Source organism: Pempheris klunzingeri, chromosome 4, assembly GCF_042242105.1.
Source record: "Pempheris klunzingeri isolate RE-2024b chromosome 4, fPemKlu1.hap1, whole genome shotgun sequence".
Lineage (NCBI taxonomy): Eukaryota > Metazoa > Chordata > Actinopteri > Acropomatiformes > Pempheridae > Pempheris > Pempheris klunzingeri.
In genome coordinates, this window is record NC_092015.1 from 23,963,096 (window position 1) to 24,087,106 (window position 124,011).

General features: G+C 40.9%; 5 protein-coding genes and 1 pseudogene across 7 annotated transcripts; 1 reads left to right on the top strand and 5 right to left on the bottom strand.

Annotated features, from left to right (window-relative positions):
- Window positions 1–27,979: 27,979 nt before the first annotated feature.
- Window positions 27,980–54,717, bottom strand: gal3st2 (galactose-3-O-sulfotransferase 2). Its single transcript, XM_070828616.1, has 5 exons — window positions 54,689–54,717; window positions 32,450–32,554; window positions 30,778–30,853; window positions 30,214–30,281; window positions 27,980–28,966 (listed from the first exon to the last, which is right to left on the bottom strand). The coding sequence occupies exons 1-5, from the start codon at window positions 54,704–54,706 to the stop codon at window positions 27,980–27,982; spliced, it is 1,254 nt and encodes a 417-aa protein (XP_070684717.1). The 5' UTR covers window positions 54,707–54,717.
- A 14,213-nt stretch (window positions 54,718–68,930) lies between these two features.
- On the top strand, window positions 68,931–96,882 carry pcsk7 (proprotein convertase subtilisin/kexin type 7). 2 transcript variants are annotated; one of them, XR_011584147.1, is made up of 18 exons: window positions 68,931–69,030; window positions 71,009–71,316; window positions 72,123–72,359; window positions 81,041–81,175; window positions 81,279–81,444; window positions 81,564–81,654; window positions 84,717–84,771; window positions 84,947–85,085; window positions 85,199–85,299; window positions 86,897–87,064; window positions 88,231–88,335; window positions 88,432–88,534; window positions 91,281–91,437; window positions 91,640–91,734; window positions 91,908–92,013; window positions 92,506–92,623; window positions 95,779–96,474; window positions 96,506–96,882. XR_011584147.1 is itself a non-coding variant. In XM_070828664.1 (17 exons), exons 2-17 carry the CDS (start codon window positions 71,068–71,070, stop codon window positions 96,061–96,063), a joined length of 2,310 nt encoding a protein of 769 aa, XP_070684765.1. In that variant the 5' UTR covers window positions 68,931–69,030; window positions 71,009–71,067; the 3' UTR covers window positions 96,064–96,882. The 2 variants fall into 2 exon arrangements, 1 of the variants encoding a protein (XP_070684765.1); XM_070828664.1 differs by having other exon boundaries at window positions 95,779–96,882.
- On the bottom strand, window positions 77,670–78,352 carry LOC139200026 (uncharacterized; annotated as a pseudogene).
- Window positions 96,883–97,379: 497 nt separating the features above from the next.
- Window positions 97,380–103,012, bottom strand: tagln (transgelin). 2 transcript variants are annotated; one of them, XM_070828665.1, is made up of 6 exons: window positions 102,920–103,012; window positions 99,737–99,779; window positions 98,687–98,875; window positions 98,400–98,571; window positions 98,132–98,234; window positions 97,380–97,998 (listed from the first exon to the last, which is right to left on the bottom strand). In XM_070828665.1, exons 2-6 carry the CDS (start codon window positions 99,746–99,748, stop codon window positions 97,860–97,862), a joined length of 615 nt encoding a protein of 204 aa, XP_070684766.1. In that variant the 5' UTR covers window positions 99,749–99,779; window positions 102,920–103,012; the 3' UTR covers window positions 97,380–97,859. The 2 variants fall into 2 exon arrangements, with proteins under 2 accessions (XP_070684766.1, XP_070684767.1); XM_070828666.1 differs by lacking the exon at window positions 99,737–99,779 and having other exon boundaries at window positions 102,920–103,011.
- A 3,280-nt stretch (window positions 103,013–106,292) lies between these two features.
- On the bottom strand, window positions 106,293–107,892 carry cbln18 (cerebellin 18). Its single transcript, XM_070828617.1, has 6 exons — window positions 107,793–107,892; window positions 107,305–107,484; window positions 107,044–107,202; window positions 106,867–106,955; window positions 106,689–106,769; window positions 106,293–106,537 (listed from the first exon to the last, which is right to left on the bottom strand). The coding sequence occupies exons 1-6, from the start codon at window positions 107,890–107,892 to the stop codon at window positions 106,409–106,411; spliced, it is 738 nt and encodes a 245-aa protein (XP_070684718.1). The 3' UTR covers window positions 106,293–106,408.
- Window positions 107,893–113,739: 5,847 nt separating this feature from the next.
- Window positions 113,740–114,890, bottom strand: LOC139199569 (complement C1q-like protein 2). Its single transcript, XM_070828618.1, has 4 exons — window positions 114,884–114,890; window positions 114,682–114,783; window positions 114,462–114,602; window positions 113,740–114,300 (listed from the first exon to the last, which is right to left on the bottom strand). The coding sequence occupies exons 1-4, from the start codon at window positions 114,888–114,890 to the stop codon at window positions 113,867–113,869; spliced, it is 684 nt and encodes a 227-aa protein (XP_070684719.1). The 3' UTR covers window positions 113,740–113,866.
- Between the last annotated feature and the right edge of the window lie 9,121 nt (window positions 114,891–124,011).

Here is a 124,011-nt window from a genome sequence, read left to right on the forward strand (position 1 = left end):
TAATGATGCTGTTGTATATGTAAATATTGTTAAAATATGCTAAGAAAATGGTTATGTTACATTTAAAAAAAAACATAAAAACCGCAAAGCCATTACCACTGTTAGCAGTAGCATACATCATGGTTAGGATACAACCTGCAAGGATACAAAAATTGTTATTGTTTATTAAGATTTGGTGAATTAAAATATAAATTGTAATTCAGTAAGAACACTGAACAACATGTAATTAGGAGTTTGATTTTAATAGCTGGTTTGTGAATAAGTTATAAAGAGAAGGTTTATTGTTGTAATCGCAATTGAGAATAAATTGGATTCTGCCGAGCGAGGCTGAACAAGCGGAAGCAAAGTTGCCCTGTCTCATTCATTTATTCTGTTTGCAGAATCGATAACCTGTTTACTTGGTACCAGCCGGTACCTGTAACACAATCTTAGTTATGAATCCATTCAAGTTATTACTTTACTTTTGATTTTCTCTTTATTTTGTACAGTCTTTGTTGTCTTAAGTGTGTGTTCTTATGGGCTCACCATGTTCTGCTGTTGTTATGACTTTATTTTTCCAAAAGCTCAGTGTTTCCTATACACACTGAGACACTTTATCCACATCTATTCAACCAGGAGTCCATTTTCAAACAGCTTTAATTATACCTAAGAAAATGTCAGCTTGTTGTGGACAGAAGAACACTCCACAGAGAGATTAATACGCATATTCTAATTTAGTCATCTTAGTGTGGATGTACCCCACTTCCTGTTCTTCCAGTTCAACTTGCACTTACTTACTGCACTGTGGTTTAGTGCACTCACAAAGATTTCCTATGCAATGAGAGATTATCAGCCATTTCAGGTGTCAATTTCAAAATAACTTTTTTGTTATTTACAGGCATTTATAGTAATATTATTGCAAATTCCATTTACTGACATTCATTGTACTAATTCATATTATAGCATTATTGGTTTTATGTACATGTGTACACTGCACTGTAAGAACCACTAAAGTCTATGATTGTCTGCCTAAATCCTTAACTAAACAAAACCTGGCAATTTGATAGACTATTTACTACTTGATGTTACATGCAGCTGAATAAAAAATGTAATTCTCATTTGCCCTGCTCAGATAGCCATTTTTAGACATACATGAAATTGTATGGATTTATGGAAGTTTCTGTCCATCACCATGTCAAGCAAATTACTTGGCTCTTGTATGTCATTGTTAAGTGTTACATGCTTGTCAATAGTTATTGCTTCATAAAATCAATGTTTCATTACTATTATTCATTCATAGTTCATACAATGAGATACTAGGTGTTTCCCTATCGATGTAATAATTAGTATTGACAATTGATACATAATTGATTACAGACAATGAAAAATTAAGTAAATGTCTCTCAATATATGTAAAATGTATGTAAATATATAAATGTTGTTGCAGGAAACAAAACCAGTGTCTTCCCTGTCTCATTTGTCAATATATAGCATCACCGTTGAGCATGCTATGGGGGATTTTGAGTTTAAAACAATCCAGCCTCCTTAGACTGCTGTTTCCTTTGCCCTTCATCTAGTACTGTCTCTGGGTTCCCAGTTATGACAGAGATTCCCAAACCATATTGTTTGCGGTTCTTGTCAGCCAAGATGTTTGGCGAGAGCCATAAGGAGTGCAGACATCCAAAGTTGGCATTTTAACAGTATTTGAGGAACTGTACTCGAGCCAGCATCTCTCTGTCTCTGGTGCAATAAGCTTGAGTTGGTCGGATGCTGGTGTGCCCCTGAAGCATATTGCTTACGGTCACCAGCTAGCCACAATAATTCACAATTTATGTATGTATATATGCTTTATTATGCTGCATGTACCAGAGAGGCTTGTTGGTGCTTTTTTGGTTTGAGGCAGGCAGATCCCCCACCGCTAAAGTGACAGTTGGGAAAATGGCTAAAGCTACAAAAGGGAAAGGGGAGTATTCAGGGAACTGCACCTTCACCAGGCCCCAGCTGGAGGCTTTTCATAGGCATAAAAAGTGTTGGCAAAGGAGATGACTACCCAGGTTTAGAAGTTCTGGACCCTTAGGAGGTTCAACAAGTATCTTTGTAGTATGTTGACAGTTCCCATGATTTGACATATTGTCATTGCATGAGACTGGATTGACCTACCTCCAGACAGGCAACCAACCTTCAAAACCTGCCTTTGCTCACTTCGGGCTGCTTTCTCTTGTTTAGTGTGAGGTCTGCCTTTGTTTCATGGTTCTAATGACAGCTATGGTGCAAGTAGTCCTCCTCGTTCACTTGTTTATGTGACCAGTCCAAACATACATGCTGAACTTGGGCACGTGTACCCTGACCAGACCAAGCTGTCCACAAAGGCTGTGGTAACTAGACCTACTAGACCTTCAGTCCCTCCTTGGGTTCTGACCCCCCCCCCTTTTCAGTCCTGCTCTACGAACAGCATGTTAGCTAGCAGCACTGTGCTCTGACAATTGGTCTAGCTATTATCACATTACAACCTATAGTAAAGGTTAACTTGTGTTCGTCTTGTGGGCTCCAACTAATAGTTAACTGTTAGTAGCCTATAAAGAGGTGTCTCTGAATGGCTCAGGCCTTGGACCAGCCCCTAGTTATACCGCTGTTGGGCTTCACTATACAGTGAATAGCGCATGGTGAAGACCGCATGTTTCTTTGTCTGTAAAACTATTGGGCTCCTTTCCCCAATGCCCCCAGTTTCACAGATAGGTGTGAAATCACCCCCGCGCCCAGCTCCACAGTCACCATTGGCCGGAGGGGACACGTGATTTTACGACCGCAGGCCCACAAAACCAGTTCACCCCCACTGAACTCTCTCTTTCTGATCGTCTCTCCTAAAGTGGAGAGACCAGCTCTTTCCTGCTCCCTCTCCTCCTGCAGAGGAGAGACCAGCTCTCCTGATCTTTCCTGAAGAGGAGAGACCAGCTCAACTCAGCTAAGCTCTGCCTCAGTGTGGTCTGTCCAGAGCAGCCACCTCCTTCATGGTAGCGACACAAGGTCCTGCCTGAAGTAAGCAGATCAGCGCCAGCAGGCACGACCCAGAGTCTGCCAGCTGATAACCTACAACAGGAACACACCAGCAAGTTAGCACAGAGCTGCTAACTAACAGGAACAAAGGAGCGACCGGATTCCTCCAGCCTGCAACCACACAGCACGGACACGAACCACACCTTTCCTCCAGCAACAAGCTGAGAAAGCAGCATCCTCAAGGACTCTTCTTCTCCCCCTTTAAGGACTGGTAACAAACTCTAACTGGGCATAATTAGCATAGCATTACTGCATACATGGTTTACCCTTGTTAATGTATTGACTTGCTTTAATGTTCATTGAGTTTGATTATTGTGATGTGTTGTAGATTACTGTGCATCCATTAAGTTTAGTTGATGTTAGCCTACAAACTAACCATCCTGTCTTAACCTGCACCTTTATCTCTCTCACACACACAGTCTGCAACAGGCCACTGAGGGACAAAGCTAAGCTAACAACACTTAGCTTTCCTTTGTCTGCCTCTGACCCACACCCCAGGGGGTCTGGCCATCACCATTTGGTCTCTCTCCCCCACCTTTGTGGGACCCATCTCACATTCCTCAGCCTTATCACACACACACACATACACTCTTACACTCATATTATTTTAGTTTAGTCATAGAGATTTAGTTAGATTGTTTGATTGATTTTGTTTCTGCAACAGCAGATGTCTTTAACACCTACTCTGCTTCAGCCGTACTTACAACCAAAGTACAAGTCCTTAATGCATAACAAATGATGTCCCTGAATTTTGCTCTGTTTTAATAAATGTTTTAATACTTGCTGTCTCCGTTAATGTTGTACAATTGTGGACACTGCCAGCCTCTACACTGTCAAGAACTCCAAAATCCTTCAGCTAGCTATCAATGTGGTAATTTTGGTAGTAATTATTAAATTAATTATAAAACATAATTCCAAATTGATAGTTTAGTATTTTTATGAGACTATATCAATTAAAACGGCTGTCTTTTCCTCGTTTTTCGAGGTGGTGCCCCAATCGAGGTGGACTTTAATCAAAGTTCATTTATTTTAATAATTATTAATTATCTTTGATAATTATTAATTATTTCTGATAGCCAAATTGAACATTCCCACTTGTTAAAGCACAACACCGCTATAGGCTTAGACTGCTGGGGGACTCCCAATGATGCACTGGGCTCCTCTCTTCCTCTCAATCCTTATGCTTCATGTCTCTTTAATGTCTGTTACTAACTTGGTGTATATATGTGTATACACACAATTATACACTGTTGCCCATAAAGTTTGAATTATTGTTCAATACCCCCAATTTTGTTAAAGCCTGAATACACAGTTTGCAAAGGTTAATTGTGGTTTAAGTTTCACCGTGATATGTTTGGAAGAGTTTGATCAATAAAGTTGAGAAGATATACACTTTATTTATCAAGAATAAATCACATTGTCACAATCATTTCATGAGAAGAGGTAAAAAACATTTTATTCCAACTTTATGGGCAACAGTGTATGTATAGTGGGGCAAAAAAGTATTTAGTCAGCCACCAATTGTGCAAGTTCTCCTACTTAAAAAGATGAGAGAGGCCTGTAATTTTCATCATAGGTATACCTCAACTATGAGAGACAAAATGAGAAAAAAAAATCCAGAAAATCACTGTCTGATTTATTTGCAAATTATGGTGGAAAATAAGTATTTGGTCAATAACAAAAGTTCAACTCAATACTTTGTTATACACCCTTTGTTGGCAATGACAGAGGTCAAACGGTTTCTGTAAGTCTTCACAAGGTTTTCACACACTGTTGCTGGAATTTTGGCCCATTCCTCCATGCAGATCTCCTCTAGAGCAGTGATGTTTTGGGGCTGTCACTGGGCAACACGGACTTTCAACTCCCTCCAAAGATTTTCTATTGGGTTGAGATCTGGAGACTGGCTAGACCACTCCAGGACCTTGAAATGCTTCTGACGAAGCCACTCCTTCGTTGCCCAGGCGGTGTGTTTGGGATCATTGTCATGCTGAAAGATCCAGCCACGTTTCATCTTCAATGCCCTTGCTGATGGAAGGAGGTTTTCACTCAAAATCTCACGATACATGGCCCCATTCATTCTTTCCTTTACACGGATCAGTCGTCCTGGTCCCTTTGCAGAAAAACAGCCCCAAAGCATGATGTTTCCACCCCCATGCTTCACAGTAGGTATGGTGTTCTTTGGATGCAACTCAGCATTCTTTCTCCTCCAAACACGACAAGTTGAGTTTTTACCAAAAAGTTCTATTTTGGTTTCATCTGACCATATGACATTCTCCCAATCCTCTTCTGGATCATCCAAATGCTCTCTAGCAAACTTCAGACGGGCCTGGACATGTACTGGCTTAAGCAGGGGGACACGTCTGGCAGTGCAGATCGAGGGAGATTATCAGTGGTCTTGTATGTCTTCCATTTTCTAATAATTGCTCCCATAGTTGATTTCTTCACACCAAGCTGCTTACCTATTGCAGATTCAGTCTTCCCAGCCTGGTGCAGGTCTACAATTTTGTTTCTGGTGTCCTTTGACAGCTCTTTGGTCTTGGCCATAGTGGAGTTTGGAGTTTGACTTTTTGAGGTTGTGGACAGGTGTCTTTTATACCGATAACAAGTTCAAACAGGTGCCATTAATACAGGTAACGAGTGGAGGACAGAGGAGCCTCTTAAAGAAGAAGTTACAGGTCTGTGAGAGCCAGAAATCTTGCTTGTTTGTAGGTGACCAAATACTTATTTTACTGAGGAATTTACCAATTAATTCATTAAAAATCCTACAATGTGATTTCCTAGATTCTTTCCCCCCATTCTGTCTCTCAAAGTTGAAGTGTACCTATGATGAAAATTACAGGCCTCTCTCATCTTTTTAAGTGGGAGAACTTGCACAATTGGTGGCTGACTAAATACTTTTTTGCCCCACTGTATATATACATATATATATATGTGTGTATATATATATCTATATGTGTGTGTGTGTGTGTGTGTGTGTGTGTGTGTGTGTGTGTGTATGTGTGTATATATATATATATATGTATATGTATGTGTGTTTGTGTATGTATATATATGTGTGTGTGTGTGTGTGTATATATATATATATATATATATATGTATGTATGTATGTATGTATATGTGTGTGTGTGTGTGTGTGTGTGTGTGTATATATATATATGTCTGTGTTCCCCTTATCTGAACCAAGCATGACTATAAAACATGTATGGGGTTGCTTTGCTGGTTAAACTGTTGGTTATTTATTCAAAATTCATATTTGAGCAAGGAGAGTGATAACGTGCTGCGTCAGATGACATGGTCTCCACAGTCACCTGACCAAAATCCAATTGAGATGGCTTGGGATGAGTTGGAACACAGAGTGAAAGAAAAGCAGCTGAATAATCAGCACCTCTGGGAACTCTTTCAAGACTGTTGGAAAATAATTCCAGGTGACTACCTCATGAAGCTGATAGAGAGAATGCCAAGAGTATGCAGTATGCAACACACTGATTCTAAATTAGCAGTCCTTGATAGAAGAGGCTCACTGGTGTTTGCAATGATCAATGATCTTTGCAAACGATCCTGTCAGAGATCGTTTTTAAGGATCAACATGTACATTATCCCCTACTTATAATGCTTTTTGCCACTTTTAAATATGACAGATCGACCAAGGAACAGCAAGACAGACCGACAGAATGAGAGACAGACAGACAGAGGGTTTTAACTGCTCACCAGAGAGTCCACATACAAAACTGGCTGTTGACATCCTCTAAAGTTTTGCATGGAGGAACCAAACAGAGGAAACCTATTAGAAGCGTTTATCTCATTACGCCAATACTGATTGGCACGTATGTCAACTTCCTCCATTGGTTCAAATGGAGGACCAGGACCAGTCCATCCAAGACCACTTCCAAGTCCCATGGGGATGCCAGGGGCCTTGACACAGGGAGGAGTGTTCCCCTTTCATAAAACAGCGGACGAAAGGATGTTGGTTACAGTCATAAAGAGATCTGGTGGAGGAGGCTCTAGCGCTCTTAATGGTGTTGATCACATTCCGATGAAGTCCCATTGTACTTAAGTTATACCACTCACAGGCCAAGTCCATAGAAGCAGGCACTCTGGGTGTGGGTGGTACAGCATGTCCCTGCATATTGGGAGTTGCCACTGCTGCCCGCACAGGAGCTGATATACGTCTGCCAGCCAGTGCATTGCTGGCCAGTGCAGAGCTATCAGGATCAGTGTGATGATGCTCCCTGACCCTGGCCAAGGAAGGAAACGACGGGCGGCCAATTGTGCACGAGTGCATTGACGCTGAGAGGCGCGTCTATGTCGTGCAGTGAGAAGAACAGCGGACACTGCACATTTCCTCTTGGTGCATAAAGATCCACCACGGCCCAGCAGTACCACATCCATGCTTGATTTACAACCACTGGATGCAGAGCCCAATCTCCGTACAGAGGCGCGCCCCCAGACAGCAGATCCGCTGTGCTATGCCCAAAGGCACCCCCTGCACCAGGAAAGTGGGATGATGCCAGCTGCGCAGTACCATCACGCATTCTACAGTAACTGTTACCCTCTGTACACCATGATGCACAGGGTCCAGTCTGAGGGAACATTAAAGCAAATCAAAACCAATACATTAACAAGGTTAAACCATTGCTTAGCCATGTATACAGTAATGCTATGCTATATATGTGCCCAATTAGAGTTTGTTACCAGTCCTCAAAAGGGAAGAAGGGTCCTTCAGTGTGCTGTTTCTTAGCCTGTTGCTGAGTCAGGCTCGAAGAAGGTTGTGGTTCTTTGTCCTTCTTTGTCCTGGTTGCAGGCTGGAGGAATCCAATTGCTCCTTTGTTCCTTGCTAGTTAAGAATAAGATCACTTTATTGATCCCGAAGGAAATTGCTTTGCCAGAGTACACAGTTGACTCAACAATACAAACATTAAATACAAATCCAAGGTATAAGTTTAAAAAGTAAAGTGTCTCAAGTGAAAAGTGAAAAAAACAGACATAGTGCCTAAAATTAAATTAAATAAGTAGTTTTGTATTTTTTTAAGATGATAGTGTTGAATTAGAATTTAATATGACCATAGAATGTTTCAGGCCTTCTCAAATAAAGTTACTCTCTCCTCATGAGAGTGAACAGAATATGTCAATCTGACCTCCACAGACGTGGCTTCTTCTGTATTGTTTTGTTAAGAAGATAGACAGAATGTACCAGACGGACCTTGATTGTAAGAATTTTGTCTGGCCGAAATGGCCAGTTAGAGACAGTCACGTATAGTACTCGGTCCAGCCAACCCTTTAAAAAGCATATGCATGAAAGAGTCGGGGCTCACTGCCAGAGATCCATGAGGCCTCTGTCACTCCGAGCCCAGCGCTGTATGTACTTTACCTGTGACTTCTGTGACTTGAATAAAACTGCTATTGAGAACTGCAGAACTCTCCGGCTGAAATCCTCGGACTGTCAATAAAAGAACCGGGAGATCTAACAATAGAGTCCTTAAGTATCCCTCCTGCAGAAGGAGGAGGAATTATAAAGTTTGATAGCCACAGGTAGGAAAGACCTCCTGTGGCATTCTGTGGTGCACCTCGGTGGTCTCAGTCTCAACTGAAGGTGCTCTCCTGATGAGCTTGTTGAGTCTGTTAGCGTCAGCTGTCTTCAGCCTGCTGTCCCAGCACACTACAGCATAGAAGATGACGCTGGCTACCACCGAATGATAAAACATCTGCAGCACGGTTCTGCAGACGTTGAAAGATTTGTTTTTTGACCAGTCCAGTTTATTGTCTATGTGAACGCCCAGGAATTTGTAGTCATCCACAATGTCCACCTCTGATCCACTGATGGTGACTGGGTTCGGACAGGTCCTCCGTTTCCTGAAGTCCACCACCAGCTCCTTTGTCTTCGTGACGTTGAGCTGCAGATGGTTCAGTCCACACCACTCCACAAACCTGTCCACCACACTCCTGTACTCACAGCGCTGCCTGCATCCTTCAGGTGAGAATAAACTCTGTGCAGCAGGAAGATGATGGCGTCTTCCACTCCAATATGGGGCTGGTACGCGAACTGCAGGGGGTCCAGTGATGGTCTGACGACAGTGCGGAGGTGCTTCAGGACGAGCCTCTCCAGTGACTTCATAACATGTGACGTCAGGGCCACTGGTCTGTGGTCACTGCGTGTGGTGGGGTACTTGTTCTTGGGCACAGGAACCAGGCATGATGTTTTCCACCGTTCAGGGACAACCATCTGGCTCAGGCTCAAGGTGAAGATGTGGGGGGGGGTACTGGGGGAGGGAGGTGGGGGGAGGGGAATGGTCAGGAGGGTGCGAAGTGAGTGAGCAGTGGGGGGGATGTCATGCGAGGAGCTGGGGGGAGGGTGGGCAGAGGCTGCATCGGCAAACCTGTTGAAAAACAGGTTTAGCTGGTTGGCCTCCTGAAGGTCTCCTTCCATCAGCTGGTCCGCCTGCTTACCATGACCAGTGATGGTTCTCATCCCACTCCACACCTTCCTCAAGTTGTTCTGCTGGAGCTTGCTCTCCAGCTCAATCAATCAATCAATCAATCAATCTTTATTTATATAGCGCCAATTCACAACAGCGTTATCTCAAGATGCTTTACATAAAGACCAGGTCTAGACCAAACTCTTTAATTAGAGAGAGACCCAACGATTCAGGAATTCAAAATTAAGGATTCAAGAATTCCCACATGAGCAAGCATCAGATATTATATTGAGCAACAGTGGCAAGGAAAAACTCCCCTTTAACGGGAAGAAACCTCGAACAGACCCAGGCTCAATGTGGGCGGCTTCTGTAGGGGTCCGCGTTGGGTGGAGGTTGGACAGAGAGAGAGAGAGACAACACAAACAGCAACCAACATACTAGCAGTGACTGTAGCACTAATAATAGGAATGTGACTAAAAGATTAGCAGTATGATATTATTGAAAAACAGCTTCCTCCTGTAACAGTCCTTCCCCTCTGCGATCTTCACCCTCAGTTTGCTCTGCACCCTTTTCAGCTCCTCTTTGTCTCCACTCCTGAACGCAGCCTTCTTCCTGTTCAGTGTTGCCTTAATGTCCTTGGTCACCCAGGGTTTGGGGTAACAGCACACAGTCTTAGTGGGGATGATATTGTCCGTACAAAAGTTGATTGTCAGTGATGCAGTCTGTGAGTCCTTCGATGTCCTCATCCTGCGCATCACAGAGAACAGACCCAGTTGGTCACCTCAAAACATCCCTGGAGAGTCTCTTCTGCCTGCTGTGACCACCTCCAGACAGTTCTGGTGATCACAGGTTGCCACAGGACTGCAGGGATGTAGAGTGGCTTTAAATGCAGTATGTTATGATCAGCTCTGCCTAGTGGAGATAGAGCTGTGGCGCTGTATGCATCCTTGACATTAGCATACAGCAGGTCTATTGTTTTATTGTCTCTGGTTTACAGTCCACAAACTGCTTGAAAGTGGGCAGTGTTGATGACAGGGTGACATGATTAAAATCCCCAGAAATGGCAATGAAAGCACTAGGGTACAGAGTCTGCAGTCTTGCGGTCGCGGAAGTGGTGACGTCACTGGCCCGCGGCGCGTCAGCTGCCACGCCTGATAAAAGTACTCCAAACGCAAGAAGAGTGACAAGAAATGAGTAGAGCCACATGGTTCAACTGGCCAATAGCTTATTTAGCAGTATAAATTAAAATAAACCTAGAATATAAGTTAAATGTAGAATAAAAAAGTATATAAAAGACAAGACGACGAGGAGCGACTCTGGCAGGCAGCCGTCTGAAACAGCGCCGGAAGTAAAATGTAAAAGTTAAGCAGCTCAGTGCTAACTTGTGTGCTCCTGTTGCTCTGAAGATCAGCTGGCAGACTTACCTGCTGGTGCTGATAAACTTGGTTCAGGCAGGGCTTTGTGTTGCTGCCATGAAAAAGGTGGTCTGTTCTAGCACAGGCCACACTGAGGCTGGGGCTGAAGGAGTAGGCTGCAGCGCTGAGCTGGTCTCCAGCAAAGCCCAAGGTGGAACAAAGCTGGTCCCCTCAGAGGTCCAGAGGAGAATTAGGAGGGCTGAGCTGGATCCTCAGGGATCCAGAGGCAGAGGCTCTTAGGGGTGTGAGAGGAGGAGGAGAGCTCTCCTCAGTCTAGATGAGAGGTCAGAGAGAGAGAGAGATCAGTAGGGGAGCTCTAGTTTTGTGGCCTGAGGTTGTAGGGTCATGTGTCCTACATTGGCCAATGGTGGCTGTAAAGCTGGATGTGTGAAAACTTAAGGACTCTGGGAAACTGAGTTCAGAGAGGGAGCCCTTTGTTCAAAAGACAGAAACATGTAGTCCTCACCATTTTCTGGTGAAGCCCAACACCATATTCCTACAAAAAACTGACCTCTGCATGGGAGCAAATATATATTACATACCTTTATCCTTACCTGTAATGCTTGCATAAAACAAAGACAATCTTTTTTTTTTTTTACAAGTATCTTGAAAAATGTAATGCAACTGCCTGACACCTGAAGAGAATTAGAGAATATTTTGAATAAGTTTGATACGATACATACCATATTTACCGGACTATAGAGCCCACTAAATTTTAAAAGAAAAACATATTTTTACATATATTAGCCGCACCAGACTATAAGCCGCAGATATATACGTTGTGAAATGAGATATTTACACAGAAAGATTTTGTAAATGTTTATTTACATACCTTAATTGTTTCCAAACGGTGCCTGTAACACGGCAGTAAAATCGCTGATCGAACAAAACAGAAAAGTCATTAATGTTTTTATTCATCCTCCTCCTGTGCACTGAAACCACTGAAGTCGTCTTCTTCAGTGTCGGAGTTGAAGAGCCTCAGAACATCTCCGTCACACACCTTTTCAAGTTTTATTTAATAAATGGAGTGGGTTTTCTCCAGGTACTCTGGCTTCCTCCCACAATCCAAAAACATGCAGGTTAGGTTAATTGGTGACTCTAAATTGCCCGCATCTTCTTGGAGGAGTGTACTGGGACACTGACGTAGTTTAGGTGTGCTAATTGGATAGTGTGGTGTACATGTACAGACATGCAGAGGGCCAGAGAAAAAAAAGTTAAACTTAATGAGACATACAGAAGATTTTCAGGTCTGTGTGGATTTTATGAAAGTTGTACACAGACTGTGTATTAATTTGTGTTTTGGATTATTTGCAGAATAATCTGCGGAAGAATAAGTGTCACGAGTAACAGAATTTTAGCACAAAGTTTTGACATGCTGTGGCACTTAATTAGATGCTCGTTGAACAAGTGAGCAGTGAGAGGTGAAACGTTGATGGACTGTAGCCGCTGCTAGGTAACCCATCTTAACCAAGTAGCTCCACTGGGACCGTTTTGGTTTTTTTGGACACTTTTCCACCAGGAAACAAAGAAAAATCAACCAGATACATCTCTGTGGACCATACATCTCTATGGAAGCACTGTTCTGATTCCCCCATTTAATTTATTTTGCTCTTTTGAGTGAAGTGACCACTAAGTTTTTTGGTTACAACAATACAGCAGAACAGGCTTGCAACAGGTTTTTATTTCATAAGATATTTTATTTTGCCATCCTAGTGTGTTTGAATGTTAAGGAAACTGGATGTAAAAAGAAAATTTGACGGAACTGTATTTTTGTTGTGAAATCTTAAACTGAAAGAAATAAGGGAAAAGTGTACCCTTTTTGCTGTAAAAAAGTAAGAAAAAAGAAATGAAAGGTCTAAATTGATATTTTATGAAAATTTTTGATTTATTAATTAAAATAAGAAATTTCATGTTCAAATTTCAATTTCTTTGTGTGTGTTTATTGTTTTCAAAGGTGATTTCATATGGTTTAAAGACATAACTAAACTAAACTAAACTAAACTAAACTATTTCCTGGAAAAGGTTGGCTGAAGTGAAGTTGAATCCATGGAGTTAAAAAGTTTATTTCATTAACTATGTATGTATGATGTACCCTGACCTGTAATTGTTGAAAGAAAAATAAATAAAAAATAAGTTTAAAAAAAAAAAAAAGTTTATTTCATTACCCAAGATTAATAATAATATTGACTTAATCTGAGTACCGCTCTACCACAAAAAAGGGATAAAGAACTTGAGGCCCCTTTGCCCCCGTGTGAAGCATCATCAAACCAAACAACATTACTGTTAAAAACAAGTACCCTCTGCCCCTCATCAGTTCCGCCTTCACTCCCCTTCAAGGCTCTACCCTTTTCTCCAAATTGGACCTCAGGAATGCGTATCACCTGATACGCATTCAGGAGGGGGATGAGTGGACGACTGCTTTTAACACCCCGCTCGGACACTTCGAGTATTTGGTGATGCCCTTCGGACTAACTAATGCCCCAGCTGATTAATGATGTCCTGCGGGACATGTTGAACCGTTTTGTGTTTGTGTATCTAGACGACATTTTGATTTTTTCCAGATCCCCTGAGGAACACACACAGCATGTCCGGGCGGTGTTGGAGCGCTTGCTAAAGAACCGTCTGTATGTTAAACCTGAAAAGTGTGAGTTTCATGCGACCTCTGTTTCATTTCTAGGCTACATCATTTCTCAGGGAGAGGTCTGCATGGATCCTGCCAAGGTCGTAGCCGTTCAGGAGTGGCCTCGACCTGAGAGCTGCAAGCAGCTGCAGCGCTTCCTCGGGTTTGCTAACTTTTATAGACGTTTTATCAGAGACTACGGTAAGGTGGCCGCCCCCCTCACAGCCCTGACCTCTACCTCCCGGACCTACAGATGGACTCCTGAGGCAGAACAGGCATTTTTGGAACTCAAGCGGCAATTTGTCTCCGCTCCCATTTTAATGCAGCCCAACACCAGCCTCCAGTTCATAGTTGAGGTGGATGCCTCTGACACTGGGGTAGGCGCCATCCTATCTCAACGTTCTCCCCTAGATAACAAACTGCACCCCTGTGCTTTCTTCTCCCACAGACTTTCTCCTGCTGAGAGAAATTACGATGTGGGGAATCGGGAGCTGCTTGCAGTTAAGTTGGCGTTGGAGGAATGGAGGCACTGGCTGGAGGGAGCGGAGCAGCCGTTCATCGTATGGACGGACCACAAGAACCTGGAATATATTCATTCCACGAAGCGCTTGAATCCCAGACAGGCTTGGTGGACACTGTTCTTCGGCAGGTTCCAATTTACACTCTCCTACCGGCCCAGGTCCCGGAATGTGAAACCTGACGCGCTTTCACGGCAGCACTCCGGGGAGGAAGAGCTTGGGAGGTGGAGGACCTGGTCCGTCAGGCTCAGGAGCTTCAACCTGATCCTGGTGGAGGCCCAGGTAACACTCTTTTTGTCCCTGAAGCCGTGCGCCCCAGAGTGCTGCTGTGGGCCCATTTCTCTCGACTCACCTGTCACCCAGGACTCACCAGAACCTTGGAGGTTCTCCGGCAGCGGTTTTGGTGGCCCACCATGAGTCACGACACGCGGGAATTTGTGTCAGCCTGTACCAGCTGCGCCAGGAATAAGACCTCCACTCGGCCAGTCTCCGGTCTCCTGCAACCACTACCTGTTCCCTCTAGGCCCTGGTCACATATTGCCGTTGATTTCGTCACTGGTCTGCCCCCCTCTAATGGGTTCACTGCCGTAGTTACCATCGTGGATCGGTTGTCTAAGTCAGCCCATTTTGTCGCTCAACCCGGACTACCCACCGCCAAGAAGACAGCGGACATCCTGGTGGACCAGGTTTTCAGGTTACACGGTATCCCTTGTGACATTGTCTCTGACCGCGGCCCACAGTTCAAAGCATTCTGTTCTTCTCTAGGAGCTACAGTCAGCCTGACTTCAGGGTATCATCCTCAGTCCAACGGGCAGACTGAGCGCACCAACCAGTCGTTGGAGGTGATGCTACGCTGCACTACCTCTGATAACCCTACAGCCTGGAGTTCGTTGCTCCCTTGGGTGGAGTACGCTCACAACTCACTGGTAAACTCTTCTCTGGGGATGTCTCCTTTTCAATGCTCTCTAGGCTACCAACCCCCCCTGTTTCCCTCCCAGGAGTTGGACCTGGCAGTGCCGTCCATCCAGGTTCACGTCAGGAGATGCAGACGAATCTGGAGTAAAGCCCAGGCGGCCCTGCTCAGGTCCTCTGGAAGGATGGCGGATCAGGCTAACAGGCGCCGGGTCCCAGCGCCCACGTACTCCCTGGGACAAAAGGTATGGGTTAGGGCGGCGGACTTACCTCTCAGACTCGAGTCTCGCAAGCTGGCTCCCCGGTATATCAGTCCCTTCCCCATCGACCGAATCATTAACCCTAGTGCTGTTAGACTTAAGCTGCCCAGAGCCATGCGGGTGCATCCTACCTTCCACGTCTCTCAGCTTAAGCCAGTTATAGAGAGTCCCCTGTGACTGCCTGCAAGAAATCAACTCCTGGTTCTCCTCCAACTTTCTCAAACTCAACAGTGACAAAACCGAGGTTCTCCTCATTGGTACCAAATCCACCCTCACAAAAGCTAACAGTTTCACCTTCACCATTGCCAACTCCTCTGTCTCCCCCTCCCCTCAAGTAAAAAATCTGGGTGTCATCCTTGATGGCACTCTGTCTTTTCAAACCCACATCAATAATGTCACCCAGTCAGCATACTTCCACCTACGCAACATTAATCGCCTCCGTCCTTCCCTCACCCCCGCCAGCACCGCCATCCTGGTCCACTCTCTGGTCACCTCCCGTCTGGATTATTGCAACTCACTTCTCTCTGGTCTCCCCCCAAGTCCCTCCATAAACTGCAACTGGTTCAGAATGCTGCAGCCCGGATCATCACCAGGACTCCTTCTATCAGTCACATCACCCCTGTTCTCCAACAGCTTCACTGGCTCCCGGTCACATACCGCATTTCATATAAAATCCTCCTCCTAACCTTCAAAGCCCTCCATAACCTCGTCCCTCCATACCTGACTGAACTCCTCCACATAAACACACCCAGCCGGACTCTCAGATCATCATCCTCCATCAACCTCACGATCCCTCCTGCCCGTATGACCACCATGGGGTCCAGAGCCTTCAGCCGCTCTGCCCCCCGCCTCTGGAACTCCCTCCCACCGGACATCAGGAACATCAGTACTTTGACCATCTTCAAATCTCACCTCAAAACCCACCTGTTTAAACAAGCCTACTCACTGTAACATCACTCTGCAGATCTTCCACCCCTTGGTTTTTTACATTTTTTGACTTTTTAACTTGCTTTTTCTGTGTTTGTTTTTAACTGTGTTGTACGGTGTCCTTGAGTGCCTTGAAAGGCGCCTATAAATAAAATGTATTATTATTATTATTATTATTATTATTAATAATAATTATTTTCGTTTTTCAATGCGCAAAAATCAGTACAAATGCGAGTTAGGGAAAGACCCTGAAACATTGGCTCATTATACACTACTCACAAAAAGTTCAACTTTCAAGTGAAATATATGGAAAATGTAAAAAGTGAATGCTACAGTGATATTATATCATGAAAGTAGGGCATTTAAGTAGAAGCATGCAATGTTAATTTTATTAATCTTAAACAATTTATTGAAAGAAAATCTAACAACAGTGGTAGGTATACCACAACAAAAAATTTTCAGTGTCTCAATAAATTGGGATGTGGCCAAAGGACGTCCACTCCTCTCCTTTCTGTGACTCTTCCAGTCACTCTGTATCACTATTACAACCTCCTGATGACACTCTGTGACCCTCTAAGCTCAGTGAACACCTCCGTCTGAGGACTTCCTGTTTGAAGCCTCGCAATGGCGAGGTGCTGCTGATCAATTGTTATGTGTCGTCTTGGTCTCATGATGTCAGAATGTGAACAGCATGATGAGGACTGTTTAAATACCAATTCTAACTGAAGCAGGAAATGTATTGGTCGATTCATGGATCAAACCTGTTGTGAATTTTGCTGTTAAGCTTCTTGTTAGAGAACAGCAACTTGTGCAAAAAGTACTGAAACACTGAACAGTTGGACATGCGCATTCAAAAGTTTAGAGAAGGTCATATTAAGTTCACCTGGAAAGTTTAGAATGCATTTTAGGTTCATCCTGAAATTTCACCTGAAAGCCGAATATCCCTAACTTTTTGTGAGTAGTGTATGTTTAGAGACTTTATGATGATGGACAGTTTGCGTTTGTGTCTGATGATGTAGCGCTTCTTCAGTAGCGACATGCTGTAATGCAGGCTTGTGTGGTTGTATTCGGAGTGTGTAGGTGTGTGTTCTGTTTCCCTCTAATCATTTACGCAAATAGGTGTGTGCTGTAGCCCAGCTGTGATTGGAGGTGCTGTTCCAGTTTCGGCCAGTGATCGGTGCTGTCAGATGACGTCTGCTATATAAGCAGCCAACATGGTGGTCGACCACTCACCCTCCTCATCTCCCAACCGGCCACATCGTTATTCTGTTAGGCAGAGATTTATGTTAGTTTCTGTTCGAGCAGTAGGGGTGGGCTGCCACTTTTGGTTAAGCATATTTTCTCCTGATTTGATAGTTTAGGAAGCAAAGTGTTTATCCTTTGTTTTCCCGGTTAGGTTAGATTTTGTTGATTTCTAGTTAGGATTGTGTTGTTTGTTATTTTGGCCTTGGTCTACCCTGAAGTCACATCAGCTCTGTTTTTTATATCATCTGCTCTGTTATTGTTGTAAATAAATCTCATCCTTTCATTTTGAACACTTTTGTGTCCGTGGCCATTTGGGACTTGGGGAAGATGAGGGCCTTTCGTGTTGTGTACCAGAACCCCTAGACGGGGTAGACAAGTTTATGAGTCATGACATGAAAATGCAATATAACATAATGACAAAATCAGGCACTATAGTTAGGAATAAAAAGACATTTGAGCTAAAAAACAAATTAGTTATCAAGCTGTTTCAGGTGGTGTACATCAAACAATAGTTCTTCTTTGATCTGACAACATTACCCAACAAATATTAAAAATGTGTGCTAGACAAGTTTGGGAGTTTGAGTTTAGCCATCAATACCGATTGGCCAATCAATTATCGCCTCTAGAAAGTCAACACAGCACATTATTAATTTATGATGGATAATGGTTTAAGAATAATGTAAAATCATACTTACTGCTGCCAGTGTCACAGAAATGCGTACCGATAATCAGCAGGGAGCCAAGCAACAGACTAGGAAAATAGGCAGACAATGCTGACTTATCGTACAAATAGGAGGCCACTGCCAGAGGGCTTCCAGCAGGTTCAGTGAATATTGAAAATTGCAAATTTCATGACTATATCATTTGAATAGCAACTATGCAGATTACACTGAGCTCAGAATAAATGGCAACAAAGTGTTTTAACAGGCATTTGTGCCTTGAGCTTCTTCTAAAGAGGTTTATATCCATTAGAAAGACAGCACTGCCCTCTTGTGGCTGATTAAATAAGTGCAGAATAAATGTACTGCTGCTACAAGCAAAATGCATTTTTTCACTTTCCAGGACCATGCCGTTCCAATGAAACTCAATCAATCAATCAATCTTTATTTATATAGCGTCAATTCATAACTGTGTTATCTTAAGACACTTTACATAAAGAGCAGGTAAGACCAAACTCTTTAATTAAGAGAGAGACTGAACGATTCAGGAATTCAAAATTAAAGATTCAAGAATCCCCACATGAGTAAGCATCAGATATTATATTGAGCAACAGTGGCAAGGAAAACCTCCCCTTTAACGGGAAGAAACCTTGAACAGAACCAGGCTCGGAGGTGGGCGGCTTTCTGTTGGGGTCTGTGTTGGGTGGAGGTTGGACAGAGAGAGAGAGAGAGAGAGAGAGAACACAAACAGCAACCAATATACTAACAGCAACTATAGCACTGACAATAGGAATGTGATAAATTAGCACTATGGTAACATTGAAAAACATGACGAGTGGCTGACGATCCGCAGCAGTGATTCATGAAGCCAGAGAACCACAGCAGCAGGACCAGGACCAGGATCCACGTGAACCTGAGGGATGAGAAAAGCACAGAAAAGCTTCTGGAGAGGAAGAGAGGGAGAGAGGAGCCCAGTGCCTCATGGGAGTCCCCCAAACTCAAAAGTTTAATAATGCAGCATCGTGAAGGATTTAACAGTTAAACTCACCACAATTGAGGTTAATCTAGTAAATCTGCAGGGAGGATTTCAGGCAGACATGGAGGGTATTTTAAGACACCTTATTTAAATGTCTGACTGTGTTGGGTTGGGTTTAAGTCAAGACATCAAGAGACTTTTTTTTAGGTCTGGTCATCATGCACATGCCTATTGAATTTCGGACGTTTTGGTCAAACGTATCGCAGTGGCTGTCTCATTGAAATTTTGCAGGGGTGCTGTTAAGCACACTTGCCATATCAAAAAGGGTAAGAAGCACATCAGATTGAATATTTTAGCCCCTCTGATGTAGAGCTGATCGGTTCCTGAAACACCCAGGTTAATGAGTCGAATCTTCGTACTGAATCAGGAATCACAAGTCTGAGGTCTCCATTAACCCAGATCCTATGAGTCCTCTGGCTGTTCAAGGTTTCTTCCCGTTAAAGGGGAGTTTTTCCTTGCCACTGTTGCTCAATATAATATCTGATGCTTGCTCATGTGGGAATTCTTGGATCCTTAATTTTGAATTCCTGAATCGTTGGGTCTCACTCTAATTAAAGAGTTTGGTCTAGACCTGCTCTTTATGTAAAGCGTCTTGAGATAATGCTGTTGTGAATTGGCGCTATATAAATAAAGATTGATATTTAAAATACACGTCTGTTACACTAGTAACCTTACCATGGGTGAATCCACAGTGACAGCGTTTTTTTGGGGGGGGCAACAACACTGATTCAAGTGAACCGGATCACTTTAGTGAGTGACTCACAGTAACCCGACTCCATAAAATGAACCGAGTTTACCACCACTACTCTGATGAGTTTTCAAGCATGCCTTGCCCCTCAAAAACAGCCTGTTTATGGTGAATAATTTATACAAAATGGCCGACTTCCTGTTGGGCAGGGCTTAAGCCAATTAGAAATATGTTCCACATGGTAAGAGGAGTACAGATCTCAAATTTTGGTGCAAATTTGGCCATGTCACAACAAATTCAGTTTCTCTTCTCTTGGAGTTAAGATACGGCTCCAAGAGACTTTTTTATTAGGTCTGGTCATGATACACATGCCGACTGAAGTTAGGTGAAACACATTGCAGGGGCTGTTTCATTGAATCTCTGCAGGGGGAGCTGTTGAACATGTTTTCGATATTAAGAGTAACAACCATGTCAGATTACACATTTTAGTATCTATGATGTGGTATGTCAAATTTTGTGATTTTTTTTTTTAAGCATGCCTTGCCCCTCAAAAAAGGACTCCTGTGTCATGGTGAATAATGGCCAAAATGGTCGACTCATGGTTGGGTGGAACTAACTCAAGCCACTTAGAAATATGTTCCAAATTATGAGAGGAATGCAAATGCCAAATTTTTTGAAGTTTTGAGCAAATTTGGCCAAGTAACAACAACTTCTGTTTCAATGTGTGGGCAACTTTTGGGCAAAACATAACAGCTATGCCCCATCATGAGGAAGCCAGGGAAAAGGCAGCATCAACTCAGTGTGGGCACTGAAGAGCCAACTGCCCACACCTCTATGATTGTGCCCGTATGGCTTTCTTCAGCAATCAGCAATCCAGGTATGGAAAGACTTGTTTACGCCCTGCTTGACACACAGAGCGACATAGTCTTTGTGGACCATGATGTTAGCAGAAGCTTACAAATCAAGGCTCACCCTGTAAGGCGGAAGCTAACCACCATGATTGGAAAGGACGAATCCGTGCACAGTGAGAGGGTCTCAGGTCTTAGAGTACGTGGTTACACCTCATCAATCGTCAGTGATCTCCATCCAGCCTACACCAAAGATTTGCATACCAGTGAATCAAAAACACATTCCTACCTGTGAAACGGCAAGGCACTGGAATCATCTCAGTATGATCTCAAGTTGGCCTGCTAAAAGGCTACAACTGTTCAAGGGCACTGGCAAGTAGTCTTAAGATTATGGAGATAATGAACCCTATGCCGTCTGCACAAATCTAGAGTGAAGTATAGTTGGTTCGTCACCAGCTCATCCTGACTCACCCAGCACCACTAATATGTCACAGAGTTTCCATTAACCCTCTAAGCGCCAAAGTCGCAAAATTGCGACAAGCAACATTGCTGAATAAAACAGGCTGTATCTATAAATGTGGTGCCGAATCTTGTTATTACTTTTCACCAGGACATGGCAGACATGTGTGCCTGTAATCTGAGCAACATTTGTGGGCGTGGTTTTATTCAAAGTTTTACAGTAAAAAGAGTTTGTAAAACACCCTCCGGCGCAGAGACGCGGCGGCGAAACAGAAGTAGTAGTGTAGAGCGTAGCGAGAGCGAAAGACTGTGTTTTCATTTACTCATGATGTCGAGAGGTCGGTTTACCATCGACGAAGTACTTTGTCAGGTACTGGCTGACTCCGATTCCGAGGAGGAAGACATGCAGTTGTCCAGGGAAGCAGAAACTGACATTAGTAGTGACGGCGAGTCCGCGCGCCATAGTCCACAATCAGCACATGGTATAGCGGATGCTTCACCTCAGCGTGGCCGGGGTGAAGCATTCTGCGATCGTCAAGCAGGGGACGTGGTCGAGGTGGCAAGGGGGCTCATAACACCGCAAATATGGGTGAATGTAGCGGGGATGAAAACAACCGCGGTTGTCGTGGCAGAAGCGGGAGACGCCGCGGGAAAAAACACCGCTAATAGCGGCGGAGGTGGCGTTCATCGCCGCACCGTAAATCACGGCGGTGATGATAATGATGATGATGGCTGGCAGTTCTTGAGAGAAGAGGAAGAGTATCAAAAGTGGATCCGAAATTTTGATGAGCCTGTTGGTTATTGTGGAGACGATCTGACAAATTCTGAGCCCATTGACTTCATCTCTCTTTTTCTGAATGATGAATTCTGGAGCCTATCCCAAATTTCGTTTCATATTAAAGATATTTCACATTTACAGTATGCCTTTATCTCAAACCACTTTAAAGTTATAGCCTTTTGAAACCTTGATATCAAAATTGAACATTTTCCAATATGTCCGCCACCTTGTGACGTCATAATATGCAAATTAGATGAATAATTTCACTCCCATCACAGACTTTGAGTCATACTGAACAATTTTCTCATTGACAGTATACCTTTATCTCAAACTACTTTCAAGTTATAGCCTTTTGAAATCTTGATATCAAAATTGTATATTTTCTTGAAAAAACTCCGGCGCCTAAAGGGTTAACCCTTTTAAGTTGAAGTAAAACCGTATGAACACAACAAAATTTGTCACATCATTGACCCTTCAGTTTTCACAAAAAGAGAATAAAATCCACTCCTGCATTTTATAATAATCACTGCAAAATGTAATTTATTTCAAAATGCAAGGAAATATATTTCATATTCTGTTGATTACAAAATGCACCAATTAATGTTAATCAGATTTTGATTTTGTTTGGAACCGGGGCAGCCATTTACCGCCATGCCAGGTAGGCTCACCTACTCCCGGGAGCACCTGCTGGAGCTGAGCGGCCTCTCCTCGGACCTTCTGGAGGCATTCCTCTGTGACACCAACACACCGCCGGAGTTACTTCGAGGGAGTAAACGAAAGCGGATACGAAGGAAAAGAGGCTCCAGAGGAGGGATCCGTCACCGGAGGATGCCGGTTACCTTTACCTGCCATCACGCTGATGTCAATGCCCGATCGCTACGGAACAAGACCGAGGAACTCTGCACGCTGACCAAGTCTGATCCGGATTACCAATGGACCAGTCTCTTTTGTTTCACCGAATCGTGGCTCTCTGGAGACGTGGACTTTCAGCTGGACGGATTTAACATCATTCGCTATGACAGATACGATCCAAACACGGAAGTCGATTGGGGGCGGGGTCTGCATGGCTATAAACAGTACTGGGCAACCAACACCTACACGGTGAGGGAGACGGAGTGCTGTAAACACTATGAACTCATGACTGTATCTTTTAAACCACATTATTTACCGCGAGAATTTACACAGATTACTGTCATTTTAATGTATGTCCCAGGACCTGATTTTAACCTAGCTGCGGAGCGAATTACAGAGAGTTACAACAGAGCTGTAGCTCAAATAGGAGAGCTGCCAGTGTTTTTATTGGGTGATTTTAACAGGTGTAATATTGCCACACATCTTCCCAGTCTTGAACAATCTGTCACAACTCTAACAAGAGGACAGAACATACTGGACATGTGCTTTGGCAATATACCTGGGGCATACATCTCAAAACCACGTCCACCTTTAGGCCTTTCAGACCACAACGTCAAACTGCTGCTGCCAAAATACAGATCACAACTAAAGACAGAGGGGACAATCACAAAAGACATTAAGATCTGGAATGAGGATGCATCTGAGACACTGAGGGGCTGTTTTGAGCTGACAGATTGGGGTTTGTTTTTTAATGACTGTGGGGATGATTTTAGCAGACTTTCTGTTGTGCTCACCTCTTCTACAAAAAATGGGTCACCAAGGACATGAAAGTCTGTTTGGTGGAAAAGAAAAGGGCTTTTCTACAGGGTGACAAAGTAAGAATGAGGGAGCTGCAGAAAGAATTCAGGAGGAAGGCCAAGCTGGCTAAAATCAGGTACAACGATGAGGTGGAGGAAAAATTAACATCAGGAAATGCAAGAGAGGCATGGCAGGGCTTGAACACCGTGATGGGCAGAGCAACCAAACCTGCAGTGGTTGACTGCCCAGACTCCGCCTCTCGTGCAGAGCAGCTCAACACCTTCTTCACCCGTTTTAACTATAACATCTCACCAATTACCTGGACCCCTCCGACCCTCAGTCCCCCCACACAAGCCCTCAACATCAACGAACACCTGGTAACCTCCATCCTACGCAAAGTCAACCTCAACAAAGCTGCTGGCCCAGACAGGCTCAGGGGCAGGGTACTTAAAGACTGTTCCATCCAGCTAGGAGGAGTGTTTACCAGGTTGTTCCAGCACCTCTTGGACTCAGGCATTGTTCCCAATCAGTGGAAGGAATCATCCATCCATCAAAAAACAAAACCAAAAGATTTGAAGGACTACAGACCAGTGGCCCTGACATCCATCCTCTGCAAATGTATGGAAAGAGTGGTGTGTCGTCAGCTGTTGGGTGATCTTGAGGGCAAACTGGAGCCACTCCAGTTTAGATACAGTCACTAAACAATTGGTCTCCACACATCCATACACAAGGGATTTTATTCATGGACTTTTCATCAGCTTTTAACACTGTAAACAACAACACCTTACTACACCGCCTCTCTGATCTCCAGGTTCACCCCACACTGATTTTATGGATAAAGGGCTTTTTAACGGACAGACCACAGCATGTGTTTTTAAATGGTTTTAAATCCAGTTCAATGGTTTTAAAAACAGGGCTTCCCCAGGCTGTGTTTTGTCACCTATCCTGTTCTCTGCATACACTAACAGTATCATCTGTAGCAGGGAAGGACTCAGACTTTTTAAATATGCAGATGACATGGCCTTGGTGGCACACATCACTGACACCCAGGCCCTGACACGGTATAAGCAGGAGGTCCACACCCTGGTCCAAACATTTGCTGAGAGCTCATTAGAGCTCAACATATCGAAAACCAAAGAGCTATGCTGTGGATCCTCAGGGAAAAACCCAGACCTGTTCCAACCCCTGCAGATCCATGGTCTGGGTGTGGAACAGGTGCAGAGCTTTAAATACCTGGGGACGGAAATTGACACCTGTCTGTCCTTTGGACCACATGCGGACTCTGTGTACAAGAAGGCTCAACAGCGACTCCACCTGCTCAGGAAGCTCAGGTCTTTTAATATCAGCAAGGACATTTTAACTCTCGTTTATAAATCACTCATTGAATCCATCCTCACCTATAACATCTCAACCTGGTTCAATCTCCTCACCATCAAACACAAAACAAATCTATCCCGAATAATAAATCAACAGCCCAACTCCCTCTGTCTGAACTGTATGGACGCTCAGTGATGAGGAAAGCCACCCTCATCACTGAGGACCCCTCCCATCCCCTCCACCACTCCTTCATGCTGCTGCCATCAGGCAGACGCTACAGAACCCCACTGGCCAGGAAAAACATTTACAAAAAATCCTTCATCCCCTCTGCAATAGCTGCCCTCAATAACACAAAATAGACTGCACTGTGTTTTTAGTTTATTTTATCTGTTTTATTTGTTTCACCTGTTCAGTGTTTTTGATGTGTGGGAGTGTTTTTAATGCCTGAATGTGGGTTTTTAAACTTTGTTTTACAGCCGTGACAAAAGAAAAATTTCTGTTTTTACCTGGAACAGACAATAAAGTTGAATTGAATTGAATTGAATTAAGCGATCAGTCTTTGAGGTATGCTTGGGGTCATTGTCCTATTGGAAAGTCCAATGACACTCAAGCTTCACCTTCCTTGCAGACAGCATGACGTTTTCTCCTATGACTTCCTGAAACTTGATTGAATTTATTTTGCCCTCCAAACGCTGCAGGTCTGCCAGAAGAATCAAAGCAGCCATATTGCTCCACATAACAGAATCCTCAAACTTCTGTGGTTTAGTCATATGGTTTCAAGCATATTGGAGCCTTCTTTTGTTGTGCTTTTGGGTCAGTAGTGGGGTACGTCTTGGAGTTGGGGCATGGAGGCCTTCAGTATTTAGTATATCCCCTTCTGTAGAAACTGAAACCTCAGTGCCTGCTGCCGTTAATAGCTTCCTCTTTCTGCCAGTTCAATATTTTTGAGACTGTCGTAGTCATTAAAAGTGACTACTTGTGTTGAATTTGAAGAAACCACTCATAATATCAGTTGTGTTGAACTATTCAGATTGTTCTTGTTTAAGCTGTTCATCAAACACAGCTGAAAGTTTTTAACGTAATTTGCAATGGGGATTGAATGATTTTGAATGCAACTGTATGTGTGGTACAGACATCCTCATCTTAGTAAAAACATTAAACAATCTGACAATTGTATAATGATCTTCAAATTTCTTAATAATGAGGTTATGTTTGATCAATGGTTCTCAACCCATTGTTCAGGTCCCTTACTGCCACCCATCAAAATAACATTGTCAACTAAATGTCTTCCCTGAAATTAATGATGATTGTTACTCTGTGTAATATCATTAAGGAAGTGTTATGGTCATTGAATGCCAAATAACAGATTTGATTTAATTGGACAGTTGTAATGTCATTATAATTAGTTTCCCAAGAAGCAAAAAAGCCATGTGAATAGAAACGATATTTAAGAGTGTTGGCAATTATAGTAATGTCCACCCTAATCTTAAAGTGAACATGAAGCATTCAACCAAGTTAAGATGATTTCATAGATGAACTTCTTCACTAATGAACAATAGTATGACAAACATGGCAAATGTAAAGATAGAAAAGAAAGAAGAAGCCCTGTTTTATTTTTCCTGGCAAGGGCACTGCCATCTTGCAGTACTATAACTCGTGACGTCACTGGGTTGGTTGGATTGGATGCCGATACAATAAAAACAGCTGGAGACCGAGGATGGAGACAGTGAAAGATGGAGACTAAGGAGCCACAGGACAGAGGACAAAAGTCAGAAATGCCAACATCAGACTGTCTGCACCGTGGTGTTTAGATCCGGTATGCCAAATGTTAGTTACATAGTACCCACCGACGATATTAGGTACCGTCATTTTTTTAGCATCAACTAACAGCTAGGTAACGGTAAGGTTTAGCTATTAATTAGTACCGTGGAAACCACATAAACAAGATCGTATTGGTCAGACAACAACTACACGTAAGCAAACTGCACATGGAAACATTGTTCATACTTTATGCCATCATATTCCAGTCTCTGGTCAACATCATGTCACGTGTATATCTGGGTTCAAGCTGTTGAACTCAACTAGCAGGCCATGTTACATGCCACAACAGAACACAGGACTCTGGTAAAACAAGGAGCGACAGACTCTGTTTACATCAATAATTCTTGGTTCTCAAACGTAGTGAAAGTTGATGAACAATGTTTTTCAGATGTACGTCAAGGTTTTATTTTTAAGATATCAATCACATTATTTGCCCAGATAATTCGCCATTGTCTTTGTTGTTACTGTTTACATTCCCCCAGATGCAAATCCAAAACTGGAGAAACTGTATTAGGTGACATGACCAAACAAACAGATAAACAGATGGTATCTTTATTGTAGCTGGAGATTTTAATCAAACAGACATTAGAAATGTTTCACCTAAATTCCACCAGCATACCCAGACCAAAGGAAACAATACCCTGGACCATGTTTACATGAACATTCCTGTTAGCTACAAAGCCCTCCTTTTTTTTCTTTGCCCTTTTACTCCCAGCTGGTTAAAAGGGTGAAACCATCAGAAAACAGTGTGGACAGAGCTACAGAAGCTCTATGGCAGGTGTTCAGAGATGCCACTACCCAGGAGAACCACATCAATCTCTAGGAATTTCCTGTACGTGGACAGTGAAATCATGTGTGTGATGTGATCACAATGACAATAAAATCATGAATGAATGTAAAGGTGAGGAGCCTCTTTATAGCTGAAAAATATGCCTTTTGGTTGGCTGTGTGCTCAGCATCTACCTGTGCATACTGTATATCCATGACTACAATCAATGGAGAGGATTCCCATGGGAAGTTTGCTGACAACATTACAATCATTAGCTGGATTACAATGAGGATTCATATCAGAAGGACATCAATAATCTTGCAGGATGGTGCACAGAGAACAACCTGCTGCTCAACATCAACAAACCAAGAAGATGATTGTTAGTTTTAGACAAAAGTGGCAAAAAAGATGGTAGATCAAAATTATTAATCATTTTTGTAATGTGCCTAACCCTTATGGAAGGCATGAATGAACAGTGTCATCCTGACAATGATAATGACTTGTCATTCAGTGCCAAATTTTCCATTTTTCACAGAAGAGATATGTTTGGTTGAATGCATGTATGAATGAATGTATAACATCTTCCTGTAACTATTAATTACTGTTACCACTCACGGCATACTTGTTTCGTTGTTAGCTTCTGTGTGTCTGAACAGGGCACTTTTGAAGGCTTTTTGTTTCTTGACATTTGAGACTTTGTGCCTTATGATCTGTCTGTGATGGGCATCCTTGGCCCAGATGATTCCCATGTCTGAGCGTTGATGCTGGGGAGCAACTATCCTAGTTGCTTGTCTATACTTAGTAGCTAACTCAGGGAACTGCTGGGTATACAGATGGTCTGTGTACTGCAGTTCTGGAGTTATAAGTCTCTGACAGTTTGTTTTGATTTGTCTGTCTATATGTGGGTTTAGGTTATAGCCCTGAATGACAGCGGCTCCATACTGGAATGGCTTCAGCCTGGCATCTTTTATCTGGGATGGGTCAACTGCCCCGCCATCTTTCAAGCAAGTGTTTGCTAGCTTGGCCTGTAGCTCTTTCAACTGAGATAATTCCCTCTTCATCTGCTCTTGCCCAACCAGACTATCCACTTTGTTCCAGAAGGTGGTGTTAAAGTGCAGATAGATCCTCCAGTCTAAAGCATTCCAATTCTTGATTTTCTCTGCAGTGTTTGGTGAAAGTGCTTGACGAGTTTGTTCACTGCGACTGTTGAGCTTGAAGGAAACCACATCTTCCAGGGACCAGCAGAGGGCATGCTTGAGCAGGATCATGGACTCATCAAAGTATTCAGAAATGAGAATAAGGTGAAAGTCCTGTTCAATGGCTGCAATAGCCATGCTGGTTCTCTCCTCAAGGTCTTTAGCATCAGCTGCAACATTGTTGTCAAAGCCAAAGTCAAATGCCAGGATATTGTGAGCATAGTGGTTGTTGGTCAGTGATGAGTTGTAGTCTCTCCAGCTGTTGTCTAGGAAGTCCTCCAGGCTGTGGGTGTTATGGAAGGCTGGGATGCTCTTGTAGTAGATAAAAATGGACTCCATCATGGTCACAGGATGCCTCAGAATGGAAAAGTAGAAGGTATCCTCAGGCATCACTTTTGCCACCTGTTATAAAACATAAGAAGATTTTTTTTTTAAATGGCACATCAGAAAAATTCAAGTTCTACTTCATTATCACTTAAATAAGAAAGACATGAACTGAAATTGATTTTACCATTATAGGTTAGAGAAATAAAATCTAGAGTAATTGGTAAATCATCTGTTGACAAACTCTGAAGCCAAAATGTCTGCTCGGGCCCTGTGTGGGTAAGTAAGTGGGGCCCATAAAGTTTGTCCAGCACCGTCATTTCGATCGTATTCATACTCATACTGATACCATACAATAAGTGGAGAACTTGTGGCCAACATACAGAATGCTACTGGCAAGCTACATGTGCTGGCCCACATAGAGATTATTGGAATTCACTGCAGTTGCCAAAAGGAGGCCCATTACTAACCAAAGGGGGTTCCCTGTATACACGTTCCTGTAATCTGGCTAATCAGGCTCCTTCTACTGTATATCTATACAACATTTTAATTTTACATCAATATTAAATAACAGTGCCATGTTAGACATGATCAATAAGCCTGCATATCCATTGGGCCTCCATGGGCAAGTGATGCATTGCCATTTAAGCCCCATGAGGGCAACTAAAAGCCTATTAAATGTGTCCAGTGGAATCATGTTCAGTTCATCTTGATGCCACATTAAGTGCTCGTTTAATTCAGTGCCTACGTCCAAACAGCAGTCCACATATTGTAAGTGGACAAAGCCCATAGTCCAGGCTAAAAGCAATATAGTTTCAGCCGACAAATGCAGGAAAGACAGCTGGCAAAAAAAGTCAGACTGTGTGAATGCATAAGTAAGTAGGCTTATAGTATCACTGCAACATCATAAGGGCATGAGTAGATCTGACTATGATTACATTAATTACATTTGTGCATTCAATTGAATGAATGTATTGCTTAGATGAATTATCATGGCATGTATGACAGCTGCAACCTTTCTTTCAGATGAAACTCTGGTGGTGTAAAGGAGACTTGGGAGCAAATAAAAGATAAATATAAATACATACTTCAAAGTGGTAAGGAGACTTACTTTCATAGAGGTGCAAGAAGTACAAGGCCTGGGTTAAACTGGAGGTAAGTACTCCACTAACACTGTCACCCATATGTTAACCCTTCCAATTTGCCCATCTCAAGCTTATTTCCACATTCAGCCTCTTTTCAACCCATACGGATGTCCACAAGAACATGTAAACTGGACAGTAAATTAATCAACACAATTTGAATCATTTTTCAATGAAACTCACCTCAGATTTTCTAAATCTCATGTGGTTGCACATGATGTGGAACTCCCTCACACTTCTGCTGCTGACACCTTCAACAAAATGTGAAGCAAAGAGGAATGGGTAAAACAACTGGCTGTGTTTGTTCAGAGGGAGGGCAAAGGTCAAGTTCCTGCTTTCACCATAGCGATACAAGATGTTTAAGATGGTGCTGCTTGCTGTTTTATGTGTCTTGAGGAAAACAATGTGAGACTTTGGGTGGCAGGTTGCTTTAGTATGGACACTGTTGATGTGAGCCTTTAACAAACTGGATAGGGTGGGAGTGTTTAAACTTTTCCAAGTGCTATGGAGGACCAAAGAACCTCGAAGTCCAAGGCTCGGTTTGTTTCCATTTTTTGGTAGAAGCAGCTTTCCAGGTGAAACATTTCTTGGGTTAATGATATTCTCCACATGTCTTGACAAAATATAATTTGATGTCTTTCCATATTCCTCGTTATGATGATGAAGATCTGCATCTTTTTCTGTCCGTTTTGATATCACATCTGGCTTAACTGTTAGTGAATACTCAGAATGGAGGCCTTCCCTGACATTTTTCAGAGGAGGAAACGGATGCTGTTTGTTGATAGTGAATCTCAGATGTGGGAGTCCTGTCAGCTTGCCATTCCTGGAGGAAGTCATAAACACAGTCTACATGATATATGATGTACAACACTTTAACATTTTACAATAGAGTCTCTCTACTTTAATATATTCACGACACCAGCAAATTAACTTGTTGTAGTCAGTAGATTTTGGCTTAAAAAGAAGCACAGAGATTTTTATGTAACCCCCATTGGTCCTGGGGCAGGTGCAGGCAAACATATCAGCACAGAATTTTCCTGACGTGAGAGCAGACTTTGGTAAGAATTTCCTGGAAATATTGTGATGTCAATTCTCAATTGTAATCTTTTAGTCCTTACCCCATGGTTTAAGATTATGATATCCATTTATTTATTTTTTATCTTATTCATGTATGTGACAGGGACGATGCATGGCATGGTTACATTTGAATCCACAAACAGCTCCCCTAGTTGTGGCTCCTTTTTTTGAGGTCATTTGAATGACTAGTTCTGGGACACAAACATCTTTTTTTGTAAATGAGAAATTGATAAAATTATCAAAGCTTAATAAATTGTGTATTTTCAGACTATTATTATAACGATGCAATTGTATTGGCTTTTTATCAATATTTTCAAAGCTTCATAGTATGGCATTCCAAGTTTCCTTGGGTTTGATTGGGTGGTCTGGCCCTAGATAGTCACACAATAAGAAAGATGTGATAGAATCATGGGATGCAAATATATTTGGGTGGCCTTTATGGTTTAGCAAGGTCTTGTATGTCAGAAACAGTCAGTTAGCCTTGATTGTCTTAGACACTTTCCTAATATGTGCTTCAAATTTAATTAGCAATTCAAGACAACACCTAGATATATGTCCTAATGTCTTTATTTCATTCTGATCAGTAATTATTGTGAAGCCATCACATATTTCCATCTTATTGAAAAGCACATTAAAACAGCTTTTGAACAATTTAAAGTTCAAGTCAGTGACTCCGCCTCAGCCTGAGTTGATCAGGCTGAGTTGGTCTCAGGACAAAACCTTTTGGTATGCTCATTTTGCAATTGGGGGTTTAGTGACGTTTTTGTCTTATATAGCCAGATCTCTTTCCACGCTTTGTTTTCATGGAAAAGTCTGGCTGAGCCCATTATTATTGTGGTATAAGGAGAAAAATACTCTTGTTTGTATTATTTTAAACCACTCACAATTGTCTTGGAAGGTGTTAAGCACAGAATGAAAATATAGTGATCTTTCAAAATAGTGTCTTGGTGAAAACCGAAATTATTTTAGGAGCTGGTTTCTTAATAATTCTTAAGAATACAGCATATAGGCAACAGGCATGTGTTATGTGTGGCAACAGGCATGCAACAAAACTGCAAGCAGAGCATTGACAGCTTAAGTACATGAAAAATACCATGTCCTATCAGTTTTTATATCATGTTATCAACATAGGTGTTTTCTAGTTTTCTTTTTTTCAATACCAGTAGGATTTGTGATCTTCATCAAGTGTGTAACACATTGATAGAAACAAAATTAGAACAACTTAAATCGGTAAAATTTTAAAACAATTCCTTATTCCAATTATCTAGTCAACTTGACTTTGGCCAGAGGTTTGTAGACATTGTTGGCCCAGAGCAATTCAGTGTTGTGAGTATGACTATACCTGGCCTGGTGGGCGACAAAGGTCTGAATAGCAACACAGACCACAAGCAGGATGAATAATATCCACAGAGAGTGGCGCCTGCTGCACAGTCCTCTTCTCACACACCTGCAGTGGGCACAACACAACACAGATGCACGCACACACAGACACGCACTGTTGAAAATTTTGCTGACATCAGTAAGGCTAGAGATATGTAATATAGCTCCTTAAATATTTTGATCTGATATAGTGTTGTCCAACTCTAATATGATATATATGATACAATTTGAAGCATCTTAATGACACTTACTGTAACTTTTATTACTTCCATCTGCAGTATTGTTCAGTTAAAATCCTGAAACGTAACAATTAGAGGTAATGCTTTGAAGTGGTGTGCAATGAACATCACTCATCATTTCTTGTCTTAACTTGACCTAAAGTTTTGGAATGCAAATCCTCTAATGGATGAAGAGATTTTGACAGCAGTTGCAGATAAATGGCAAATCTGTGTGGAGACTTCGTTCAGAGTTGAAGTGATAAGATAGCATGAGAGAATACCCATTAATCTCTTCTATCAACACGTCTTCCCAGGACTCATGCTGCCTGTGGGTGAAACAGTGTATCAAACAATGATGGGATGAATTTTTCATTTTAAAATATTGAAAGGAAATGAGTGTCTATTGGCAGTGCATTGCCAACAAATACAGTTCTCATCACCATCATTTATTTTTTTCCTTTTTAGTTTCTTTCCCATTTAATTTGATTATTTACATCAGATGTGTCCAAGCACCACCACCATGTTACACAACTAAATTGGTTTTAGTGATTTCTGCAAGCAAATGGAACTAGTTCATTTTAAATCCAACCAAAATTTGAGAAATACAGATTTATAGCTTTTTGGCATTTTCAATAGACACACTGGAACGCTGACTGACAAGACTGAATGTTGATGTGGGAATGTCTGAATGACGATGCTTTACAAAGTTTAGTGATTGTGAAGCGTATGAAATGTATGCCACTGGTAACAGCAATTGAAGAAACAATTTCATCTTCAAGCCCATTTATTAAGATTCTGCAGCACTTTTGGCTGTATCACACAGTCCTCATCACCATGATCCCACAGTCACCATCACCAGCACAGCAGTGTAGAGGGTGGACACTTTCAAATGTCTGGGTGTTCATCCAAATCCACAAGGACCTGACATCAGCAAACCACACCACCACTGTTGTCGAAAAGGCCAAACAGTGTCTGTAAGGCCACAGGCACCTAAAGAAATTCGGCCTGAGGTGCCAAATCCTCAGGAACAACAGAGAGCCTGCTCACAGGCTGCTTCAGCGGCTGGCAGCTACATCTACATAGGAGGTTGGTGCTCATGGCCAAGCACATCAATGGGGATGAGCTGTCCCATCTGCATTAACTGTGCGAACTGTACACTGTGCACTGTTCTGTACTGTTTTGTACACTGTTCTCACTGCTGTCCTTAGGGAGGAGATACAAACATGCACAAGCAAACTGTGGAACAGCTTTTTACCTCAGGCTATAAGACTTCTTAAAAGTTAAAACTCACTCAATCCAGATCATCCATACAATAGACCTCCAGTCACATGACAGGAGGGTCCAATACATCAATATCTATACCATTAATGTTTATCATTTTAGTGCAATCTTACTGTGGTGACTGTATAAGCACCATACACACACACACATATACATATACATATACATATATATACATACATACATATGTGTGTATGTGTGTGTGTGTGTGTGTGTGTATATATATACAGTGGGGCAAAAAAGTATTTAGTCAGCCACCAATTCTCCCACTTAAAAAGATGAGAGAGGCCTATAATTTTCATCATAGGTACACTTCAACTATGAGAGACATAATGGGGGGAAAGAATCCAGGAAATCAAATTGTGGGATTTTTAATGAATTAATTGGTAAATTCCTTGGTAAAATAAGTATTTGGTCACCTACAAACAAGCAAGATTTCTGGCTCTCACAGACCTGTAACTTCTTCTTTAAGAGGCTCCTCTGTCCTCCACTCGTTACCTGTATTAATGGCACCTGTTTGAACTCGTTATCAGTATAAAAGACACCTGTCCACAACCTCAAGCAGTCACACTCCAAACTCCACTATGGCCAAGACCAAAGAGCTGTCAAAGGACACCAGAAACAAAATTGTAGACCTGCACCAGACTGGGAAGACTGAATCTGCAATAGGTAAGCAGCTGGGTGTGAAGAAATCAACTGTGGGAGCAATTATTAGAAAATGGAAGACATACAAGACCACTGATAATCTCCCTCGATCTGGGGCTCCACGCAAGATCTCACCCCGTGGGGTCAAAATGATCACAAGAACGGTGAGCAAAAATCCCAGAACCACACAGGGGGGACCTAGTGAATGACCTGCTGAGAGCTGGGACCAAAGGAACAAAGGCTACCATCAGTAACACACTACGCTGCCAGGGACTCAAATCCTGCAGTGCCAGACGTGTCCCCCTGCTTAAGCCAGTACATGTCCAGGCCCATCTGAAGTTTGCTAGAGAGCATTTGGATGATCCAGAAGAGGATTGGGAGAATGTCATATGGTCAGATGAAACCAAAATAGAACTTTTTGGTAAAAACTCAACTAGTCGTGTTTGGAGGAGAAAGAATGCTGAGTTGCATCTAAAGAACACCATACCTACTGTGAAGCATGGGGGTGGAAACATCATGCTTTGGGGCTGTTTTTCTGCAAAGGGACCAGGACGACTGATCTGTGTAAAGAAAAGAATGAATGGGGCCATGTATCGTGAGATTTTGAGTGAAAACCTCCTTCCATCAGCAAGGGCATTGAAGATGAAACGTGGCTGGGTCTTTCAGCATGACAATGATCCCAAACACACCGCCCGCGCAACAAAGGAGTGGCTTCGTAAGAAGCATTTCAAGGTCCTGGAGTGGCCTAGCCAGTCTCCAGATCTCAACCCCATAGAAAATCTTTGGAGGGAGTTGAAAGTCCGTGTTGCCCAGCGACAGCCCCAAAACATCACTGCTCTAGAAGAGATCTGCATGGAGGAATGGGCCAAAATACCAGCAACAGTGTGTAAAACCTTGTGAAGACTTACAGAAAACGTTTGACCTCTGTCATTGCCAACAAAGGGTATATAACAAAGTATTGAGATGAACTTTTGTTATTGACCAAATACTTATTATCCACCATAATTTGCAATGTGATTTTCTGGATTTTTTTTTTCTCATTTTGTCTCTCATAGTTGAAGTGTACCTATGATGAAAATTACAGGCCTCTCATCTTTTTAAGTGGGAGAACTTGCACAATTGGTGGCTGACTAAATACTTTCTTGCCCCACTGTATGTGTGTATACATATATGTGTGTGTGTGTGTGTGTGTGTGTGTGTGTATATATACACACACACACACATAGATAGATAGATTATTGCACAATGACAATAAAAGAATTCTGATTCTGATTCTGATAGATCGATAGAGGGTTGAAATCCTGACTGGAAAATATCAAATCAGTGGCTTGGGGCTAAGAAGGTGTCAAGCTATTGAGTCTTTTCAGTACTTTTAATTAAAAATGGATGTGGGCCTGTAATTGGTCATTAGTGAGTTGTCTAGATGGTCTTTTTTTAAGAATGGCTTAATAACAGCAGTTTACAAGGTCTGTTGGAAAGTAGGAAGTAGTAGTGAGAGAAGACAATTGATGACTATTTGTAGAAGATCTGATGCCATGCAGTTTTTTCAAAGCATCTTTGAAAAAACCTGTAGGTAGAATGTCAAAGCAGCAGGTGGAGGATTTCAGATGTTGCACAATTTCTTCCAGGATTTTATAGCTGATAGGATCAAATTGTGTCATGCTAATTGAGTTGGTTCTTAGTGGATTCAAGAACAATACAGACAGACCCAATATCTGATCTGGAGGAACTGACAGCTTGAATAATTAATAATAAGGAGGGAGGCAAATTTGCATGACATGCTGGATAGAAATTCAGGGCTATCGTGTCAGCCTGTCAACAGCATAAGGAGTGAGCATTATTTTTTTGTCATTCAAGTTTTTATTGATTTTTCAAAAAAAAAAAACTTTCCTAAAATTTACAGAACAAAAACAAAAAACAAAAGTTGGTTGGCGCACCCCCACCCCTTTCCCTTTTGAGTCACACATATTACAGATGCAAGCACAAAGAGGTTACATTATTTCCTGCAACCAAAACAGAAGTAAATCCAGACAGAAAAAATAAAAAAAACAAAAAACACAGTATTATTTTATGCGGAAATGTCAGTCTAAATCAAATTTTGTTTGAGAAAACTCCAGAATGAGTTCCATTTAGTGTCTTTGTCCTCCGTGGTGGCTTTTAATTTGTAGAGCATAGATTCATAAGAGGCTGTCTCTGCCATAGTGTTGATCCAGTCATTCAATTTCGGACACACATTGGTTTTCCAATGTCTCAAAATTATTCTGGATGCTGTCACCAGTCCAGTCATAACAACATTGAAAACTTTCTTTGAAACATTAGGCATTTGGCATCTTTCACCAAGTAAGCACAACTCTGGGATCGAGGACATCTGAGAACCAGCCCAGCGACTTAGAACTTCAGTGACCTTTGTCCAAAAAGGAGATATTAGAGCGCATTCCCACATACAATGTAAGAATGTTCCCACCTCAACTTCACATTTCCAGCACAGGTTGTCTGATGCAAGTTTCATACTGTGTAGTCTGACCAGGGTATGATAATATCTATGCAAAAGTTTATACTGTATACATTTACTTCTTGCTTCCTTCACATATTTCCCATTATCTGATAAAATATCTGACCACCTCTCATTTGAAAAATCTACCTTTAGATCTCTCTGCCATAAAAGTTTGATATTGACAGATTCACTATTGCGGGTGTTATTTATTTATTTATAAAACTGTGAAGCTGTATGGCGTTCCCGTGGCATCTGGATATACTCCGAAATAACATTATCACCACCCTCTTTGAATTTTAAAGTCATACAATGTCTCATTTGAAAATATTTCCAAAAATTATCTTTCCTTTCTAATTGAAATCTTTGAATGAGCTCTGTGTAAGACACAAATTGCCCATCATTATATAAATTTTCAATAGTATGTATGCCACGGGAATGCCAGTGCCTCCAAAATACTGGTGTTTTACCAATGCATATTGCTGTGTTATTCCAAAGAGATGTATACTTTTGTACTTGATGTGATAGCTTAGTCATTTTGTGTGCCTTCAAGCATACTTGACCAGAATGAGTAACCAACTTGGCCATTTCAAAAGACAGACAATACAAATTGGCATCGGGCAAACCTAAACCACCTTTTTCTTTAGGTGCATATAATTTATTCAGTTTTATTCTTGCTCTTTTTCCTTCCCATAAGAACTGTTTGATCAGACTTTCATACTGTTTAAAAAAGATAGGCGGAGTTTCCATTGGTATCATCATTAATAAATAATGAAATTGTGGAGCTATAACCATTTTTATAACATTGATCTTACCCCACAGTGACAATTTTAACTTTTCCCATTTTTCCAAATTCGTTTTAATTTTTAACAGGACTGGAGTGAAATTTAGCTGAGGTATCTCCTCCAAGTTTTATCCCCAAATACTTCATCCCCTTGGGCACCCATTTAAATTTAAATTTCTCCACCATGTAGGAAAAACAATGAAATGATAAAGGCATAGCTTCAGATTTTCTCCAATTTACGGTATACCCCGACACTTCTGAAAATAAGTCTATAGTACCCAAAAGATGCGGTAAAGAAGATTGTGGATCAGTAATAATAGCTAAAATGTCATCTGCATATAGAAGTAATTTGTTCTCATGTTGGCCAATTGACACTCCTTTAATTCCTTTATTTGATCGGATACTCGCTGCTAATGTTTCAATAAAAATGAGAAAAAACGGGGCTCAGTGAGCACCCTTGTCGGGCCCCGCGTGATAGACCAAAAAATGGTGAAATTATCCTTTATATAGTATTTTGACCCATTTAATAAAGTGCGATCCAAAGCCAAACCGAGATAAAGCCAGGAAAAGAAAACTCTATTCAACTTTATCAAACGCCTTCTCCGCATCTAAGGAGAAGGCTCCTACTGGTGCATCATTGGATTGACTCAACCACATTAAATGCAATAACGTTCGAATATGATCAGAGGAAGACAGAGTTTTCATAAAGCCCGTCTGATTAGGATGTGTAATAGTACTTAAAATTCTTTGTAATCGCAGGGCCAACACTTTAGTAAGTATTTTACAGTCCAAGTTCAGCAGGCTGATTGGCCTGAAATTTGATGGGTCTGTATTATCTTTGTCCTTTTTTGGTATCAGAGATATCAGTGCTTCATTAAAAGTTGGGGGAATGTGTTCTCTTTGAAAAGCTTCCTTCCAAGGACATCTATGTAGATTTTATCTGCAGGGAATCCATCATAACCTGGGGATTTTCCAGCTTTCATCAATGAGATTGCCTTTCTGATTTCCACTTCGGTTATCGGAGAATCGAGCATTTCAACATGTTCCTGAGACACTTTTGGCAAGTTAAATTTGGAGAAGAAAGTTTCACTGTTATTTTCAAAATCATTTTTAGACACTTCAGAAGTATATGAGGTCTCATAATACTGTTTAAATACGTTATTTATGTCTGTAACAGATGTAACCAGTTCACTTCCCTGTTTAATAGCAGGGATAGAATTTTAAAAATCCTGTTTTTTAACTTGTCTGGCTAACACTTTTCCTGTCTTTTCCCCTCCCTAGTAAAAAAATTGTTTTTAGGCGAAACAGAGAATAGGACACTTTTCTATTATAGATTTCACTCAGTTGAAATTTTAACCCACAGGTGTCTCGATATAATGACTCATCGTATTTTTCTGAGTTTGTTTTCTTTAAGTTTAATTTCTGTCTCCAGTTCTTTTATTTTTTGTAAGCTCTCTTTTTTCTTTTTGGCACCATATGCAATGATTTTCCCCCTTATGTAAGCTTTAGAGGCTTCCCAGACACTTTCAATGCACTTTGTGCTCCCTATGTTCAGATCAAAAAAATTTTTAAGGTCTTCCCCAAGCGATTTCTTAAAGGATTTGTCCTGTAATAGTGAGACATTCATTCTCCACCTGAAGCCTTTTCTTTGCTCCACACCTAGTTTAACGCAGAGTTCTACAGCTGCATGATCAGTTAATGCAATAGTTTTTATTGAACAACTCCTGACACAGTTGATCAAAGAGTTTGACACCAAAAAGAGGTCAATTCTGGAATAGGACTTGTGACAGTGAGAGAAAAATGTATATTCTCTCTTGGATGGATTTATTAATCTCCACGCGTCAATCAGACCCACATCATCTTTTAGCATGTGGACCGCTGGTCTGCTCTTAGTAGTTAGTGGCCCTTTATAGGTACTTCTGTGAAGACACGGATCCATAACCTCATTAAAGTTCCCTGCTAACACAATTTGCCCTTCCATCTCTCCCAGAATTTTATTTACCTCATGAAAAAATTGGGGATCTTCCCTATTTGGTGCATAAATGTTACAAAGGGTTATCGCTATACCTTCAATCATAGCCTGAATGCATATTATTCTCCCTTCTGTGTCTTTAAATTCTTTTTGCATTACAAAATGGACATTTCTCCTAACAAGAATCATTAAACCATTGCGGGCACTTGAAAAAGAGCTATAAAACATATGACCTGCCCATCCTGTTCTAAATCTTGACTCCTCCCCCGGATTCAGGTGGGTCTCTTGGAGAAAGACTATATCTGCTTGATTTGCTTTTAAATATGACCAAATTTTACGCCTTTAAGCTGGAGTTCCACTTCCATTTATATTACAGGTAAATAACTTAATCTGTTTCCCCGTCATTGCAGGAAGAAGATTCAAGTTTAGAAACTGTAACCTTGCATTTCAAACATATATATTCACATACCATTCCCCATGTGAACCCCCTAAATATGTGCTGCCAACCAAAAAAACTTTTAGCGTGGAAAAAGAACGTTTCCAGCCTGTGTAACGCTGAACACATAACAGTCATAGCTGTCTCACAGCCTAAAAGGTAAGACAAAACAAAAACCTTATCGGGTCCGTGTAAAGCCGCTCTCTGTCTCTCTCTGTCCTGGATGGCAGATGGGTCGTCTCCTCTCCCCGACATAAGCACACGGCATCTTCATGTGTGTGGCTCCAACATAATTCTCACTCGGTTGCGACAGATTCCTCCTCATTCCCTTCTTCGTTGTCAAAGTTGAAAAACTTCTCAGCTGCTGTTGCTGACTTGAAAGTCATATTTTTGCCCTTCCACTTCAACCTTAGCGTCGCTGGGTACGCCAGAGTGTATTTCACATTACGCTGCTGCAGCTTTAGCTTCACTGTGGTAAAAGCCTTTCTTTTCTCAGCAAGCTCTTTGGTCATCCATCCCAGTCAAAACCACGCTTCTCTTTCGCTGCATTAATGACCTTCTCCCTCACTGTTGCAAGAAACGAACAAGCACTGGTCTCAGCGGCCTGTTCGGTTCAGGCAGCGGGGCCAGCGCCTGATGAGTTCGCTCCATCTCAAACTCTGCATTAGCTGCGTCAATGCCAAGCCCTTCCGTTAGCATGCTTTTGACACAACGCATGAGTGTCCCATCATCAGTCTCTTTTAATCCAATGATTCGCACATTATTGCGTTTGCTATGGTTTTCGAGGACCTGAATGCGCTGCCACATGGCTTCTACCAGCTCGTCTCTCTTGCTAGCATCCGTCCGCAGCTGCTCTGTTGTATCCTCCATGTTGGAAATACACTTGCAAATCCGCCACAGTTGTTTTCAATTCAGATGTCGTCTGTTTGATTGTAGTAACGTCAACAGTGACTGTCTGTAAAGTACCACTCATTTTGAGGACTTCAGCCATCAAATTAGCATCATTTGCAGAAGCCTGGCCTTGGCCTTGTTCCTCACCATGTTTCGGGCTATTGCGTATGGACATCTTTCCAGGTTGTTTAGAAGGCATTTTGAACTCTGTTTGCTGTTTTTTTCCACCAGCACAGCAGTAATCTCTTCGTCAGTAGAAATTGGAAATAAAGATTTCAAATTGGAGCCACTCACAATTTTAGTAATTAAAATTAGAAAGTCGGGTATCAGAGAGGTTCTAACCAGCCGCCATCTTGTTCGCGGCACCCACGTGTGTGAGTGAGCATTATTATATTCTAAAACATAGGTTAACTGTACAATACTGCAATCCTATTCATTTGTTTATTCTTTATTTGATTATTAGGGCCCAAGCACAAAAGTGCCAGAGGCCCAATGGAACCTACTGTGTTTGTTTTATTAGAACCTGAGCATGTAAGTGCCTAGGGCCAAAACTGATCCTGCCATGAATTGAAAGGAACCTATTGTTTTTGGATAGATCAGTAGGGCCAAGCACGAAATTGCCAGGAACCAAACACTTCCTGTCACTGAAATTAAGAGGAACCAATTGTTTTTGTAGAGCTCATTTGGGCCTAAGCACAAAAGTGTAATGATTTCTGGCAGTTAGAAACGTTAATTATGAGTTCCTGAGGAACACTCCGCAAAAAATATTAAAATGAAAAAAAAGAGTGAACACCAGATGGAGTAGACGTGTTTCTCCTGAGCTCCTCTCCATAATTCAAATTATCCGGCCATTTACTAAATATTTTCTAGGTTAGCCGTTTTTTTTAATACCCTCATACTTTACGAAGATTTAAGATGACTAAACCAAAGACAGACTGCGGAAAGAAGTTGGACAAAGGAGTTAATGAGACTGAAGCTCAACCGCCATGTGAGGTAGCAAATCATGCTACAGCAGCACTAGCATCATGTGACGAGTCCGATACAGAGGCTTCAAACATTCTTCTGGCAATACGGAGTATGAATAAAACGATGGCCGAGAGATTCGACACGTTAGAGGCAACTCTAGCATCCACCCAAGCATCTTTGGTGAGTCTGGGGAATCGTATGACTGAAGTTGAAAAAGCTAACTCAGACTACGACCACCGCCTCTCACATGTTGAGCAAGCATGCATGACAATGCGGTCTGAAAATGAAGCACTCCGCTTGAAAGTGATTGACCTTGAGGCTCGCTCCAGACGCCAGAATATTAAAATTGTTGGCCTACCTAAGAAGAGTTCCTCATGAAGTTCATCCCTGAGCTGCTTGGTGCTAACAACTTTCCGATGCCATTAACCGTGGACCGGGCGCACCGCCTTGGGTCGCAGCCGGCTGGTGAAAATGCCCGCCCGCGTATAATGTGAAGGAGAAGATTCTACAGCTGTGCCACCAGCAGTCTCCTCTGATCTACAAGGGCAAGACCGTACACTTCTTTCCTGACTTCCCAGCGGAGGTGATGAAACAGCGCCAAGCCTACGATGATACCCGTAAGAAGCTCAAGGATGCCGGCGCGAGGGTGGGTTTCATCTACCCGGCGCGGCTCCGGGTCACTCTGGGTGAATTGGATAAGGTATTCTCTTCCCCGCGTGAAGCAGAGGCTTTTGCAAAGACACTGACCTGAACATTGTAAACCCACTGGATGTTGGTATGTGACATTGAATTATGTATCCGCGCTTGATGAGACAATATTATGACCGCTATTGTTAATTTTTTTTTTTCTGATATGGAGAGGGAGCCACAGGACACAGTGACAGTGTAGTCATGTTATAATTTATCTTTTCCTATGGAAAAGATAAATTATCTTCCACGTGGAATTTTAGGGAACGTGTGCTCACTTTGTTTGGGAAAGTGGGTTGGGGGGAGGGGGGTAAGGTTACCAATGTTCCAGTTTGGATTCTTTTTTATTTTATGTGTTTATATGTTAAGTGTTCTAAGGGCGTACACTGTTATGGCTTGAATTATATATGCATCCTAGTCTTTCTTCAAGAGGTGGTGGCATTACTCTCTCTAGCTGGAATGTTCGTGGATTGGGGCATGTACTGAAACGAGCAAAGGTCTTCTCTCATTTAAAATCTCTATTTGCTGATATTGTATTTCTCCAAGAAACGCATATCAAGCCCACAAGGGCTAAGTGTCTCAGATGTAGTTGGGCTAATCAGATTTTCCAGTCCACATTCTCTAGCAAAGCCCGTGGTGTGGCAATTTTGATTCGCAAAACCATCCCATTTAGACATATTTCTACTGTGAGTGACCCAAATGGTAGATATATCCTGGTAACAGGCTACATTTATTCTTTTCATGTTAAACTTCTGAATGTGTATGGTCCAAACTTTGACGATCCAAATTTCTTTAGTAAGGTATTTAATTTACTGGCCAATTCCTCTGATACACATATGATTATCGGCGGTGACTTTAACTGTGTACTTGATAATTTTTTGGATAGATCAGCTCAAACTAATCAGTCACCTTCTTCTGCCTCCACTGTCGTAAACAACCTGATATCTTCCATGAATCTAGTTGACATCTGGAGACTTCAACATCCTACAATTAGAGATTACTCATTTTTCTCACAGAGACATAATGTCATGTCTCGTCGTATGTGTTAAGTTGTCTGTGTTCACTTGTGCCTAGTCTTGTCTCTCACTTCCTGTTTTATTTTGAAACCCTAAACTCTCCTCTCGTTTCAGGCTGTTTGACTTCCTGCCCTTGTGTGTTTTCCCGTCAGTGTGATTGTCTGCCCCGCCCTGATTGTCTCCACCTGTTCCCCATTACCTTGTGTATAAGTAGTCTGCATCTCCCTTTGTCTTGTGCCAGATTGTCTTGTCTGAGTATCATAGGTCGCTTGTGTTTTTGCAAACCAAACCATAGATTGTCATGCCATGTAATAAGTAAGTATCTTGTCCATGTAAGTATTGTATTAAAGAGTTTGTCACCAGATTAAATGTGTCTTGCTTCGTGCATTTGGGTCCACCCTGCCTCTGAGCCCTGTGCGTAATACATAAATCTTATTCAAGGATTGATTATTTTTTATTAGACTCTAATTTGATATCAAACGCAATCTCGGCCACATATCATAATATTTTAATTTCAGATCATTCTCCAATGTCTTTGGTCCTCGACCTTAATCACAGAAAGCAACAGTATAATTGGCGTTTTCATCCTTCCCTACTTTCTGACTCAACATTTAATCAGTTTATGTCTTCTAAGATCTCAGAATTTTTGGATGTCAATGATAATTTAGAGGTTTCGGACTCCACCTTATGGGAGGGAGGCCTTCAAGGCTGTAATTCGAGGACATGTAATCTCCTTTGAAACCTCTATGAAAAAAGAAAAAACGCCTTTTGGAAATTGAAAAGGAACTAACACATTTGGAAATTATTTATAAATCCTCCTCAAACCCTTCTACACTAGGGAATATTCTTAAGCTGAAGTATGAATATAACAATATTTTATCTGACCTATTGTTCAAACTAAAACAAAAATACTTTGAACTGGGGGACAAGCCCCAGAAATTACTAGCTCTACAACTGAGGGGTCTACAAGCCAGCAGGTCCATACATAAAATCAGATCAAAATCTGGGAAAATGATAATTGATCCCAAGGGCATAAATGATTGCTTCAGGAAATTCTATCAATAGCTATATACATCTAGAGCAAAGGGTAACATCTCTGACTGGTTGGGAAGTCTGAACCTCCCTAAATTGAATGACTCAGCATGTGAGTCATTAAATGCAGAGATCACTATTCAAGAAATCCTAGATGCAATAAAATCATATCCTAATGGTAAATGTGCTGGCCCAGATGGCTTTGGCATAGACTTGTATAAAAAACATGCAGAGAAGTTAGCTCCTCTCTTGCTGAGGATGTTCACCCACTCTTGTGAATCTCAGAAGTTTCCAAGCACTTTATATGAGGCCAACATTTCTTTAATATTAAAAGAGGGTAGAGATGAGACAGACCCTGCATCTTTCAGACCAATTGCGTTGCTGAACTCTGACATGAAAATTTTTACAAAACTCTTATCAAATAGATTAAACAAACACATTGCTTCTATTATCCATGCTGACCAAACCGGCTTTATCCCTAATAGATTTTCTTTTTTCAATGTCAGAAGGCTAATGAATATACTGTACCATAATTATGACAAGGATCAAAAGGTTGCTGCCCTCTGTTTAGATGCAGAAAAGGCATTTGATCAGCTGGAATGGCCATATATGTGGAAGGTATTAGAGGAATTCGGATTTGGCAACCGGTTTGTTTCATGGATTAAGATAATATACGCCCACCCCTCCTCATTCTGACGAATCAAGAAAAGTCAGCTCCATTCTCTCTACACCGGGGAACCCGACAGGGCTGTCCCCTCAGCCCCCTGCTCTTTGCAATAGCTATTGAAACACTTGCTATTAGTATTAGACAGCATCCTTCTCTCACACCAATACGGCTTGGTGATGTAGACCACCATATTTCCCTGTACGCAGATGATGTCGTAGTCCTTCTCTCACAACCTGAACAGTCTACCCCCATTCTGCTGGACCTCATAAAGTCATTTGGTGATATTTCTGGATATACAATTAACTGGCAAAAAAGTGAATTTATGTCTCTTGGTGCCAACCTTGATACTGAATTTTTGAGTAATCTTCCTTTTAAAATCACAGAAAAACTTAAGTATCTTGGGGTATTTTTACCAAAAGATCCTAGGTTGATCTTCAAATTGAATTTTCTTGAAAAGTTGGATAAATTGAAAGGGGATATTGATAAGTGGCGTACCCTCCCTCTCTCTATGGTGGGTCGCATAAATGCTATCAAAATGATATCGTTGCCGAGATTTCTCTACCTATTTCAAAATCTCCCCATTTTCTTAACAAAGTCATTTTTCAAATCGCTAGAGTCGGTAGTCATGCCTTTTATCTGGGGCTTCAAAGCCCATAGGATATCAAAAACCCACTTATACAAGCCAAAAGAGATGGGAGGTTTAGGGCTACCTTGCTTCCAGCAATATTACTGGGCTGCAAATCTAAGGTCTCTTGTCTATTGGCAGGAAGGTTACAAACTGGATGTTTCAGCAGATACTCCTGCTTGGGTCGCAATTGAAAAGAAAAGCATCATAAATAGTTCTCTACCAGCACTCCTCTTCTCAACAACCAGCCTGCCCGTAGGCACAAAGGTGAACAACCAGATAATTTCAAATTGTCTCAAAATCTGGTTACAAATTAGCAAGCACTGTAAGTTGTCAGGTACCTCCATTCACGCTCCAATTCATCGCAATCATGCATTCCCTCCATCACTTTCAGATGCAGCTTTTGACAACTGAAGGTTAAAAGGCATAGTTACTTTAAAAGATCTGTATATTAATAAAAAAAATTGCCTCCTTTGCCCAGCTAAAAGACAAGTTCTCCCTCCCAGCAACACACTTCATTAGATATTTACAAACCAGGAACTATGTCCGCCAATGTTTGCCTAATTTTGAAAACCTCCCTGAGGAAAAAAGGGCTTACTCAGTCTTACTGGGACCGCCTGACTCCAAAGGTTTGGTTTCAAACTTTGTCAAAATATTTCACGAACATGTTAACTTAAGTACACAATCTTTGAGGGTGGCCTGGGAGAAAGATTTGGGGCTACAGATTGATGATAATGATGTTTGGGAGGAGAGCCTTGGCAGAATTCGCTCCTGTTCCATTAACGCTAGGCACCAGTTAATTCAAATTAAGGTGATGCACAGGTTACACTACTCAAAAGTTAAATTAAATAGAATTTATCCTACAGTCTCTCCCCTTTGTGATAGGTGCAGATCTCTCTCTAGCCCACCTTTTTTGGACCTGCCCAAAACTGCATAACTTTTGGTGTGAAATATTCAACTGGTTCTCTGAAATGTATGATTGTGTGTTTAGTCCTGACCCAGAGATAGCATTGTTTGGATATTCTCTGTCTCTACAAAACCACAGCCTCTCGGTGCAGAGCACTATCATGTATGGAATGGTAATCGCTAAGAGACTGATTTTAAGACTCTGGAAATCGGACACTGTCCCTCAGTTCAAGGCGTGGTTAATGGAACTAACTAGTTTATTGCACATGGAGAAAATCCGATACGGCGTGATGGGCAATTTAAATAAATTTTACACCATTTGGCAACCATTCTTAGATCGTCTTGCCCAACCTGGTGGACACTCTAACATGCCCACAGTGGTCCACTCACCTCGACCTTGAAACCTTGTTGGATTGTGATGCTGTAGTGATCTAACATTGTATTTTGCTGCCCTTTGTACGTCCAGTTCTGTTTTTGCTTTTGTATTCCTTGTTTTCCTTAAAAAAAACCTAATAAAAATACGGTTAAAAAAAAAAGAATTGTTATTTGGGCCAAACATCAAGTGTTGGTAAGGCCCTGTTGTTACTCTAATTTTGTTTGGGCTATTCAAAAACTCACAAAAATTGGAATAACAACAACAACAACAACAACAAGTTGAGTTATATAGCACCTTTCAAGAAACCAAGGATGCTTTACATAGAGAGCAAAGAAGAGAGGGAGAAGCAGGAACAGAGTCAGCAGAAGCTGTGATGAACAGGTGGTGTTTGAGGAGTCTTTTTAATATGTCCAAAGATGGAGCATTGCAGCTGTTGGCAGAGAGAGCATTCCAAGCACTGTTGCAGAAGGTACAGAGATGGATGGGAGGATGGTGAGGAGGCCAGAGACTGAGAACCGGAGGTTCTGGGACTGGGTGTATGGTCGAAGGAGGTCAGAGACGTTATCACACTTGGTGAAAATGTATATCTAATGTTGGTCACAGGTATAAATGTAAGAAAATGGCTTGATAGCGCACCCAATACCATTTCAAAACAAAAGCCCCCACCTTCCTGATTCACCTGGAGACACCCAATTTGGTAAACACATGTATCATGTTCAGATTATATTAAAAAACCAGTGTCCTGGAGCTTTATCCTCAATCCACAACAGGTCTGCCACTTTGAAGTTAATGTGAAATTTCAGTGCATTTTTGATTATTTGTAGGGGTCGTAACCTTAACAGTCTAGGCAAAGGGGGTTAATCAGATCCACCTCAAACGTATTCACTTTGTATAAAAAAAGTTATTGAAGCTTTTGTAGAATATTGAACAGCATACTCTGATATTTTACCATGAAATAGGAATTGTTCTCTGAGTGGACTATAGATGGTGAGATCTGCCACAAACTTCATGTTGGACAAAAAGTCAGAACCTGAACTCACTGGCACCTCAATATTCAGTTATAAGATATTCCTTTATTAGTCCCACGACAGGGAAATTTACAATGTCACAAGGAGAATTTTTTTATATCATAGCAATCACCTACTGGCAATAGGAAATGATGCGTTTTTTATTTTGATGTCCTCCGACTGGCCGGTTGACCAAAAGATTTGCTATTGTTGCTTGGACAGATCCAAGATGCTTGGACAGGATCAAAGAAACTGTTGACTCCACATGACTCCAAATGGTCAGCTTTTTTTGATACTACATGTTTGAGTCCCAGCCTGAAGACATCTACAGGCCAATTATGAATCAGTCATATATCACCTACTAGCAATTGGAAATAACATATTTTATACTTTATGATTTACTGATGTACTCCTAGCAGGTTAACCACAGCCTCCTGAAATTTTGTAAGAAAAGTCCTATTGCCTTGAGTATGCTAAACTGTAAAGCTTTTGACTTTTCAAAAAAATCCATGGCCACAGTAATTTATTGTTTGCCATGGCAAGGGAAGCTGTTTTTGAAGGGCAAGACATGGTTAGAAACTATGGAAATTTGGCACACACATCAGGATTACTAAAATGTGTCATCTCATGTAGTTCGTAGGCTTGGGTGTGGCAAGGGGGCTTGACAAAAAACACAATAGTCTCCTAGGGCCATGACTTAAACCCAACACCAAGTGAGCCTTTTTAAATTGAGTGAAATGTATTTGTGTGTATATATATATACCTCTGACCCGAAGCTGCATCCTTGTGCCTTTTTTTTCCTGTTGCCTATTACCTTCAGGATCAACCTACAATAGCCCCTTTTCCACCAACATTTCCAGGAACTTTTATTACCAGGAATTTATTTACCTGGGTAAAAGAATTCCTGGTAATCTGTGTGGTTTGCATTTCCACCGCACCTCAAAGTTCCGGAACATTTATTCAAATCAGGCTGATGACGTATGGGGAAGTGCCAGAATATGCCGGTCTGTGGCCCAGTATGGCGTCGAGCTAGTCATACCACTTGTTAGTACAGCTGTCGGACCTTTCTCGAATTTGTTTCGGTGTGTGTCCTACATTTAGCTCCGCCAGCTTGTCGGCCATTCTTCCATAGACTCGGTCGCTGCGAGTCGCAGAGTCAAAGTCCCGCTGAATTTCTCCCTCGGCAAATACGCTCAATAGAGCCTGGACCTCGTCGTCCGTCCACTTCTCGTAGCTTCTCTTCTTTTGCTCCATTTTCCAAAGGATCAGAACACAAACGAAGTGAAGCTTTTAGAAATGAAAAAAACAAGTTTGCAGCCACACTGGAACAGAAGTGTGGAATGCTGCAAGTGCGTTCCACCAATCAGCGTTCTTCAGCACACAGCCCCGCCCCTCAAGAATTCTGGGTAATCTGAAAAGTCCTATCCACCTACTAGGTACTTTTTCAGGGAAAGTTTGGGGTTGAGGGGAAGTTTTTTCCCCGGGTAATTTCGGTGAAAAGGTCTTCCGGGTAAATGACAAAAGTTCCTGCGGTGGAAAATGGGCTATTGTAGGGAATTTGAACTGTTGGCTGTCAAACTACCCCTGGAGGAATAGAGATACTGGTTTGAGGGAGTTGAACCTTTGTTCATTGTCTGAACCAATTACAAGAACCCCTCCTCCAGCCAGGCTGCAAAGCCTCTCAACTTCTATTAAGCCAACTCTATTAGTTCATTATCCTTCAGTACTTGTACCAGTCAGTTTGCCTTTGTTTGCCAGTGCTCCTGCCTGCCAGTAATCATCCTGCCTCTGTCCAGTGAATCTGCATTTGGATCTTCTGAATCGTGACAGTGCGATCTGGCCAGGTATGGATCCAGCAGAATTTCAACACCTCTGCTCACTTGTGCATAAGCAAGGCTCTGTCCTAAACACTCATTTCTAAGACATGGACAAAATTAAGCAGAACCTGCAAGAACTCGATAACAGTGACCACCTAGCAAATCAGCTCCATCAGTTCCAGGCCATGGCTCTGTCCAGTCAGGCAGCTTCTCCCTCAACCTGTCCCTCTAATGCCATAAACCAGTCATGAACCTCATCTGCCTCTTACTAGTCAGTACAGCAGAGAACCTTTGCCTTTCCTTTATCACAGTGTTACATGGTTTTAGAATTGCCACCTTCTTCCTATACATTTGATCGCTCCCGAGTCGCTGATAGAGTGGGGAACCTCAGTGTGGGAAGCTAATTTGCCCACCTGTACATCCCTGGAAATTTCATGCAAAAATGGAGGTGTTCACCAGTGGCAAAGAGGCAGCACAAATAATGCTACAGGCACACCAAGGGTGGATGTCAGTCTCTGAGTATGCCATTGATTTTTGCATCTTCACTGCTAATGTGGGAGCTCAATATGATGATGCTCAACGTTTGCTCAACATGTGACAAGATGGCGCCGGTGAGTGCGGCTGCCGTCGTACCTGCTCCAGAGCATTTTCTTTTTATTTAGTTTTCTTCAACTTTTTCTTTTACTTTCTGCACAGACTTCACCGTGTCGTGTTCTCGTCGTATTATATACGACAGAGACACCAGGAAGGCTGCGGGACCAGACGGCATCACTGGCCGCGTCCTCAAAGCCTGTGCGGACCAGCTTGCACCGGTGTTCGCGGAAATGTTCAACCTCTCCCAGTGCATCATCCCCACCTGCTTTAAACAGTCTGTTATTGTGCCTGTCCCCAAGAAAGCCCGGCCCAGCTGTCTGAACGACTACCGGCCCATCGCCCTTACCTCTGTGGTGATGAAATGTTTTGAGGGACTGGTCAAAAATTTCATCACCTCTTCCATACCAGCCTCCCTGGACCCCCTACAATTTGCATACTGGCCCAACAGATACATAAACCACCTGCTTCACACAGCCCTGGCCCACCTGGACACCAGGAAGGGAAACTATGTGAGAATGCTGTTTGTGGACATTCAACACCATAATCCCTTCCAGACTGGTCACTAAGCTGCTGGATCTTGGACTCACCCCCTCCCTGTGCAGGTGTGTCTACAGCTTTCTGACCAGCAGACAGCAGGTGGTTCGAGTGGGGAAACATCCGTCATCCCCACGCACCCTGAACATCGGTGCCCCCCAGGGCTGTGTGCTGAGCCCTCTGCCATACTCCTTGTATACTCCTGACTGCCTGTCCACATCAGACTGTAACACCATCTTGAAGTTTGCTGACGACACAGCTAAGGTGGGTCTGATCTCCAACAATAACAAGGAGGGCTATTTGACGGAGACCACCTGGAGGAATGGTGCAGAGACAACAGCCTCCTCCTGAACGTCAGCAAGACCAAGTAGCTGATTGTGGGCTACAGGAGGAAGCAGCAGAGGAGCTACCAACCACTCAGGATCAGCAGGACCATGGTGGAGAGAGTGGACAGCTTTAAGTACCTGGGTGTCAACATCACGCAGGATCTGACCCTGAGGAGGGTGGTCCACTCGGCTGAGCGCACCATCAGAACCACCCTCCCCAACCTGACTTAAAGTTTAAAACTTTATTTTGGGTGAGCTTGTGATGGAAATGAAACATGGATGGCAAAAGCAATTCCTGCCCCTAGTCTGGCTCTGATTAGCCTGATACTGGTATTCTCTTGCTAACCCATTGAGTCTGGATATGGCAGAGCTAATGCAGATGTTATTGGGCAGTGCCTGTTCAGACATGGGGACCTGACAAATTGAGCAGATTGTGCTTTTGTGATAAAATAGATTTAAAAAAGATAAAATGTAAATAAGTGAAAAATAATAAATAATAATAAAATATATTCTAGTAGGATTCCAAAATACAAGTTTGAACCTGAAAATGAGCATAGCGAAAACAGAAATATCAATTTATGAATTAATTAATGCCTATATTTATTTCGAATAATATTTTGGTGCATTTAATGGAATATTAGCTTACCTATTGAGTCATTTATTTATTTATTTATTTATTTATTTATTTATTTATTCCAGGCACCTCTCTGTCAGCAGTGGACTGGAGCTCTATCAAAAGCACAGCCAGTGTGAGTGGGGAAACATTGAAATTTCACATTGACTCTCTAATCAGTAAGCTACATCAATAAATTGGGTATTTGTACAGAAACAGATCTAATTTCCCTGTATTCAGTAGGAAATAATTGAGGCCAATCTCTTGTCTGTTCTCAATTATGATGATATTATCTACAGATACAGATACAGATCCTCTCCGCCCGTAAGCTCTTGTTACAATCTGAGGTCATTTATTCTGAAAATGCTGCCTCACCCATGTGCCCCAGTTAGCTCTTGTTACAATCTGGGTAGCTTTAATTTTGAAAATGCAGCATTGTCTCTGGCTCCCCAGTAAACTCATGTTAACATCTGAGGGGCTTTCATGTTTCTGATCCAGTATCCACCAGATTCCCAAGTGTGACCTCCTATTACCTGTTTGGGACTCAGAATGTGTGTGTGTGTGTGTGTGTGGTAATGTGTGAGTGTGTGTTTCACAAAGATAGAAAACCAGTGTGTAAGTGTTCATGTCAGTAACAACCCTGGTTATATCAGGTTTGTAGCAGGTACGTGGCAAGGTGACCTGTTCTTTTCTATGTTCATGTGCTAGGGTAAACTTACATCAGTGTGTTTGTTTTCTATAATTAGGTAGGTTATGTAGTAATATATGTACTGTGATTTAAAATAAACAGATTCAGGTTATTGTGCACAATAACACAATTTCCTCCAACGCAACCCATATCTACACAACCTGGACTGCAGGTTTTGGCCAGAGAAGACAAATGGTTTGAAAGAGGAGTCAAAGAAGCCATCTTAGTCAACCTGGAGCGACTTTCCCTAAACAAAGGCCTACGACACCATCTATCGACCACATACAATGCTGTCCTGAGCACCCTCCCCAGACAGCTCAACACCCATTCACACGCTGAATCATGTGACCCTAACGACTCATATGATGGCCCGGTGTGTTAACAAACCATTGTTACATGGGGGTGACTCTACACCCATTCGCACCATGACCTACACCAGGACCCACCAGGACCTAACGACCCTAAAAGTGTTTATATGCCTGACCTCCCTACCAGTCAGATAGAAGACTGAAGAAGCCTCTTGGATGAGAGGCGAAACGGCTTCAAGTACCTTCAACAAGTCCAGTTGACTTTTGCTCAACTCCTGAGGAATAACTATGACCTGGATGACTGAGAATCTTCACAGACAACCTGGAATACAGTTACACTTATCCGATCCAATCAGCAGACTGCAATCTGATGCTGGTAAGCTAACATTTCACACTGGCTGGAACCTAAGATAGGATATCAGCACTTAACTGAGTGACGTTAGTCAGCAGATGCTGATTTGAGTGCTGTTCACACAACAGTTCCATGGTAGATTTATATGGTTTTAGGACTTGTTCTGACTTGTTTTGTTCTGACATACAGCAATTTTACAGCAATTGGCAGAAAATGACCCTAATTAATTTAACTAAGTTGGAAAGTATCATCAGAGGAGTAAAATACTCTACAAACCAATACAATTTGAGTCACTGTTGCTCAGTCCGGGTTTACTTAAGAGGCTGTCATAATTTTGGATCCAATCCAAAATCCTACACTAACCTCCCACACTACATTTAAATCCAACCAAGACGCTACCTGTTACACATTTAGTGATACATTACTAAATGTCTGTATAACCTGTCTATTAATGCATTCTCTTTTTCTTACCTCTCATTACAATTGTGTAATTTTCATTTGTACGTTTTATATTAACATTGTTGAAGGGAGCCTGAGAAGAAGAATTTCATTGCCAATGACTCCTTTACTGCTTATGATAACAAAGAAGTTGAAATTCAATACAAAAAATCAAACTTTTAGCTCATTGCAGCCATGGTCTGACCACTTCAAATAATCATTTCAGCAGACAAATATGAACCTATTTGATGTCCTTTAATGATATTTAAATTCGGTTTATACCTGTTCAACTCCTTTTCAAATGTTTCAGCAAAATCAAGTTTTTTAAAAGTTATTATCAGTTACACTTTTTATGCAAAGTATAAAGCAGTATATGAGTTAATTTAACAGTTCCTGAGAACTGCTATTAACGGTGTTCTCTTACAGGCTGTATGTCACACCGGTCAACACGTCCTGCAGTCTACTGAGGCTGTAACAGGAATGTGTTGGTAGAGAGCAGCGGCAGAGGAGGCAGAACATGAGAGGACTTACGATGTTACAGAACTCCATCTTCTTGATGAGGACAGCATCTCTCCTGAGGACAGCATCTCCCCGAAACCCCCCGACAAACTGTTTCAACGTCCGTCCGTCCCCCCCCCCCCCCCCCCCTCTCTCTCTCTCTCTCTCGCTCGTTCGCTCCTTTTAGGTATATGTCTAGCTCTCTCGACTCCTCCTGCAGGCCCGTCATCACTTCCACGTTCACGGAGACAGAAGCCAAGAAACATGAGCATGAGCACGGAGAGAGAAACCTGGTGTTACAGTAGCTCATGAAATAGTTACGAGCACGATTTTCAAACTGTTGTATTTCTAAGGGATTGTCTTTACGCGTCAGTAGGAGCTGGGAGCACAGGAGCAGGACTGTTTTTTCTCCTTTTATGATCGTTTTTTAACTGCATGCACCAACTCAACATGTAATCACGACATTTTATCTTTGTTTTCGTCTCTTTAATTATCAGTCCACAGGCGGTCCGCTGCTGCTGGTCTGTTAAAAACCGTTTCAAAAACCATTTTCATTTATTTCCCCTCCGATCCTGGAAAATCACGTGCTTTGTCAGTTTTGAACTGTGAAAGTGGCTAATTTCTTACCATTTGTATGGAGACTCCGCTTTTTCTCACTGTCACCGCTTTTCTGTTAAACATTTCAGCATAATAACACGACAGTGTCCTTGATAGCTAAATAATGCGGTGGACTAGGGTTCGAATGATCTCCTCTTCGTTTTTCATAATGGAATCATCGATGAGCCTCATCTCCCGTTGCTATGGAAACGAACAGGCTTTGCATTGCTTTAAAAATATGTATTGTTACTATGATACTAATAATTATTTACATCACTGAATTTAATCATAGATCATCTAGAGGCAGTGTAATTACTAATTTATTTACATTATGTACATAAAATTACTTCACTTCCACAACCGATGTACTTATTTTAACCCAAACCTCCATACATGAAACCATCATATTTTCCTAAACCTAACCACATAGTTTTAGCACCTAAACCTCAAAGAAAAGGTCTTTGACACAGAGTGAAACCAGAGAGCGATGTTGAGTTATTTTGACTGATACAAGTTACGTCATGTACAGTGGGGCAAAAAAGTATTTAGTCAGCCACCAATTGTGAAGTTACAGGTCTGTGAGAGCCAGAAATCTTGCTTGTTTGTAGGTGACCAAATACTTATTTTACTGAGGAATTTACCAATTAATTCATTAAAAATCCTACAATGTGATTTCCTGGATTCTTTCCCCCCATTCTGTCTCTCATAGTTGAGGTATACCTATGATGAAAATTACAGGCCTCTCTCATCTTTTTAAGTGGGAGAACTTGCACAATTGGTGGCTGACTAAATACTTTTTTGCCCCACTGTACATAATGTAACTTCTGTAACTAACATAGTTATTTTATCCTAAACTGTGATATTTTCCTCGACCTAACCACATATTCTTGGCTCCTAAATGGTAATGAAATTGCGGCCATCACCTGAAATGTTTCTCAGCAAGCTATATTTTGAAAGTGTTACTGGATGTTGCATATATCAGTGCATGTAGTTTGGACATTTATGTTGTGTAAAATATGTGATTAATAAGTGATTAATTTTTAAGTGTAATAGGTTTCAGATTTGTAGTTACCCTGTTGAAAATATAATAAGTAATTTAACTACTTTTACTACTTTTACGATTATTTCACAAAAGCTATGTAACTAATTATATTTGATTACTTTTTGATTACTTTTCACACATATGTGTTAAGCTGGGCAATAAAGATGAATATGTTCTAAAAACAGTTCAGCCAGGTAGCAACAAAATGAATTGTACATATAAGCTTTTTAGTGGAACAGATGTTTAGATGTAACCCTTTTATAATCACCTACATTTTGATCAGTAACTTTAATTTAATTACATATCTTTTCTCATTAACTTATTCACCTAACACAATTACATGTAACAAATGAAGTTGTATAATGTTATGTCACTATATACACTGTTGCCCATAAAGTTGGAATAATTGTTCAATATCCCCAATTTTGTTAAAGCCTGAATACACAGTTTGCAAAGGTTAATTGTTGTTTAAGTTTCAATGTGATATGTTTGGAAGAGTTTGATCAATAAAGTTGAGAAGATATACACTTTATTTATCAAGAATAAATCACATTGTCACAATCATTTCATGAGAAGAGGTAAAAAACATTTTATTTCAACTTTATGGGCAATAGTGTATATACATATGATATATACTTCATCCTATAACATCATGTTGCAGGGAGTAATTGATAATAAACATCTCAAAACATTGCGATCAACAGTTTGTCTTGTTTTTAATCATATAAATAGTTAAATTACTTACTGTTACTGCACTTACCAGCCTTCAGTCACTGTTTACCTTCGCTGACTATATGCATCTATCTATTTAACTTGAGATCTGAGAACATTTGAAGACAATGCAAGAAAATGAATATGCATTTTTATATACAACATTTATTATTCATTTATGATTGTATTCCAATCATAAATGAGCAATAGAAATTTAAGTGCATAATTGACATTACTCAGTTAAAACAATTAGGTTTAAAACACAGAGATTTAAAACAATATTCGTAAAATGCCTGAAGAGTACCATGGGATGGATTTTTACAATTTTTATGATTGTACATTGTTCCAGGAGCAGCTAAAGAAAATGTAGTCTTTCTCAGTTCTGAGTAAACCTGGGAACATGTTTTGAGAAAGTTTTGGCAGTGGGTGTAATAGGTTCCCGTGTTCCTCAAATGTATAACAGTAAGAGTTTATTGAAAAGTGCTTTGTAGAAGAACATGTGCCAGTGTTGCTTCCATCTTACAGAGAGAGAGAGTCAACCAACTTTTGTGTCCATGAAGGACACTCTGACAGCACTGGAGAGCTCCTTCAGTGACTGATATCGCAGGTCCTTCCTTCCAGCAGCTGTCAGACTCCACAACCAGCACTGCTCCCATTAGTCCACACATGCACCAAAACTGACAATAATGGCACTATAATGTACCCCAACTGTGCAATATTTTTATTCAGAACATCACACTCATCACAAAATTTTGTGAAAAATGCCACATATCAGCAGACTGAAATTTCACCTTGTGTGCATGTTATCTAATGCTACACCAATCAATTACACTAATAATTGTCTATATGAAAGAGTACAGAGTAAGTCTGAGCCCTGATTTGCACTTTGGTGTTACTGCCTGTAGGCATGTTTTATTAAGTTGAGTTTTATTGTAGGCTGATATACAGTTAAGCCTGAAATTATTCATACCCCTGGCCAGTTTTCTTGATTGGAAATGGCACAGGCGTCTCCCAGAAGATTAGAAGACGATGTACAAGAAGCATCATTGTGGAAAAAAATATTTCTCAGCTTTTATTTACATTTGAACAAAAAGTGGCATGTCCAAAATTATTCATAACCTTCTCTATAATCAATAGAAAAGCCTTTATTGGCTATTACAGCAATCAAACGCTTCCTATAATTGTTGACCAGCTTTTTGCATGTCTCACTGGTATTTTTGCCCATTCATCTTTAACGATGAGCTCCAACTCTTTCAGGTTGGAGGGTCTCCTTGCCATCACCCTGATCTTTAGCTCCCTCCACAGATTCTCAATTGGATTCAAGTCAGGACTCTGGCTGGGCTACTGCAAAACGTTAATGTTTTTGTCCGCTAACCATTTCTTCACCACTTTTGCTGTATGTTTTGGGTCGTTGCCGTGCTGAAATGTCCACTGGTGCCCAAGGCCAAGTTTCTCTGCAGACTGCTTGATGTTGCTGTTGAGAATCTTGATGTATTGCTCTTTTTTCATGGTGCCGTTTACTGTGATTAGGTTCCCTGGTCCATTGGCTGAAAAACACCCCCAAAGCATTAGGTTCCCACCACCATGTTTGACAGTGGGGATGGTGTTCTTAGGGTTGAAGGCTTCTCCTTTTTTACGCCAAATGAAGGACACATCATTGTGGCCAAACAATTCAATTTTTGTTTCATCTGACCATAAAACAGAAGACCAGAAGTCTTCTTCTTTGTCCAGATGAGCATTTGCAAAGGTCAAGCGGGCTTTTGTGTGCCTTATCTGGAGAAGTGGCTTCCTCATTGGTCTGTGTCCGTGGAACCCAGCAGTGTGCAGTGTCTGTTGGACTGTCTGCCTTGAGACGTTGCCACCAGCAGAGCCCAGATTCACCAGGATGGCCTTGGTGGTGATCCTGGGATTCTTTTTCATCTCTCTCACTATCCTCCTGGCCAGCACATGTGTCACTTTTGGCTTTCAACCACGTCCTCTGAGATTTTCCACAGTGCGGAACGTCTTGTATTTTTTAATAATACTTTACACTGTAGCCACTGGAACTTGAAAACATTTAGGTATGGCCTTATAGCCCTTTCCTGACTTGTGAGCAGCCACAATGCGCAGCCGCACGTCGTCAGTGAGCTCCTTTGTCTTAGCCATGACTGTCCACAAACCAACTGCAGAGAGCTGCTGTTTTTCACCTGTTGAGTTGATTAAAACTGTTCCCGCTGCTGCTGTTCCCAATGAATCAGGGTAATTAGTATGCTTTAGAACAGCTTGGACTATTTGGAATGGTATAGAACTTTGGATTTTCCCATTGACTGTGACAGTTTGCAAAGGGTATGAATAATTTTGGACTTGCCACTTTTTGTTCAAATGTAAATAAAAGCTGAGAAATATTTGTTTTCCACAATGATGCCTCTTGTACATCGTCTTATTATCTTCTGGGAGACGCCTGTGTCATTTCCAATCAAGAAAAAACTTGCTGGTTGAATAAAAGTAACTTTAAGTCAAAATTTGCCAGGGGTATGAATAATTTCGGGCTTAACTGTATAAGTTACAATGAATGAAGGTTTAATCCTCTAATACACACTCTAAAACAATGTTGCAGTGGAATCTCAGGCCAGTGCTCACATGGTATTTGAGTCAGTGGCAGTGTAGCCATTTTTTGCATAGGAAATGTTTCTCTTAGTGCCAGGCCCACCCATATAATCTGCTGTCTATGCCTCCCTTGTGCTGCAGTAAATGGGGGGGTGGGGGGGGTTGGGGGGGTGGTGTTAAGAAGTTGAGGGGTGTTAGGCGGGCTTTTGGCCCACAAAAGACTCCTCTGTTTTCATGAACAGAAAGGTAAAATGAGCCTGCTCCAGTCACCCTCACAGGGGTGAACATGACATTGTGTAAGTCCTGCATCCCCCCACACACACCCTTCTCACTCTTTCCTTGCCCAGAGAGGATGTGTGTGTACAGCTGCAGGGCATTAACCATAGTTGGGTGTGTTTGTCTGTAGAAGCAGGGGGACAATGTGTGGCAGGTAGTGATTTGACTAAACAGAGATGAAAAAGGGTTTTACTTTTTAGGATGAAACACAGATCCTCCTAAACTATTAATTAGAATTCCATTGAAATCATTTTCATTGTGTAGTTTAAAGGGGTAGTATTGGTTTTATTTGTCCAAGTTTGGATATATTTATCTCTAAGATTTCTTCCACCAACTAAATACAATGGAGTGCTCATAGCACTAAAATAAAATGGATACAACTGCTACTCATCTTCTTTTCTACAAATATTTGCAGAGCTGATTTCTGGAATAATTTGAAACGTACATTGTTTAAATCCATGTTTGCATGCTGGCACACTGCTACATTTCTTTGCCTGTTCACATGATTTTTTCACGTGATTCAATTTTGTCCATATCACAGTGAACTATTCCATTAAGTCCATTAATAGATCACTGGGATAACCTTTTAAGTTTACTTACTACAATTTGACAATGAAGTTAAAGGGACTGCCTTGGGACGTAGGAAATAACTTTCAACAACAATTCTTTTTAAAAAATGGTCAGCAGTGTTGCACTTGTGATTAGTTGTAATCAGGCTAAAACACACTTAAGGTTGGAAAACAGAAGGAGCTGGCAATGATAGGAAGGGTAGTACACCTGAGGAACAGCTAAAAGAATAAGACATCAAGCCAACATTAAACCTGGAACTCAATTCACATTGCTGGATGGGTATCAATCAATCAATCAATCAATCTTTATTTATATAGCGCCAATTCACAACAGCGTTATCTCAAGACGCTTTACATAAAGAGCAGGTCTAGACCAAACTCTTTAATTAGAGAGAGACCCAACGATTCAGGAATTCAAAATTAAGGATTCAAGAATTCCCACATGAGCAAGCATCAGATATTATATTGAACAACAGTGGCAAACTCCCCTTTAACAGGAAGAAACCTCGAACAGACCCAGGCTCAATGTGGGCGGCTTCTGTCAGGGTCCGCGTTGGATGTAGGTTGGCCAAGAGCAACAACATGCAAGAACCTGCCAAGAGGACCATCACCTTCATCAGGGCTGGTGAGCAGACACAGTCACAGCCCAAACCAGCAGCCTGCCTTCTCACCTCAGCGTCAGACTGTTAGCTGCGAGTGGACTTGGGAAGCCAAATCAAGTTTCCAGACCACAACAACTTTGTAGAGGCCAGACATAGTGCTTTTGTCAGTGGCTTCAAGGCAGGTGCTACTGATAGAGCTGACAGTTCCCTGGGAGGACCGTATGGAGGAGGCACAGGAGCAGAAGCGGTCCAAGTACCAGGAACTGGTTGAGCAGTGCCAAAGAGGTGGCTGGAGGGCACGCTGCGAGCCCATAGAGGTGGGATGTAGAGGCTTTGCAGGGCGCTCACTCTGCAAGGTCTACACTCTACTTGACATCACTGGGGCTGCAATAAGAAGAGCCATAAAGTCCACCATAGAGGCAGCAGAGAGAGCCTCCAGGTGGCTTCGGATCAGGATGAGTGATCAGTAGACCAACGCTGCTGGGACACAAGCCAGGGTCTGATCAACCCTGGTTGGGTCACCTGAGGGAGGGTGTATGATGTTGAAAGACCCGAAACATCCGATGATCTCAGGAACATCACTGATGATGTGTCCCAGTGCATCCAAGGATGTATCTTTCATCAATGATCAGAATATATAACAGATCAGAAGTGGATCATTCCTCCCATGGACAAATGTGACAATGTTTAAATGGAGACATTATCTGCTTTATTTTATCCTTTATTATATATTTAGGTGGAAGTGAGTGAAGTTGTCTGCTCTACTAATGGCAGTGCCCGAGGATGGGGATGTCAGACAGTTAGTTGGACAGTCACTTACAATCGAGGAGGAAATTACTCAAATTGATGGCCTTAACGGAAGGCTGCCATATTGTTGGCACTGTAGTCAGAGCCGGCTCTTGGCATAGGCCATATAGGCGGTCGCCTAGAGCGCCACCTGCTGGAGGGGTGCTGCTGCAAGCCCGAAAAAACAACAACAATTAAAACAATAAATAAATAACAGTAATAATTTGCATCCCCGACTGGCGCCCTTCCCCCCGTCCCTGACGAGTTATCGGTGCGCATCTCAGGTAGCGGTTCCTTTTGACAGACGTCAACAACTTATATTTGTCATCATGAAAAGGGTGCCCAAGCCCTCAGGTGCAAAAAAGAGGTCCCAGTGTAGGGGTATGTCGTCTTTTGTAACATTAAAAAATGCTGTTTGATATTTCATCCGTACAGCTAAAGGCTAGCTAAGTTGAAATAAAGCAAAGTTGCCTAATAGTTCTACTGCAGCTACTGTGTAACTATATAATTCTAGTGCAACCTGTTTTATTTTAGTAATGCATCATCACTACTAGATAATAATTGATGTTATGTTGAACACATCAGTAGTCTGTCTGCTGCAGCTCCATGTTCTGCTTGTACTGTACATTCTAGTTTTATGTTGTCTTGTTTGCACATTCTGCTTCTATAAGGCCTGTTATTACCAAGTATTCACTGACCATAGCACCATCTCCATTTATGTTGTTGAAAACAGATTTGCTGTCACTGGGGCTGACTTTGAGTTAAACCTACACTGCAACTTTTGTATTCTGTTTTTATATTATATTGCACTGTTTTGTATTGTTTGAACATAGCACCTTTTTATTGTTCACATTGTGGGAGCTGTCAGGACTTTCTCAATATTTGCACAAAACCTGAACAGGAACTCTGGTTTTATTTCATTATTTTTTTATTGTTATTTTATGTTATTTTAGTGTGTGTTTGTTTGTGTGCTGGTGTGTTAACAATTAAATCTTTAAGGTCTGTCATACGGCTGTTGTCCATTAATGACTGGGGTGGTGTGTGCGCGCGGAGGGGTGGGGGTGCCAAACCATAATCTCGCCTAGGGCACCAAAATGGCTAGAGCCGGCTGCAGTGTTTTTATGTTTAGACATGTTCAACAAGAAAACGACAACAGTGAAGAAAAGCATAGAGACGTTTCCATTGAAATGGTCAAGCAGTTTTTGCCATTGAGACTGAGAAAAAACATGATTTTTCAGGATCGAAAGAGAAATAAATTAAAATGGATGGTCATTGCATTATGTTGGCTTATCTATTTTTGACCAGCATCAGACCCTCCTCACCAGCACGGATTGATGTGGACTGATAAAATAAAGTGAGGAAAACAAGGATAAAATATTGTGATGAAATGTTGAGTAATGTAGCGTTTACAGTTTAAAAAAACCCAAACAAATATAAAATGAGAAGTAACAAGTCCTACAGGAGTTCTCCTGGCAGGAGAAAACATGACAGAGACAGAAACATAATTCAATTGAAATACATTCCACAGACACAAATCAATAGATACAATTTCATGACTGTTTCATGATCTTCAGTGAGACTGAGTTGATTTCCAGTTGTTTCTCTGGTGGTGGCACCTACTTTTAACACATTACGAGCCACCACCACAGAATACGTATATTTGTGAGATCAGGTTGCTCTACTACTTTACAAAGTAGATCTTCTTTTAACCATGATGATGAAGGTTCCCCAGCCTTAACCAAAATACTAATGCCATTTCTAATAGCAATTACTCAAACCTATTTTGTTGTTTAGTTTTGAAGACTTTTTAGGGCTAAAACTAACAATTGTTTTCATTATCAATTAATCTCCTGAATATTTTCTTGATTAATTTATTCATTATCTTGTCTATACAAAGTCAGACAATAGTGAGAAATGGTCTTCCCCAGAGTCCAAGGTGATTTCTTCAGATGTCACTTTGGCCGACCAGCAGTCCAAAGTAAGAGAGTCAGTTTACTAACATAGAAAAGGCTTATCCAGTGAATGTTTGGCATTTTTATAATTAGAATTGAAGAGGATTAACTTTCCAACAATTACCTTGTTACCAATTGATAAACAAATCGATGGAATGATGGAACAAAATTACAAAAATTATTGGGATTCATTTTGTGGGGAACAGTTATTGTGACATTCAGTTTGGAACAATGTGGAGAACTGACCAACTGACACTGCAATCCCTTGGTTATGGTCAACAATGCTGGTGTGCAGTTCCTTATTGTACTGTTGTGTAGAGGTGAAGAAAAAGTTCATCCAATGCTGACTACACCAAGTCTGTCTGAAGAGAGCTTTAGCTGCTACAGAATATGCCACTCTTCAGTCAAAGCTTGGATTCATCATATTCCCCGTGGAGAAGATTTCTTCATTACAAATGTAATCTCATGTATCACGTAGAGCAGGTTAAGACCATACTCTTTAATTTACTTGGATCCAATAATTCTAGAATTCCTACACATGAGCAAATACTTGTCATGAGAGACAGACAGACAGACAGACAGACAGAGACAGACAGACAGAAATGGAAATGGCATTTTCTGTGACACAGAGATACGCTTTCCCAGCTCGACAGTTAATTTAGGGAAGAATTAGTCTTCTCCAGTCAACCTTAACTGCCACCACTGCTTGTCACTACTTTTGCAGGCATGGAGGATTTATTTGAAAAAATAGTGGTGGAATCATGGGATGCAGAATGACACAGTTTTGTCCGCTGGCACTTGCATGCTCAGGCCCTAATAATGATAATCTCCACAAAAACAATAGGTTCCTCTCACTTCTTCCAGTGATTTATGCATACATAATTCACGCATCACTATTTTCCATCATTCTTTATTATTCTATCCAGCCATGCCACTTAATAGCCACACTGTGGTGCAACAACCACCTGCCTCGCAGCACGCCTTAGGACAGTTTGAAGAGATGCACTGCATTTTGGGTATGTCGAGTGAGCTCATAGCACATACTCAGAAATTCTTGCTCATCTAGTATACATCAAGGCATTGCTCGTGTACACAAAATCGCCATTCTATGCAGCTGAAATGCACTAAATACTCAATTTGATGTCATGCTTTGTATGAATAAGTGGTTAGGTGGTTAAATGCTTTATCATTATCAACATCATTTACAGGACCATCATCACAAAAGGAAAGTCCAAAAAGTGACGCACCATCCCATGCTTATTAAAGCAATGGTACCATTTTCCATCTTATACCGAAACATTCAATACATTTATATGTTCTGAACTTAAACTGAAGGCAAACTATGAATGCTATGCTACTGTTCTAAAATGAAAGTTGTAGCTAAATTCTGCTCAGTTTGCCTTCATTATTTCTGTTTTGGGCCTTGTTGGTTTGCAAGCCTTTAGGTATATCATTAATAAATTTTACTTAAGTCACAGATGCTGTAACCCAGGGGTGCCCAACACGGTAGATCGCAAAGGTAGTGCGGGTAGATTGCGTGACATTAAAAGAAAAAAGATTTTAGTAGGATAGGATAGGAAGGGATATTCGACTCCAATCAGTGCAAGTCATCAGAGTAAGGTAGTGACCATAAATGTATTGAATGTTCCAATTACTCTTGTCACTTGTGTGTAATATTGATGGTTACATCACTGTTTGTCACCTATGTGCATTACTGCTTTTATGTGTACCATAGGGTTACATTAGTTGCAGTTATGCAGTGTACGCCAACATATATTGGATATATAAAGTATACTCAGTATATATGGAGCATTGCACACACTGCAACACATCAAACATGGGTAAACATGGGTGGACATCTTTATTTATATGCAGGAAAACACAAAATTCGGGCGCAAGGTTCAAAATGTAATGGAGTAAAGCTCTAGCAGTAAAGCAGTAAAGCTTTCAGACATTCAGTATTATTGCTTTCAAATTTTTATGCTCCTGTTGATCATTTTTTCTCATTTTGTGTTATCCCTGCTGCATATTATATCTATTTATATGTAGCCCGTCGAACCAGTAGTGTGGCTGCCTCACTTGCCCTATGACCTCCTGGACTGTCCTGTGACAGAGGAAAAGGGGGGGGGGGGTTGCCACAAACCCATGCTTTAACAGTGAACTGGCTGTGAATTAACCCTGAACTGACTTATCCAAAACAGGAAGCCATTGTATAAGAGTTTCAGATGATAACGTGATGAACGATATAAAAGACTGATAAGTGACAAATGATGAAGTGATGGAACCCAAAGGTTGCCTCTGGGTAGGTGTTGTGTAAAAGGCCTCACAGTGACTGCCACAAAGTTAACAAAGGGCTTCTATCGACATATACGTTCTGAACCCTCTATGAACCAGTGATTAGGACAGAAGGGTCCTGTCCGAGCAACCCCATGGTCTCTCCTTCACCCATGGACCCCTGAGGCCCAGGCCAGACTGATCAGGGAGAGGAATGAGGGAAGTCTGTATCAACATTCTTTCATTTCTGCTATAAGTTTAAATGTGGTTAAAGAAACTGTCCAAAGTGCCCACAGATCAGTTAATGCTAATTAATGTGTTCTTTTGTCTAATGGTGTAACCCACATGTTCATGAATATCCAAGAAACCAACTAACAAATTACAACATTTAAGAATGGTGCTTCGAATCCTGTGATAACACTGTAATTCACCAACGGGTGAGAAGACTCAGGAAGTCCATATAATTAATAATCTGTGTCTAATAAATTAGAAACTAACCAACAGTATATTCAATCTATGTCTGTTTAATCTGTGTAATGTGATAATTAGAATAATGGAAGTTAATGCAAACTTGAGAATGTTAAAGATTAGGTCATTGTATGTCATGCCATTTAGGAAGTTATTTGGTAAAGACTTAATGAACATATGTATTGGAAATGAAATATCTTGATTCAGTATACCATACAATGTTAGGAATGAAAATAGATTTGGAACATAGTGAATATGAAACAGAAATCTAATTTAGTACGTCTAAAACTTTTAAGTGATGACACTGGCGTTCCTCTGTCAGATGAGAACACGCCCCTAAGATGCAGAGGATAAAACCTTTGTTTTCCCTCCTGTCATTGCTTAGCTCCTTCTTTTTCCACTTTGCTGTTTTTTATTTTATTTTTATTTTTGTTTTAAGTTTTTCTTTTGTTACTTATAATCTTTGTGCCTGCTACCTTCAAGTTAAACTTTTGTAGACCGTTCTTCTGAAGTTATAGCTGATCACTATGACTGAAAGTCTAATGGAGTTTTCTTAAAGTCCTCTTAAATACCGCCTGAAACGCCAGCCAGAACCAAATACTTTGATAGTCTTGCGAACCCGCAACTCTCGTTTTTGATAACTCTGAACTGTTGCGTCTGACAAGCAACAACGTTTTCTTGGTGAACTTTAAACGAGTTTGAAGCTGAGGCCAACCTGCCTCAACCTGAGATCCAGCACCCTGCCTATAAAGAGCTGAATGCCGCTGGCTGTCCTGTAGTCCGAACGGACCGACAGACGCCACCGCCAAGAACCAGCACATCCTGCTCCACCAGAACCTTCAAGTTCCTGAGCCACGGTGCAGAGTGAACTGAGCCAACATGGCCAAGACCTTCCAGCCTCCTGTCTCAGCCTCCACAGAGAGGTCCTCTCTCTCTCCTCCACCTGGAAACCTGCCAGGGACGCTGACAGCTGACCCTGCCTGTGTGACTGCGGACCAGTGTTGCCAGGTGTACGATAATTAGCGTATTTGTACGATAATTTTGCCCTCTGTACGATGTACGATCAATAATCCAAAAAAAGGCCAAAAGTACGATAATTTGACAGTTTTCGTGAACGTGTGGTTCCAATCAGCCTTGCTCAAATCTGCCATACAGTTTTTGTGAACTGTGAAGGCATCTCTTATCATGTGACATTTCCAACCAATCGTAATTGGTTTAGCGTGAGATACGAGCACCTGGATACAAGAGACGCTGGTCTTGGAATAACGAGCATGATTGGCTGATCATGCCCCATTAATTAATTTATTTGTTTTATTATTGAGTAGTAGTAGAATAGTTGGCAGCAGGTACTTTTTAAGTTTGAATATGTGCAGTTATTTGTCATTTTTGAGGACAAAGAGAGAATGTTCTGAATTCTTTGAAAAAAAGATTGTTCATATAAGTAATTCAAATAGTATTCAAATGTTGGACTGCAAAAATAAATTTCACTAAGTGAAGCCAGATTTACTCTTTATTTTCTTCTCAGTTATTATGAATACTGTTTCAAAAAAGTTAACCTGCTGTGTCAATTCCCTCACGGTGGGTGGCCTCATGATTTAGCTCATTAGTTCCCACCTGTCATTTGTTTATGGGGGACACATTAGTGTAACACAACTAAGTTGGAGCACACAGCAGTGGATGAGGACGCTTTTAAACACATATAGAACGCCTATATTTGACTATCACGCAACAGTAAGCTTGTTATTTTGGCGTGTATCTGGGCATCTAAGCAGCTACGGAATATATGGCCTAACCTTGTAGCTCATGTATCCTATATATACTTTACATCAGGGCTGGGGACATCAAATTTGATTATGACTGGCAGGCTATCACACTTCTCTCCATTTCTAGTTGTTTTCAAATGTTTTGCTTGTGCAAAAGGAGAGGAGGAGCAGAAAAGGATTGCAGTTGATCAGAATATCTGCATGGACAAAAAACAGTTTTTGGCAATTGGCATTCACTGCCGTGATCATAAACTGCAGCTCAAATACAGGGGAAGTCAGAAAGGATAAAGTTGGTGCTGGATGCTGCCAGAAGATTCCTGAGTGGATTGTGGATATAACTGGAGAAAAGTTGGCTGTAACACTGAGGGAAGGACTTCCACAAACTCAGACACTTGGGTGTGGGTTTTAGAATGGACAATGATATGAACTGGGAGCCTTTTGGGTGGACACTGTAGGTTGCGCTGTGAGACTATTATAATCCAGTAGATGGCGGTAATGCAACGTCTCTAAATGCCAACCGCCATAGAGCTCAAAAGAAGAAGAAAAAGAAAGAAAGAAGCAGCAGCAGCAGTAGTCCCCCCCCCCCTGTCCTTTCCTCCTCCCCTTCCCTGGATCAGGTGGCTCGCACGACGTTCGTTTATGCCACAACTGTGTGACGTACTACGTTACTTGTGTGTTACGGAAATGCGATGACGATTCGACGTTACACATAAATTTAACAAGGAGACGAAAACGAATTTAGTGGGAAGGTAAGCTGTAACTGTATAAGTCCAATAAATTATCCTATCTACTGATTCTTACAGGCACATGGCACTGAAGAATTGCGTGTTCAATGGTTAATGTCAGTGCGCTAGCTAACTTACAACAACAATAACAACGCCTCGGTTGAAACTCGTGCCCCATTGTAAGTCGTACTGACTTCTTCCTGTTTTTAATTTTGCTGGTTAATGTATCTTGTCCTAGCTAACGTGAGTGTCATAGTCGCAGTTCATTAAATGACTGACCTCAGCTAGCTGCTTGACTAGCTAGCTGCTCACTGACTAATGTGAAAACAACGCAATTAGCATAATTAGTTAGCTAAAGTTAGCCGAGGAATTGATTCACTGGATGTATTCTAGCAAAGGCAGCTAGCTTTAATTCTAGCACATATCAGGTGGCTTCTAAGTACTTCTCGTAAAAGGACGCTAAGTTTAAAGCAGCTGCATGTCGTTAAAATATGAGCTATTATTAATGTTAACGTCAGTCAATTTGTTGATACCATCTCCATTCCATCTAACGTTATCTTTCTCCAATATGGATGTATTATATATCCTCTATTATGGGTCCAGGGCCAGAGACAGACATTTAGCCATATATTAAATATGAGGCGTTCGATATCTTGCTCAAGGACATTTAGGATTGGATATTTTTACAATGACATTTATTTGGAGAAACGAGGATTCCCTCAGCATACACACGTGTGTGTATCTATCTATGTATGTATATGTGTGTGTGTGTGTGTGTGTGTGTGTGTGTGTGTGTGTGTGTGTATATATATATATATGTATATACACACACACACATTCGATATTCGGCTTTCGGGTGAAATTTCAGGATGAACCTAAAATGCATTCTAACCTTTCCAGATGAACTTAATGCGACCTTCTCTTAACCTTTGAATGCACATGGCAAACTGTTCAGTGTTTCAGTACTTTTTGCACAAGTTGCTGTTCTCTAACAAGGTGATTAACAGCAAAATTCACAACAGGTTTGATCCATGAATCGACCAATACATTTCCTGCTTCAGTTAGAATTGGTATTTAAACAGTCCTCCTCATCATGCTGTTCACATTGTGACATCACGAGACCAAGACGACACCTAACAATTGATCAACAACACCTGGCCATTGCGAGGCTTCAAACAGGAAGTCCTCAGATGGAAGTTTTCACTGAGCTTAGAGGGTCACAGAGTGTCATCAGGAGGTTGTAACAGTGATACAGAGTGACTGGAAGAGTCACAGAAAGGAGAGGAGTGGACGTCCTTTGGCCACATCCCAATTTATTGAGACACTGAAAATTTTTTGTTGTGGTATACCCACCACTGTTATATATAATATCACTGTCGCATTAACTTTTTCCATTTTCCATAAATTTCACCTGAAAGTCGAATATCCCTAACTTTTTGTGAGTAGTGTATATATATAAATAAATAATAGTCACTGTTAATATGTTGGTTGCTGTTTGTGTTGTCTCTCTCTAATAATATGGCTACTGCCTTGTGACACAAGGCAGTAGCCATATTATTTATTTAATTCAATTGCTCCCAATAATCAACAGACTAGGTTGTGTTCCACATATCTGGACTAAGAATGAATCAGCTATGTATAACGTTCTGTACTTGCAAACTGGTGAATCCCCCTTTTCATGTGAAAAAAAAGGCTATGATAGGGACATTAAGTTACATTTTGATGATTGCCTTGAACTCTGAGGTACTTGCTCTTATTTATTTGTATGTGCTAATTTAGTAGCATTCATCTGTAGCAGCCTCCTCACAGTAGTCAGCGCAGGAGCTTTGATCTAACCACTTTACAGTTTTAATCAAATTTCAATTGAATGTGCTGCAGCCACAGCTGTGAACTTAATAAGTGGCCTCTGAATGCAGCACATACAAGATAAGCAATCAGCCACTCAGTCTCAGATTGACCCCACTACTAACAAGACCTGTTCTTCATGTTTGTCCTTGTCCAGGTTGCTGTTCAGATGAGGAGGGTTTATCACGTTGACCCTGTGTGTTGCCACATGTTGCCATGGCAACACCATATTTTCCAGCATTCCTGCTCCTTCTTTTTCTGTCTTCCTTCACCCTCTTCCTTCTGACCCTCCTTCCTTCCGTTGCCCCTTCGATCCCCTTTTCTTTCTCCTCTCCCCCCTCACCATGGCCATCACCCTCCTGCAGCCCGGGTGAGTCCTGGGCTGTCCGGCTCCATGCTGGCCCATATCATGAAGAAGAAGATACTGAGCAGAGCACTGTGCACTTGGATATGATCGCCAACAGGGTACAGTACTTCATGTATATGTGTTCTGATCCTTTTTTTGTGCCCTCACAAAGTGTCTACGTGCAGCCAGAAGGGCTACAGCACATTTGTGCACAGTTCTGCATTTATGTGGGATTGACTGAAAATAAGCTACAGTGCCTTGGTTCTTGTAGTGAAGGAACCTGTCACTCAGTGGAGCAGTGAGGCACATTTTTTTTTTTTTTAAGATTTTGGAGAACAATGGAACTCTATGGAACAGGAGTAAGTTTTATCAGGCTTTAGCTCCACAGGCAATACTGTACTTTGTTCGACCAGTTCATTGTTTGTAGTGGTCTTTTTGTGGGAATTGTTGAATATAAGAAAATTATAGAATATCACCAGCCTGATCCTTTTAACTGTGAAACCTGCAGCATTATTAAGTATTACATGCCAACTAGTGTGCAATAGAAATTCTGCAGCGCACATTTTGCCTGGAAAGTTTTGTCAGTACACCAGTTGTTGTCTATTACCTACAGCCTGCTAAGTCGTTCAACAAATGATGTATGTAGACCGCTAAGGGAGTGATTGCGGCAACAGTTCTACTATGATCAATCAAAGTGGCTCAACTAGCAGAACATAGTCGAAGCACAGGGGAGATGTTTGTGAGGGCCAACCCACTTTACTTTTCCAGCAGTTCTTGGTTTTGAGAAGCTGCAACATTTTCTAACCGATACACTGTCTAACCATACTGCACATTTACTGTCAGATTGACGACATACTTAAGTACATACAGAAGTAATGAACTGCTTTGTAATTTGTACTTACCATCAGTATTCTCTCCATCCCAGGTAGCAGAGCAGGCTGGGATGCGGAACCAGGGCCAGATTGGACAACTGGCAGGCCACTACTTGCTGTGTTCTGTCAAGCCTGCAACTGTGGCTGGTGTTTGGAGCAAAAGTGTCCATCCTGGGGACATCCTGGCAGCCCACCCACATGTCCTGTGGTACTCCCAGGAGAGAGTACTCAGTCGCTCTAAGAGATCAGTGGCCTTCAATGATCCCCACTACCCTAAACAGTGGCATCTGGTGAGAACTAATGTCCTTCATTGTTAATAGCTTGAACATTCATTTGTTATGTAGTAGTCTGTTTTAAAATTACTTGAATTAATGCAATACTCATGGTCGGGGTGTGCCATTCAGAGTTCCATGCCCATTCAGAACACGTTTGCGGTTGCCTTATTGGTAAGGTCTGCTGAATATTTTCTTTTAATGATATATTTAACATTTTTCATCCAATCAATCAATCAGTATTTATATAGCACCAATTCAAACAGCAGCCAAAATAATAACAGCAACTATAGTACTGACAATAGGAATATGACTAATAATTAGCAATATGGTAACATTGAAAAACATGACAATAGTTAATATATGAATAATAATAGCACGACTAATATTGGTAAAAAGTGGCGGCAGCTGACGATCCACAGCAGTGATTCATGAAATCAATCATCAATCAATCAGTCTTTATTTATATAGCGCCAATTCACAACAGCGTCATCTCAAGACACTTTACATAAAGAGCACGTCTAGACCAAACTCTTTAATTAGAGAGAGACCCAACGATTCAGGAATTCAAAATTAAGGATTCAAGAATTCCCACATGAGCAAGCATCAGATATTATATTGAGCAACAGTGGCAAGGAAAAACTCCCCTTTAACGAGAAGAAACCTTGAACAGACCCAGGCTCAATGTGGGCGACTTCTGTAGGGGTCCGTGTTGGGTGGAGGTTGGACAGAGAGAGAGAGAGAGAGAGACAGACAGAGACAGACAGAGAGAGAGAGAGAGAGAGAGAGAGGGAGAGAGAGACACGGAGAGGGAGAGAGAGACAGAGAGAAAGAGAGAGAGACAACACAAACAGCAACCAACGTACTAACAGTGACTATAGCACTACCAATAGGAGTGTGACTAAAAGATGAGCAGTATGATATTATTGAAAAACATGACGAGTGGCCGATGATCCGCAGCAGTGATTCATGAAGCAGAGAACCACATCAGCAGGACCAGGACCAGGATCCACAGGAACCTGAGAGATGAGAAAGCACAGAAAGGCTCCGGGGAAGATAGCAAGTTAGTGGCAGACATTAAAGAGACATGAGACATAATGATGGAGAGGAAGAGGAGGATAGAGAATAGAGAGTGCCCAGTGCATCATGGGAGTCCCCCAGCAGTCTGAGCCTATAGCAGCATAACTAGGGGCTGGTCTAAGGCATGATCCAGCCCTGAACTATATGCCTTGTCAAAGAGGAAGGTTTTTAGTCTACTCTTAAATGCAGAGAGGGTGTCTGCCCCCTAAACCCAGACTGGAAGGAGGTTCCACAGTAGAGGAGCCTGATAGCTGAAAGCTCTCGCTCCATCACTACTTTAGAGGACTTAAGGAACCACCAGTAGGCCTCTTCTGGGAGCACAGTGCTCTAGTGGGGTAGAACGGTACTATGAGCTCTTTAAGATATGGTGGAGCCTGACCATTAAGAGCTTTGGAGGTGAGGAGAAGGATTTTAAACTCTATTCTAGATTTTACTGGAAGCCAGTGAAGAGAAGTCAGTACAGGAGAAAGATGGTCTCTTCTCTTAGTTCTGGTCAGAACAGGAGCAGCAGCGTTCTGGACCAGCTGGAGAGTCTTTAAGGACTTATTGGGGCAGCCTGATAATAACGAGTTACAATAGTCCAACCTAAAAGTGACAAATGCATGGACTAATTTTTCATTTTTTTATCATCTATAGACAAGATGGGCCTGATTTTAGCAATATTACGTAGATGGAAAAAGGCATTTCTAGAAATCTGTTTAATGTGGGAGTTAAAGGACAAATCTTGATCAAATAAGACCAGAGTAATGCCATCCAGAGTATGTATGTTGTTAGAAAAGGTGTCTCTGAGGTGTCTGGGGCCAAGGAGAATAACTTCTGTTTTATCTGAGTTTAGCAGCAGAAAGTTGCTGCTCATCCAGGACTTTATGTCCTTAAGGCAGATTTGAAGTTTACTCAACTGATTGGGTTCATCTGGCTTTATTGATAAATATAATTGGGTATCATCATGGAAATTAATGGAGTGCTTCCTGATAATATTATCCAGAGGAAGCATAAGATAAAGAATATTGGTCCAAGCACTGAACCTTGTGGAACCCCATGTCTAACCTTAGTGTGGACAGAGGATTCATTGTTAACATGTACAAACTGAAATCGATCTAATAAATAGGACTTAAACCAGCTTAATGCAGTTCCTTTTATGCCAATGAACTATTCCAGTCTCTGTAACAAGATGCGATGGTCAATGGTGTCAAAAGCAGCACTCTGGTCTAACAAGACCAGTATAGAGAGAAGTCCTCTGTCTGATGCCATAAGGAGGTGGTTTGTAACCTTCACCAGTGCTGTCTCTGTGCTATGGTTCGCTCTAAAACCTGACTGAAAATCCTCAGATAGATTATTAGAATTTAGAAAATTACACAGCTGATTAGCTACAACTTTCTCCAGGATCTTGGAGAGAAAGGGAAGGTTGGATATAGGTCTATAGTTGGCTAATACACTTGAATCAAGAGTGGGCTTTTTCAGGAGAGGTTTAATTACTGCTACTTTGAAGGACTGTGGTACGTAGCCTGTTAGTAAAGACTGATTTGTCATATCCAGTAAGGACGTGTTGATTAGGGGCAGGACCTCTTTAAGTAGTCCAGTAGGAATGGGGCTAGGAGACATGTTGACGGTCTAGATGAGGAGATTATTGAGGCCAATTCAGAAAGATCAATTGGAGAAAAACAGTCCAGATACACTTTAGGTCTAGCAGCTGTTTCTGTGGTTCCTAGGTTTGAAGTTGGATCAGACCCTGTTGAGGCCAGGAGGTGATCAATTTGGTCTCTAATAGTTTGAATTTTATCATTAAAGAAGCTCATGAAGTCGTTGCTTCTGAGCTCTAAGGGAACACAAGGATCAATAGAGTTCTGGCTCTTTGTCAGCCTAGCTATTGTGCTGAAAAGAAATTTAGGGTTGCTTTTATTTTCTTCTATTAATGAGGAGTAGTAGGCGGCTCTGGCATTACAGAGGGCCTTTCTATAGGTTTTAAGACTATCTTGCCAGATTAAACGGGAGTCTTCCAATTTGGTGGCACGCCATATCCTTTCTAGTTTTCGTGAATATTGCTTAAGCTCACGTGTCTGGGAGTTATACCAAGGAGCTTGTTTCATTTCTTTAATTATCTTCTTTTTTAGAGGGGCGATAGAGTCTAGTGTCATTCACAGTAATTCTGCAGCACTATCGACCAAATAATCGGAAGGGGCTAAGATTAGCATGGGGGTCATCCATAGCACAGGGACACACTGGCTGAAATACTGAAGGAATCACCTCCTTGAATTTGGCAACAGCCCTATCAGATAAGCATCTAGTGAGGACCTCTCTGTCATATAGTGCATAGTCCAGTAGCAAGAAATCAAATGTTATCAGGTAATGGTCTGATAGAATAGAGTTATGTGGAAAGACTCTTAACTGTTCAATTTCAACACCATAAGCCAAAACAAGGTCAAGAGTGTGGTTCAAACAGTGAGTGGGTTCATTTACACTCTGGGAGAAGCCAATTGAGTCCAATAGTGAGACAAAAGCAGTACAGAGACCATCATTATCATCGTCCACATGAATATTAAAGTCACCTACTATAATCACTTTGTCCACACTAAGGACTAAATCTGATTTAAAAACTCTGAAAACTCAGTTAAGAATTCAGAGCATGGGCCAGGAGGGCGGTACACTGTAACAACTAAACTGGTTTTAGTGTTTTCCAGGTTGGGTGTGAAAAACTAAGAGTAACACTTTCAAAGGAGTTATAATTAAGTGAAAGGAACCTGAGAAATGACAAAAGCACAGAAAGGCTCCGGGGAAGATACCAAGTTAGTAACAGACATTAAAGAGACATGAGGTGTAAGGATGGACAGGAAGAGGAGGAGAGAGCAGCCTAGTGCATCATGGGTAGTCCCCTGGCAGTCTAGGCCTAAAGCAGCATAACTATGGGCTGGTCCAAGGCCTGAGCCAGCCCTAAACTATAGGCTTCATCAAAAAGGAAGGTTTTTAGCCTACTCTTAAATGTATAGAGGGTGTCTGCCCCCAGAACCCAAACTGGAAGGAGATTCCACTGGAGAGGAGCCTGATAGCTGAAAGCTCTGGCTCCTGCACTACTTTTGAGGACTTTAAGAACCACCAGTAGGCCTGCATTCTGAGAGCACAGTGCTCTAGTGGGGTAGTACGGTACTATGAGTTCTCTAAGATATGATGGAGCCTGACCATTAAGAGCTTTGTAGGTGAGAAGAAGGATTTTAAACTCTATTCTGGATTTTACTGGAAGCCAGTGGAGAGAAGCCAGTACAGGAGGGATATAATCTATGATTCGCATAGGGTTCTTCTATTGTATGGAGACATGGCATTGGCTTAAATACTGATGGAATCAGTCCTTAAATTTGGCAACAGCACTATCAGATAGGCATCTAGTGAGGGCATTTTTGTCATATGGCGCATAGTCCAGTAACAAGAAATCAAATATTAGCAGGTAATGGTTCAATTTCAATACCATTTATATGCCAGAACACGGTCAAGGGTGTGGTTAAAGGAGTGCGTGGGTTCATTTACACTCTGAGAGAAGCCAATTGAATCCAATAGTGATATGAAAGCAGTGCTCAGACCATCATTATCAAGGCCCATAGAAACTCTGACAATTCAGTTGGGAATTCAGAGTACAGGCCAGGAGAGCAGTACACTGTAACTAATAAGACTGGTTGTAGTGTTTTCCAGGTTGGATGAGAGAAACTAAGAACAAGGTTTTCAAATGATTTATAGTTAAGTTTAGGTCTGGGTTTGATTAATAAGCTAGAGTTGAAAATGGCTGCAACTCCACCTCCTCATCCAGCGTCTTGAGGAATATGAGTATTAATATAGCTGGGGGAGTGGCTTCATTAAGGCTAACATATTGTTAAGGATGCAGTCAGGTTTCAGTAAGACACAATAAATCAATATGATGGTCTGATATCAGATCATTTACTAAAACTTTGAATGGCAAAGATCTGATGTTTAAAAGTCCACATTTAACTCTCCTGTCCTGTTTGACTTTGCCAGTGGTGGTATTAACTTTGATTAGATGTTTCTGCAGAACTCCTCTTCTGCTGGACTTTATACATTTAAATTATTTGAGTGGTCGGGGAATGGACACAGTCTCTATGGGATGTTCAATCTCAATCAATCAATCAGTCAATCTTTATTTATATAGAGCCAATTCATAACAGTGTTAAATGTGATGTTGGGTGAGTGACTGTTCTAATGGAGGAGCAGAGAAGCGTGTAAGACTGCAGCTCTGCCTCCTCATTGTCAAGTTTTGGGACTAATAAACGCAGCCCCATTTCTAGATAAGAGCGCAGCTCCTGCCAAAGTGGGATGGATGCCGTCTCTTCTAATCAGACCAGGTCCCCAGAAAGACTGCCAATTGTCTATGAAGCCCACATTGTTTGCTGGGCACCACCTCGACAGTCAGCGGTTGAATGATGGCATGCGGTTGTACATGTCATCACTGGTCAGATTAGGCAGGGGACCAGAGAAAACTATGGAGTCCAACATTGTTTTTGCATAATCACACTCCACATTAATTTTTGTGACCTCCGACTGGCGTAATCGGATGTCATTCCTGCCGACATGAATTAGAATCTTACCACATCTACGTTTAGCGTTCGCCAGCAGTTTCAAATTTGATTCAATGCCTCCCGCTCTGGGATGCATTTGACTATAGTCGCTGGCGTCGCTAGCTTCATGTTTATGACTATGGAGCTTCCAATGACCAGAGTCATTTTCTCAGTGGGTGTGTCACTGAGTGGGGAGAATCGATTAGATACGTGAAGTGGGTGGTGGTGCACCATGGGCTTCTGTTTAGGGCTATGCTTCTTCCGGACAATCACCCAGCCGTCCTGGCTTCCCGGCTGCAAGGGAACTGCCGGGGGAGTAGGAGCTACTACTGATTTGTTTTGAAATGCCAAGACGCAATCGATAGCATAGTACATAGAAGCTCCGACAGACTGGAAATGACGTAAAACGATTACTGTAACAATCTATCACTGGATTATTTTGATACTGAAGCAAACTTTAAAACCTGACTCAAGACAAGTTCCGTGATTTCTAAGCAGATTTTTGCTGTATGCTTAAAGGGATAGGTTGAATATACAGCACCAGTATACAATATACATTCAAAAGTTTGGATCCCTGGCTATGAGTCAGCATGTAGAAGACACTGAACCCCAACTTGCTCCTGAAGCATGGCTTCAGTGTGTGAATGTGTGTGAAAGAATAGTCTCCTCCAACTTAAATTAGTCCTGAATGAATGATGTGTGAATGGGTGAAGGAGGATGTCATGTAAAAGTGCTTTGAGTGGTCGAAATGACTAGAAAAGCGCTATAAGAATACAGACCATTTACCATGTATGTCCCGTCCACTTCTTAAACTCAAATTTACCTCCATAATAATGGAGTACTTTATTTATTTTAGGTAGAGTTTTTTTTTAAATCCATAGATATACATTTATTAAGATTAAGAAGACAACCCTTACAACACTGTCCTGCAAATCACTGAAGTAGGCGAAAATCACCAAAGAAACTATTTAACACTATTGATGCCTTTGAATTACTTGAAGAAACCCTCAAGCTGTTTTAATGTATTTACATGATTAATTATTTTTTGTTTTTTTATTAGGTTGTAATTCAGCTTACATTGTGTGCACCATGTTATACAGAGCATATTACTGATGATCTATCACTTGCCATATATTGAATGATTCAGAGTTAAATTATGAAAAAAACGTTTGGGAACATAAGATGTTTCTCTCTCAATGTGACCGAGCATGACTGTACATGCTCACTTTAGTTCTAACAACCATATTAATACAAATGAGGTAATGAAAATGGGAGAATATTGTTGCTGATGTTCTCAGAAGTAAAGACAGTGCGGTTTATTTTGGAGCATTCTGGAGTTGGTTGTGTATGATTTAAAGTAGCAGGTGACAGGGTTGAGAAGAGTGTGGCCTCAGAATTTAAAAGAATACAACTTCATCTCCCTCTCGCTCCATTTCTGCTGCACTTCAGTTCTGCCTCCAAAGCCTCACCCTGCAGCAGAGGCTATCTTACCCTCAATTACAAAGCATGGTAACCGAAGAAGCTGGGTATACAAAGGTGTCCAGGTGTGTCTAAATAGATAGTGAAGGAGAAGACACACTAAAGCAGACAGACAGGAAGAGAGTCTGTGAGAGACGGGGTGGAATTACATTAATTCATGAGGTTAGTGATAAAGATCAGCTCTACACTACTCACAAAAAGTTAGGGATATTCGACTTTCAGGTGAAATATATGGAAAATGGAAAAATTTAATGCTACAGTGATATTTTATCATGAAAGAAGGGCATTTAAGTAGAAGCATGCAATGGTAATTTCTTCATCTTAAACAATTTATTTGAAGAAAATCTAACAGTGGTGGGTATACCACAACAAAAAATTTAAATTGGGATGTGGCCAAAGGACATCCACTCCTCTCCTTTCTGTGACTCTTCCAGTCACTCTTTATCACTGTTACAACCTCCTGATGACACTCTGTGACCGTCTAAGCTCAGTGAAAACTTCCGCCTGAGGACTTCCTGTTTGAAGCCTCGCAATGGCCAGGTGCTGTTGATCAATTGTTAGGTGTCGTCTTGGTCTCGTGATGTCAGAATGTGAACAGCATGATGAGGAGGAAATGTATTGGTCGATTCATGGATCAAACCTGTTGTGAATTTTGAGAACAGCAACTTGTGCAAAAAGTACTGAAACACTGAACAGTTGGACATGTGCATTCAAAAGTTTAGAGAAGGTCACATTAAGTTCACCTGGAAAGGTTAGAATGCATTTTAGGTTCATCCTGAAATTTCACCTGAAAGCCGAATATCCCTAACTTTTTGTGAGTAGTGTATGTGAGATTATAAACGATTAGAATTGCTTGTAAACTGGTGTGGAAAAAGGCTGCTGCTCGCATAGAATTGACATATCACAGTGCTTTACAACATGAACTGCCCATAGTGTTCACAAAGCTCCCCTTCGAAGCTGCTACTGACGATATTGAGCTAGACTGAGTGACTGTGTGCATGTGAGGCGATTGACACGTCGTCAGAGGCTGCTCTGGCTCTGAGTGGTTGCATTCAGGCATGGTGGATTCTTGCAAATGACATCAGGAGCACTAGGGAGAGGGGGAGAGGGAGGGAGAGGGAGGGAGGGAGAGGGAGGGAGAGAGAAGGAGGGAGGGAGGGAGAGAGAGGGAGGGAGGGAGGGAGAGAGAGAGGGAGAGAGGGAGGGAGAGAGAGGGAGGGAGGGAGGGAGGGAGGGGGGGAGAGAGGGAGAGAGGGAGGGAGGGGGGGGAGAGAGAGAGAGAGGGAGGGAGAGAGAGAGAGAGAGAGAGAGAGAGAGAGAGAGACCAGCTGAGGACCACAGATCACGGCAGATTACTTTGCTGGTATTCTGGCTCTAGATGTGTTAGTCATGTACTAGGTTAACCTCTCTTGATTGCCCAGTGTGTGCCGTGGGTACACCAGATAACCAGAGTCAAAGTAATGAAATGACTTCTTAGTGATGCTAGTCCCATTGCAAATGTAGAGGTTGGAGAGGGACACACTTTGCACTTGCTCTCCTCCTTCACATTGCCTAATTCTGTCCTTACTTTTCTTGTTCTTGCAGCACAATGACCTCAATAAGGGTATGGACATCAATGTAACCGGGGTATGGGAACGCAACATTACTGGTCGAGGAGTCACAGTAGTGGTGGTAGATGACGGGGTGGAACACACCCACCAGGACATCCAGCCCAACTATGTAAGTCAAAACTAACAGTAGTTTCATTCTGTGGTCAATGGACTGTAAATATTTCCTGTTATCAATTAATTGTGTTTCACCAACAATTTTCCATCCCCCTCAGAGTCCAGAAGGCAGTTATGACCTGAACTCCAATGACCCAGACCCTATGCCTCACCCAGACGTCCACAGTGACAACCACCATGGGACACGTTGTGCTGGAGAGATTGCAGCTGTTCCAAATAACAGCTTCTGTGCAGTAGGAGTGGCCTATGGCAGCAAGGTGGCAGGTACAGACAAGAAACTTTGCGTTTGAACTGTTCAAACTTGGATTTCACAGTGTTAAGAACTGCTGAGATAGAAGCAGATAAATGCATGTGGTGAAGCATTTCTCCTGTTTTCTGTTCAGGTATCAGAGTCCTGGATGGCCCGCTGACAGATAGCCTGGAGGCCATAGCCTTCAACAAACACTACCAGGTCAATGACATCTACAGCTGCAGGTAACAAATATGTCTCTATCTGGTCCTGTTTTCCAGTATTTCAATTATGAAAGTGGCTTTTACAAACTGTGAAATATCTATAGGGTTACCGCAGCTCCATAAAAATCTTAAAATTGTAAGTTAATGCTTAAATTGCCCATATTGTCTTAAATTTACCATAAATTTGCTGTAGGTAGTAAATTTGCAGATGTTGCGTTTAAGGCTGATGGGGAAAGTTGTCACGCAATGTCCAACTGTGTGCATTTCTTTCATTATCTTAGTTATATTATGTTTACTAGCTGGCTACAGATGTTGGCTAACAAGTTTGGGATGAGCCAGGATGGGGAGATGCAGGTTCAGTGAGAAATGGATGGGTTGGTGTTGGAGTTGGTTAGCAGCAGTGAGAGATGAAGCCAGGTGTATCATATGCTGAAAGGTGGTCACGTCAGGGACCATGGGGGATGTAAGCAAGAATATCACATGAAACCTGTAAAGCACCAGTGGAACGCAGTGGCCACTATTGGAGCTAACATTATGCCAATGCCTACATTGAATAATTTTGTGTCAGTGCCAGAAACACAAATGGCTCATGGCTGTGGGTTCTTCAAATATATAATGGACTCTTCTCTGGACCTAGTTCTTGGGTTTGAAGGGCTTTGGGATGGAAGGTATCTCTGGGGATAGATTTTAGGTGATTAGAAAAAAATAGGTGCTTGATTGATTGATTGTAATTATCAGTTGGTATCTGCCAAATTCTGCTCTACATGCATTTGTTGATGTTTTTCTGTGTACATTTAAAATGCATCTGCAGCATTTTGCATGGCTGGGCCATCCCAAAACTTTAATCTTCTTCTGGTGAAGCCATTCTTTTGTTCATTTGGATGTATGCTTTGGGTTGTTGTCATGCTGAAAGATGAAGTTCCTCTTCATCTTCAGCTTTCTAGCAGAAGCCTGAAGGCAACATTGACTGGTATTTGGAACTGTTCATAATTCCCTCCACCTTGACTAAGGCCCCAGTTCCAGCTGAAGAAAAACAGCCCCAAAGCATGATGCTGCTACCACCATGCTTCACTTTGGGTATGGTGTTCTTTTGGTGATGTGCAGTGTTGTTTTTGCGCCAAACATTTCATTTGGAATTATGGCCAAAAAGTTGCACCTTGGTTTCATCAGACCATAACACATTTTCCTACATGCTTTTGGGAGACATCAAATGTGTTTTTGCTATATTTAGCCGGGTTTGGATGTTTTTCTTCGTAAGAAAAGGCTTCCGTCTTGCCACCCTACCCCATAGCCCAGACATATGAAGAATACGGGAGATTGTTGTTACATGCACTACGCAGTCAGCACTTGCCAGAAATTCCTACAGTTCCTTTAATGTTGCTGTAGGCCTCTTGGCAGCCTCCCTGACCAGTTTTCTTCTCGTCTTTTCATCAATTTTGGAGGGACGTCCAGTTCTTGGTAATGTCACTGTTGCGCCATATTTTCTCCACTTGATGACGACTGTCTTCACTGTGTTCCATGGTATATCTAATGCCTTGGAAATTCTTTTGTACCCTTCTCCTGACTGATACCTTTTAACAGTGAGATCCCTCTGATACTTTGGAAGCTCTCTGCGGACCATGGCTTTTGCTGTAAGATGCGACTAAGAAAATTCAATTCAATTCAATTCAAGTCAATTCAATTCAATTCAATGTCAGAAAAAGCCTACTAGAACAGCTGAACTTTATTTGGGGTTAATCAGAGGCACTTTAAATGATGGCAGGTGTGTACTGCCTCCTATTTAACATGATTCTGAAGGTGATTGGTTAATTCTGAACACAGCCACATCCCCAGATATAAGAGGGTGTGCACACTTATGCAACCACATTATTTTAGTTTTTTATTTTTACTTTCCCCCCATAAAAGATTTCAGTTTGTTTTTCAATTGAGTTGTACAGGTTATAGGTCACATTAAAGGTGGAAAAAGTTCTGAAATGATTTATTTTGGTCTCATTTTTTTACATCACAAAAACACGACATTTTAACAGGGGTGTGTAGACTTTTTATATCCACTGTACATACACTACTCACAAAAAGTTAGGGATATTCAGCTTTCGGGTGAAATTTCAGGATGAACCTAAAATGCATTCTAACCTTTCCAGGTGAACTTAATGTGACCTTCTCTAAACCTTTGAATGCACATGTCCAACTGTTCAGTGTTTCAGTACTTTTTGCACAAGTTGCTGTTCTCTAACAAGGTGATTAACAGCAAAATTCACAACAGGTTTGATCCATGAATTGACCAATACATTTCCTGGTTCAGTTAGAATTGGTATTAAACAGTCCTCCTCATCATGCTGTTCACATTCTGGCATCACGAGGCCAAGGCGACACCTAACAATTGATCAACAGCACCTCGCCATTGCAAGGCTTCAAACAGGAAGTCCTCAGATGGAAGTTTTCACTGAGCTTAGACGGTCACAGAGTGTCATCAGGAGGTTGTAACAGTGATACAGAGTGACTGGAAGAGTCACAGAAAGGAGAGGAGTGGACGTCCTTTGGCCACATCCCAATTTATTGAGACACTGAAAATTTTTTGTTGTGGTATACCCACCACTGTTGTTAGCTTTTCTTTCAATAAATTGTTTAAAATGAAGAAATTACCATTGCATGCTTCCACTTAAATGCCCTACTTTCATGATATAATATCACTGTCGCATTAACTTTTTCCATTTTCCATAAATTTCACCTGAAAGTCGAATATCCCTAACTTTTTGTGAGTAGTGTATATATGTTGTCTCTCTCTCTCACTGTCTTTCGTTCGACTCATGCTATCTCTCTCTTGGAGGCCACATTAAAATTTGAACAGCTTTGGTCTGTTGACCTCTATTTATTGGTTTCTCTCTCTTTGTGTTCAAGTTATATACATTCATTTTTCAAGGAAAAATTTATTTGGTTTTACTATTTACCTATTAACAACACAATCAATAACATAATAGGCCATATATGTTTCCTATATAATTTGGTGTAATATTTTACAATGACATAATTACATATTGTGAAAGGTTTCATTTGATTCGCATTTAGACTCTTGTCTCCTCTAGTTGGGGTCCAGATGATGATGGACACACTGTGGATGGACCCCATCCCCTGGGTAAGGTAAGCAAAAGACAGTTTGTATGGAGCTGTTTTTGTCCTGCAGAGGGCAGTACCCTTCAATTGATCAGTTCTAGTAAAGTAGACACGTAGATAAACTCTTAAGTGCAATGCTTTGGTTTGGATATTGTTTTGGTTCCTGATTTTGTAAAGTATAATATTTTTATTTCCTCCACAGGCGGCACTGCAACACGGGGTGATTGCAGGCAGACAAGGCTTTGGCAGCATCTTTGTGGTTGCCAGTGGCAATGGAGGTCAAAACAATGACAACTGCAACTATGATGGCTATGCCAACTCCATCTACACCATCACTGTGGGTAAGGCACAGAGGCTCTCAGGTTTGCGTGTGTGAGCTTATGTAAGTTGTCTTGTGTTTTGGTTGTGTACATGCCTGCATAGGGTCATCATTCATGATGTGTTTGTGTTGCAGGAGCAGTCGACGAGAAAGGAAGGATGCCCTTCTATGCTGAGGAGTGTGCATCCATGTTGGCTGTCACTTTCAGCAGCGGGGGAACCAAGCTGAGGAGCATTGTAGGTCTTACACACACACACACACACACACACACACATTACTCTAGAGAATGGATGAATAGTGGCGAAAGGAACAACAAGAAAGCAGACAGTCGATAATGCTGTCATATTTAACAAATAAACATTTCCTGTTTCCAATTCCAAGTAAAAGCCCTGTAGTATTTCTTTGGACAGAATCCCTTCATTTATAGTTATTAGCTGTTTATGTTGCATTTATAATAAAATGAAGTGGAGTATTTGATAATTCATGACCATTATCAAAGGCAAACTGAATATGGAAAGATGGGCAGGCTGGCAGACAGACAGCGCTGCAGACACGCTGTCCTATATAGACAACCTCACTGAGCTGCTAGCATTTCAGTGATGAGCTGCCACGCAGAGGTGAGGTAGACTGTGTTCTTGGCCTTAGTAATTGGCATGTGGAAATTCTATACAAAAACGTGTAGCATAATGAGTAACGAGTTACAGAACTCCAGAGCTGCTCTGGGGCTAGGAATTATTCAGCCCACATTGCATTGCATCACATCAGACAGTCTTTCACTTGTATGTGTACCAGTGGGTTTTGCTCACGCAAGACTTATGAAACATGTTTGTCATTGTGCACCTTGCATATGGGTGAATTTGACTGTCCACTAGATGACATACGCATAGTGGTGAGAGGCAAAGCTTAAAATTGTATTCTAATGGTCTTTTTATTGCTTTCTCATAAAGTTAATTTTCTCTACAAATCCCTCCCCCACTTTAGTCACTCAATGTTTGTCAGGATTTCAAATTCCGCTACATTTCCATTCTGTTTTATAAATTTTTGTGAAATGTTTTTTTTTAGAAATGTGTTAAATAGCATTGTAAATGTTCCTTGAATGTTCAGACCAGTTTCCTGCCCTATATAAGTTAAGTAGCTCGTTAAACGTCAGTCATTTTGGAATCAACACAGCAGCTGTCATGCCAAAGACCAAAGAGCACAGCAAGGACTTGCGAGCAAGGATTATTGATGCCCAAAAGGAAGGAAAAGGATACAAAAAAATTGCCAAGCAATTTAAAGTGCCAGTTTTAACTGTGCAAAGTATTGTCAAGAAATACAAAGAGTTTAACACTGAAAACTCTCCAAGGATGGGGTCAGAAGGCAACAAAGCCTTCCAACCTCAAGGATCTTGAAGCTTTTGCCAAGGAAGAGTGGTTAAAACTTCCTAAGGATTTTGGTAATAAACTTGTGAGCAATCACAGGAATCGTTTGGAGGCTGTTATTACAAATAGAGGCTTTACAATTGATTACTGAAACAGGGTATGAATAATTTTGAACACAATGATTTTTTGTTTTTGCGTTAAATGTTTAAGTTGTAATTCCAAAGTAAATTGTGTATGGCTGAAGGCTTTCCAACATTTTCTGTCAATGTTGTTTTTGGGGTGAAGAGCTTCTGTATAAATTAGAAAAATCAAAAACTCCTTAAAATTGACAGGGGTATGAATAATTTCGGGCTTAATTGTATGTTAGTGCCAGTTTGTGTTTGGCCAGAGCCGTTACCACCTTGGCACTGTGCTGTACTTGAATCTGAATGGCCGTATTCTTCCAACTCAACCCATCCATCTGTCTCTGCAGGTGACTTCAGACTGGTCCATGCAGCATGGGACCGGCTGTACGGAGGGCCACACTGGCACATCTGCCGCGGCCCCCCTTGCAGCAGGAATGGTGGCCCTCATGCTGCAGGTTCGTCCCTGTCTCAGCTGGAGGGACGTCCAGCACATCATCACCTACACTGCCACCAAGGTAGGCCTGATGACAATTCTTGCAGCATTACATATTATTATAGAGAATTTATGGGCTATGATTCTTGATTTTTGGAGCAGTCATTCAATTATAAATCAAATGTTTTACCATGTTGTTTTAAAAGTGCATTTTCCTTTGTTTTTACTTGCGCCTGGTAGGTTGCCTATTAGCAGTAGTAGCTTCATCTGGGGCATTGAGTTGAAGCAAAGTCTCTGTAAAGATGTTGGCACAAACAGTATCTTTTTTTTTTTTTTTTTTGTTTTGCTTCTTCATCCACCCAACCTTCTTGCAACTGGACATTAATCAGGAGCAGCCTTGGGTAGAAGCTGGGTTAACTTATGGCGCTTTTCCACTAGTACCAGGTACCAGGTACCTCTTTAGTACTTACCCGGCCGGGGTTCCAAGCAAGTTGAGTCGAGCCGAAAATGTGACGTCAACAGACTGCAGGCCACTGATTGGCCAGGGAGTGACGTCACTAGATGAGTCATGAGAGCGATTTTTATTATTTCTGTGAACGAGGTAAATGGCTACACGCTAACCAAACATTCGATGTCCTTAGTTGTGTTGTGTTTGTGTCGCATACAAATTACGCCACTGGAGTTTCGGGCCGTCTTGCTATGACAACCCCACCCACGTTGAGGTGGTGCGCAATTGTAATGGAAAACGACCAAAGTCGAGGCGAGTACTGCTAAAACTGTGTAATGGAAAAGCGCCATTAGCTCTTGTCCGGGCCCTTTCTCCTTTCCTCCTGAGGCAAGCACCCTTTCTGCTTGTAGTACTTAGATACTGGATACGTGGTCTGGATGGATGGTCAGAAGATGCCATGGGCAGTGATCCACTCAAGCATAGTAAAAATTTATAATTCTGCCATTAGTTATAGGTGTTTTACCAATAAAGATGAAAAACAACATTTAAAAACATCACTCCTGGGTAATTAATAGATGAGAAGATTGATACTACTCTCGTCTCTAGCTATAGCCAATTAGCTTATCACAAAGACTGGAAATGGGGGAAATGGCAAGCCTGGCTCAAATTTGCATATCAGTACCTATAAAAGCTTATTACATCAATTTGCCTGAAAGCTTAATGGTAATGATAAGACCCAGATAAGAGTCAATCCTGGTATTACTTGGCTGTGTCTATTATGTGTATATTTGTTTTAACAGTGTGACAACAGTGCAGACTGGATGGTGAATGGCGCTGGTTTCCACCACAGCCACCAGCATGGCTTTGGTCTGCTCAATGCATGGAGACTCGTGAATGCTGCCAAGGTACATACACACATGAACATAAATAGGGCCGCAACCACCAGCTACTTTTACATTTAGTTCATCTATTGATTTTTTTTTTTTCTTTTTCTTCTTTAGGTATGGGAGTCAGTGCCGTTTCTTGTGTCCTATCAGAGCTCAGTAATAAAGGAGGAGGCATCCATCCCAACCTATCCTTATGAGCTGATCCGTACCTGGAATGGTAACTCTGTCTGCTCCTCTCTCAGCTCTGTATTCGACAGCTGCATGTCGAGTTTGCCCCTCCCCCCTTCCCTCCTCCCTCCCTGCCTGCTCACTCCTGCCTTTCCATATTAGGTAAAGTTCTCTTGTTTGTGAGTTCCTTTCGCCCACATTGAAATACTGGGTGAGATTTTTTTCAGATTTCCTTCATTTTTTTTCCCTCATCTTTATATTTCCTTCCACCAATCTGTCTCTACATTTTACAACTCCTCTCAGTAGCTTATGTTCTTTTCTCACTTCTCACTATCTGGATTCTCTCATACTTGGCTGTTTGTACCTTTTTCCCCTCATACACACTTTTTCACATATTCTTATGGTTATTTCATTCTAGCAGAAACTTTTGCTTCTCCCTTGTAGTCTTCTTTTCCTCCTGCAATCTGCATACCTTCCTCTTTTATGGCTGTGTCGCAGTTGGGAGTCTAGCCAAAGGTGTGTGTGTGTGTGTGTGTGTGTGAGGTCTCATGCAACACGAGTTTCTTCTTGCACATTTTGTAATTCAATCCTCTTCAATCAGTCTTAGTCAAATTACTGACAGGCCTTTTGTCACTGAAAGAGTTCAGGTCTGCCTGTCACACTACCCTGCAGTATTTGTTGTTGCAGTTTCTGTGTATTTTGGCTGCCTTATGAGGTAATACATTGCCCCTCAAGTATTTCAAACTGTTGGCTTCCCATATGAGCTGTCGCCACAAAAGGGCTAATGTGTTTTTGCACATGCAAATGTACACAGTTACTGGCTTGGACCAAATAATGAGCAGTCATATCCCCATGATACTGTCAATCCACTTTAGGGGGAAGTGGGTTTAATTGTTTAATGAAAAGATGCAGTAGTTGTACAAGGCTGTTTCTTAGTGAAAGATGTGTCTGGGTTACTGTGAAGTGAAGGAAAGCAAATGAGTAAAGATTGTGAATAAAGAAAAAAGTTGGCATTCAGCTGGAAAAACACAAACTGGACTGCTCAAACTGGAAAGCATATGAGAGAGTACAAAATGTACAGCTTCAGTGAGCTCTAAATTTCTCCTCTCTGGTCAACAATGCATGGTTTCAGTTTATGTTCACGTCAAATTTATTTGAGCACCACACCCAAAAGGATTTTTGGATAATCTTTATATGCTAATGTGAGAAAAAATTACAGGATCAAAGTCAAATGATTTGCATAGTATATGTACTCCATCCATATCCCCCATGGTGGCATCCCTATTAACAGTCCCCTCCAACCACCCACCCCCTGAGAACTCGCATGGGCTGCTTGACCATTATGAATTTAATAGTTTACTGCTGCATGTGACCACATCTTGACTTCAGCTAAAGTAACACAGTGGCAGGAAAATATGCCACTGTGCCATATTTTCTGGTGCAGAGTTCACAAAATGGCAGCCAAATTTGGACTGAAAGGTTTTTTGGTGGCTATGAGTCCCCTTGGCACCAGTTTTCCTTTCTTTAAATTCTAAATGAGAGTCATCCGTGAGAATTAGCAACGAGTAAGTAGTAGGGACGACCCACTATACCTCTGTACCTCTGAGTCCACGTACCACCCCAGTGGAGTGTTTCTATGGCACAGACATCCTGTCTTTACTCTCTCCGTCTCACAGCTATATTTTCTCAATCACTCCCTTCTTTCCTTTTCTCCATGTCTTTACTCCTCCACATTAGGCCTCCACTTTACCAATTTTGCATCCACTGTACTCACCGTCTCAGTGCCTGTCCTTTATTTGTCTCTATTTCCCATTGCTCTTTCTCTATATCTGTTCCCTGACTCTGTCTTTCCTTTGACACATCTATTTACACTCCTCGCTCCCTCGTCGTCATCGGGGAGGGCCCTGTGCCGAGGATGTCTGCAGCCCTATATGGTCAGAGGGCACCACAGCTTATTAGTAATCAGAGCTCAGGAAATACAGAGAAATTACCAGATACTTACAGTGGAATGGTGGGAGTGATAACAGTTTCAAAGAGAGAAAGTGGAAAAGAAACATCCAGAGGCTGTTACAAGAATTACAGAATACAATCACCATTTTTCCCAATATGCAACTATTCCAGACCCACCCAACAAGCAGGTAGTTTTCTCTCCCAATCACATTATGTGCAATAAAAGCCAAAATAATGTTTTCATACATCTTTGTAAATGGTATTTACAGTTTGGTAGCTAAGTGGTCAATAATGTATTACTATCACATTAGTATGTTAACCAGCTAGTATTACATTAAAAGGGGTACAACATAATTTCATGTATAAATGTGTAATTAATTAAGTTATATTAAATTTCAAGTTAATAAGTTTGAAACAGGTTAATGGTAAATAGCCTTACTATTGGATCTAAAACAAGCACTGTCACTTTAATTAATTTAATAAAGTATATCTTAAGGTAAATTATTTTTAAAGATTATATGATACTTAATGGTTCTGGACCTAGTTTTTCCCTGCTGTTTTCTAATGATACCTTTATACTTCAGCCGGTATGATGATATGTCAGACAGGTATTAATTACAGTCTATGTTACATTAAAAAGGCCTTAAACGTCTCATATCTAGCTTGGGGAACCTTGCAGAAACACTATTAAATTATTCAAACTGTGTGCTTGATTATGTTTTATTTTCATTTGTTGTAATGAATGCCAATTACAGGGCCGTGACTGCCGTTCACGACAATGGTCAAACACAGGCGCATATATTCACTAACACACATGCATTAAGCTGCTCTCTCCTCTCCCTCAGTCTCTGCTGCTGACCTGCGACTGTCTGGAATGAAGACACTAGAGCATGTAGCTGTTACCTTGACAATAACCCACCCTTGCCGTGGCAATGTGGAGATTGTATTAACCTGCCCCAGTGGTATGTCGTCAGTCATTGGGGCACGGCGTGCCATTGACAGGTAAACACACACACACACACACACACACATACATACATACATACATACATACAAACCCATGCATTGGTACTATTTTGAGAACACTAAAATGTGAATTAATGTTAATTAAATTAGTGTATTGATTTGTGAAGTAGAGGAGATATTAAACTATGGCCATATTAAAAGAAATAGTTTTGACTGCAGCCCAGTGTTTTGCACACAGAGACCCCACAGGCTATCAGGACTGGACTTTCTCCACTGTACGCTGCTGGGGAGAGACAGCTGAAGGCCAATATATTCTCAAGATATCTGACCACAGTAAGATGCTTCTCACTCACTGACACAGTGACTAATAGTGGTACGTGTCAGCAAAGGTATGAGTGGGAAACACAAACTCTCACATTTCTGTCTCTTGAATGGAAGCCTTTGTTTTAAGTTGTTTCCTTGTGTAGCTCACCTGTCCATACTGACCTTTCTCTCTGCTCCTGTAGAAGAGCCATTATCTGAGCAGTGTGCTGCTGTGGGAGTGTTGACACAGTGGGCTTTGACCTTGTATGGTTCCTCTATGACCTACAGTGAGGTCAGTGACAGGCAGAGGTAAGATCTCACCACTCTCGGAACTCATCAGCTGGTGTAGCCAACAGGGATCTCAATGATGGATGGCCAAGCCATGGCACACAGACTGTTGCCAAAACGTGATTGATCAATACAATTTCGACTCCAAACGGAAACCAGAACACCTGCGATACCAAAATATTGTCCTTTGCCTATTGATCAGCCAGATAGGTCAATCATATACAGACATCTGTTTATAGAGATTAAGACTTCTGACGCTGCCATCTGGACAATGTTGAAATGCTTGTAGTTTCCTTCCTGGTGGATTAGGTTTTTCCTGCAGTAGTGTTCTGTTTTCATTCCCATTTTAATTTTTTGTTGAAATTATTTTTTCACAGTACAGCACGGTCTGTAACAATGCATTTTCATCTCAGTTTCTCTGAGTAACCTGAATGCAGAAATGAAATAATGATTGACTGATATGGACGCTAAAAAGATTTTTTGCTTGTTGATTGGCTATGCATTGATTGACAGGCTGGTGGAGGAGGCTATGAGTGGCAAGTATCTGGACAGCAGCGTCTCTCTGCCTTGCCCTCCAGGTCTGGATATCCCTCCAGAGATCGTCAGTCCCTTCACCTCCAACAGCCTCAAGGTGAACTTTGTTGTACCCCACCCAAACATCACATCATACATGTTAACCATGTCTTTCTGTCTCTTTCCTCCTTATCTTACCCATATTAGCCTCTGCACACCTATTTAGGAAATTAAAATTAAAGGGATGGGTTCCATTTCTATGCAATTCAAAAATAACTAATTATTTCTTACCATTACTACTTATCCAGAGTAAACAAGCTAAGGTTTTTTTCATTGTTATATACAGTATTAGCGTACTTAAGCTCAATTTTAGGATACTTTGTACTTGTTAACATTATTACTTAAAAAAAATCATTATCCACTTTATCTATTTATTGGAGGCACATTCATATCTGCATTCAAATTATCTTGCCAACTTGCAAGACATTTTGCCAGCTAGTTACTGGTTAGTTAGAAAAAAGCAAATGTTCACCACTCAGAAAGTGAATCTTAAATTTGGCATTGATTACTGTTAAAAGTGAAGCAAGGTTAGTTGTAAAATTAATATCACTCATGCATTTTTACCTAGCTTTAACAAAGATGCTAGTTGATCCCATAGACATTCAGTGATATATTCAAGTTAAATGAATTTCCTTCTAACTGCATGCAGACACAAAAGCATTTATACAAATTTGGTTACAGAGGAAAATCCTTTATTCCTTTAGCTAAACCAGGAAGACAGGAATACAAATATGAAGGTCTTAGAGTGTTTTGACTTGGTCATTGACTTAACTTATACTCTCAATTTACCCGATTTGTTTCATGCTTTCTGTCATCCATCAGGGTGCGCGTGGGTTCTTTAAAAGTATTCAAAAAGCTTTGAATTTGATATTCTCAAAATAAGAACTTGAAAGTAGGCATGACCCCAAATAGTCAATTATTTAACAATTAAATCAAAAGAGCCTGCTTCGAATGCCAAAGTTAATCAAACTGGTGCAGTATACATACACATGACCTGACCTTTTTTTTTTTTTTTTTTTTTTTTTAAATCAGATTTAAAATGTATGCAAAATACGTGAACAAGGAATAGGGATGGGTCATGATTTTGGAATAGTCGTTGAATTTATAGTTATTAATTATTAGTAAACTATTAATTAAATTAATAGTTTGCGCATCTGTCATCTTGTTTTAGAATATATTTTCTTCAATTTTACCTGTGCCTAGTAGTACCCCCATGGGGAGCAGTAGCTTGATCCGGGGTATTGAGATGAAGCCAGGTCTCTGTAAAGATGTGGGCACAAACAGTTGCTGATTTTTCATTCCATCGTTCCATTCCATTCCATCCTGTCATCCTGTCGACCTTACATTAGCTAGGATCAGTGTTAGGTACAAGCATGGTTAGCTTACCTCTTCTCCTGGCCCTCTCTCCTCTCCTCCTTTGGTGGTCACCTGAAGGTGCCGTGAGCAGCTCAAGGTCCACTTTAATCCAAACACTTAATTCAATTGAGACTATCGAATAGTGTTCTTGCTTGAAATGCGCATCTTTACATTTGTGGAAGCATTTTAATTGGGTGTGCTCTCACATTTACTCAGTTTTATGTGACTCGACGTTACAATAGTGAAAGTATTGTTTCCATCAGGGTTATTGTCCCATGCTCCTAACTGCACAAGTTCTGACTCAGTCAGAGAAAGAAAACAAAATGTCTCGCACCTTGCTACTAACAAGCCAACATTAGCTCATCGCCTCAGATTGGGCAAGTTTTGTTTTAACCCAAGGTGACAGCAGAAGCCAAAATCCAAGTGGGTTAAGCCTATTCCAGACTATCACTTGAGGCCCAGTGCTGCTGTTTTCTCAAAAGACTGTAGGTTCTAGTGTCTTGTGACACTCACTGATACAATGACACTTACTGCTGCATTTTCTGATCCAAATCTACTGTGTGCTATGCCTGTTGTTTTTTTAATTGATTAGCTTCAGTTCTGATTGGAGCTATATGAGGCCATGGAGAGGGATGGGGCTCTTAATCCGACAAATACACATCTTTTTCATTTTATGTAATTGAATGAATGTGAGTATTATAATAAGATTTCATTAAATTCAAGTACTGTTTAACTAATTATTTTCATGGGCTAAAATCCATACTGATTTTCCATTATATCCTTCAAACGTAAAATGCTCCTTTGTGCATTCAGAGAAAGATTTTAGAGTCAGCTGTTAAAAACATTTAATTTCATAGCAGCTTGTCAAATTACCACTCTCCACAATATGCCAGAAAGTTTCCTGGCATATTGGGAACATCAGTCTGTGCTTGTTGGAGGGAGAATGAATGCAGATCTTTCATTTCACTCCTCTTTAAATTGCAGATTTCTACTGTTGACCTTTCTTTTACTGGTCACATGACATTTTAGATTGATTCAAAGAATCTAAACAAATAGTTTACAATGGACAAAGCTAGCTGCACTGTAATCCGTCAATGTGCACGTTCAATTTGAATATACCGGTCTGTGTTCTCTTTGCTTGTATAAATAAAGCTTGGGAAAAAAAGTTAATTGTCACAGAGATGAGAGGTTGCTGACGATGCAGAGTCACAAAGACAATGGAGCAATCAGACATTTTCAGTGCTGCTTGCAGTGGATAAAGTAAAAAATAGAATTTTGATTCATCGCAGCAACATCTCGCTCACAGTACAAAGAATAAATATGAAAAACATAAATTGCTCTGTCCGGAGACTGTTGTGGTTCGGTCTGGACTTTGAGGATAGCAACTTTTTGCCAGTTTGCCCCTCAAGTTGGTATTACGTCATTCTATGATGGCTGGCTGTGGCTCAGAGGTAGAGTGGGTAGCCTCACAATCGGAAGATCTATAGTTCAATCTTCAGCTCCTTTGAGTCAGCATGTCGAAGTGTCCTTTGGTAAGACACTGTGAACCCCAACTTGCTCCTGAAGCATGGTGTCAGTGTCAAAGAATAGTCTCCTCCAAATTAGATTCCTCCTGTGTGAATTATGTGTGAATGGGTGAATGAGGATGTGATGTAATAGCGCTTTGAGTAGTTGAAATGATGACTAGAACAGCGCTATACAAATACAGACAATTTACCATTTATGGGGTAGTAAACAGTTTTTAAAAAAATCTTTAATTTAGCTTCGAGAACCGTTGGGGTGCTCCCTGTATTTAGAGAATTCAGTGGCTGCTGATGTGATTTACTTCCTGTGTCTCTCTCCTCATCGATTTCACAGTTCCTTCTACTGCTGGGCTGCTTTGCTCTTTTCTGGTCTTTTTACTACACACTGGAGGTCACACTGGGCCAACTGAATCTCAGCGGCCTCCTGTGCCTGCGCAGGCGACAGGGAGGTCATCGTGCCAGGAGAGGGTGCAGAACGAGAGGAGTGGAGGAGGCAGTGGTGGAAGAGGAGGTGGATGTCTGGGAGGAAGAGGAGTGGGACTCAAGGGTGGAGTTACATGCAGTGCTGGACTCCAAAGTTAAAGCACCGCTTTTAAATGAAGAGCGGCTGGCAACATAGCACTGAGCCAAGTAATGGATCTAAAGCTTTTACTGTCTGTGCTTATGCGTCATCTCAGGCCTTTATCCTCTCCTCCCCACCCACCCAGTCTCCAATGCTGCTTCTGACCCCAATCAACCTTGTCTGTGTTGATGGGGGTGGACACAGTGTGGACAACAGAGGAGCTTGCCTGAAGCTTCTGTACACCTGTCCCTCTGTCAAATGAGGAAAATCCTGCAAAGTGAGGATATTTCTCATCAGCTTTATGTTTAGGTTAGAGTAAGGATCAGAGAACTGGAGAGGGAGCTAATAGAGTTTAATGTCCTAGTTTAATTACACATTTGCATGTGTGAAAGTGCATGTGTGAATGTGTGAGGTCATTAAACCAAAAGAAAGATAAAAATATAATGTACACTACATAAGTGTATACGTGTGGCCGTGTTTTTGAGTGTGAGTGAGCGAGGGAGCAAAGCTTATGCTCCTGACTGGGTGTGCTAGTGATATGCAACAATGTACTTTAAGATTTTTTTTTTAGGGGTTTATTTGATTTAATAAGTCTGGCATTATTATCTGTGGGTTATCAGCCAACTACTGATGAAAACTTGAGGAAACGTGACAGGGAAGTGTGAAATTTGTATATGTATTTTTTTACAAAGTGTAATATATACACAATGTGCCTGCTGTACAAACATATACCAACGTTTTGATTTATATAAAGTGTTTTTAAAAATAATTAAGTATTTTTTAAAGTAAAGGTGTGTGTGTGGAGTGAAGTTGAAAACTCTTTTGCTCTATGCAGTCTGGTCACAGGTGAATGATAATAAAATACTGTGGGATGAATATCCTTGTTCATATGGTTTTTGAATCACACACTTCCAGAATGAGTTATACTATTAATAAAACAGACATATGATTGGTGACAATGGAAGTTTTTATATGTTTGGTGTAGCAAGAAATTCATTTAAGTTTGTCAAAAATGGCAAAAGAATAGCTAGAACCTTTTGGGACCACACATGTGCCTTACATGTAATGTGTGTTTTCAGATGTAAAATCAGCTGTAAAATCTCCAAACTGGCACACATTTTCCAGAGATAAGGATAGGTTCATTCTTTCCAAGTCTGTTAAAACTATGGTAACATGGCAATATGTTCATCAGAAGAGTTGTTGGTTGCTGTATTATTACTGTCTGTGAAGAGACTCCAATGAGCAGGATGTATTTGACAAAGGACTATGGACTTAGTCAAAATAAAGGAGGTGTACAATGATACGTTTCCCAATCCTCCAATTTCTCAGAATGCTCAAACTGAAATACCCAGAATCACAAAAGAATTCACAGATGTATTTCAAAGACATTATTTAATAAAACAATGTACAAAAACATTGGCGCTGATATGGCAGGTGTAGGAATTGGTAGACGAAACCTGGCCAGATGAAACTCATCAGTTGTCTATAATATGACTACAGTTTCTTAAACCTTGTAAAAGGGAGGAACAGCCCAACTTTGGCGCATGATCATCTTTGTGTTTTTAATTCCAAAGCAATGCATTCGTCATTTTTATGGTTAGTATTTCCTCTGAAGAAAAACATTAAGTTGTACTTGTCTTGACTTCAGTGACTAAGGACTAAGCATGGTGAGCTCTGCAATGTTCATGAGTGCAAGCATCTATATAAGGGTTTCAGGGCAAGATCAGGAAGTTGGGGATACTTGTTTGGAAGTAATTAAATTCTAAAGCAGAGTAATGTACTAAGATGTAGGTGGAATTATAGTGGACCAGTTGAACGCTTACAGGCTGAAGGGGTTCTGTGGCTCAGTGACTTTACAGAATCTGCCGGGGTCTTCCGTAGCTCATGCCCTCCTGACTGGCTCCCTTATTGGACCCCATCTGTAGGCCAATCACATTTTTTCCCGCCTTTAACTGGTCATCGCTGAAATCTCGCTTGTTCTCCTGGGCTTTCCTGTGGAATATCATTGAAAATGTCACTAAATTAATACAATTAAACTCCAAACTGTTGTTTGAATGTGTAATCTAATAGGTAGTCGGTAAAACAGAGCTAATGGTAAAGTTTCCATTCAATGTATGGGACTCACTTGAAGAACCAGTTAGGGTCTCCGTTGTATGTTCCTTCATCCTTTGTAATGGCCAAGCTACCCAGAGCTGACAGGGTCCTCTGCACAGCTGCCAGGTCCTTACCTGTCCCCAAATATATGTACAGCTAGGATTATTAACTCTGTATTTGTACCATGTATGTATTTGTGCAGGCTTATCCAAGCATTTTTTCCCCTCTACCACATAAACAATTTGCTTAAACCAATTCTGAATCTTGTCTTCTAGTAGTGGCCATGAAATCCATCTGACCTTCCCAAAGGTCCACAGTCTGGAACATGTCAGTCTTGCTGACACCGTACTTCTCGGCAGCATTGAGAAACTGGGAGATCTGCTCCATCTGCTTGAAGGCCATAGAAGAGCTCTGGATCTTCTTCACGGGTTTCTCTGCAGCATATAGGCTGTTAATCAGTTCACTCAGAACCTGGGGAGGTGAAGTGACCAAGGGTAGAGGAAGGGGAGGCATGAAAATGTCATTAACCTGATGACATAATGATATCTAGACAAAACAAGTAATCAAACAGATGTGGTGCACTCACGCATCCATCTTTCAGCCAGGCCTGGAAGCCCATTTTGCCTGACTCTGGCTTTCCCACACTAGAGCCACACTGACGGTGGATCCACTCCACCAGAATCTGCTCCAGCTCAGGGTCATATTTGCTGTCTATCTTATCCTGAACCTGCCGGCTCATGCCATAGGATGGACCTTTGTTAGCCATGCCGACTCCCTGAAAGGCAACCGTGAAATAGGGGAAGGGGGGAAAGATTGAGTAGGAGTGGTGGATAGGTAGAATGGACAATACAGTGATGGGAGCAAAGTAGTGTGGGAAGACAGCAGACAGGAGACAAAGACAGATACAATGAAGTAGAGAGTAAAAGGAAAAGTGTTGTGTATGTAATGATCTCTGGAGAATGACATCAAAGTAAATGTGATGATCAGTAGTTGGATTTTCATCAGTATCATCCTGATCCCCATTGTGATAATCTACAGCAGGGACAGTGATTCATAACAACATACAGATTTTATATAAACGTATTTTTGTGCGTTAACGTCCCACTATATTAGTACCTTTTAGTCCGAAATGGTTGTTTTTTCGTGACATAATAGCTAGTATTCATGTCATATTGCAGTAGCCTGTATGCACAAACATGCAGGTATGAATAATCTAGATAAAGACAGATTTACTCACAAAACACATCAGATACTCCCTTCATACTGGACATAATGTATGTTATACAAACCAGTACAAGCATGCAGATCAAAAGCGTGTATGTAAGCGTAAATGCTCAGCACTTCATTTGAAGACCTTCTCCAGAGCAGTGGCATTAACAGCGTTCTGTCTCCTAGTGCACACCATTTAGCCTTATCAGGACCTATGTGCTAGGCAAAGTGGTGTACAGTGGGAGCTCTACATCAGCCAGGTGATTGTTTGCATATTTTCCCCTTTTACACACACACACACTCACTCCTGGTGTCTGTCAAAACATATATCATTGCCCGCGCTTTTTTTATCTTTTGCTTCTATATAGTTTATGGGCTAACAGCCAAGTGCAAAACCCATATCTAAGTGCTGTTTGCACCATCCAACCTTTGTTGCCATCTTGATGTCAGGTCACTTCAACTTCCTGTTCCTGGGGAGGTTCAAAGTTCAAATGTTAAAGGTTAATAGTTGAAGTTACTGTAGATAATAGTGAAGAACTTTCTCCCTTTTTCCTTCACAGTCCTTTTTCTATATTTCTTTCCTCTCTTGCATTCTTCCTTCCTTTCTCCTTTCCAATCTTTTCTTATTCAACTGATCTGAGGGCACAAAAAAGAACTGTGGATACAAAGATTTAACCAGAAAGAAAAACTTAAACCTGCAATATGGCAGTCTGAACACAATGTTGGCATATTCTCACCCTTTCAATTGAAATAGCGAACTTGTAAGCATTAAGTTACCTATGTACACATCTAACAGACAGAGAGCAACATTATCATTTTATTGGAGTCATGTTTGTGTCTACCTGGTGAATTTGAATCCAATATTCACTCTCCTTTGAGCTCTGTTTTTGGTCTCTACCAACTGCTGAGCGAAATATCTGTTTCTTTATATCCCTTTATCCACTATATTCACCAGGTAGTCTCTAACTTTGTCTGCTGTTTGAAAATGACACAGTAAGCTGAAATATCCTAAAATTTTCTGTAGAGCTGAGGGGAACTGATAATTATCACTATGAGCAACCCCTTTCACATTACAGTGTCATTTGATACGTGGATATTACAAAAATGCTGATCAAGACTGCTCTCAGTGTGTATTACAGGTACTTTTTCGTTGGATACTTCAGAACATTTTAATGCTATTCTATATGTTTAATGCAGGATTTCATAATAGAGTAAATGCTAAATGAAATCATTTGTAAGCCCCTTTCCACCACTACACCCTGTACCACAGTTCCAAGTCACACATACTGCACTCTTTGTAGCGAAAGAAGTATATGTTTACCACATTGTGGATTCACTGCCTTCACATATCTTGAGAAGAGAAGAGAAGAGAAGAGAAGAGAAGAGAAGAGAAGAGAAGAGAAGAGACGCACTATTTCTCCTGTGAGTTATGTCCTTTGTAGTGTGTGTGTGTGTGTGTTGCATGACAACCATACAAAGATTACATAATATTTTTGGAGGTTAAGTAAGTCAGTTAGGTATTTATGTGCATCTGGGGACCTGTTGTTGACCTTGGGGTCCAATAACTTAACAAGCTTCTGTGCTGTCTGGCTCTATGACATTTTCTCCACTTGATATATAACGTAAAAACACTGTCACAAATTCTCTATAGAACTGCCTTTTAGTTAACATGTCCACAGCATGAGCTGTCTACTGTAGTAACGAGCAAGAGATGCTACACTGAAGTCTACAACTTTTCATATAATTACTACAGCTGTTTCTACAATTACTCCTGCTGCAAGTGCTAAAAGTATTATTGCTGACATTAGTAGTACAAAAGCCGCTCTGCCACTGTTACTACTAATGCAATAGAGTCAAACCAACGAAGCATAACAAATTCTGCAACTATAATGATACCTTATGCTACTACCAGTGCTGCTACATGTACTCACACTGCTGTTAGTAGCTATAGTAACTATATATAAATAAGTAATAAAGAGAACAGATTACAGTATAAAAAGGAAAATATGAAGATATAAAATCAGCAAAATAGGGTAAAGATTTAAAGGGGGAAAAAAGCTTTCAAAAGTTCCAAAGAGCTCAAAGATGACTTCATCACCTCTCACTCCAATTTAGCTTTCTCAGTTGTGTTTTTGTTGCTCTGTTTTTCTGTTACCATGGTAAACCTGCCTCAGGCCAGAACACAGAACCAGTGTGAGGGCTGTGGCAACTGTGTCGGCCTGAGGAGACATGGGTCGTGTGGCCTCACCTCCTCCAGCTCAATGCCACATATATAATTATTTGAGCACAGAAATCCACTGCTTTTCTTTTATTTGCTAGACTTTTATGAGCACTGAAAGCATTTCTGAAACTGCAGCCAAGATAGCTGTAATAAACTTTACAACTGCTGTGCGTCTGAGCTGATGTATTCCTGCTCAGAATGAAGTGTAGATCATGTTGTCCGATTAAACTCAGTAATAGCCCTTGCGCTATAACTTATATACTACTGTGCCTCTTTGTTCTGTTGTGTTTCTGTACTACAACAGCATTGAGAGTTGGAGATAGTGTTATCTGCCCCCTTTGCTGCTGCTAAGAAGCTAAGCTGCCCACTGGTACTCCCCCTCTGTCACAGCTGGCCTTTTTTACTGAAATCACTGGGTATGCTGCCATCATTAATCATTCAGTCCAAACATCACAAGAAGGTTTTAGATGCTTCAGACATTTTCAATTATAAAACAAGTTGAATATCTTGTGTGGAGAGAACCTATTTCTGCATGTCTGTCAATGTATCAGCCTTTCTGAAATGTTTTAATATATATACCTGCTAGTCTGTCTGTCTGCATCTCTGTCCCCATTAGGAAGTGTGGCTTCCTATGCCTTGAGAATTCACAGGCTTCTAAAGTCTATATATGGCAATAGACCATTTGCCTGTGCAAATAAAAGTAAATACAGTGGGAAAGATATGCAGCACTGTCTGCCTCACCTTCTCCTTGCTTCACATGGATAACATATGAACCCTAGAATAACACCAGAATCGCATTACAAGTAACTAGTCTATTTGTAATGAGGCAATCCTCTGTCACAATTAATTATTTAGACAACTTATGTTCAACCAGGTTCCATTTCACAACAGCTAGTTTTAGTCAATAAGTGAAATGAATAATACATGTCTAATTCGATCGATGTAATTAGTAGTATTCTTATGGACATTAACACCCATACAGGATTGTTTGCAACAGTAATATAAAAAAATATAAAATATATGATACTCATATAATCTCATATACTCATATAATCTACAGAATTTAAAAAAAACACAGAACTTAGATATGTTAAATAACCTTAAATATTCTGTATATACACGTGACAGCCATTATATAACTTGTATGGTCAAATGCAGGTGTCAAAGTGTGTGAAATGGCTACAACTTGTGCTATTGTCATCTTCTAAGATGGATAGATAGACATATTCATGTCTTTGATAAGAAGCTAGGAACAAAGACCACTGACTGACTGATCTATAAAGGGATGGCCTCTTGACAAGTCATCTGCCATTGTTTTCATACTAACGGTCCCAAATCCATCTCAGGAGATTTATCCTGTATGGAAGAATAAAAGAAAAGTATACTCACTGTGTTAATGAATAGGTCAGTTCTCTGCTGGCTACTAGTGCAGCTTGTGGGGTGAGTGTGGATGCTTGACTGCGTGTTAGTGTATGCTTCGCAGGGACCTCCTTCTCAAAAATGCTGGCTTTAAAGGAGCAGATTAGGCTGGATGACTTCACTAGTCTACAGAGAGAGAGAGGGAGGGAAAAGGAAGGAGTGAGCATGACAGAAATAGGAGGGAGAGAGGGGAAGGAAAAAAAGACTCTTCATCCTTAAAAGGGCAATGGCCTTTCAGCAGCTCTCTCTCCCTGTCTGTGCATCTCTTCCCCTTACGTCTAGCTAAAAGTCCAACCTTATTTGGGTAGAGCTGTTCCATGTAGAGGACAGACAACAGCCAGGCAGTGTTGCTTTGGTCAGTGAAAATTCTCCAAATACTTTCACCACATCCTTCCTTGTTCCAAAGTGGCAGCAAGATGGTGAAAAAGATGATGGGGGCTGATCGAAAGGGGGAGAGGGAGGAGCAGAAATGGAGAGAGAAGAGATGGGACTTAAAAGAAAATACAGACAGAGACAGGGGAGGAGAAAAAAGAGAATTAAGGTCCTATCCCATTGTAGGGAAGTGACAATGTCAAAGTGACTCCATTTCAATGTTTTTGCAAAACAAAGAGGGAAGGAAAATAAGATGGACATAAAGACAGAAAGGGAGGCATGAAAAAGTAGTAGTAGAGGAGGAGAGGAGAGGAGAGGAGAGGAGAAGATGGAGGCGAGGAAAGGAGAGACAGAAATGGGAGTGTTGAGGAGTGACAGATTCATCACATTCAGGCAGAGACCTCCATGTAAGTCCTCTTCAGTAGCAGCACACTGTGTGTGTGTGTGTGTGTGTGTGTGTGTGTGTGTGTGTGTGTGTGTGTGTGTGTGTGTGTGTGTGTGAAACATTTATGTCTAAAATAATCAGCTGTGCAAGACCACAGATGTCATGCTTGAATTTATTTTCCCACATATTTTTTTTCTTGACTACAAAAAATTGTGAACTCAACAAGTCCGTACCATTGGCCTTTTGCAATGTGTACAAATCTGTTCATATGTGCGTGAAGTAAATTATGAAGATTTACATCATAATTACAGCATATTTCTTTGTGATATTGAATAAACAACCTGTCATGACCCGTCCTTGGGTTTTGCTGTTTGTCCTTCTTGCTTCTTTATTTCCTGTTTTATTTGGATTTCTTACCCTTTCCCCTCGTTTCTGGGAGTTCACTTCCTCCCATTGTGTGTTTTCCCACCACCACTGATTGTGTCTCCACCCCTTCCACCTGTGTCTCGTTACCTGCCTGCCCAGTCTATTTAGTCTGTGTTTCCCCTGTCCTCTGTGCCAGTTTGTCTTCGTTCCCCGTGACAAGCGCTCCAGCAGTTTTTCTTGTGTACTACATTCCTGGTTTTTGATTCCTGTTCTTGCCTTTGACTCTGTCTCTGTCTCTGCCTTGCCTCTCTTGGATTTGTTTGCCTTCTCTCTGACTGCCTACCTGTGTACCGAATCTGCTAGAAAAGACTGTCACCTTAAAATCTATTTTGTATTATTCTGTTCTTTCCCTTTTTGGTTCTGCAATATTCAGTGCCATCTGGCTGTTGTATTTTCATTAAAGCAGCAGGTGGTTCAATCATTTTGTATCATCCACCTTCCAGTCAATTAATAATCATCACTATCACTGTTCAAACATAGGCCAAAGACATACTTGGTCAAGAGATGTATAAAAAGGTTGTACAAATTAGACACATTAATGACAGACACAAGACAGCATAAACCACATCAAAGACACAATAAAGACACACAAATCAAATTGCAGCCCAACACCAGGCCAAAACTAGTGGGTCAGGGCATCTCAAAAGTCACTCGAAATAGATCTAAGGAAGAGATCACAGAAAAGCACTATGAAGGGCAATCCTCATAGGAAGTGGTTTTAGGAGTGTTTTGACGTCTGTCACTCCTGCATCTCTCGGAACAGATACGTTTAATCAGGATGGGCCGAGGACTGGCTCTGGTGTCTTGGACTGCAGTGAGCCCTTTTGATGACTAGTGGATTAGGGAAATTCTCTCCGTATAAAGCAGTGATGTGACTGTCGGCTTTAGTTGCCCAGGTCTTCTACTTTGTTAACTAGATAAATGTTTTTCTTTTTCAAGTAGCTGAAACTGGGTGCTCAGGAAAAAGTGATATAAAATGTGTCAGTCTTCCCCCACTGAGTGCCGCTGTTGCAGCCACAATCTTTTCTCGCCCATTATGCTTTGTACAACTGGCTATCTAAGTCAGTCTTACATTAGTCACTCACAGGAAATTTTTATGCAATAGGTACATTTAAGTATCAAAGTATCTATGTTTTCATGTCTTAGGTAAAATTGGACATGTGATAGTAAATGTTTTCTCGCCATTAGTGAGTCTAATGTAAAACCTATGAAATACGCTCTCCCTGCTCTCTGAAACATTCATTGAGGATTGTGCTGCATTCAGGCAGACGGTAGATGGCAAACTGGATATCATTTTAGTAGGGCAGGACAGTAAAAGTAAGTAAGGTTGGCAGAGAATACTGGCAACAGTATGGTAGATGGCATTGCTGTCCGAAGTTGAAATATTTAAACTTTTTGTTGACCTCTGTATCAGAATTTAGAACCATATGTTACGTAGCTCTCACAGCAGGAGAAAACACACAATAATGCATAATATACTTTATATTGTATAAATTGAGTGTTTGGCCCTGTGATGGACTGGCATCCAGTGCAGGTCTTGAGTAAATGTCAGCTGAAATTGCCCCCCCACCCATCCCACCAAGGATAAGCAGCATAGTTGATGGACAGACAGCTATGAGCACAGTCACTCTTCTTATCTAACTCTTAGTAAGAAATGAGATAAGCATATTACCCAAAACGTTGCACCATTCCATTAATGTAACAATTGAACCCCTACCCTGTGGGCTTACTACCTCAAGAGGCTTTCTTCTGGAATGTCTGGTATGTTGCTATGTATGTTTAAACTCTCATAGTGTGTGTGTGTGTCTGTTTGCATTTGTGTGAAAGTATGTTCAACATGTGTGTCTGCTTCTCCTAGATGTGTTTATTCAACTGGAGGACTTGGTCTAGCTGTGGTTCATATTCATTTGTGATGAGTTTCCATGAAAGGCACTTGTTTACAGTGTTATACAGTACTGTCACAGGCCACATGCCTATTATGTCACTGTTATCATTCCCAGGTGATATCACAATTTCTGACTACTACCAATTTCCATTCACGGTCAATGTGAGTGTGGAATGCTAAAATACATAACAAAATTGAAAATAAAGCTGCATTGCCAGTCAAAAAACTTTTAATATGTCCAAATCAAAACAATTTCACACTCCCCCTGGTCACAGACTGTCATTGTAGTTTAGTTTACACAAATCAGAATATCAGTTGAACACAGATATATTGATTTACTTAAGGTCCTAGAGTAAGAATGTTTAAGGAACCCGAATTTCGAACAGGTGCATCACTCATCAATGTTGGGATATGCCATGTAACCAGTGAAGATATTGTGCTGTAGGTGTTCACAGATCTTTCTCCCAGACATCAGCTCCATGTAGACCTGATCACCTCTCTGCATCTCCAGTACCACAACCTGAATACATATACAGTATGTGTCATGTATGTTTTTCTCCAATTTGAAATTTAATTAGTAATATTTTATCATTAGATTTATTTATAGCAACCATTTGTGCAACCAAGTTACTTTGCTCTTGTTCAACAATCAGATTCTCTTGACTTCTTACTTGACTGGCACTGTCTTCAACATCTTCTCGATTGTTCTCCCATACGCTGACCGCCACCATCCCATTCTTCATCAGCTGGACCTACAAATACAACAAAACACAAATGACTTGCTGTTGCTGCATGGGTAAACCAGCTAAATTTATTCTGAAATAATATAAATCTATCTGGTTTGTTTACTTTATGGTAAAGGCGCTCCATCTTTCCCACAGATGAGTAGACTGTGAAGGAAAACACATAAACACCAGCACGAGGGGCAGTGAAGACACCTGGAGAGGGAGGTGACGGGTTAGTGGAAGTGGTGTGATGTATGTCTTACTTGACTTGTGTGTGCGTGCGTGTGTGGGGGGGTCCTACCCAAGGAAGGGTTATATCCATTGCCATGGTTAAGAGTGACGGAGGAGTAGGGTATTGGAACATTAATATTGAAAGGACCAAAGCAACCTACAGTAGAAGGAGGAATTGTGATGGCAATATTTGGGTCCATGGTGGCTTTGAAGGCAACCTTGACACCAGCTGAGAGTAAAAGTGAGAGATTTATTAGCTCAGTGTCCCCAAAAGATGTCCTTAAAAGATGTTTGAAACATACATAAAACATATCCATGTAAGTGTGTTTACCTGTAAGGCCCTGTACTCTGCTGTTCAGTGCGCTGATATGTTCCCACAAATATTTAATCCTTGTGAAGGTATCGTCCTCTAACTGGTACATATCGTTGGCTGCACAGCAGCAGCCACGCTGGTAATTGAAAGTACAGTTGCAGTCCCACTTGTTACAGGTCAGAGGTCCCTCCCATTGGACTAGAACAGGATAGAGGAACAGTGAAAAAGACACAAGAGAAGATGGGGGACAAAAACTTATGTGAGAGACAAGTTCAGCATAGAGGGAAGTGGTGGGATGTTACTGGAAATAAACTTTCTTGCTTTTTCCACTTTATTTGTGTATATATTTGTGTAACTAAAGTTAGAAATAACACTGACTTGAGTTGCAAAGCATTCGCCAAAGATGCATTGGTGGATAATATGAAAACATGATAATGAAATATGCATATACTGTGTGGATGAGTGCTGGATTAATGGAATGAAATGTGACAGTTTGTGTGGCTTACCTGCAGCATGTTTCAGTATTTCAATGGCTGCTGACTGGGCCTCCACATGCCCACAGAAAAACAGCGACTCCAACAGGAACAAAACCGGTAATACAACCATCTGAAAACAACAATCAATCAGTCATTGATTTATGTGCACCCAGACCAGAGGTTAGATGCTCAAAACAGTGTCACGAGATGATATACATGTAGAATTGAATTGTAGACGTCATGCCAGTCAGGCAATTCCAAATTAAATCAGTTTATAATGGCACGAGAGTTTCTGTGTGAGGCAAATGTTAACTGTAACCACTGTGACTGTGACCAAAACTCCCCAGTGTTTTGGTTCTCCAACCACAAATTCACTGTATGGTTGACTGTATCTCAACAACACTGTAACCATGGATTTAATGATTTACAGGTCATATAACCTCTAATTCAACAGCATTCCATTGATTCCATTGTATAAGTAGTGAAAACCTTCACATTAAAATAATATCTAATTTTTTGATACATGAAGCCAAAACCTATTCTGAATTTGCCAAACGGGACAAGATGAACTATTTGCCTATCTGGGTAACAGATTATCTTTGACACATTTATAAGCCATATTAGATTTTGTACGTTTTTTGACTCTTTCTTCCCCCTAGTAGTCAGAAATCTCTTCATTGCAGGCTTAAATTATTACGTAGAATAAGTAATTGATGTAAAGGTAAAACAATCCAAAAGTAACAGCAAGTATAGATAACACAACTGACTTAAACTAATCCACATGCTCTAGATGTGTTGTGATAGCCTTCCTGTCTAACCAACCCATTTTTGTGTCGCAAAGCTACATCACTTTATCATTATGACAAATAATCAGCAAAAGTATTAAACAGTGAAAAGATAAAGCTATGAAATATGTCAATCATTTTCAAGGCAGTAGCATTGTTTGGTGGTTACAACCAGAGTGATCATTTTTGGTTTTGCTGAGTGCCATGTAAGGATAGAAACAAAACTTACTGTTTTTTGTTCCTCCTTCTCCTTGTTCTGAAAGATTATGTCAAATTGTGAGTTTGTGAAACTGAGAGTGAAGAGTTTCAACCAGGGAATGGTTTTAGGGTCTTATTGATGGACTTCAGGTGATCCTCCCTTTTAGGAATTAAATGAAGCTCCACCTCCTCACACACACACACAGACACACAAAGGTTTCACAACCTGACACTGATACTAATTCCTCCCACAAAGAGAGATACATACATCCCTGGTAATACAGTTCAATAGATGGACTTCCTTTGCACCTTTCAACACCTTGTTGTTGGGACCATAATGCCTTGTATTAGGACAGGGGTGTCTGGTTGCTATCCTTCTAGAGGCCAGCAGCTGCCCAGAAATACTGACATTGAGAACTTTATTGTCAAGTGCCTGAGGATATAATGGTCTACAGATGAAACAACAAAAGAAACTGATAGGAAAGTGTTCTCGGTTTTCCATGATGGCCCAGATCTAGAAATGATGTGCCGCTTCGCCTGTGCCTCATGCTAAGATAGAAGGACAAGAGAAGTGATACTGTGCATCCCTATAATTGCTTTCCTTTCAGATATTGTTAGACAGCCGGAGGTATTGCTTGTAATTTGTTGTAGGATTTGCACCATTTCTGGGGCAATTTGGCTATTGGAAATAATTAATAATGGTTAAAGATAATTAATAATTATATTTATTAGTGGGACTCCTGATTTAACTGATTCAGCCTCATAAAATACTAAACTATCCATTTGAATATTTGACTGAATCAGTTATATACCATTATCAATTTGGTATTATGATTAACAATTAACTTAATAACTACAACCAAACTTACCATATTGATAGCTAGTTGAAGGATTTTGGAGTTCTTAACAGAGTAGAGGTTGGTAGTATTCACTCTTGTACAATATTATAGAATACAGCAGGTGTATGAACATTTATTAAAATATAACAAAGACAAAACATGCAAACAATCTAACTAACAAACAATAGGGAGAGTGTGTGTGTATGTGTGTGTGTGTGTGTGGGTGACCTCTTTGGTCCAGACTGAATAATCTTAACTATTAAATGGATTGCCATGACATTTGTGCAGACATTCATGGTCCCTAAGAATGAATATTTTTCCTCTGGTGGCATCACAAGGTTGACATGTTTGGTTTTTAGCAAAATGTCTTAATACTAAATTGGATGGGCATGAAATTTGGTTCAGACATTCATGGTGCCCTTGTGAAAAATGTTGGTGTTCTGTTGTCTCTTGCTGGATCCTTATGGATAAAAATTCAAAATGAAGTTTAATAATTGACCTTAATTGCATTTGGCAGTATCCTGTGCCACTATGCTTAAGTACAGCCCCACAGAGCTGCTCTGTGTCGTGTTAATTCATACAAAAAACGTGATTTGGCATGAAAACAATCTTGACAAGTTGACAAGTGATAAACCTATCTCAAATACAGTACTATATATTCAATCACTTCAATCTCATGACATGTTTAACTCCTGGAGTTTGAAATTACAGATGTTTAAATCTCCTTTTTTCTGTCTGAGAAGATAAGAGTGTGGTTTTAGAGGTTGAGGTCCATAATTATATTTTTTACATATTTATCTGGAAACCTCAAAATTGTTACGACCAAAAGCACACACAAGACAACGGACTCAAATGCTCAATGCAAGGCAAACAGATGGTAAAAGTTGCAGTTTATTGTTGAACATGATCAACAAAGACAAGGCACCAAAACAAGCACAATCCAAAAAATACTTGCTGACAAATACAAACCTGACAAGACTCTAACACTCTCAACAAGATACTAACACTGACTAGGATGCTGGAATGCTCGATACAAGGGCACAAGACGATCAGGTGCAGGACAGGGGAAAACGCAGACAATATATACACCAGGGAAGGGAGCACAGGAGAACTGTGGGGGCGGGGCAGACAGTCACAGGAGCATGGAAACACTCGGAAGGGCAGGAGGTCAAGGGGCCTGAAACAAGAGGGAAAAGTTGAATGCCGCAATAAAACAGGAAATACAAAACACATGAACTAACTTTAATAAACTTGATGAGACATAACAAAAATGCATAGATTAGTGCTAAATATGGCTAAGAATGATGGCGCTCATTCTGCTCCTTTGAGTCAATGTGTGTGAAAACACACACTTTAGGTTTGGCACCTCTTGTGAGATGTGTAGGGCCTTTTGCACACGTGACCTACAGCCCTTCAGCAGACTGTCTCACTCACTGAAATGCCTCGCTGTTAATAATAAGTTCACTACCATTATTGTTGTTATTTAGCTAACACTAGCCCTGGTAAAACTAAGATGTCAAATACAAGCAAAGTATGCAAATTATTCTGCTGCTGGCTGAAAAAACCAACACAGAGTCTTCATGTCCTCCTATTTAACTCATGACTGCTTTCTTAACGAGGGCCAGTAACAGTAAGAGTCCATACCAGCTGTCTATGACTGTACCTTCACACTTGGAAGCTGTATGTTTTGTCATGTTTTATGTTGTTTTGCTTTTTATTTGGCAAGTTAACCTGTTGACCTTGTTGTTAGCATGTTACGCCACCGCTGGTCAAAAACGTGTGCTAATTCCATCTAGAAAAATCATATTTTTTGCCAATTTTCAATAAGATAAGTGGCTTAACTGTTTCTATGGAGACAAAGACACTCACGCATGAAAACATAATCCCATTGAAATACAATAGTTTGAAAATAATGCTGAGGGGCACAATTTCGTGACTGTTTCACAAACCTCTGTAAAATTGTTTTGAGTATGTGAAAACTACTCAATCCACAGTAAACTAACCCCCAAATCAAAATATGAACCTGAAAATTAGCATAATATGCCTCTTTTAAAAGAGAAAAGTTATATAATAATAATAAAATGTTATGTCTTATGGTTGGCATAAGTTATGTTATGTAATGAAGAGCAAATATACTAGTGAGTTTCTATTAGAGTACCAGAGGTTTCCTTGTATGTTATATATTTATGGAGCTCAAAGTAAAGTTCGCTGTGTGTTAAACTGTTCCTGCTGTTTCTCATCTCTACTGTTTTTTTTGTAAGCAGTCATTTGTTATTCTTCTAGTCCTGGATAACAGGGTGTTTCCTAAGTGCTTTTTTGAACAATGCTTTTTTGTCTGTGTACACCTGCAAGTATGGAGTCCCAAGTCAGCTGACCTGTTTCCTGTCTTATCTGTTTATCTTATTCTTTTAACCTTATCTGCTAGATTTAGGCCAGGGTGTGTTAGTGTTTTATGTGTGCTTTGCACACAACTCTTGAAAACAGACTAGTCCTTGAAAAATGAAGACTGCTATGCCCTGACCTCAGATGTGATTTCAAACCAGTGCAGTGAATTAGTGCATAATGGTGAAAAAAAGTGGGACCTGGTAAAAATGAGTATTTACATTGTTTGCTCCCACAGATGCCACAGCTGTATGTGTAAACATGATGATAACAAATGCAAAATCATGCACTAATTTCATTAAAACATCAAAACTAAATATGTACAAAATATTGAAATGATAACCATTCATTTGCTACAAGCTGGGCTTACACATTTGATGAAAGCACAACCATTACACATATTATGTATTACCATATTGATGTATTACCATAATGTGTAACATACATCCCTATGTATGACTAAAAGTAATTTGCACATAAAGAAATGTACAGAATATTTGTTTGAGAGTAGTTGGACCCATGACAGGTTGAGCTCCCTGGTATACCTTTTCTGAATTACAGTATTCAGGATTTTGGAGCGCTGGCTAAGACAGCAGCATACCGAAGGACTAGTAACAAACTCTAACTGGGCATAGCATAACTGTATACATGGCTAAGCAATGGTTTAAGCTTATTAATGTATAGGTTTTGATTAACTTTAATGTGGTTGGGATTTAACAAATGGTGTGGGCGATTTGGCCGATTTGGCGATCAGAAATAATTAATAACTATCAAAGATAATTAATAATTATTTAAATTATTGGGCACCACCTTGATAAACGAGGAAAAAGATAACCAGTTTAACTGATTTAGTCTCATAAAATAACTAAGCTATCAATTTGGTATAATGATTAGTAATTAACTTAATAACTACTACCAAAATTACCATATAGACAGCTAGCTGAAGGATTTCAGAGCTCTTGTACAACATTAAAGAAGACAGCATGTGGATTAAAACATTTATTAAATCATAACAAAATCAATCATAAACAATCTAACTAAGTGTGACTGTGACTAACTAACAAACAAATAGGGAGAGTGTGCGTGTGTGTGTGTGTGTGTGTGTGTGTGTACGTGTGACTAGGCAGGAGGAATGTGAGACAGAGGACCATAAAAGGTTGGAGAACCCAAATGATGATGGCCAGACCCTCTGGGGTGTGGGGCAGAGGCCGACAAAGGAAAGCTAAGTGCTGTAGCTGTTAGCTTAGCTTTGTCTCTCAGTCAAGGCCTATTGTAAACCGAATGTGTGTGTGTGTGTGTGTGTGTGTGTGTGTGTGTGTGTGTGTGTGTGTGTGTGTGTAGATAAAGGTGCCAGGTTACAGGAGAGGATGCTTAGTCTGTAGACTGTCTATGTGAGCAAACTAACATCAACTAAACTTTATGGCTGCACAGTAAACTATTTTTTATTGTATTGTAATCTACACTTCTTTACGAATTCCACTTTACCTGGCTGGTGATATTGCTTTCATTTTTATTTCAGATGTTCTGTAAGGAAGGTTCGTGTCAAGTGCTTTATTTAAATGTTATATATGTGTAATGAGCTAAAATTAAGTTCCATCCAAAATGTTGAAACTGTATCAAAACACTGTATCAGAAACTGTATCAGACAGCAAAGTAATATTTTAATTTTTCATTTCATTTTTTACTGTAGATACATGTCATCAATTGAATCAAAATCAACCATGATACCAACTATTTTGTTTGAAATCTTGATTTATTTTCTTATCCCCTTAGAAGTGTGTGGGTTTTAGTGCATTTCTCTGAACTGTTACATGGCATCATTTCAGCAAGACAATGAGAAGCTATTACAGAACAAATATACTCATGCTTTAGGTTTGTATGCTTTCAAACTGCATGTTACTTATTCAGTAACATAAAGGAGAAAGGCACTGAAAGTGTTATAGTGGCTATCATCATCACAGAGGAAACATCCAGTGGGCAGGTTAACAGACACCCGGTCACCAGCATCCAAGTGCAGGACCAAAACAACAGAGGAACTGTCCTCCTGGTCATTCTCATTTCGGTCTCTGGACCCAGCCACCACTTGGTCATTAATTTGCAGATTAGCGCAGGCAGCCAAAAGTTCACCAGGAGAACCAGCATCACTGTAGACGGTGAGGGCGATGCTGTAGACACCAGAACGGGGAACAGTGAAGATACCAGTGGTCTCATTGTAGCCGTCACCCAGGTTAAGGAAGATATGTTTGTAGACGATGCGGGTGTTGACTTCAAAGGGGCCTTGACACTTAAAACGGTCATCACCGAATAGAGCAACAGAGAAAGCAGTACGGCTGGCTAGAGATGCAAAAGAGAGACAATGGTTTAGAGGTGTTAAAAGCATATCGGCGTGGTCTCATTAACATTGAGACAAGTCAAGCTTTGTGTTTTATCCAGTAAGATGCTTTTATGATCTTTGCTCTTTCATGCTTTGCTTAACTGATGGATATGTCACTCACCTTCGATTTTGTTGAGACTTTGCTTTGTTTGTGAGTATTCCTCCTCTAATTTATCCAGGCTTGTGCTAAAGTACGACTGCAGTTTGTTCATCTGTTGCAGCATCAGACAGCAGCCACAGGAGCCCTGGTCCGTGGAACATGCTGAACACAAATGCACATAAATACACTTGGAGGAAAGAATATATGTAGACACAATGAATATGTACGCACAATTCCTCACCACTGTCTGCATTTGGAACCCCTACTGTAGCGCTTGGTCCGTTCCAGCTGAAGGGACTTAAAGCTGCATAGCTTGTCTGCAGCAGACACAGCAATACAATAGCTGTGGGGAAAGAGCAAAGGCATGTAACACTAAACCCAGAAGGAGCTTTGCATTAGTTGCCTGTTTCTATATTTACCTCTGTAAATGAATTAAATCTCACCTCTCATGTTGACACTTAACAGCAACTTCACAAGGATGGAAGGTGTGATGAACTGATCAGTAGAAGTGTCACAGATATATATGTTTCTCAGAGCTCCTCCCTTGTTGCCTCTGAGCTTTTTTCCTAATCGCTCCTCCTTGTTTTTTTTTAATCTTTTTTAATCGGCTGCCCTATTTTGCTTTTATATCTCGATAACTGGGGATGTTCCATTATATTTGCCAGCTCCCACTTTCTAAGCAGACACACACCCTCCAGGGCTTTGTGCGGTTCGTTACATCATCTGTCATCTGGACTGAGGTGCCTGTGCTCTCACATCAGCAGACAAGATGTTTTAAGAGCTGCATGATAGTGCACATGATTTTTATAATTAACCTCATTGCCTCAGGCAGCTGCACTGTCATTTTGTATGTAGTACTGAATTCAGTGTGATGTAGTGATTGAGTGCACTGATCTCCTCGTGATTAATTTTTGGGGGGTACCAGATCCTGTTGCAGAGTATGTATTAAAAGAGGTTCTATAAATGGTAAAAATAATTTTATCCTGACTCTCTAGTCCTAACAGCATTCATTACAGAAACAGGGTTTGTCCAAAACATATTAGCCCCACAATTATGATTTCAAGTTGAATCCATTTATTCTTTTCAGTAGTTATTGACTTTTCCATGTTCAAATAACACATTTTAATCCAGTGTAGTAGTGTAGGAGGGGATATGTATTTCCACTGTTTGAGTATCACTTTCTCAAATACAAGTTTATCAATTGTATATAAGAAACTGAAGCAAAAAAATCTAATCTAATCAAAATAATATTACAACTCAGTGGATACCTTGCTGTATCCTGTAATATGTTTTAACGCATATAAATATAAATGTCTGGATTGAAATGATCTATATCAAAGTTCTATATCAAACCAAATCTTCTCAACTTTACAAAAACACTAAAAAAATTATGGATTTATGGACTAATCTGTAAATCCACATTTAAATCCAATATATTTTTGTCACATTTATTCATTGAACTTATTCAATTCATAACATAATATTTTATGTCAGATGAAACAAACATTTTCATTAGCCATACGTTGAATTCCAGTATTCCCTCAACCTTAAATATAATAATATAATATATTAAACACTAAATATTAGTGCTCCTTAAATCTTGGTTCCAATAATGTATCTGAAATACATTTTGTCACAAACTGTCAACAGAGTGTGATATCTGCAGGATTCTGTAAACTTTAATATTATAATTATTATTATATTATTCTAATTAATTAGCAGTCCTTCAAATGATCGTTTTGGATTAGAACTCTGAGTTGCACATACATGAAGAATTCTGCATTAATCAGGCCAAAATTGTTTTGCTGATCAGTCAAGATCATAAATTTGTTCATTATTCATGAATGGTTTCTATCTTCATGCAAATTGACTCAGTGATAAATTTTGAAGAGGTATCCTAAGATTGTTCCATAAAGAATTATATTTTGTAATTGATTTTGACACTCTCCAAATACTGATTTTTCTCCATGTAGAAAACTATCACAAAAAATCAGTCTATCCTAAAGTGGTACCGTTTTATAATCCAGTACACTGTATCTTAATTATCAGTCTAACTTTGTCAACAGCAACATCTCTGTTGTACATTGTGACATTATTTTGTATCTTCAATTGCTTTAACAGGGATTGAAACAAGTAACTCAGAATTCCAAGTAGTTTGTTGAAAGTCTGGTTTATTTTGTTGGTAAGTTTCAGTATTTTTATTCATATTTCTATTAAAATTTACATCACATCCTTTCAGGAGTTCAAGATCAACAGCTGTTACAAACCAGGGTACTTAAACAGCATGACATGAAAAAGACATGATAATTAGTATGACATGATCTCAGGAAGAATAGTGAACCAAAATGGAATAAAACAAACAAAATATGAATGACAGCATTTTGATGGGATGGGTGATAGTACAAGAGATCAGATAAAGATTAAAGGCTACAAGTCATGACTGTCACTACAGAAAGATCTCATCTAACAGACACAAAAATGGTATAGGACAGGAGTTGGGACAAATCCCAGAACAGCTACATTTGCTAACTCAATCAGTAGCATACAGCAGGAAGCCAGTGAAAGTGTTGTAGTGCCTGTTGTTATCGCAAACGAAACAGTTTTGGGGCAGGCTGACAGACACCTTGTCCCCAGTCTGCAGTTTCATTACCACAACAACACTGGCGCTGTCTTCGAGGTCATTACCATTTTGGTGTAGCTCAGCCACTATCTGGTTGTTAACCTGCAAATTCGCGCAGACAACCAGAGTGCTATTCGAAAGATCATTAGTTGCGTAGATGGTGACAGCAAGACTGTACACACCGGAGCGGGGAGTGGTGAAGATACCAGTCTGCGCATTGTAGCCATCTCCCAAGTTGATGAAGATATGGTTAAAGATGATGAGGCTGTCAGTGTTGACTGGGCCAGAGCAACTCATACTTTTCATATTGTTTAGTGCAACTGAGAAGGCACTGCGGCTGGCTGGAAATTCAGAGAAAAAGAAATAGTCAGACTGAGGGTATAAGAAATGGACCACTTTTGTTCTTTAAGACACTATCATGATGTTTTGCATTGTCTGCCTACTTGTGTGACTCATGGATGGGTCACTCACCCCTCATGTTGTAAATGCTCTGCTTTGATTTTGTCAGCTCCTGGTTCATTGCTTCATAGGTCATGTTAAAGAACCACTTCATCCTCTTCATCTGTGTCTGCATCAGGCAGCAGCCACACGAAGCCTGGTCCAAAAGACACACTGTACACGCACACACACACACACACTTTACTACAAATGGTTTCAGGTGAGAGTATGTGCAGACTATTGATTATATGCTGACAGAAGGGATAGAAGTATTTCCTTAACAATCTCTCACCTTCCTTTGGGTCTACATACGGTGGTGTTGAGCTGACAGGTCCATCCCAGTTGTAGTCCTGACCAAAAGCTGCATGCAGCAGACACAGCAATACAGTTGCTGGGGGAAAAGAAAAAAGGCATGTATCACTAAACCCAGAGGGAGCTTTGCTGTAGATGCCTCTGGTTTTCTAAGGCAACAAGCTGACTGAACTACTGTGAACTACTGCTGTCCTTTTTCTAATTTTGAGAGAAATTGTAAGCTTTAAAAAGTCTCAAATATACTTTTATTTCCTTCATTATACTTCAATTGTTTTCTTCTATAATTAAATCTTTACATACAGAATTTAACCATTTTATCGTTCCAAATAATAATACATTTTGACACTAGTAAGCCACCTTTGTTCAGAATATTTCTAACTTGAACTACTTCCATTATTTCAGTTGAAAAGTAACTTGCCTGTGAGGCTCCAACCATCTCTCTAATAAATATTACGTTACTGTAGTTGCAACTTGTCTCACCTCTCATGTTGATGCTGATGAATGATGACGGCTTCAGCAGGATGGAAGCTGTGTAGACTCCTGATAAGACAAAAGTTGGGGATATATATTTTTAGGAAAGCCCCTCCCTTGATACCTCTCATTTTTATTCCTTCTCTTTTGACATGGCTCCTCCTTGTTTTTTCTTATTGTCCACCCTATTTACTTTTATGGCTTTATAACTGGAGATGTATTCCTTTATCACTAGGGGCTCATACACGAGCAGACAGACACACCCTGCAGGGTTTTGTTGTTGATGCCACCCAGGTATCACATATTGCCTGAGGTGTTCTGAAAATAAAGTTCCGTTTTCTCATCTGCAGCCAAGGATTATGGTTTGTAGAGCTGCATAGTTAGTAAAACAGGTATTTTACCTGATGATGGTCTAGGGACAGAAACATTGTATTTTCAATAAAGTTTTCTGCAAGTAACAGCACAGTATACAGGAGCTTTCTCTTGTCCTGCTTTTGGACATTTTCTTCTACTCACCCGTCTACAAAAAACGGAAGCATGAACCTTTTAAACAAGTTTTAGAGCTGCATAGTTAAAGTCAGTTTTTGATCTTTTAACCATACAAACTCTTCCAATCACCCAGGCCACAGATGAATGAGAGCATACTTTCCTTCTTGCTATGAAAAAAAAACTTGCCATGAAAACAAACTGCACTTTAAACATGTGGCACTACTACATTTATGTTCTTCAGCCACCATGTTGTTGATGATAGCTATTGGTGATTCCAAAGAGTCTCAAACAAAGAGGAAGGGATATGTGGTCACTGCTTCCTTTATGCAACAGTTGGCCTTGTATAGAGAAGAACTTGCTCAAAATACCATTTTGAGTGCTACTTCTGGGTTGAAGCATATGTTGCTCAGCCAGATCTGCAGGGTGCATGATGAAAGAAGGCCCCCCATCAATGAGTGCTCTGAGTGTTTCATTTGAGGGTAAGAAATACACATTTAATTTGAATTAACTTTCCTTAAGGTATGAAGGTTGAGTCAGCTTGTGCAAGTTGCGGGAGACAGAGGAGAGAAGCAGGCCCAGTATCATGCCATAATGGAAAGGAGGCGGTGCGCCACCAGGGACCCAGCCTCATGCAGAGTAAAGCTCTTGAGATGCAGAGGAGAAAAGCAACTGACATTTAATCCAATTAATATATAGGAATATTACAAGTAGTAGGTGCCTAGCACCTAAAGCCTAGCGTATGAAAGGTCAATCTCAAATGTCAGTATAAATGAACATTGAACTCAGTGAGCAGGCATCTGATGGGAAGGGATTGGAAATCAAATAAACAAGCAAACAAAGTCAGATAAATGTAGAAATAACAGTGGTTGGCATGGTTCTTTTTGACCAAAGAAGCACTTTAGTTGCCAATCCAAATGTTCTAATTGCACGTTTAAAGTATAAAAATACTTTACAAGAATATACAAACTCCTGTAGCACAGTAATGCAGAAGGAGGGAGGAAGAAATCCAACATTGCCAGTATAGAAAAAGGCATTATATGACACTAAAAACTATTAAAATGCACAGATAAACACATGTATATCATTTACCAGTATCTCTGGCTCTCCATAGCAGCTTGTTGGTAGTCATGTAAGTCATAAACTGAAACATACACATAAAATGAAAAGAAAGTCCAGACTCTCCAGCTGGTCCAGAACGCTGCTGCTCGTGTACTGACGAGAACTAAAAGAAGAGACCACATTTTTCCTGTACTGGCTTCTCTTCATTGGCTTCCAGTAAAATCTTGAATAGAGTTTAAAATCCTTCTCCTCACCTACAAGGCTCTTAAGGGTCAGGCTCCATCATACCTTAAAGAACTCATAGTACCGTACTACCCCACTAGAGCACTGTGCTCCCAGAATGCAGGCCTACTGGTGGTTCCCAAAGTCTCCAAAAGTAGTGCAGGAGGCAGAGCTTTCAGCTATCAGGCTCCTCTTCTGTGGAACCTCCTTCCAGTTTGGGTTCGGGGGGCAAACACCCTCTATACATTTAAGAGTAGACTAAAAACCTTCCTCTTTGACAAGGCATATAGTTAAGGGCTGGATCAGGCCTTAGACCAGCCCCTAGTTATGCTGCTATAGGCTTAGACTGCCGGGGGACTCCCATGATGCACTGGGCTCCTCTCTATTCTCTATCCTCCTCTTCCTTTTCATCATTATGTCTCATGTCCGCCTAATGTCTGCCACTAACTTGCTATCTTCCCCGGAGCCTTTCTGTGCTTTCTCATCTCTCAGGTTCCTGTGGATCCTGGTCCTGGTCCTGCTGATGTGGTTCTCTGCTTCATGAATCACTGCTGCGGATCGTCGGCCACTCGTCATGTTTTTCAATAATATCATACTGCTGATCTTTTAGTCACACTCCTGTTGTTAGTGCTGTTAGTGCGTTTCAATAATATCATACTGCTAATATTTTAGTCACACTCCTGTCGCCACTGCTATAGTCATTGCTTGTACATTGGTTGCTGTATGTGTTGTCTCTCTCTCTCTCTCTCTCTCTCCCTCTCTCTCTGTCCAACCTCCACCCAACGTGGATCCTGACAGAAGCCCCCCACATTGAGCCTGGGTTTGTTTGAGGTTTCTTCCCGTTAAAGGGGAGTTCTTCCTGCCACTGTTGCTCAATATAATATCTGATGCTTGCTCATGTGGGAATTCTTGAATCCTTAATTTTGAATTCCTGAATCGTTGGGTCTCTCTCTCTAATTAAAGAGTTTGGTCTAGACCTGTTCTGTATGTAAAGCGTCTTGAGATAACGCTGTTGTGAATTGGCGCCTTGATAAATAAAGATTGATTGATTGATTGAAAGTGACAAGAAACACTACAGGTGCTGTTCAATCGTTCAATACAGATTTAAATGCTATGAACATATCAAGGACAAGAGCCACACAAACTAACAACAAACAAAAGGACTGCACAGGCAGAGATAATCAATAATTCTGTAAGAAATTTGAAATTACCATCAGTTTGCTGCTTTCTGTGACAGAGAGAACACTGGCATCTGACGATCACCCTAGTTGGATTAAACTCATAAAATCAATTTTAGGCTGTGGTCATTAGAAGTGCTGCTAGGGAAGAGATTGGGGGGAGATTCCAGTCTTAAAACTCAAATCTGGCCTGTTGGTTGTGGTTGTTACAGCGGTGCTCTGCTGCCTCTTCCAGGTTCCTGTGGGCCACCTGAAGATGCTCCTGGTGCAGCAGGGCTCACTCTTGAGTAAGCGCTCTGAACTCTTATCCTACTACGGGTAATATACGGTAAACGTCTTCCCTCATTTCCGGTTTGTCAGAGCTTCTGTGTACCATGCCGTTGATACCGTCTTTACAACTTTAATTAATTCGGTTTAATACTTCATTGTTACGTTATATCACCTGTTACGCATTTAAACCTAAGCAAGAGCACTTCTGGCTCTCACTGTTTTAGCAACAGTCCCGCTATTTCTACAGTTTAGTAACTTTAGTTTATCAACTAGCTTAACAGCTGACCTAGCTAAACAGTCGGTGATTGCTTCTCTTTCTCGCCCTCTCATGCTCAGTGTATCATTTGTTATGTCTTAAGCGGAATGGTACGTGTAATAAATGTAGTTTATTTGCCGTGCTGGAGGTGGGGATTAGTGAATTAGAAACGCGGCTCTGCACCGTAGAAAACAAATCAGTAGCCGCTACAGTCAGCCAGACCTCAGTAACCGGTGCGAGCCGACTTAACTTAGCTCCTAATCAGCCAGGAAGCCAGGGCGGCTGGTGACTGTCCGAAGGATGCATAATCCTAAGCAGAAGCCCACGGCAGACTTTCTGGGGAAGATCTTATCTGATTAGAAGAGACGGCATCCATCCCACTTATAAACTTGACAATCCAGAGCTGAGACCAGGAGGCAGAGCAGCAGCAGACACGCTCCTCTGCTCCTCCATTAGAACAGTCACCCACCCAACATCCCATAGAGACTGTGTCCGTTCCCCGACCATTCAAATCACTTAAATCCATTAAGTCCAGCAGAAGAGGAGTTCTGCAGAAACATCTAATCAAAGTTAATACCACCACTGGCAAAGTCAAACAGGACAGGAGAGTTAAATGTGGACTTTTAAACATCAGATCTTTGCCATCCAAAGTTTTAGTAAATGATCTGATATCAGACCATCATATTGATTTATTGTGTCTTACTGAAACCTGACTGCATCCTTAACAATATGTTAGCCTTAATGAAGCCACTCCCCGAGCCATATTAATACTCATATTCCTCAAGACGCTGGATGAGGAGGTGGAGTTACAGCCATTTACAACTCTAGTTTATTAATCCAGTCCAGACCTAAATTTAACAATAATTAATCTGAGAGCCTTGTTCTTAGTTTCTCACATCCAAACTGGAAAACACTACAACCAGTCTTATTAGTTACAGTGTACTGCCCTCCTGGCCCGGACTCTGAATTCCTAACTGAATTCTCTGAGTTTCTATCAAATTCAGTCCTTAGTGTAGATAAAGTAATTATAGTAGGTGACTTTAATATTTATGGGGACGATGATAATGATGGTCTGAGTACTGCTTTCAGCTCATTATTGGACTCAATTGGCTCCTCTCAGAGTGTAAATGAACCGACTCACCGCTTTAACCACATCCATGACCTTGTTCTGGCATTACCTAATAACATTTGATTTCCTATTACTGGACTATGCGCCATTCGACGAAAATGTGCTCACTAGATGCCTATCTGATAGTGCTATTGCCAAATTCAAGGAAGTGATTCCATCAGCATTTAAGATAATGTCATGCCTCAATACAATAGAAGACCCCTATGTGAATCTTAGCCCCTGCCAAACTGATTATCTGGTCGATAGTGCTGCAGGCTCACTGCGAATGACACTCAACTCCATTGCCCCACTAAAAAAGAAGATAAAACAAAAGAGACAAGCTCCTTGGTATGATTCACAGACCCACAAACTCTAGCAAAATTCGCAAAAACTTAATCTTGCAAGACAGTCTTAAAACCTATAGAAAGGCCCTCTGTAATGCCAGAGTGCCTATTACTCCTCATTAATAGGAGAAAATAGCCCTAGATTCCTGTTCAGCACGTTAGCCAGGCTGACTATAGACATATTTGCAACCTTCCTTTTCACCACTAGATCATTGAGAAAGTTGCCAATCCGCTGTGTAATTTTCTAAATACTAATTATCTATTTGATGATTTTCAGTCAGGTTTTAGAGTGAATCATAGACAGCACTGAAGGTTACAAACGACCTCCTTATGGCATCAGACAGAGGACTTCTCTCTATACTTGTCTTGTTAGATCTGAGCGCTGCGTTTGATACCATTGCCCATCACATCCTGTTACAGAGACTGGAACAGTTCATTGGCATAAAAGGAACCACATTAAGCTGGTTTAAGTCTTATTTATCAGATTGATTTTAGTTTGTACATGTTAACAATGAGTCCTCTGTCCACACTAAAGTTAGACATGGAGCTCCACAAGGTTCGGTACTGGACCAGTATCATTTACCTTATGTATGCTTCCTCTGGAAGATAAGATAAGAGACCATATTTCTCCTGTACTGGCTTCTCTTCACTGGCTTTCATAAAAATCCAGAATAGAATTTAAAATCCTTCTCCTTACCTACAAAGCTCTAAAGGGTCTGGTTTCATCATATCTTAAAGAACTCATAGCACCGTACTGTCCCACTAGAGCACTGCGCTCCCAGAATGCAGGCCTATGGGTGGTTC

Bases quoted from the DNA above. Each gene is read 5' to 3' on its own strand.
- cbln18 (XM_070828617.1), bottom strand. From the start codon at position 107,892: ATGGTTGTATTACCGGTTTTGTTCCTGTTGGAGTCGCTGTTTTTCTGT. The intron at 106,770-106,866 runs GTAAACAAACCA...TTGTATTTGTAG, and splicing joins TGGAGCGCCTTTACCATAAA to GTCCAGCTGATGAAGAATGG. The intron at 106,538-106,688 runs GTAAGAAGTCAA...ATATGTATTCAG, and splicing joins TTGAAGACAGTGCCAGTCAA to GTTGTGGTACTGGAGATGCA.
- tagln (XM_070828665.1), bottom strand. The intron at 98,572-98,686 runs GTGAGTGCACCA...TCACCTCCCCAG, and splicing joins CCTGGCTGAAAGATGGATGC to GTTCTGAGTGAACTGATTAA. The intron at 98,235-98,399 runs GTCAGATGGATT...ATTTGGGGACAG, and splicing joins GACTGTGGACCTTTGGGAAG to GTAAGGACCTGGCAGCTGTG.
- LOC139199569 (XM_070828618.1), bottom strand. The intron at 114,603-114,681 runs GTGAGGAATTGT...ATTTGTGTTCAG, and splicing joins GGTTCCAAATGCAGACAGTG to CATGTTCCACGGACCAGGGC. The intron at 114,301-114,461 runs GTGAGTGACATA...TTGCATCTCTAG, and splicing joins AAGTCTCAACAAAATCGAAG to CCAGCCGTACTGCTTTCTCT.
- pcsk7 (XM_070828664.1), top strand. From the start codon at position 71,068: ATGGCAACACCATATTTTCCAGCATTCCTGCTCCTTCTTTTTCTGTCT. The intron at 81,445-81,563 runs GTACAGACAAGA...TTTTCTGTTCAG, and splicing joins CTATGGCAGCAAGGTGGCAG to GTATCAGAGTCCTGGATGGC. The intron at 84,772-84,946 runs GTAAGCAAAAGA...TTTCCTCCACAG, and splicing joins GACCCCATCCCCTGGGTAAG to GCGGCACTGCAACACGGGGT.
- gal3st2 (XM_070828616.1), bottom strand. The intron at 30,282-30,777 runs GTCAGGGAAGGC...ATTTTGTTGAAG, and splicing joins CGTTTCCTCCTCTGAAAAAT to GTGTCAGCAGCAGAAGTGTG. The intron at 28,967-30,213 runs GTGAGTTTCATT...GTTTTATAACAG, and splicing joins TGAGATTTAGAAAATCTGAG to GTGGCAAAAGTGATGCCTGA.